The following is a 119,938-nucleotide window of genomic DNA, read 5'->3' on the forward strand; positions in this document are numbered from 1 at the left end:
ATACATTTGCAATATTTACCATTAGACAGAATTGGATTTGCTGCCTAGCAAATTATATAAGAAAACTGCTACTCTTGGTATTAGAAAAGAAAACAGGATAACCTTTTTAAATTAGATGGAGTCCATGCCTTCTAGGGAGGCAAATACAATGCCTCATTTTGTATGACTGTTTACTTCAGCATATTGAAACATTTTAACAAGGTAGGGCCAGACTTGCTCATCCTCAAGTCCCACACTGCAGTTTGAAGACTTATTAATATTTAGAAGCACACTGATAGCTATTGAGTTAACTGCATTGCATAGCATGAGAAGGTCACTGCTGATGACTATACTGTATAATTAAATAAGAGTACTGGTATTCAATTCAATAATACAGAAGTAAGGAATAAATACGGCAAAATTACACTTAAGTATAGTAATGAAGTACAATTACTCAAGTATTGTCCACCCCTGGGCTTGTGTAGGTTATATTTAATTTCACCTTTGTGCACACGTAACTTTAACATCCAACACGGTAATCGGTATCGGCCGATAAAGGCAATTTTTCATGCTATCGACTATAGGCTATTGGCCGATGTTTAAAAACATCCGATGATCGGGGCCGATTATATCCTATAACTCAAAAGAGGGAGGGAAAACAAATTGATTTCGTGCTGTGTGTAAAGAAGATGTCTCTTGTGTGGAATGATGACAAAACTGCAGTTTGTAAGCTCTGTAAGCTCTGCACTGCTAAAACTTTACACCGGAAGTGAGCAGCAGTGAAGCGGGAGTTTCGGCGTCAAATAATTTTTGTGTGTGTGTGTGGTGCTGATCAAGCTGTTTGCGCTGAACTAAAGGGCCAGTACACTGTTGAAAGATTTAAATGAAGATGAGTTGACAAAAAGTAGATATTGCACAGAAAAATATAATATGTAGAGTAGTGTATTTCATATCCAGTTAATGTTAATATATAAAAAAAAGTTTATATTATATATTACCAGTTTGATGTTAATAATGAAGTAGAAATGCTTTTGTTTGTGGTGAGTGAATATGAGACTATCAGGAGGTTTTATAAAATTCAGTCAATGTTAATATGAATTAATAACATTCAATAAGTTGAGAAATCTAACTTTAATCTTCAGAATTTAGTTCATGTGTTAATGTTAATTAGAGTAATATGTTTTCTGTTTGAGATAAGTTACTGTGAAACAACTTGTTGAAATGGAGAGAATAAAGTTTTTATTTGCATTTCCTTCAGAATTCTGGGATTAATTATTATAAATTTAAAAGAAGGCATAAAAGGCAGAACTATCAGTGTCGGTTATCGATATCAGCTGATCTCACTCTGAATAATCAGTTATCGTTATCAGCTGAGAAATTTGTATCGGTGCATCGCTAATAATAATAATAATAATAATAATACAGTAGAAGGAGAAGTAACAATCATAAACAATGTTAAACAAAAACGCTTAACAGCAAAGTGGTAACAATCCTTTCAATCTCAATAAGCAAGCTTTGCCAGGTTTGTGTGTTGTTGCAAAGTTTTCCATCACAGCTCATCTTTCAGATCATCCACTTGCAGGCTTTTAACCAATTCCAATTTTCTCCTAAAGAAAATTCTGAAGAGAAAAAGAACCTTGAAGTCATTAAATGTGTCTGTCATCATGTTTAACAAACATACTAAAACGTTAAATCGTTCCAAAGCATTAATAATTCGAAATAACAATGTAGAAGAAGAAAAAAAAAAAGAAAAAAAAAACAACTCACATTTTCTTCAGCGAATTCATTAACCATTGCCACAGAGTGTCTCCTCACCTTCCTGTTAACCACGGCCTCAGTCCCAGTGTAAGCAATGAAGTGGATTAAAGTCTGGACTCTAAAGGGAAAAAAACCATACATATACAAATCAAATAGTAATTATTCAGAGCACTTCTAAATGTGATACAACAAAAGATTCACATTTTTGGTACCTGTGCCACAGCATAGCTAAAAACTGGACAATAAGGAGGCCTACAAAACTGATGAGGAACATAAGTCCAATCGGATCGACATAAATCTTCCCGTTAGGGTCAACAGTTCCATTGGCATAAACTTTTGGGATGCTGATGCTCAATACACTGCCAGTGGCTTGCAAAAAGAAAGTAGCCACAAGCCACAGGGTATTACAGATGAAAAACACAAAAGTTGCCTGAAAATGTAAAGAGGACAATTAGACCAAATCGCTATGCTAGGTCGTTACTCAAATATTCCTAACTATAGTGATCTCTGCTAGGCATTTGCCAACAATTAGTTATACAATATACCATGCTATTGAACACACACAATATTGAAATCATGGGGGCTTCAAAATATAGCCAGTGTAGATGACTATATATTTATATGATTATATATGACTATATATTTTCTTCAAGTACACTGTAGTTGACCTATTTATTGAGAACTTATTTTGAGTGACATTGACAATTCAACAGCAACTACTTCTTATTTATTTTATTTTTAAAATTTGAATTCTTTTCATTTTAATTTCATTCAATTTCAATGGCTAATGGAAATAATGTGAAAACCAAAATAAACTTCATTACTCATGCCACAAAGATGAGATTAAGGAATGATCATGACTCAGTTTAACATCATGACACAAATTATAATTACATCGAGTTTTCTAAATATGACCCCCCCCCCCCCCCCTTAGACTAACCAACCTTGTTGCGTAGGTCTTTCAGATCTTCTTTGATTCTTTCCTCTTTTTTTTTATCAGTCTCTAATGGTTTTAGGTATTGCTCAATAAGGTCCTTCCAGAACTGTTCTTCTTCCTAATGCAACAGAAACCTTAATTAAGCTGGAAACTGCATACGTGATTATGATTGTTCTACTTTACAGTTTTTACACAATAAATGGCCAAAATAAGAAACAACAGGCTTCAGTAAAACAGGGATTCACATGATATGAATATGTGGCCGCACAATTGCAAATTAGTTAAAATTCCACATAATCCAAGTTGTATGAAATGTTACAAATGATGAAATGCAGGCTTAGAGGTTGTAGACTGGGTGGAAAGGTCCTTCTGCAGACTACTACACCTACTACAGACTAGTTGTGCAGATGGTCATGTTTTTGAGCCCATATATGGACGTAGCCATCTAGCTAGCCCTAGCCATTAAGAATATAAACATTTAAATAAAAACACAAAGAGATTGTCTTAGAAATAACTAGCTAGCTAATGTTATCAGTAAACATTATTAACATTTACTATGAGATCCGCTCAGAAATCCTGATAGGTGAGTTTGTATTAGCTAGTTGGAGCAATAGAGATTACAAACAAACCATGTTCGTTTAGATCATGTTAATTAGTTGGCTACCTTTAGCAGTGGATAGAACAGAAATTTGTTAAAATTAGTTCTTAGACATTCTGTCAGTTTGTATCATGTTAGCTAGCTGGCTAACTAAACTTGTGAAAGAATGTGTGTATACAATATATAAATTCAAACAAAATTTCCTTCATTGAAATGAATTGCTTCTACATATGAACTCAAAAGACACACCTTCCATATTGTGCAAATTGTATACAGACACTATTGGACTGGACTGAAACAACAAATTACTCAGTGGTTCTATGTGCATCGATAGCCTGGCCTGGAATTGCCATCATAGGCAACTTTATGTGTTAAAGTTCTGTCCTGGAACTAAAATGGACTTAAGTTAAGAATCACAAAATTATTTACCAATGAAAACAAAAGCTGCGATTGCATAAATATTCACCCCATGTGAGACCCCTAAGTTAGTTTTGTTTTATCTTCCAAACAGGACAATGACCCTACGTATACTGCAAAAGCACTGCAAAAATATTCAAGAAATATCTTGAATATAGTCAAATTTATCTAGTATTACCTATTATAAGATAGCAATACACCAAATACAAGATTATTAAATCTATTTCTACACATTTATACTGATTCATTGTAAACTTATAAAAAGAAATACTAGATAAATGTGACTATATTCAAGATACTGTATTTTCACTTGATAAGAGATATAATTTTTGTATTTTTTTTTGCAGCGATTTGGCATTATACTTTTACCTCTTTATACTCTAATATTTATACTTTATACTAAATACTTTTTTGTAGTTAAGTGGTTCAAAGCCAAGACCCTGAATGTGTATAATATTACAGTGCAGTCCTCAATCCAACTGAGAATTTGTGGCAAGACATAGTGTAAAATTACAGTTGATAACATATTCATTGAGTTATCTTGAGGGGCGAATGGAAATACCCACCAAATTAAGCCTGTGCTCAATAAGGGCCAGTTCACCAGAACTTTCCTTCAACTGTTGAATAAAAACTATCAAAGAAATCTTTATTAATCATCTGTGGTATCAGGCATATATATGTATATATGTTTATAGAAAGTGTAGTCAAAAATGTATGTTTACTCACAGTTCTCAATTAAAGGTAATTGTCTAAAAAAACCAACAACATTGTTTTAATTCAGTGTACATCACTTACTTCAGGTGGGTTATATAATATAGGACACTCAAGATAGTTTAATAGCTAAAATAGTTGAAATGGCCATCAAAATGTTAATATATTATTTTAGATCTCTTACCCTTCTTTAGGTTGGGTGGGCCTTTTGGTTTCAACATTCAAAAGTGTGGCTTGGGGTGCATTCTCCGGCACTGCACACATCACCTTCTCTTCTTTGTTCACCTGAAACTCAAAGCTGTAGCCACATATTTTGAACAGCTTTTGGCACTTGACATTTTTCTGGATGTTCTCCTCAGGTTCGGTGGTCTGGCTGGCAGATTCGCGTGTGCCCCATGACACGTTGTTCATGTTGACCATGGAGTAAATAGCCAGCAGCAGGTAGCCACTGGGGATGCAGATGAAGTAAAGGAAGCCAAAGATGATAAGATGGAATTCTTGAGGATGAAGAAGAGCCGTGGATATGTACATGGTGATTATGCCAATGAAGAACAAGCCACTTGGGGTCATGAAAGTCTGCTCCACTACCATGCTCCCTGAATACACATACAGATAAGTAGTTAAATTGTTTAGCACAATGTTTAGTATACTGTATTATTTCAGAACAACATCTATTTAATGTGGAGAAATGCTAAAATATTTTATCAAACAAACTTAGTCATCCTATCTTACACAATTAGCTAAGCATAGCTATTTCAAAGGAAAGATGTGACAAGAAATAAGCTGTATAAGGGCACAATAAAATTAAACCCCAGAGATGAAGATAAACTAAAGGACAGACAATACATGCTCAAATTCATAGCAATATGTATTTGAAAATGTACGAGTTAAAGGTGCTAAGTGATTCTTTAAAAGAGTGTTAGGTAAAAGTACTAATTATCCCTTAGCTGTTAATGGAAATGAAAGTATTGAAAAACAAAATTCACTTACCTACAATAGATAAGATGGTTGCTGTCATCAGAAAAGCATAGAGTATGCTCATGATGGCAGCAATGCTAATCTGTAAGTCTGATTTTGCTTGCCCGAGATAATAGCAGAGAAACATGTAGATTGCAGGAGGAACAATCGCCATCACAAGTGCAACATTTGCGTCTACCTTCAGGATGAATGTAAGGCTTCCTGTTGAAAAGACAGGTGACTTTTACACAAGAAATAGATGCCAACTATGTGTGAATTATTCTAAAACACACACACGCACACACACACACAGACACTGGATGAACATCTGCATTGCTATATTTTTCAGACTAATATCCACATAAATTAATCACAGTTTGTACCAATTGATTAAAAGTTTAGCTTTTGAAATGCATCTGAAATTTGGGTTCAGTATGTTGTTCTATTGACAGTAAACTACATCAGGCCACTATTTCACCCACGTTTCACAGTTTCATCTAATATATGTACTATACCTTTTATTGATTAACAACAGAGCCAATATACTGTACATATATCAAACAGTGAGGTTTAAAAATCAATTAGTGTTTAGTAGTAATGTAAAGACTATTTTTGAGGTTTAACACCAACATGGGTGATTAATGTATTTCCGCATTAAGAGTCAGGTATGTCAAATAATACATTTACATGTGCAAATTGGATTACTTTTATCCATAGTGATTTACAGCTGAGGATATTACTGAACAGATGAGGTCTAAGGGACTTGCTCAATGACCAAATTGTGGCAGCTTGGTAGCATTTACACTCACAACCTTCCAAAGCCCAAAAATTCAGTACTGCTAATTTGCACAATACGTAACATGCTAATGCAAAATAATTGCCAGTAAACAATTGAAATGCATCTGAATAGAAATGGTAAAGTAGTTCTGAGCATCTAAAGAGCATCTAAATTTTCACCTGCAACCATGAGGCAGACCGTAGCTGGCCCCAAGATTGAGGCAGCCATGGTGATAGTCTGGTAGAGAATGTAAGGTCGTGATATGGACTTATTCATTCGTGCAGTAACACTGCCATTGGAAAGAAGGTCCAGAGTGTTGGCCATGGTGGACGGGCCCCAGCGCCGCCGTTGGTTGTAAAACTCCTTGAATTCCTGTGGCGCATTGGTGTATGAGTCAGAGGCAGCATTGTACTCCACTCGCCATCCCTGCTGCAGGAGCAGCGTGCACAGCCAGCGGTCCTCACCTGCATACACAGAGCCAGAACACACATGCATCAGAGCACATGTGAATATACATTAAATATATAGGTATAAAAGTATATCTCCTTTGTCTTTGTTTCACTTACCCTGGTCATACTGTAGATAGTGGGAAGCTTCAGTTGCTTTTGTTGTATATCTCTTCATGACATTGTCACTCATGAGTGCTTCTGCACGCATCAGGCTGAAACAGCCGGGGCTGCACAATACAGATCCGAACACATGTTCAGTTGTCTTCTGGAGCCAGTGACCCACAGCATACTCAAATTTCTGATACCATACCATTGGGCCTGCAACACACAGTGTAAAGGTGCTATTTTCCTGATTATAGAGAGCACCCGCACAAGGTGTAAAATCATTGCATTATATTTATTTGGTCTCATTATGAACATCGTAGTCCAAGACAACAAAACTGGCTGTGCTTTCTGGGTTGGAAGGTTGGTGTTTACACTCTCTCCTGTCAATCAGAGTGAACAGTACCTACAGCAATTGCCAGCGTCAATGAGCTCATGTATGTGAAAGCGAGAAGTTAGTGTTTCCCTTCTAGATGCATAGTTTCATTTGTTTCAGAGAAAACATGTGCTAGTCTTCACTCTCACCATTTGGTAGCTATTGCATGACAGGTGAGAGCTAGGTAGTGGGTGGGAATTGGCAAAACAACCAAATTAGGGGAAAATGGGTCAAAAAAATAAATAGTCATACAATATAGCTGAACTTTGGAAACATTGTATAAAAAATGCTGTGTGCAGTCCTGGTAATGACACAGCAAAAGATTTCTACAGTGGGCCTTAAGTGAAAACAACAAACAAAAAAAACCCAACAAAAAGCAAATAATAATTAACAAACAAAACACCGAACAGCAAATTCAGAAACAGATCAATATTAACTAAAAACAGAAAGGGTAGTTCACATGCTCATTGCTGAGTCTCCATAGCAGTCCAAGAGATCGAGGAAGATGTATAACTTCAACTACCTGATCCACCATAGTTTTACTAAGCTTTTTTTTGCATTTATTTTTGTACTTCAATTAAATGTATTATTAATCACCTGTGCCAGTGGGATTGATCCTGCCACACGCAGCTCCCACTTCTGGGTACAATCTGAGCCGATCCACTAAAAGCATGACAGCTGAAGGCTGGAAATCTGTGTCTCCATCTAGTGCCAGAAGGTATGTGGTCTCTTTGGCTTTCTGGAGGAGAAATGAAATTCTATGTTATGAAATCCTAAGTAATGAAACTGTTATGCAGTTTTTTAAGGGTGAGGTAATCACACTTACCTTTAGTTGGTCTTCTATAATTGTCAAATGCACATCCCTGTGCTTGTACATCTGATAGTAGTTCTTGTGCAGCCTCCAGCCGAGCAGGTAGTACATGTACATGATCTTTGGTGGAAAGAAACAGAATCAGTGCTTAAAATGAGACCTTGTAAGTGGGATAAACTTTAAGCATACATAAAGTATGGTTTTAGTTGTTGAGGGTATGTGTATGTGCATAAGCCTAGCCCATATAATGCCCTTGATTTCAAGCCAAATTTAATACAGCTGATGACGATGTATACTAGCATCTAAAGCTTGTTTGGGCAGGGTTGTAATTAGAGGTGAAACTGGATCAGATATCAGATCATAGTATCTGCTTACTACTTTCAAAGTTTCATAATTTTCAATGTAATGGATATTAAATGCATTTATATTACATTATTGAAACAGGTTGAATATTTCATATTTTTTATATAAAAAGATATATAAAAATATTTCATATTTTTTACAAAAAGATTTTTTTGATTGTGAGTAGCCAATAAACAAAAGTCTAACGCAGACAAAATGTGTCTTCCTATTTTATATTAAAATAGGAAGACACATTTTGTCTGCGTTAGACTTTTGTTTATTGGCTACTCACAATCAAAAAAATCTTTTTGTCTTCATCGTTTATACTAGTTAGTGAATAATTTTTCAGTTATAATGGTATATAGTCATACCAGTATAGTGTTTAACCCAACATTGGAACTTAGCAGCATTCTTTAGAATAATAATTCTGGAGAAAAAGTGTAGACTTCACAATGGAGTCTGCAGCAGCTCACCTGAGACCATCTCTTTTTGTGGCGGATCTGGTGTTTGTCCTTAAAATGAACAAATAGGATGTTGCCATATGGAAGTGTGTACTGCAGACGGCAGCCATACGGAGTCTGGAAGATTTTCTGGTTAGGAAGAGGCTTTCTGTCCCTAAATTCACTTTTGCTATCCTCTGAGAATATACTGTATATATCAGGACACACACACACACACACACACACACACACACACACACACACACATATTTTCCATTCATCTTTACATACAATATATTAGTACTTTAGTGCAGTTCTTTTGCAGCCATTATGGTATTTATGGCATATGGTTCTATTTTTGCACAATCACTTACACATAAACCTCTCTGATGACTTCCACCAGGGTCTCAGCATACTCATTGACACACCGCTTGTTGTCTTTGGTCAGGAAAGCATCATCGAAATAAATGTGAGACTCAAAAACAACATCATTAAATTGGTTTTTCTTTGGTCGGAACTTGTCCAGCCTGGAGGAAATAGTAGAAAACATTTAAGGATGATCAATGAAGTTCTCAAGTCGAAGACTCTTTTCACCATCAGAATACCTGAACATCGAGATGATCATCTTCATCATTTCATCTGCAGTCTCATGCCACATGGTTGCACAGAGGTAGATGGTCACCTTCTCCTTTTCCCTATTGCTGAAAATGTAAGAATATTAATTCCAGATGTTAATATACATCAAAAGGCATTGTCCTTCATTACGCACACACAGACTTAACTACCTGTTAAGTCTTGGCTGAATCTCGAACTTGGAGTTCAGGAGCATGGACTGGTCAATGAACGCCGCTTCATAAAGATTGCGCACAAACAGGTCCTTTGTCCTGGCAATACGTTCTGTGTTCAAGAACCAGATGTAGAGTGTGCAGAGCACCAGGCCAAGCCACCAGCTCACCAAAGACGATCCAAGCAGACCAAAACCCACCGATGACTCATTGTCTGCCATGTGGTGACAGAGGTTATGAGTTAAATCACTCAGCAACAGTTTCATGATGCCAAGTGCTGGGCCTTCCACGATAATAAAGGTGCTACAGTAGTCAGCAAATGAGTCAGCTAATGAGGTTCCGTTCTAAAGAAAAGAAGTGCAAACTACATTTTAACAAAGTTTTTCAAAGAAGCAAAAGATAGACTAAGTATTTCACATACACTATATACTTAACAGGTTTACCCTCCAAGTGCACATGAATAAAGCATTTATTTAGAAATCTGTTAAGATCTGACAGAAATTAATACCATCTATCTATCTATCTATCTATCTATCTATCTATTTATCTATAGATAGATATTTATCTATAGATAGATAGATAGATAGATAGATAGATAGATACTGTAGATAGATAGATAGAATTCCTTATGATAATTGTTTTGATTATAACCTGTGGTTTGAGGTTCGGAATGGGAATTCCAACAGCCAGCACGAAGGCACCCAATGTTGCTGGAGATGTGAAGATCATGGGAATGAGGTAGCTGCGGCGCACAGCATGCATTTTGCAGGCAGCCACGACCATATAGCGACACAAAGCTGAAGATAGAACCTGAATAGCGAAGAGGCTCAGAACAAGGGTTTTGGTAAAACTGGTGACTGAAAGCACTGATGGCCACTCCTGATTTGAGAGCTTCACATACGCTCCAAGGACAGTGAAAGTCACAACAATTCGCACCAAGCTAGCCACAACGTTCACAAAGTTGTGGGACCTTTTGATGTCTCGGATTGTGTTCTGGAAGAAGACGATGCGGAAAAGCATAGCATAGTTTTCCCACCAGTTCAAAGAGACCAGGAAAGTGCCTCCTATGGCTAAACCCACAAACAGTCCCATGTTCGGCTTTCTGAGGTAGTTAACAGCAAAGAGGCAAAAACCTGCAATTAGGAGAATGACAGCAGCTAATGAAGCTGCAATAAATCTTCTCCTTCCATGCGCGACTGCATTTGCCACCACCTGCAGCAGGGCTGACAATGTGGCAATGCCATTCAGAAGCATCACATTGGTCAGGATGTCAAATTGGGGCATAGTGATCAGGGTAAGGATGGAAGATCCAACAGCCACCAAAGTTTCCACTAGCAGAATCTGCACACAGATAAAGGAATTTGAGTCAAATTAAATGCTGGGTAATACATAATACATAGCAATGTTTTACAACTCAGCCAATAAATGTTAAAACAGTCTTTTTAATATTAAAGATTTGGAAATTAATAATGAACAGTAGATTCAGGAAATACTGTAGATATCCGGTACTACTTTTAATTAGAGTTAAATTCTACAAAAATGCAACTTTTCAGACTAAGCAGAACTGTGTGATTATGCCTGATGGTTTGCAGCAGAATCTCCCTGGCAACATAAACGACTTAATACCAGCTGTTTCTTTGTTATTACATAAGACACTAGTCAAAAGCATCTAGGCATGTAGTTTGTATAAACAGTATATCTGGAAGCAAGACACTCAAGGCAAGCAGCAAAAAATGTCCTTCCAGCTACACTGATTAAATAAACATTTTTTAAATTTGTCTATTACACTGACAGAACAACACTAGCATTTACACTACTAAGCATAGATATCTGCTGAAGGTGAATGCTGAAGTTTATTCTCATTTTAGTCATGGTCCAGCCACTTTGCTATTTTCAAATACTTTCACAGTTTTACAAATGTAAAAGCAAGGAAAAACAACATGCCCTGAGCTCACATAAACTGCTGTAGAGAAATTGTGAAATTGCATATAGAAAATAGTCATAATTAGTAGTGAGAAACAGTTTCAATCATGGTTGTACAGATTCAAAAAGGCTCAGTTAGTGGAAAAGAAGTTACTTCTCTAATTGTAGTTAAGTAAAGCTCAAACATCAAGGCAGATGCTAATTAATAATTTATAATTTACTGAAAAGAAGTGAATTGAAAAGTGTTCCATCTACAGAATACTTCATGTCTGACCAGATTATTTTACCATTAAATAAATCACACCTTAACTGCAACCAATTAGTTTACTGAAATTAATCTTTGAAATTTTATTACTGATTAAAGTGGTCCTCTGGAAACCCTCTGGTGGAAGATTCTACATAACAACCTTCATGTTTAGGAAACGCTTCATATCACGTTTCCCTTAAAGGGAAAAAAATGAAAACACCTTAGGGTGCTAAATTTAAAGTTTTTCCTAGAAGCATTCAAGCATACAAGTGGACATATTTGGATTATGGTTGTCAGTTACCCATAGCAAAGTTTGTGTTGATGGGGTTTTTGAATCCTTAAAAGTAATTTTCCAAATGCTTTTGATCAGCAGTAAAACACTTGGTGCAATTAGAAGGCACCCAATGAAGAGGCTAGCGTAAGGTTTGGTTTCTATGATGGTTGATGTTCCACTGCAGAGGTTTATCAATAGCAACAGAGATGCCTGTAATGTAGATAAAAACAGAAAGAACAAATATATATATTTATCATCTTCAAATGCCTCACAAATATATGGCCCCCAACAAGTAAATAGTTATTCTTGTTTATTTTAAGGTTTACTTTGCTGAAGAAGGCTAGCCCAAACACCAGGATTCCCACAAAAGTACACGTGGTGATTTGTATGAAGCTCAGAAACTTTCGAGGTTTTTGCTCATCTTCAATAATAGGTGATTCCCGAGCAGCGTCCCAGGCCTGCCTGGCCCTACAACATATCAGAATTTAAAATGTTGTTTTATAAGATGTATTATACTTGCTTCATTGTGAAGAGATTCAGATAAAGTATTGGCAGATTCCAGATAAGAATAAATGGATACAAAACATTTTAAATGAATAGAAATAATGATGTTAATGTTGAAAACCAAGAAAGAGACAAACATTGAGGCTATCTCTTACCAGTGTTGCTTTTCACGCTGATCTTCATGCATCCTTGTTCAATTACAAAATGACACAACAGCGCCTGTCTGATATGTATTAGATACTGTATAAGTGGGTAGTTACATATGAACTGGTTCTGGAACTCACCTCTTTGACTGATGATGCCAAGGGAAAATTGAGTGATTATTTTCTTGTTCAGGTATGAGGAACCATGTTCTTTTGATTTCATGAGAATTCCACCTAAAAATTTGAGTTGTGTTTAATATTGACTGAAGTCATTTTTATTTGTCAGATACACAATTATATACAGTATATAACTTGCAGTGACTTGAAAACAGTAGTAGTGCCACACATGGTATTAATCAAATAATTCATATATGTGATTAGAGGAATCTGTGACATGTGACAGCATGAAATATATATATATATATATATATATATATATATATATATATATATATATATATATATATATATATGTATGTATATATATATACACACACACACACACACAGTGGATTCTGAAAGTATTAAGGCACCTTTATCTTGTTGTGTGTGGTTTTTATTTTGAATGGATATAATTTCCATTTTTAACTATTAATCTACACTTAATGATGAAGTGAACATAAGTTTTTAAAGATTTTTGAAAATGTATTAAAAAATCGAAAACTGAAATCTCTTATTCAAAAAAGTAAGGAATCCCTAAGTGGCCATGGATTATATATATATATATAAAAAAAAATTCAGCTGTTTTCTCGTGATCTTGACTTAATCTTCCTGTGTATTGGACATCCATCGTCCTGAAGTCAGTGGGGTTTTTGAATGGGTTTTTTTGGATAAATTCCTAAAATAAGGTCTGTGGTTAACACAAGCTCAAGATATGTTCACGTTTTATACTATGACATAAAATACATCAGTAATACCCCACTCAGGATTTAAAAAAAATCTTTTACATGTCTTGAAAAAGACGGTTGCTAACAAGTGGCTAAATGGGACTACAGAGGTTACTGGGGACATTAAAAGTCATCAAGACAAACAGGAAAACTCCTCTACTACAGCCTTGTTGTGTTTATACTCGCACTCTTGCAACTCAAACTTTCCAATCAATTTATATTATTTTCCAATTGTATTGTGTTTTTTTTAATAAAGATTGAAAGAGTTGTCAGAAGCGTAGTGGTGTGACGTTGAAGTCATGCGACTGTGGTGTAGTTCCTTTATAGCCTTAACATTAGCTTTTTACTTCTGGTGAGGGTATCTAGGCTTCAAAATCTTATCTTAATGAACGAAACATGTAAGAATCATAAACTTTTGTTGGTCACAGTGCTTATTTTCTGCAATTATCCAAAAGCCAATGGAAAAATCCTATTGACTTTTTGTCGAGGGAACCAGGGTGATGCTAACTTCTGGTGTAGCCTACAAAAATGCATCATCCCTACAGGATTGACGACTTCCACATTAGTGTCCCACACTTGAGAAGGGGACACCCCTCTCTCTTAATGGGGAGATAAAATCCATCTCTACGGCGTGGAATTATTACATTTATGATGGCAAAGATGCCAACATGCATGTAACATCAATCCCATTCACAAAGCAGCAGATTTTCTCACAATTAAATTACATTGTGAGAAAACAACTTTTGTAATGTCGAGATGACGAGAAAATTAAGTCGTGATCACAAGAAAACAATAAAGAAAAAAATAATAATATGTAGCTGCTTAGGGCTTCAATACAAAAGTATTCAGACCCTTTATTAAATACTTTGTAGAAGCCCCTTTGGCAGCAATTACAATTTTTCATGGATACATCTCTACTAGCTTTGCACACCTGGATTTGGACAATTTATTCCATTCTTCATGGCAGATCCTATCAAGCTCTTTCAGCTTGGATGGATTGGTGAACATCTGTGAACTGCCGTCTTCAGATCTCTCCAAAGATGTTCAATGGGGTATAAATCTGGGCTTTGGCTCCCAGCCAAAGGACATTCCAAAGGACAGAGACTTGCCCCACATCCACTACAGTGTTGTTTTGGCTGTATGCTTAGGCCCTGGGGTGTGCCTTTCCAAACTATGTCCAGTCAATTCAAATTGCAACAGGTGGATCCAGTGGATAAACTTGTATAGCATACATACAGAAAATGGATTGCTGGATGGAAGTTCCCATCTACAATAAAAGTGTATTGGCAGCCATCACAGTGCACTCTAGAATCTTTCTTTATTCTGATGTTTGATGTGAACATTAACCTTGACCTGTATCTGCATGATTTTTTTTGTGTGCATTATGCTGCTGCCACATGATAGGCTAATTAGATAACTGCATGAATGTGTAGGTGTACAGGTGTTCCTAATAAAGTGGATGGTGAGTGTATCATTTAAATTTATACTGGCTTACAATCAGGTGTGGTCCTTTTTAAAATATGGCAGCCATGGCACCTCACAGGTGCAACTTTTGGCAGAAGGGATGCATGGAATGTGTGAATGCATGGTGCCCTGCAATGGACTGGAGTCCCTTCCAGGGTGTATTCCTGCCTTCTGCCCAGTGATCCCAATGTCCCTGATCCACTGTGATGCTGACCTTGATAAATGATTGAATGTATATTGTCCAAGCTTGCAAAAAAAAGAAAGAAAAAGTTTTATTGAGTGAATTATTCTAACCTTTAGGAAGTTTGTTTATACCTGGTGTTACCAGTTCAGTCAAGTTCCCAGGAAAAAAAGAGCTATGATCTTTCACTAATTAAGCTTCTGATTTGTCAGAAGCCACTTTTTTATTTCACAGTAGTTGTCTATTTACATTAATATACAGTATGTTACAAACTAAAGCAAGCATGTCACATATTGGTGTCACGATTGGAGGCAAAGACGGATGCAAATGCAGATTATAAGTTTTAATAAAGACCTAAACAAAACATAAAAAGACACTATGGCCTTGTGGCAAAACACTAAGGCTAAGAACAAATATAAACCAAAGACCATAAACACAGCAACAGAGACAACGCAAAGAAAGACAAACACAGACAACTAGTATAGTGCAAACAGTGGCTATAAATACCTGTAAGTGCTTGTTAACAAGAATGAAATTCAGGTGAAGGTGGTTATGTGACATGATGGTGTGGTGTAGTGGCTGCTGGGAACTGTAGTCCATAGTTCCTTCTCTGGCTTACATAAAGTATAAACAAGGTGACTAAACAGATGCTCTAATTATTTCCCCAACCAATTTCCCCAATTATAAGCATAGATTAAAAAAAAATGTTTAATGAATCATTGCTCTCTTATAAAAAAAAATCATGAATTAATTTTTCACAGTAAACATTATTATCAGATAGTTATCATTATATGATATACTACTGGATATTATTCTAAAGCAAATTAGCAAATATCATTTTGTATTCAATGTCTTAGAATCCTTCAGATTTGATACACATGCTTGGTACTATAGTTTATACTAACATTAAAATAATCCTAGAAGTCAGAGGCAATAATGCTATGATGGTATGGAAAAAGAAAAAAAAAAAAAGCCTGTGAAATGTTCCAACGAACTGAAGATTGGGCGGGTGGTTAGGTCATCCACTACCAGAGAAATTCTCCAGCAGGTTTTTTGGAAACAGCAGAAACCTGTTGGAGCAGGTACACAGCATGAAAAAGAAGCTATGCTCCAGTCGTGGCTGTTTGTTCTCCTGCACAAAGCAACGTTCTGAGCAAGAGGTAAGCCATTTCCTTGTACTGATTCTTCATTTTCCATTTCCAAAATAAATTCAATGTCACAATATTGTTAAAAGTATTGAACAGAAGTGATTGTATGTTCATAATCACAGTTATGGGTCTTATCAGTATCATCAAATTACAACACTGTAGCTGGTGTAAACACTCTTGGTATAAACCTTCTTAAAACATTGTGTGTAACCTGAAACTAGACAGAAGGAAAGGCTGGAAAAAATAAGCATGTGCACTGCTGACTTGTCAAACTACACAGGATAAAGAAGGAGGGCAAAATTGCAGGAGTCTCTTGAGAAGGACCAAAAACTCAAAGATGCACCAGGGTCGCCTGCGTTTACGGCCATGGCTGGAAGAACAGATTAAGTCAGGGAGATATCCTGGAGTTGTATGGCTAGATGAAGTAAGGCTTAATTTCATGTTTTCACAAATGTTAAATACTTTCTAAATGTTTTAAATGCTTCTAAACAACATATATGTATCTTGTATAGAAATAGAAAACCGAGGTGCCATGACACCTGATAATAAGAGGGGATTCAGCACACACATATATGCTATGTTAACCTGAGAACTGTACTACTGACTGATTATACAGCATCTCAAAAAAACAAAAACTATGCATAGATCATTTTGTAGTGTTTTTAATACCTGAGAAATGCATGTAATCTTTACATAACTTTTCTCTAATCTAGTTTCTAATCTACAAAAGTATAAAATAGTCATCACTGGTACAGTGTATCACCTATAAATGATAAAGGCTTTTTTCAAGGCTTTTTCAAGATTTTCTAGTTTACACAAAATATCATATACCAAATACCATATTCTCAGATTTTTGCAGTTTTCATCATATGGCATAAGAGTAATGGAATATAAATATATTAAGTTAGGATTACTGGGATTAGAGAAGACAGAGAAAAAAGCATCTCCATAAGCTTCATGCATATTCTATGTCTATGAGCTTCATATTTTTTTTACTAGCCATATTATCTCAAAAACCTGCTACTGAAATGTCATTTTTAACAAATAGCTTTTTTCCCCTCTTTTTTTTTCAACCGCTTCAAACTTTAGACCTCTCAGGTCTTCCAGATTCCTTGGAAACATGCCGCTCGACATGGCTGGAATATAGACAAGGACGCCACTTTGTTCCGAAACTGGGCCATCCATACAGGTGAGAGACAAGTCCAGGCACTAATGGACAGTCTCCAATTACATCTCAGCATGGCTTCCCCAGCACATGCAGATACTGTTGCAAACTGTGGGCCCATATGACTGAGCTACAGTATATCACTCACTTTGCTTGAAACTAAATGATATTTGATACACCACTGAGCTTGATGGCCAGTCATCTTTCATGTTTGTCTAAAACCTGATGTTAAGAAATGAAAAAGTAAAATTATTATTACAATATATTAAAAATGTAAAGGAATGTAACCAAATACATATACATTATTCAGAATGAACAGATAATGTATTCTAAACAGATACAAACAGAAGAAAGAAAGCTTCATTAAGGTTCAGAGGGAATCCTATGCTTTAGGTGTGCTTCAGGACTATGATCCTCGCATGAGCATGAGTAGTATGTTTTTATGTTCACGCGTGTGGAGCAAGCTGTCAGATACGAAGCTTGTAGGACAAACATATACCACATTGATTTACAGCATTCATTCATTCAGTCTTTAGTAAGTGCCTGGTAAGGTACCTTTACTAAGTTTGTAGTGGTTTTTGTTTGAGAAAATGACCCCAAAATATTAGAAATGAAGAAAAACCAAAAAAACCTAATTGCTCAAGCTCACTATAATGAACTCTTTTCACAAGGACCCAATTTAAGTGCTTGTTTAGGTTATAGAAGAGTTCTTAAGAGTTCTTTATGGTACTAGTGCCTCGTAAATGTTATTATAATAACTGCTGCTTAGGGGTAAATCATTATGTTTTGTGTGTGTAATTGTGGCTACAAGGGAGATACAAACCTGGCATAGACAAACCAGATCCCAAGACTTGGAAAGCCAACTTCCGCTGCGCTCTCAACTCCTTGCCAGACGTCCAAGAGCTTCGAGACAAAAGCATCAAGAAAGGCCACAATGCTTTTAGAGTCTATATTCTACTCCCCAATAGCAAATTGACAAAGAAGAGAAAAGGCAAGTGTTAAAAGCTAATATCACTTCTATATTACATTTAGATTTACTCATTTGGCATTTTTATCCAAAGTGACATATGATCGAATACAGTCTAAACATTGAGTTGGCTAAGGAGACTACAGTAATGCATGTGCCAAAAGACTATTTTCCTGTCAGTTGATTACAAATAAAGACCAAATTGGTGAATGGGAGAACTAAAAATGCTCAAATACACTTACATATACAAATTCACAAAATCACTACAGCTAAACACAAGGGTTGGGACTAAGTACTACAACCCGAGAGTGCTACAAACTTATGCATTTTAACTAATATGTAATTTTTATGATCTAGATATAGTGTTATAAAGACAAGTGAAGAGAGGGAGATATGAAATCCAAGAGCTGAAATCAAAGTCCTAGATCCCAGTAGACAAATAAACTGCATTTGCAAGACTACATTCCAGTCATTGGTCACTGTTGTTTATCCACCATGTGTCTTGGAAATACTGAATAAATGTATACTTTAGTGTACTTGGCCAATAAAACATGATTCTTATTTGGATGTCTCCAAACTGTGGCAAAAGGAATCGCATAACTAAATATGAATTGTATACAGAAACACATTTTATGCCCTGTAATGGCTCTATTATACAAATTCTATTAACAAAATTTCTAAATGAACCTAAAAAGTTTGAACAGTCCAACTGAACGATGGTGCAAATATAACAAACATGCATTGGAGTTCAAACTTACCCTTCAGTGTCTGATCTCCACTTTCTCCAGTGTCCAGCTTTGACATGGAGGATGCCAGAGTTGGTTTCCCTGCATTACTACCACACACCAATGCACCTCTTGAAAGGTTTACGGGTGAGCAAAGTGTCATTAGATAGAAACACTTCCAATACCACCAAAATGTCAGTTAAACCCAAAGACTGTTCAAACTTTTTTTTTTATTTAGCCTTGAAAGTGAAAATTTGAATCAAACTATCTGTGAGTGTCTCCTATATGAAAATAATATATTCTATTCTTATTCTTCTCCAGAAGCTTTCTGGAAGTATAAGGAGGACATCAGAGGTGTTGCTCCTGAGATGTTAGCTAAAAACTGCTACTCCACATTACCATCAGTGAAAGAAGAACGCTCAGCTACCTACTGCTGTTCCACAGCCAATATCAGCACAACAGCACATGGTTAGAGAAATTATATATTAGGCTGATTTATAGTGATATTAATAATACTATAATAATAATAATAATCATCATCATCATCATTTATAGTAATATTACTTTGTAAAGTACTTTTGTTAACTCTTCAACAGAAGTCCAAGCAAATGCAATGGAAGACCATGAGCAGACTGAAGCAGTGTTAAAGGCAAGAAATTGGTCCAAGACTTTATTATTGTGATGAAATGAAAGAGGCACATGTGTCTGTTTTTGAAGTTATGTAGTATCTATATAGGTTTCCTCCCCCAGACCAATGAAATGTGCTGTAGGCTGATTGGCATCTCTAAATTGCCCATAGTGTATGAATGTGTGTGTGATTTTGCCCTGCAGTGGGTTGGCACCCTGTTCAGGGTGTCCCCTGCCTTGTGCCCCGAGCTCCCTGGGATAGGCTCCAGGCTCCCCTCAACCCTGTGTAGGATATGTGGCTTGGAAAATGGATGGTTGGATGGGACATCTGTGTGTGTGTTCTGTCTATCTGTTGGTCTGGCATCCTGTTTCTCCTCATAAGTAAGAGCAGGTCGACAAAATTAGCTATATGTATAAAACAAAAAAAATTCTCGAACATAACTTTATACTTACAATTTATAAACAATATTTACCAATTAGAATGCTAAAAAAAAACAAGCTATACTACTTGTGTAAAACTGTTATGGATTATGCAGCTGACCATTACTGCAGCTCATTACAGTTTCAATGATTAAGTGGGACAAGTGAAGAGCTCACTGTCAAATAATCATTGAGATATTTAATTTTATGCAAAACCCAAATTCACCCCATGAGAAGCATGGCGTCCGGGCGGGACTCAAAATGATCTATTAAAAGCCTGTTGTTCAATGAACATTAATCTTTCCTCCCATTATTGCACATTGTACTTGAATCTGCCATGGGAGCCCATAGAAGCCAGGCTTCATTGGGTTTCTATCGGATATTTGGTCATTTGATTTGCTTAAATATTGAATTTCACCAAGAGTGGTGAATAATATCACACTTCTATATTTAATTTAGCTTCCCAGGAAGTCTTAAAGCAATGGCCTGTGCTATGAAACAATGATGCCTTAAATGGGAGGTTAAAATCTAATAATCTATCAGTAGGTTAACAGTGAAATTATTAAAATGGCTTAAGTGCATTATATATATATATATATATATATATATATATATATATATATATATATATATATATACACATATACATACATACAATACAATATACATACATACATACAAGCCATTTTAATAATTTCACCATTTGATGGCATAATAAGAATGATGGGTCAAACTATCAAACTACAAACAAACAAACAAACAGAGCAGGCAGCTGCACTCATGATTTCACTTTTTTTTTCTAAGTGTCTAAATGTCCTACTGGATCCATATCATGTTGCATCTGAATACCAAACATGATAAATAAAAAAAAAGTATAACCCTTTTGTTCAAACAATCAAACAAAGCCCACTAAACTTACAGTTCTGTTACCTGTAATGCTGAGTACGTTCTACTTTGGAAAACATGTGGTTAGTCTATCTGCTTTCAGTTTCTCCTGAAAAGGCTTTCTGACGAAATCTGAAGACAGAGTAAATAATCCACCTCCTTCATGTACATTACATTTGCCACTGTATTTCAGCCCAAGTGGAGATCAAATCTAGGGGGCCTTTCACTCTGTGTCATCACCTGACATGACTGTCACTGATAGGGTGTGTGTTAGAAGGAAAACAGCCCCAATCTCACTTCTTTGTAGCATTGTCTTTTTCTTACAACCATTAGTGGTGGTGTGGTGCTTGGCTCCACCAAAGTAAAAAAAAATGCTTTACGGCATTTATCATCAGCAAATAATCTGATGTGGATGCTAAAGATGACCTTAAACTGATGTCTTTTTATCTTTCAAACTCCAGAAGGTTTAAGCCAACTAGCCCATTGATACCAGCCACAACTGCGACTTTTTCCATGCATTCATTTTAAAATGTCTAGTACTAATTAGCCAAGGTGACTGGATTTGGATTTTTGGATGTTTTAGACCTTATAGGACTTCATTCAAGTTGCTAGAACATGTTAGTATTAGAGGGACAACGTTCCCTTTAACAGGGAGCATACTAACAGTGCAGAAACATGTTGGCATGGGATGCATATGTTTGAGAGAGATTTTAGGATTTGATGAAACAGTTTTTGAGAGTACATACTAGCCAGTCTAAGAAGTATGCTATTGCTTGAGAGAATATACAAGCAGCAGAGAATGCAACTTACTACTACCAGGAAATAACTGGAATATCTCATCACTGATACTCCCATTGCAACTTGGAGACCAGATTCAATGGTTCAGCTTATAAATTATGTTTATAGTTCAGTGACACTTTAGCTTAATTTAGCTTTTGTAAGTCTTTAACTATTTGAGGATGATGTTAGCATATTGTTTCTGTAGCTTTATATTGTGTTGTTTCACAGCAAAAGTAATGTTCTTTTATGTTATAGATAGTAGACCACCTACAGAACACAGACCACTGGAGCCCTTTGCACGAGCATGAAAGAGGCTGGAGACCAGCAAATTCCTGGATGGAAGGTCTTTGTAAGTTATCAATATATAAATATTTTTTACATTGCATTATAATTGTTCACAGTATTGTAGTTCTTTAAAATATCTGGCAATATTCAAGAGAACTTGTTATATAAACTTGAAAACATTTTGTAACTCAAACCTGAATTACTTTTTTCTTTTTTTTGAACAGATGAAACAATGGATTGTTCTAGCTACCCTTTCCAGGCAGACTGGCACAATCACAACATGACAAGTCAATATGTCTGAAATCACCAGCAGGACAGCTAATCAAAGTTTGCAGTAACACTTACAGTGGATCGTAAGCATCACAAAAGTGCAATCAAACACAGAACACACAACAAATGGACCTTTTACCTGATTGTTTCACAAACTATAAGCATTACTGCCTGTATATGAATATTAAGAGCACTGAGAATGGCAGTGATCACTATTAAGCTATAACCTTGTTTTGTGTGAAAAGCTGTATGTATCAAACTGTTTAATTTAGTCCTCAGCCTATGAAGCTGAAGTCGATTTTTTTTCTTTTTCCTGCATTGTCATCACTTTGTAAAAATTACTAGGCTTTTTGACTACATGTAACTTCTGCTTCAAACTTTCATAAAAACATACAGGATGTCTTTTCAGACACTTCCTCTCCAAATGAAGACTGATGGTGCTTTAAGGTCCCTCCCCACATTTTTGTTCAAACTAATCAATAATGATAACTGCGCTAACTTAACACATAGTTCCAGACTTTATCAGGCCATTATACTGCTTTTATAATAAATATTTTTTGATACGTTAAAATTATACATTTCTTTATGACAAACCATGTGTCTACTGAATGAAATTACGAGCAAGAACTAAGAATCAACTTTGTAAAAAGAAAATTCTTAAATGAATTCTTGCTTGAAGAGGTGCTAACCAAATACAATGTGGAAAATAAAGACAGAAACAATGTGTGTGTATTAAGACAACTTTAATGAAATTCACATTCATGTGAATGGGCTTAAATAGAGCTGTTTAAACACACAATTGCAAGGCAATTAGCTTGTTTTGTTTAAGCAAGATTTTGGGAAAGCAGTTTTCTGGTGAAGGGCAATGGCTGATTCCCCAAATACAAGTGGAAAAAAATTGACAGACCCAGTCGTCAAGGCTGGAAAAGAAAGTCACTAGAGAAAATGTGTGATGTTTAATAATCAAAAGCCTGGCTGAAGTTCCTCTTTTGAGCACCACCTCTTCCTCTACCTCTTCCTCCACCTCTTCCCCCTCCTCCTCTTCCTCCACTTCGGTTGTTGCCACCACGGAAGCCACTGCGGAATCCACCATGACCTCTTGCACCAGACCCTCGTTCTCCACGGTTCCGCATGCTTTCCTCCAATTCGGGAAGTTCAGTGGCGATGGTCAGCTGCCACCTGCGGCCATCTTGCCATTTGTCCTGTAAAAGGTACATTGAAGGTGTTTAGTTTGGAAGTTAAGAGTTTTTTCATTTTTTTGTTCAGGTTGGCAAGTTTTGGCAGCAAATGAATGGCAAGTTGTGAAATTTGAACCTAGAGTCCAACAGGTTAGCTTAAGGAAGTAGATTTTCAAAACTCAAGTGTGTGCTTACATAAGTTTGCGAAATGAACTTGACATTGCGATCACAGATTTACTGAGTAGGTAAGCTTTTGCACCACGCCTCACTTGTATCAAATTCTGCACTGATAGCAATCCCTCTCGCACGCGCATGCACACACAGACACTCTCTCTCTCTCTCCAAATATTCCCATACCTGGATTTCTTTCACCTTATCGGCTGGGACGTCAAAGCAAACCCCCTAACAAGGAAACAGAGATAAATTAATAATCTTCGTACCGCCGTACCCTGTGATTAATGCAATTCAAGGGAAATCAACAAATGTTTGCTGCTAATATGTTTGCAAACATACTTTTTTACTCTTGAGGAAGGTCATTCGTTTGATCTTGTCATCGATCTCCTCCCCGAGCTGCTCTTTCAGCCCTCGCCAGGCAAAGCCAATGTTATGCATCTCCTGAGAGCAGTTGAGCACTAATGTGGTATAACCCTGTGAAAAAAAAAGAAAACAAAGAAAAATGTATAATTGTTGCTATTGTGACATTTTCTGTTTATTCAGCATTAATGGAAAGCGTTTCAGACTTTGTAGATACAACAGGAGAGAGGAGTTTCCCCTTTCAGGTTTCTCAGTCTTAGAACAAGCCGTGCTTTTCCCCCCTTCTCATTAACTTATTAAAAAGAGGCTGGTGAAAAACCAAGCTGTCTCATGGACATTCTGAAATATTAAATGCAACTATAAACCGCTAAAAGAGTGATGCTCGTTAATAAATTAAAATGGCAAACACTGGCATACTGCGGTGGAATAAGCAAAATAACAATTGGATAGTAACAATGGATAGCTCACTGATATTACATCTGCTAAAAAGCCTCGTGTGTGTCCCGTCCCAACAGTGAGCTTTAACACCAAAATACAGTTGGTGATGGCACAAATGATCAGTAGATTTGACACTAAATGTTTTGCTCAACATTAACATGAGCCTATAATGCATGGTGCAACAATGTTCGACTGTCTTCCAGAATAACCACTCATTTGAGAGACGGCGTATTTCAGTCCACTTACAGCATCTGAGCTGAGGAGCGATCTCTGCTCCAGACTCGTGGCTCCTGATATATGTGCAAGAGCAGCAGCTAGCGACTCCACTGCACCTCGCTCTTCGATTAGCCTCTCGGCTGCTGCACGGAAATGTTCTACAGCTGCAGGAGGTACGGAATCCAGGAACCTGCAACAAACAATGACAGGTTTAAAAGATTAAAACACTAAAAGATTAAGCCAAGGATAAAGTATTTTCTAATCAAAGCCATGGGATTCCTCTGGAAATGTACTAGGCATTGGATATATACACAACACACCAATATTGTGTACGGAACACGTGTAGGAAGATCTTCATTACCTGTATAAATATCTTCTCATAAGGCCATAACATGCCCATAATTGCCTAAACAGAACCAACTCAATAATGTTCATAGACAACGGACATATCCGTCAGGGAGGTATTTAAAAATAAATAAATAAATCAGTACGACATCCTACATGGCAATGGACTTAAACTGTCATGGTTACACACATGTTACTGTTTATCTGGAGTCACATGCATTCTACCATAATATTTTTATGCATTTGTGCATATGAACTGTTTATGAGAGAGGCCCCTGGACTGTGGAACAAACTCTTGTTCAATTAGTCAAGTTGCAAATCACCTGACTGCATCTTTACTGGAGGATTTGATGATGTCATTAGCAGTTGGGACACCAACACGCTTGAAAGTAATGCCCTAGTGGATAGAACAAAAATCAAAACAGCATGAGACATCATTAAAATTCATATCCCAGATATATACTGGACGATATGACAAAAATATCATATCACAATACATGATGCGCATCACGATATATAATTTAGCCAACAAATGTTAAACTGAGTTTGATGACAGTTTTCTTTAATATCTACAAAGACAAAGACCAAGTTTAAAAAGAAATTACATCAAATCAATGGCATCCATTCAATACCATTTAATTTGTGATTATTAAAAATGTAAACAATAAATCACCATATCAATGATATCTCAGAAACTTGTATTACGTAATCATTTATCACGATATCGATATTTATATCGATACTTCACCCAGCCCTAGGTAATTTGATGGTTATTATATGCTGTTGGAGACTCACAGCCTTCTGCTCCACATATCGCAGTTGGTCTTCTTCTTTGCGCTGATAGAAACAGATGCAGATGCCAGTTCTTCCAGCTCTGCCAGTTCGCCCAGAGCGGTGAATATATGACTCAACATCCTGAAAGCAAAAGAAACTTTAGTATGAAATCTGGAGTTTTAAGTCGAAACATACTAAGCATTTTATTTGACTTTTTCCCCCTAATTGAGCAAAAGTGTAGGTCAAAATCTGAGATTTTCTCACCTTTGGAGGAGAACACTGTACAACCAAATCAACCTCTGGGATATCAAGGCCTCGTGCAGCCACGTTGGTGGCCACCAGAACCTCAAAGTTGCCGTTCCTGAAGCCCTTCAGTGTGAGCTCACGTTGCTTCTGAGGAATGTCTCCATGCAAAGACTGCGCACTCTGGACAGGGAAAAAATTTTAAAGTATATATTGTTTTCTTAATACTACATAACAGACATGTTGAGAGCCATATGCAGGATACATTCAAGTTCAGCAATATCATTTTGCATTACACTGGTGTTGCATTTCTCATCACTAATTGTTTCTCTACTATTTTAATCAATCATATTTGTGTGCGTTTAATTGTAGCTTCATTGGTAAAATTTAGCTAATTGCAGCCAGCAAACCTGTTTGATGGAGGTGTTCATGGACAGTTCATGTGCTTCCTTCTTGGTCTCGCAGAAGACAATGGTGCGTCCGTGGCTGCCGCTGTACACCTGCACTACATCACCAATCACTGCTGCCCTCTGAGACCAATGGCATGCTATGGCCAGATGCTGGAAAACAATTAAACACTTGAAAACTTTGCCAAAAGCAATTTGTCCAAGTTTGCCTTCCTTGAATTAAAGTAGACAGGACCAGTAGACTGAAAATTCCAATGTCAGAAGCCCCAGAGAGCCATGATTGTGGCCTTGAGGAAAGCCCCTAACCCAAATGCTCCAGATTGTGAAGTTTACAAAAACCAATTGTCCACCAGGAATAAACCATGTCAATAGCATGGAAATGAAGAGTGTTAATTTACATTTTCCAACCATATGTATTCAAAAACAAGGAGCATTTGAAAGCAGGTACAACCCCATCCAAAAGTATTGGAATGGCAAAAAAAAAAAAAAAAAAAAAAAAAAAAAACCACCACCACAACAAAAAAAAAAAACCAAACCAAACATATTTGGGTTTGAGATCAAAATGTGAATGAGATGATAGATCAGAATTTCCATCGTCTTGGTAGAGGTTAATCTTGGTTCCAGAACTTTCGTCGCTCATCTCTGTATTTCTGTGCTTCTTTGAATCATTTCTTTGATTCTAACTGCTATGAGTAGTTTTCATCTTGTATTATAGCCCCTATTTTTCTGCTCTCAAAGTCTCCTTCAAACAGTGGATTGTGATGCCTCCCCTGCCCTGTGGACGTTGTTGGTGATATCATGGACTGCTGTTTTTGGGTTTTTGTTCACAGCTTTCAAAAATTTACTGTCATCAACTGTCCTTTTCCTTGGCTAACATGTTTGATCTCTGGTTATTAGTACACCAGTGGTTTCTTTCTGTTTCAGGACAGTCCAAATTGTTGTATTGGCTATGCTCAATTCTTCTACAGTGGCTCTGATCATTTCCCAGTCTTTTCTCATCTTCAAAATGGTTTGCTTTCCCTCATAGACAGCTCTCAGATCTTCATGTTGGTTTATCCTTTTTAACAACAAATGTGGTCTTCAGGCAAAACCCAGGGCTCAAACCAAGAGTAGACATTCAGAGCTATTAATATTTTAAATCAGTCAATCTTACAGCGCACACCTGAGTAACAAAACCACCTGTGAGTAACATATTCCAATATATAAATCACTTGAAAAATGGGTGGGTTCAAACAAAGGGTGCCAGGTTCTTAGTTGTTTAAAACATCTAGATATAAATATCAGGAAATAAAAGCTGAAATTCTGATCCATCATCTCTCATTCAACCCAAAAGTTTTTTGTTTTTTTTTAATAGCAAAAACAATAGGACTGGCCTTGCCATGCCAAGGAGGCAACTGTATACTGGAGAAACTCAAATAAGACGAGCTCCATTTACAGAGTTTCACTTGAAATCTCTGCATTTCAACTGATGATGATTAAAACCTAGATAATTAGTCAGAGAGCTTCAAAAGAAGTCTGAATGAAAAACAACACCACCAACATAAACAGCCTCATGTGCAGGTTAGCATAATGCCAAAGATTTGATCTAACGATTCCTTGGAGAAAAAAAATCTGCCCAGACACATCCTCATTCTTTCGTGACAGCCAGTTAGACCAGATATAGTTTCAGGAAATAAGGGTATTTTCTGCCTATTCATTTGCATTGGCATGCTTACTTGAAAAGGTACATTTTTACTGTTGTCAAGAAACAGATATACAGTGCACTGCATAAGTACTTATCCCACATGACCTTGAAACTTTTCTACATTTTGTAGCATTAATTGGGATTTTTTTTCTCTCCATACGATACACACACTATATTCAAAATAGACACAAAGATTAATTTAAAAAAAAAGCAGAGACTTGGTTGCATGTTATTCACCCCAATATATCAGTGCTTGGTAGAACCACCTTTGGCCACAATTACAGAAAAAAAAGTCAAATGTTGATCTGATTAGACCAGAGAAGCTTTTCCCACATGAGTCTCCAAACGGCCATTTAGCAAACTCCAAACAGCAAATGGATTTCTTCTTGGCACTTGTCCATAAAAACCTTACACCTTTTCCAAAGTCAACTTCAAGCACTTTTCAAGCATTTGCAAGGTGCATTTTCAAGCTTTTCCAGCACCTTACAACTGTGGTAAATTACATGTTTACATACTTCATCATATTAAATCAGATGTTACTATACTATTAAAAACACAGTAGCATTTGTTGTAGCATTTTTGGTTCAAAATGTATCAACTAGGGCTGCACAAATAATCGGATATCGATTGCGATTTTGACTGCCCACGATTAAATGAACATTATGGACTGCGATATTGACATAAGTTCGTCCTCCACTAATAGAAAACTCCGCTGCAGATCAAATCAAGTGCTTCCTAAACTTACAGCCCATCACATAGAGCGGCGCAGGAATGACATCATTTTGTAATGCCAAAACCCCGAAACGGTGTTAGCATTTTAGTGCTCGAGCTGCCAGTTTCACTGCAAGCTCCAGCACGAGGGAAAATCATGACATTAACATGAGGTTTAATGTCCCCGACAACCTCTGTAGTGCCATTTAGCATCATCACGCCGAACAGGAAAAAACTTTGCAGATAAACTCAGGGCTCTACAGTGCGACCATTTCACTCGCATTCGTGAATGAAGTACTTTGTGCAACCGTGAATAAATATTTATTCGCACCGGTGCGAGTGACCTGTTCAGAGTTGTATAATACAATCGGAATAAAATACAGGAAGTCCAAAATGCATCTACACCGAGCAACAGTTACTTTCACACTGCTTTTCATCACCTCAGTCAAACGAACAAGCATGTAAATACTGCAGAGAAGCAATTATGATGACAAGATTAACACTGTACATCATCTGCTTCTCTCAACTCTCCGATATCACAAACCGCCATCTTTTATTGATCCCGCAAAATTACCTGAACTTTCACCTTCTCGTGTAGATACAGTGGCATCAGGCGGAGTAAACTAATAATAATGCTAACGCTACAAGATGGGTTTAATTCAAACTTCTTTATTAAAAAATTCCTCACCAATCATAATCAAGAGCAGCAACTGTTCAGAAGGAGTACGCTGCTGCTTTCCTTCACGCTCTTCACTAACTCAAATACATAGCGTATTCACTTCATTTAAACTTAAGGTTGCCAGATATTACTAGAAAAGTTAGCTCCAGTTTCCATGTTTTGATTTAAATCACCCAAAAAACAATATTATCAGCAGACATGGCAACACTGTACTGGGGAACCGATCTAAAAGGAACAACTGATAAACAAACAAACAAAACTAATAAAATGTAAAGACAGAAAATGTGCTTAGTTATAAATAAATCATTTAATATAAAAAAAAAAGATTATAACTTCATAAATATATAAATAAAATGAGAAATGAAATAATGTTTAATTACTATGGGTTGCATTTAATATAAATTTGACATTAAGCTTAGTTCGCTATCTCCTTAGAAAGCTATAAGCCTTTTTCCTAATATGGATCATGCTTGTGTTAAACTACTTTTAATTAGGACTACTGTTTAAAATATTTAAAAATAAATATTTTATGCTTGTTTATTTATCAATTAACCAACAATATTTCTCACTGCTATTATTTTAACTCAATTAACAGTGACCATGAGCAGAGAGCTTACATTTAACTGTTTATGACAGACCTCCTGATTAAAGCTTAAACAAAAAAAAGACTGGTATCTGGATCAGTACTGGCTGTAAAAACCTGATCGGTGCATCCCTAATGAACACCATTAAACAAAAGTGCTTTACATCTGACGGGTAAATGAACTCACCCAATCACATCCTTATGAGATTATTCAGATATCTAACCAATATACACAGAGCGGTTCGAGAACTGACTCTAGCCCAGAACTGTATAATAGGGTAGCTTTAAGTATATTTAAGAGGAGCAGACTTCAAACACTGAACATTGATGTTTATTGTATTTGTTTACAAGGTGGAACAGGTTACCGGTTGTTTTTTTGCATACAGTCTGTAAAATTAACTGAAAATATTATATTTAGTTTATCAGAAGGTAGATTAATGTGTCATGGCTCACACTATGTTCCTAAATTCGGTCATAATTGGCCAGCTCAAATTTTCTCATGCCTACTTGTGTTATATTGTCCCACATTAAATGTTACCATCTGTAAAAAAAATAATTAAAAAAAACCCCTCAACTTCAACTGTGCTCCTAAATTTTTGTAATTAGGAGCACAAGTGCTCCTAAAAGAAACTGTCTTGCGTCTCTCCTCCTGTAAACATTATACCCTTTCCTGCATACGCCTGAATTGTTTTCATTTGGTTGCATATTGTTATATTTGATGCATATTTTCATTTGGTTGATGGCATTTTTACTTTTACTTATCCTATATTTTGGGTACTATTTTATTTATGTTTTGCTTCTATGAGATGATGCACTTTAAGGATCAGTCTAATTTGATGCAAAGATTTGTACATTAGCAGGAATGTGGCACAACATGGAGGTGAAAGCAGCGGTCTTTAAATGTGAAAGTGCAATAAAAATATGTTGTCCATAAAATCAATGAATAATCGTGATAAAGAATTGAGATCTCAATATTGAGCAAAATAATCGGGATTATCATTTTGGCCATAATTGTGCAGCCCTAGTATCAACTGTCTGCAAGTCAATATCAACTGTAAGTAGACATGATATTGTTATAATTATTAATGTCGATTAACAGAACACATAAAAGAAAGTTTTTGTGTGTGGGGATATGGCATATCATATCCCTGACATTATTCACACTAGTTATTTTAGTAGCATGAAAAACAAGACGGTTATTCAAACTGGCATTAAATCATATACAGAAAGTGAGCAAAACTGCAAAATGAATCTCTCGTTTACATCATATCTGCACTTTGTTGTTTATGATGAGAGTGCAGAATTCAGTCACTGAACAAACTCCGGCGTTTTCAGCGGATTTCATCACTGGTGACTAATCTAAACGTCTCCGATTGGCCATTGCACATTAGCTCTACAGAAACGTGTGGGATTAGTTATAAAGTTCAACGCGGGAAAAAACGCGTGAAAAGCAATCTTTGATGCAATGTGAGAAGATCTAAATGTAATGCCGCAATCAACACTTTTCATTCATTTTCACATTCCACTTTAATTGCGACAATTTTAAAAGATTTAGTTTAATTGTGCAGGGGCATTTTTCACCCTTATCTTGAATTTGGGGGACATTTTGGCCACAAGCCCCAGTTAATTTTCCACCCTGGATAATCAACTAATATATCAATTCAATTAATGACATTTACTTTCTTCATCAACTGTCTTGCAAAAAATTGGGCTATAGTTACATTTAGCATCCCTCCCGAAAATCGACTATCGTTAGCATCCGATTTCGCCAGCTAGCTTAAACAATCTTAATTGGCCTAATCGAAAATTCTCACATGGCCTGAAAGTGCAGACTCTCCCATGGTGAAAAGTTGCACCTCCTTTTTGCACACTTTATGGTTAAAATCGAGGACCAAATCCTTGAGTAGCCTCCTGTAATTTGTATTTTTCGTTCTCAAGCCAATTACAACATGCCTGGAGGTATGCCTCTAGGCATGTTGTAATCTCCCACTCTATTCCATCAGAGAGAGCACATAAAAAAAAAGACTGGCCGATCACACTACTGTATAGCCACACTCGCAGACTTGAGCACAGTTGTTTTTATTTTATGTAGGGCTGCAACTAATGATTATTAATCTATATAATAGATTAGTTGGCTAATTATTTTTTTGATTTATCGAATGGGGCGGGGCGAACTTTCAGTACCATTTTTTGTTTATTTAAAATAAAATCCACAAACTGAGTGGATATAAAACGTTTATATAATATAAACGTGTGTTTATATATATATATATATATATATATATATATATATATATATATATATATATACACATACATATATGAAAACACACACACACACACACACACACACACACACACACACACTAGGAATGTCACGAGAACCGATACTTCGGTACCAAGTCGGTTCCAACATTCTTAATACGTGACGGTACTTGTTTTTCTGGAGCAGCATTGGTACCGGTTCTAATGGAGGTACCGAGATTGCAATTCTTCCGGACCTGAAGGGGGCAGCAAATACACGCAAGTGTTTTAGTCGGTCCACAAGTGGTAAACAACAACAACAACAACAACAACTACACGCACACAGGAACAACTACAGAAGTTTACCTCCGTCGCGACTCGTTGAGAGGAAAGATGGTAGGAGTTAATTATAAATACATCGCAATCGAAGCGGATGACAACAAACATATAATCGATGCTATCGTTCATTTCAAACAAAGCGAGGAAACACCTGGAATTTGGCGAAGCACCTGAAAGACGGTCCTATATCATGTTTGTTTGAGGCAGCCGGCATTGTTGCTGTGAAACCAGCTAACATTATGCTCCATGTAATGTTTGGGATAGCCAGTTACTTGTTAACGACGCCAACACATTGCATTGTTATAAACTACCTCCGAATGGACACCATGCATCACCATTCAGCCCATGTCCTGTCAGCTAAATGTAGCCTAAAGTCACTAATTATTATTCACATGTTCATGCTTTTAATAAATCTTTTTGGCCTGCCACCATATCAGTGAATTTAAACTAATGCTTGCATTAAGAGTATAAGGTGTGTGCATGCGTTTAGAAGTGCACCTCCACTCAATGTCAGACAGTGTTTGTTAACTAAAATAACCCCCCCCTTTTTTGCCAGTATCAGCCAGAGTAGGATGTCCTCCAGGAGAGTTTTTAATTACATTTTTTTTTTAAACCACACTGTGGTATCGACTTTGGTATCGAGTATCGTGTACTTTTGGTGGTATCGGTACCAACTACTACATTTTTGGTACCGTGTCATCCCTAATAAATAAATAAATAAATAAATAAATAAATAAACAAACAAACAAACACACACACACACAGTATCTCACAAAAGTGAGTACACCCCTCACATTTTTGTAAATATTTGATCATCATCTTTTCATGTGACAACACTGACGAAATGACACTTTGCTACAATGTAAAGTGGTGAGTGTACAGCTTGTGTAACAGTGTAAATTTGCTGTCCCCTCAAAATAACTCAACACACAGCCATTAATGTCTAAACCACTGGCAACAAAAGTGAGTACACCCCTAAGTGAAAATGTCCAAATTGGGCCCAAAGTGTCAATATTTTGTGTGGCCACCATTATTTTCCGTTCCGTTCGTTATCATGCTGGAATACTGCCCTGCGGCCCAGTCTCCCAAGGGAGGGGATCATGCTCTGCTTCAGTATGTCACAGTACATGTGGCATTCATGGGTCCCTCAATGAACTGTAGCTCCCCAGTGCCGGCAGCACTCATGCAGCCTCAGACCATGACACTCCCACCACCATGCTTGACTGTAGGCAAGACACACTTGTCTTTGTACTCCTCACCTGGTTGCTACCAAACACGCTTGACACAATCTGAACCAAATAAGTTTATCTTGGTCTCATAATCCATGTCCTTAGTCTGCTTGTCTTCAGCAAACTGTTTGCGGACTTTCTTGTGCATCAGCTTTAGAAGAGGCTTCCTTCTGGGACGACAGCCATGCAGACCAATTTGATGCAGTGTGCGGTGTATGGTCTGAGCACTGACAGGCTGACCCCCCCCCCACCACTTCAACCTCTGCAGCAATGCTGGCAGCACTCATACGTCTATTCATTGAGGGAACCATGAATGCCAACATGTACTGTGACATACTGAAGCAGAGCATGATCAGTATGCAGTATTTCAGCAGAATAACGACCCCAAACACACCTCCAAGACAACCTTGCTAAAGAAGCTGAGGGTGAAAGTGATGGACTGGCCAAGCATGTCTCCAGACCTAAACCCTATTGAGCATCTGTGGGGCATCCTCAAACGGAAGGTGGAGGAGCACAAGGTCTCTAACATCCACCAGCTCCGTGATGTCGTCATGAAGGAGTGGAAGAGGACTCCAGTGGCAACCTGTGAAGCTCTGGTGAACTCCATGCCCAAGAGGGTTAAGGGAGTGCTGGAAAATAATGGTGGCCACACAAAATATTGACACTTTGGGCCCAATTTGGACATTTTCACTTACTTTTTCACTATTAGACATTAATGGCTGTGTGTTGAGTTATTTTGAGGGAACAGCAAATTTACACTGTTACACAAGCTGTACACTCACTACTTTACATTGTAGCAAAGTGTCATTTCTTCAGTGTTGTCACATTAAATATTTACAAAAATGTGAGGGGTGTACTCACTTTTGTGAGATACTGTATATACACACACACAAGTTTATATTATATAAGTATTTATGCATTATTTTTTTTAATGGATGCACACAAAACACTGAATTAAACTACAGTCCTAAATTAAAAATATAAAAACTCCCTTTCACTGCACATTATGGTTTCTGTTACTTGCTTTTAAGCATATTGTTTTACTTTTGATCATAGTGTCTTAGACATCTTACTTGCGCTCCCACTGCGAGTGAGGAGCAACGCGGCATCATTGCTAATAGATCACTCCCGTTATAAAAAACACCAGAAGTTAGAATGCAAGCGTGCTAATATACCATATAATGACAATAAACTTAAATTAAACTAAAACTTTCAAGCAACTTGCACCAGTTTCCCCCGTCCCTTGCACACAGTGGAGCATTGTGGATACAAACATAAGTTTGTGCTCATGCAGCACTGTCATGCTTCCCTGCTACACAAACTCCACTTTGTAAAGTTTTATCTTCTCTGTGGTGTTTAATATAAAATGCCCCCCTGCCTTAGAGAACTTGGAGGTTGCACACTTTCTTCCTCAGTTACTTGATTATGCCTCCATCTGATGGTGACTGGGGTCATGTTGGGAATAAAAGGTAACGTTGACAAACAGTAAACTGAAGAAAGTCATTGTCGGTGACTCTGGTGTGACTCTATGTGCTAAAGCTAGCGGCATCACATTACTTGCGTATGACGTCATGCACCGTTGTCCAGGCAGCAGTTTATACTTGCGGTTACTAAATAAAATGCCAATGTTACATTTGAGACAATATTACCTTTCTAAAATTCATACACTGGACGGTAGAGTGCATAGTGTAAGTGTATAGTACATCATTTGGGACACAACTTTAGTATTTATTGACGTCATGTGCCACTGACTACAAAGTGGCTTATACTTCCGGGTTAGTAAAAAACTAACGTGTTCCATTTGAGACCATATTACCTTTCTAAAATTCATACACTACATCAGTGGTTCTCAACCTTTTCTGAGCTCTGGAACCCTAGCATATTTCAAACAATACACAAGGTTCCCCACACTCCACAACAATTATAGGATATATATTTTAACAGTCATTTCTACATATGTTGCTTTATTTTATTAATATTTAACATTAATATTATTAACATTGGACAATTAAAATATGATCAAAATCTTAAAAAATAAGATTTTATTTTTTACATTTTATTGTTAGTGCGACATTTAATTTCACTCTCTATATTATCGTTTATTTTATCCATCAATGCGACACTTGAACTTGTCTACCACTCATAGGTTTTTGCAATCAATCATTTCATTTGTAAATAAATTTAAATTAAACACATCAATGAAAGATTGTGATATTTGTGAATGCACACGAACAACAAAATTGATTAATTTTAAAACATCTCATTTGAATAAGTTTTGATCCATTTAACAAAAAAAATAAATATATTATTTAAACATTTTTAAAACTTTCCCACGAACCACCTGCAATTACACCACTGACTACTAGGGGTCCGCAGACCCACAGTTTAGAAACACTGCAGTAGACGGTAGAGTATACAGTGTATAGTGTAAGTGTATAGTACGTCATTTGGGGCATAACTTTAGTATTTACTCTCTGAAGCATGTTTCCGGAACAAAAGTAACATTGAGTAAACCTACCGCGCGCAGACCAACTAATCGATAAAGAGATTCGTTGACAATGATTTTCATAATCGATTATTATCGATTAGTTGTTGTAGCTCTAGTTTTATGCAAAAGGCAAAAGCTTATTTTATCAAAAAAGTGAGCTATTCAGTTACAAAGCGAATTATTGTGAAAGCAACACATTTACAATTTCAAGCGGTTTCAAGCACTTTATCCGAAATCCAAGCACTTTTCAAATCTTGAGAACACTACATTAAAATTCAAGCCTTTTCAAGGATTTCCAGCACCCGTACAAACCCTGGACACAGCTTTGTGGAGTGTCTGGGTAACGTTTATCCGTAACGTTATATTTTCTGATTTTTTAGATCACCTTGCTCTTTCATGTTTAACAAACTCTGGTACAGTCCCAGTAACCGGTGTATTTATTTTGAGATCACAACACACTTTAATTGCACACAGATGAATGCCAACTAGTTTTGTAATTTCTTATGTAAGTAGTCTAGGGTTTTCACAGAAATAGAAATTGAATACGTACGCAAACCTTTTTATTTGTAAATACTTTTCATTACCGATTTTACATTATATAAAGGGCCACCATTTTAAACTGATGAACAAAAGCCAGTTGAATTCATTTCAGCTCCAAGTTGTAATAAAATGTGAAAAAGGGGTGGCAGGGAGATAATAATGAAAGGCACTGTACAAGTGACAATTTGTACTGGCTTTATAGTTTGATTTATACCCACTGTGGTCATTACAGTTAGTGACTATACAGTCCATAAAGGATTTCCTAGAGCTTTTTTTTGGTGATCGTTGTGGCCAAAATGCCTAATTTTGTCTCGGATTAAAAAAAAAAATGCAATGCAATCTACCGAGTTTTCTGTGCTTTTTTGCAGAAAACTACTTGTTAGTGAAATTGCACTTGCACAAAATTGTTTTGCACGGTCTTGAACAGTGATGCTTGTTGGTAAATGAGACCTTTTAGCAGTACTCATGTTCAACACGTGAATGAAAAGAGACTTTGGCAGAATGTGTGTTGTGATGTGGTCACGTGAAGCATCTTGGCCCAAATCTGCAGAAAATCTGTAGTAATTTTGGTAATTGCAATCCCCTGCGAATACTGCCGAGTTTCCTCGATTCTGCGTTAATTTCTGCAACCGCAAAATTCTGGACGGACTGACTACAGCAGAGGCTTTGATCAGATTTGATGAAATCAGTAGAAAGATTTCACCTTGAAACTTACCTCAACTGTGGTGGCTGCTTTCTGAGATTTTTTGCCGATGAGATCCACATGGACATAATGGGAGCGCATGTATTTCTTTGCCACGTCATAAACCCAAGGAGGGCAAGTGGCAGAAAAGAGCAGAGTCTGAGGGTTGTTTTCACCACCTGAAATGGATTGATACAAGTCATGTGCTATTAGCACAGTTGCATATCAGGATGCATTTATGCATTTATTTATATGCATTATAAAAGAACTTAAAAAGTTGAGCAATATGTTTTTAGACTAGATTAAAGTGTCAGGGTGTTTTGCTTTGACTTTTGCAAACAAGACAAATGGTGCAGAAAGTGAAAACAGAATAAAGTAGACAATTCTGTGCAAAATCGACTATATATATACACACACACACACACACACACACACAAACAGGACCCTGCATCCACATAAGCTCCTAAAATTATTTAGAAATTTTTACCGACAATGTTTTCATTTGTCAACTACACAATAATTCATGCATTAGTGGAGCAAACTCTTTCTCTATTTTTTACCCAAGAGAATCTCACGTTTATGCGTTAGGAAGACTAAGAAGTTTATATATATTTTTTTTCCCTTCTACATAGTTTCAGTTAAATATTTTTAATTTATCAAATCTTGAAGTTGTGTCAAAGTAAAGTTAAAGTATGCTCTAGGCAGGCAACCACAATTTTGGTCAGACCCTGATTTTTTTTTTTTTTTTAACTGTTTTCCATAATTCAAGCCACTGTTGACACCTGCATCACAACTTTTGGGCTGCTCTTAAAATAATAAACAATTTTAAGTGTTTATTTTTTCCTTTGGTGGAAAATGGCTCACCTTTTTTGTAGGAAGCAGAGAGGATCTCCTCCACTTGTTCAGCAAAGCCCATATCAAGCATTTGGTCCACTTCGTCCAGCACCACATGTTTTAGCTGGGACAGATCCAGTTTGTTGTTCTGAAGGTGGTCTTTTATTCGGCCTGGGGTGCCAACCAGAACATCGATGCCACTGCGAATGGCATCCACTGGAGAAGAAATATATTGCATGGATCAATAAATATAAGAATGAGTAGGTATAAGAAATATTTTCAATATGAAAAAGGAGTGCTTTTATGTCAACTCTCACTCTTGCCTCAAACCATGTCAAGTTGTTTAGTAAAAAAAGTTATGCAATTCTGTCATGTAATAGATTTCAGAAATTCATTCCATTTTAATAGTGTTTAGTGCAACATGTGCACATCATCACACTCTCAAATCACAGCCATGCACCCAATAAAAGATGTGTGATTTAAGCTTTAATTATGTTAGTCACCTTGTTGAACTATACTCTGTTCTGTAATTCACCGAAAACAAAGCTAGGTGATGCATGTTTTACCTTGGAACTGAGATGAGTGACAAATCTTTGTTTATCTTTTTCCCTAACAGGTAAGGTGTGGCTACTGACGTTACTGTTGGCTGCTACACGAACAGTCTCTAAAGATTTATAGCTTATAATGTTGGGTAAATTTTGCAAAAAGTGTTAATAAAATATGCTGTTTCATTTCTAATTCTTAAAACAGTCTTTTATAGTGAATTAGTTTTTTTGGCTGTCTGAAATCCAATCCCATACTAATCCAGCATTTCAAGCTAGTATCCAGTACTACCTTGAGGGTTGTAGGAGCTTCCTCCATAGAAGCAGTGAACAGAGAGCTTCTTGGTGATATCCTTGAAGTCTTTAGCCACCTGAATTGCCAGCTCTCGAGTAGGCGTGAGAACCAGCACCTACGTTATTAAAACAAATATGAAGGTTAACTTACAGGGAAAAAATCTTTCATTCAGTTTGCTGTTCAATAATGTCACTTGGCCACATGAAATAAGTCAGAGTTCAATGTTTAGATGACTCAATTCTCACCAAACCTCCCAACTAAGGGTGCAACACATTACTGATATAACTGTAATCAACCTGAAATAATTCTATCTTAACATCATGCTTTATTGCATAACGTGTAACAAAATTATTTTCTAGTAATACTGACATTAAAGGCAATCACTTTAATTATTTTAAAGCATGGCTGAGCATGTTTCAAATCATTTAAAATAACAGCCATGTGAAAATATAAGTACAACTCATGGAAATTGTTGGTTTTGACATATTTGGACAAGCAAACATTTGATCATCTTTGAAACAGTGCCTATTAATAAAGCTGACACCATCAAATGACACATAAATTAACATTTTGTAGTACGTTTCACAATTTAAATTAACAAAAAAAAACACATCAGTCACATGGAAAAAGCAAGTACACCCCTACATTAATCACACCTTAATAATCCATAAAATTAGAATCAGGTGTTCAAGATTGGGTGCCAGGGATTAGAACCTGCTTAGGGAGTCTTATTTATACACCTCTCATATCTAGTGTTCAATTTGCTATTGAGGTGTGTGGTGTCATCATGCCAAGGTCTAAAGAGTTCTTTAAGCTCTTCAGAGAAAAAGGTTGTGGATGCCTATAAGTCTGGCAAGGGATTTAAAAGAAGAATATGGCAAGGGATTTTCCACAGAAGTATGTCACCTCTATTGATATTTCTGTTGAATAAATTATTGAAAAAGCTCATTTTTCCTTGTGCTTTTGTTCAAGTAGATCAACTTTATTAATTGGCACTGTTTCAAAGATCAAATGTTTGCTTGTTCAAATGTCAAAAAAGCCAACAATTTCCATGGGGTGTACTTATTTTTTACATGACTGTACATGGAACAGAGTGGAGCGGAGTGCTGATAACTCCACCAGGGTAGAGAGTGCCTTTCTTAACCCCTTAAGCCCCGACACTTGGAATGGAAAACGACTTATCAGACATTTTCAGTTAGTATAAACAAACTAATTATTTTATTGCTGCCGTTCTGGTACAAGATTAGTCAGGACACTGGTGGCTTTGTGTGTGTGCAGTTTCATGACTGTGTGCGTAACTGCTGGTGAGCAGGGGGATGGGAAAGGGGTGGAGTTTGAGTCCCCTGCTGGGCAAACAATTCACACCTCTCCATGAAAACATTGAGACCGATAAATCGGAGCGCACGACTAAAGCTTTTTTGATAGTAAAACAGCGTATATAACTGCCACAATAAAATTAAAACATTTAAACCAAAGATCGGACTTATATAAACGTTTACTACCTTACATTACCTACATAGACGAAAATCCAGTTCGCTTGCGGTTTTATAAATCATGCACATTTCCATCGGTATAAAGTCCATCAGCTTTATTGAAGAAAACAAATGCAAAGTTCCATATTTAGTCAGAAATGTCCTCTTCAAAATGCATTAAGTGTTTTGATATCCCACCCCTCTGAAATTTAGTAATTAGCCATAAACTGATCTGAGACACATTCTAAAAAAAGCTAATCTGCTTTGGCTATGCTGAACAATCTGCCTCCTAAATTTTAATCGGGCAGTCTAACTTGATTGACACCCACATGGACCAATTGTAAATACTCAACTGTAGCTTTCAAACAAGCCCAAGCTCAACATGATTGACCACTCAGAGGCTGAGAAAATCAAAAGCGTAATCAGCACAACTAAACCTTTTACACGTGCATCCATTGGTCTTGAGTTGTGTGTCAGCAGGTACAGGCCAATCAGCAAAGCGCTACAGGGCCATGCAGAGAAACTATCAGCAAATGGCTTCTCCGCTCTAGCGGTCTTCCTGCAAAACTTTATACAGCAGGTTTTTGCATGTTTGGCAGTTTTTTCTGATCGCTAGTTTTCTACTGGTTTTCGCTCAGCGTGCGATTTACCGGCATCTTATAGCGGCGGCGTGCTCCCGAAAAAGCCTGAATGTGTCTCAGCTTCTGGAGCAGTTATTTCTGAATGGCTCTTTTTTTTTTGGAGGAAGACTGTGTGGATTGTGTTGAGGGGCTCTATCTACCCCCCCAGAGAAGTCAGAGAAGAGGGGTCACTCGTGTGTCTATCATTTGAGCCATAAGGAGAGCAAGTGCTCCTTCACCTGGGGCTCTGGCACTATTTTTAATAAACATTATATTTCTATAACGTTATATGTATGTTTCAGACTTTTTTTGTGTGTGTGAAATTACACATAGTATAACAGAGTTCATGCTACTGCCATTTGTTTTCATTTTGTGCCATTTGGAGAGGTTTGGTGCCATTTGGAGAGGTTTTTACCCGTGCTTGGATAACCTTACACACAATTTTAGTGGTTAGAGATAACTTCCTCATATTTTGGGTGTTCATGGACAAGTACTTGGGGCATCTTTGAGACCAGGAATGGGGTTGATATGAACATTTGCTGTGAAGATATAACATTTGTGTTAAAAGTAAATCATTTTTTTTTAAAATTCTGAATATATTGCCCCAGGTAGGCTAGGTAAAAGAAGAAATACTTGAAATAACTGCTAATTCTTAAAGTCTTACGTGTCTACTTTCATATGAGCCATTAACCACTACTGTGGTGTGTGAGCTCACAAAACAAATCAATGCTGAACACAGGTACCCCCAAAACAGACAAAAATGCCATTTTTTGGCTACCGGGAAAAGAGGATTCTGCTCCTCAATGCACCTTGTGATATGCTGGGTCGTTTTACAGAAACTCTGAAATAAGCAACAGGTCTAAGGTTATGGAATTAAAACATTGCTTAGTTTAGAATGAGGAAGGAGAAGAAATTGAAAGGGTGTGTGGAGAGACGGCACACTTAAAAGGCGCATTTCCAGAAAGCATGCGGATGTGCTACGCAAATATGGTAATGCTGCAAAAGGTGAGCTCTAAATAAACTAACACCATTAATAGCAATTATAATGTTTGACATTTTGTTATCTTTTCTACTTTTTGTAACCAAGTCATTTAATCAAGGAATGTATTACAAACAGAAACAAGTATACTACAGTGAAATTTCAAGTCGGAGCAGGATTTGAGCAAACTTTGCTTTACCGGTGAGCATGAGTGGTACATGAGTGGAGCGTTCGCTTGGGCCCTGAATGGAGCGCACATGAATAGAGCGGAATAGAGAGCAGTGCGTCACACCACTCCTCTTTGCTCATATGCTCTGACATGGATTCATGGAAGACGCATTCAGAAACACCCCCGGTCCTCCTGCCATCCCAAATCACTTTTCAGGTGGTTAAATGTTAATCAAAAGCTTATATTTTTCAAATGTGGACGTCAATGGGATTCCAGTGTATAAAGAATCTTGATTCGCATAGTCATATTCTCAGCAATTTATATACTCGTAGCCTCAAAGATTATGCCCACAGGCCACAGAGCATCTGATACCCACTGTATACTTAGCTGGTCACAACAATCTGATTAACGATAATTTTATCCATAAAATTATGGACTGATGTTTCTTGCCCCTAACTGAAACTCACCTTTGGCACTCTCCCTCTTTTTTTGTCCTCAGTTCCTGACTGTAGCTTCTCCACCAGTGGGATTGCAAAAGAGAAAGTCTTTCCTGTGCCTGTTCGAGCTTGGCCAACCACATCCTCCCCATCGTACACAGAGTTGAAGGTCTTCACTTGAATGTCAAACAGATGCGTCACACCCCGTGCTGCAAAATACGTGAATTATTAATTAGCGCAAAATCCCAAAACACAAACATCATATCTGGAAAAAGTCAACCAATGAGTGGTCAAACCTTGGAGTAGCTTAATGGTGTCCTGTGAGATTTTGAAATTAGAGAAGGCTCCCTCTCTTTGCTCTGGCGTCTCCTGTAGAAGACCAAAAACAAAATCATCATCATCATCATCATCATCATCATCTCACAACTATAAACATATCTATTCCTCAGGTATTTCCAACAAACTGTTTCAGAAGACCTTCAAACCCAGACATAGACATGGGCTGATGTAATAAATGGGCTGATATTAAAAAAATAAAATAAAATAATTAAAAAAAAAACACACACAAAAAAAGGAATATCTGCTCATTTGAGACTTCCAGTCTCAATCAAATCTCACATCAATCATGTGATGTGAGATCAAGTGTTTGTGTAAATTTCTCAGCTTAAAGTCCCTTTGAAATTAAAACTGAAATTTTGTTTATTGAGGTTATTTATAAGCTAGTGTGTGCCAAAATTCGCATTTAGAAGATATATGCATTCAAAATGTTCAGTCTCTCTCTACCACCAATACGGATCAAGAATTTTGAGGACATCATTCTACATAGGGCTGGGCGATAAAACGGTATCAGTATTTTTCAACGGTACACCTTTATTAGTAACGATAGAAAAAGTGTTCGATATAACGCTCAATAAAATGTAAACAGACAAAGTTTGGTCGCATGACCAACTATCAAGCGTGCGCCGTCCCTGGATCATAAACAGCCTTTCGTATGCCTTGATAAAAGGAGTGTGCTAAGAGTGACAAGCAAACAGCCACTAACAAGTTGCGCATCTGTGGGGTTCGGTCGCGTCATTGCCATGTGACATCAGAACACACAAACACATGCGAAAATGAGTTCAGAGCCTGCCGAGGAGATTGTGAATAAAAAGAACGTCATCAGTACGGCAGTTCTTTTTTGGGTTTGTTTTCGTCCGACCAACAGCAGAACACCGATGCGTGCAAAGCGGTGGAAAAAATTAAATAAATAAATAAAATAAAATGTCCCGACCAAGTACGGAGAAACAAGCTGCGAGAGACTTGTAATGCACATGCGCAGCGCTCCGCACATGTTCAGTGAGTGTGACTCTGAACAGCAGGCAAGGAAGAAGTGTGACATTTTTGCCTCTTTTTGTGTTTTTTGGTAAAATGTCGGCTCTGAGGAGAACAGCGAGTGTCCTCAGAGCAAGAACTCTGACCTCAGCACAGTGTTACCCAGAAGTAAGTGATAAAGTGGAAATTTTATATGAGGATAGGCTATGCCAACAGGCGGAGCACAAACCAGAGCGTGGTGCTATAATGCAATGTTGATCTACACTTACATTGCACATTTTGTAATATTTTATTTAAGTTCAAGAGTTTGTATAACCCCTATTTATTTAATCTTGATTTAACATAAGAGAAGATATGTCTAAATTCTGTTTTGTTTTTGACTGTTAAAACTAAAATGACTGGTTGTTCGTCTTAATAAAGTGCATAAATTAAAAATACAGTGGTTAAATTCAAACATTTTTTTCTACTGGTCTTTGTTTAAAAAAAAGATTAAAAATGATCAATAATTATTGATACTGAATGATATGAAACACTATATTGTGATAATTTTTTGAGCTGTACCACCCAGACCTAATTCTACACTTAAATGCTCTTAAGAATCTGAAGTGTCCCACCCCCAACGTTATAAAAACCACCTTGCTGAAATTGCCTGGGGTGGGCTTTTTACTTCCTGCTACAAATGAGGTAAACATTATCAAAGCAGTTAAACATGCATTTAGGTCACAAATAAAGCTTGATAAACTCCAGGGGCATGGCTCTTCCTGAAGTTTACACTGTAGTTTCTCCACTAGTGGTACTGCAAAAGAAAAAGTCTTCATGAAATGTCATAATTGTGACACGTGTGTTACTTGTAGTGTGGTGCAAATGCTAAGCAGAAAGAGCACAAACAGTAACCTACCACATCCTTTTCACTCTCACTGTTGGAGTCTTCATTGGACTGTGTCGAGGTAGAGTCGGTGAAATGCCCGTTGACTTTTGCTTGAGTCTTTGTTGATTTTGTGCCAATGCCAGTGACAGACGGTGCTTGGTCAACTGTTGTCTCATCTGGTGTCACTGCTTTCTTTTTCTTCTTCTTCTTCTTCTTCTGTTAGGGTGTCCAAGGAAACCAAGGAAGAGCACATCAAGATTAATCAAGAAAGACAAGTGAAATAGTGTAACACAATGCTAGTTAAACCTGTTCATCGTTTTTTTGTTGTTGTAAGCTGTTTCCACACTTCAAACATATCAAGTGTTTGTAAATGTAGTTACATTTAGTTTGCATAATTTAAATAACATACAAAGCCAGAGAAGCTGAGACACAGATCAGAGCCCTGTCACAATCATGATATTTTTAGCCTCCAATTATATAATTACAATTTACTTATTCCTGCCCTCATTATGTTACAAGCCTAATTACAGTATAATAATGCTAATAACAATAATAGAAGCACTCCTTAGAGCCATTTATTGAACACCTCAGGACTATAATCAAACACTTTCCTTTGTCATCACTTAACATGAAAACATGATCTATACACTACCGGTCAAAAGTTTATGGACACTTGACTGAAATGTTTCTCATGATCTAAAAAAACCTTTTGATCTGAAGGTGTATGATTAAATGTTTTAAATTGGTGTTGTAGACAAATATATAACTGTGTCAACATGTTCAATTCTCTCATTAGAAAACTAAGATTTTATTTACAAAAAAAAATTTTTTTCCCCAACGGACGACTTGGAGCGAAATATTCTGAAAAGCAGCCGATAAGAGTCCAGCATAGGTGTGAATTCCTTTAATACTGTTTAAAAAGCATTTCAGGATAATTCCTCAAGAAATTTGTTGAGAAAATTCCAAGAATACATTTCTGGAAATTCTAGGCAAAAAGGCTGTCTACTTTAAAGATGCTAAAATATTCAATTATTTTGATTTATTTTGGATTTTTTTTATCACAACATAATTGCCATAGCTCCGCTTGTTACTCCAGAGTTTTTACGAGTTTACATTGTATACTTTTTCCCAACATTTTAGAATAATAATAAACAATGAGTGTGTCTAAACTTTTGACTGATACACACACATACATATATCTATACACATGCACATACACACAATTTCAGCAGCTGACAATCAAAATAATGGAATTACTAGCAAAGTATTATCCTACTTAAAACAGAATAATTTAATTAAGTACTACAGAATTCTCGAACCCGAATGGTCAGGCGTTGACTGATTTTCTATAACAGTAGCTCTGACAGTAATGGTGGCTGCAAGGCAAATCTCAGACTTATTTTCTTTCCTTCTGATTTTAATGTTACCGTTTCTAGAGTAACAACAAGGGAACTTGCACAGAGTGTCCGAAAAGTCAGGAATCAATGGCAATATGTTTAGCAAATATGTCGATCCAAATATATTGAGCAAAATCCACAAAAACAAAAAACAGAAGCTGAGAAATTACATAAGGGTGAACATGTTTTAAATAATAAAAACAAAATTAAGTATTTGCAGTTTTATTCTTATTGGTTCCTGACTTTTCAGACACCCTGTATTCATACCCAACAATAACCAGAACTCTTAAATAAAAATAAATAGCTGTGCAGAAAAGACAAAAATGACAATTTGACAAAACTTCTGTGACCACAGAAGGAAATCTTTACATGAGAAATAAAAATGGTGAAACAAACAGATCAGAGGTTTGTCAAGGACATTTTGTTCAAGTAGATCATTAGCCTGAACCCAACCTGTAAAAATGTGCCTGATTCACATTGTTTGTGGCTACAGAAACACATATCATTGTGACAGTGCCTATTAAGAGATGATTACCTCTGGCTGCTCGCCTTCCGGGTTCACGAGCTCGTCACTGGAATGAAGGTTGTTCACTTCAACTGGTTTCCTCCCAAAGTTTCCATTAACGTCAGGAGACTTCTGCACTGTCCCGTTGGCTGTGTCCATCTTTTCTCGTTTGACCTTTTTGGGAGCCGGTGGATCGCAGTCAGCAGATTCTTCAGTCACTGTGGTTTTCTTCTTCTTGGCCTTGTCTTTCTTTTTCTGATGATTAAACAAGAGAAAATTTTCTATGAGCATCTTAAACACTGCTATAACTTAGAAAAAGGACAACGCTAAGCTAATGCAAGTTAGTGCTAAAATGGTAATCATTTACAACGTGATAGTCTGCTTGCTTTTTACTGTTAAAGTATAAACAATAAAACATTTCACTTTTAATAAAAGAATGGTTAGCAGTGGTTAATTACTGGAGAAATAAGAGGAATGAAACACTGAGGGAAACACTGTTATTAAGAAATAATCCATTTCGCACCAGTAACAGAAAATTCATCACACCATCATGTTCTTGATAATTATCCTACCGGAAATTTATCCAACCAATTATAATCAAGAAATCAACAGTGCTGTGGTATAATGAGTCTTTATTGATCACATATACATTACAGCACAGTGAAATTCTTTTCTTCGCATACCCCAGCATGTTAGGAAGTTGGGATCAGAGAGCAGGGTCAGCCATGATACAGCACCCCTGGAGGTTTATGGGCCTTGCTCAAGGGCCCAGCAGTGGCAGCTTGGCAGTGCTGGGGCTTGAACCCCCGACCTTCCGATCAGTAACCAAAGCCTTAACTGCCAAGCCACCACTCACCACTTGAAAACATTTAATATGTTCAATATTGATATTCTTCCTCATAAACGTTTCCTCAAAAAGCTAGCACACTCTCATGAGTGCTACAGTATGAAATAAAAGATGAATAACATAAAATAAAAGTTGTCATGGACATATTGAATATAATTCTACATGGACACTGTATAAACTTTGAGCAACATTGGAACAAAATAACTATATAGTAAACGAACTACTGCTCAGACACAAAGAACAGCAATAACCAAAACTTACCATAGTAACAGTAAGTAAAAGTTATCCGTGGTCATATTTACACAATATCATAGTTCTATAATGGAAAGTACGTACTACAGTAGAGCAATGGTTCTCAATCTTTTTCAGCATGAGGGCCCCCCCTTGTGTAGGGTGCATCCATTTGTGGCCCCCATAGAGTCTTCACATTTTTGCAACCAAGTTTTTTTTCGCACTAGGCTCTTCTGTATGAACTTTCATGGATAAGACACTACGTCCTCCATCTAAAAACTTAGCCATTAAATAATCATAGGTTTTATCAGCATGTGGCAAACAGCATTGTACACTAGTATATCAACAGATGTCTCTGTTTGATGTGTTTCTTAGTATGCTGTGTATAATTGATTTCATTTAGTAACATTTCTAATTTTTATGTACATCATAGTGTAAATAATTTATAAACAATTTTTTTTTATTTTGTTTATAAAGCTTTGCATGGAATTTCTCCACAGTATATTTGTGATCTTCTCACCCCTTACACAGCTTCAAGACACCTTCGATCATCCAGTCAATTACTACTCTCAGTTCCTCGTTCACATTTTAAGGCTAAAGGTGGCTTTAAAGCCCGGTGGCTTTCTCCGTGGCTGCTCCTAGGCTTTGGAATAGTCTTCCTCTCCACATCAGATCTTCCCCTTCCGTTTCTGTGTTTAAATCTCCTTTGAAGACTTATTTGTATTCTTTATGTTTTAATTGAGAGTGTAAATTTTTCATTGGTCTCTCTTTGGTTTTTGTTTACTCTTAGTTTGTTTTAATTCTGTTTTATATTTCTTGTACAGCACTTTGGTTTCAATATCTGTTGTTTTAAATGTGCTTTATAAATCAATAAACTAAACGTTCACAATCCTGACTTACATACAAGTTAAATGAATTTTAAACAAAATAAGGTTGTAGAACTTCAATGGCCCTCTGGCGCCATCTGGCGGCCCCCAGTTTGAGAACCATTGTAGTATCGTATACTGCATTTCAGACACAGCCACGGTTTCTGCACCCTGTGCAGTTCACATGATGCCCAACAGGGGGCGCTTGAGACATTTCGCCCCCCCCCCCCAAATCAACACACGTGTTACCAGCATGCGAAAAAGCTAACAAGCTGACTACTTACTTAGCTTTCCTCATCGGCTATATTCGTATTCTAATCTAGAGCAATGACGACTCATATGATGTAAATGACATGTTGTAACAAAGAGTTTGTAAGAATTTATCAGCGAGTTTAGCTCTGAGCCGTGGTCCATATCCACTAACAGCGCTGCTAGCTAATCAGCTGGCTAACTTATTAGTAATAAATACTCAAATCAAGCAAATATTTGTACTTACTTTGGTTTCCAAATTGCTGTCTAATCCCTCGTCCACGTCGTTCATGGTGATACCGTTCTCACTGCTGCTTAGAACTAATGATGGCATTTTGTACCGTTTCTCCGCCGATGAACACAGCCTCTGCCACGGGAACAGGCAGGAAAAGGACCGTCAACCTCAAACAGGAAGCGGATGAGACGCGTGATGTTTCTTCACACCCGATTCTTCTCGGCCATTGTAGAAGTTCAGTATGAACTAGACCCAGGGGCAGGGCTTGTCAGAATGTGGGTAGGAAATAAAAGAACACCACATGGCGCATTATGGCCAACTCGAATGAAAACGTTGTTTGGTTATTTAAACATAAATTAGGCACCCCTTATTGACGCCAGACCCTGGGGGCGGAGCTTCGTGATCATGAGAGGGAATGAGGAAGTGGGCTCGAGGAGTTAAAAATAATAATAATTCCAACAGTTAGAGATCTAATCTTAAAAAAGGCTTACCTAATCTTACCTAAAATCTTACCTAATGCTTCTTTACTAGCACAGAAAATTACATATAAGGGTAGTTTGATCAAAGATGTTGCAGAAAGCTAATTATCATTTTAATTATAAAATGATAACCAAATAATATTTTCACGCAGTATTTAGCTATTTCAAATAGAAACAGATTGCTCAAAAACCTCAAATCACGCTGTTATTTCTTGTTCAAACACATTATGAGCACCGCCATGTTGACGTGACGTCATCACAGAATCGCTCGGAAAAGCTTTCAGAGTAGGAATTACGAGTTAGAGGGCCATTTAAACTTATCTTCCTACTGGGGTCATCATAAGTTTCCAACTGACCGGTTCCTATTTGGTTATGACATCCGATCTCAAATATGAACAAAATACATTTAAACAATTTAGGATTTTTTTTCTCACAAACGCTTTTCCTTGTACATACATGAGCTCACAGACTCCCATGGTGACTTGTGTCACTTCACTTGACAGGGGAGAGATGAAGGTAATCCATCCAGACAGCAGGGTCAGTTATGCTTTCTTGCACTCCTGGCCACAGATAGCTATTTCATTGTCACGATCTCACAGCAATAAGGAATTCACACTGCACTTTACACTCGGGAATCATAGGCGAGGTTTTGTAAGAGATTATAGATTTATATTTTGTCATAAATGGATTATCTGTTATAGGTTAGGCCTGATGCCTGTTTTCTAAATCTGGCCCGCATGAATGTGGCCGCACGTATTCACGTTGGACAGTACATTGGCCCTTGCTCTAGATAGTTTTTTGTTTTTTTTTAACCCCAAAGCTCTTTGTGTGATATATTCCTGGCACTTACACTGCTTTCATGTAATCAACTACTAAGATATAAGATATAGCAGTTCTCGATGTTTGCAAAATATGCAGTATGACATTGTAAGATATTGAGACATTTACTGTCAAACTACTTATATTTTTAATCGCTCAGTGATTACATGGTACAATGTCCATAGTGGACCTCAGTGTGGATTCTGTGGGTCTACTGATAGCTAATAATAGCATAAGGCTGCCCCCAGGTGACTGTCACAAGTGCCTGAGGCTAATTTGGAGAAGGTGGGAGCCACGTGCAGAACAGTTGGTTGAATCCTGACATAGGGACTCCCTGTCAGCTGTCTGGTACATGGGATTTGGATTTGAGCTCTTGAAGTGGAACTGCATGTACCAGGGCACTAGCCACTAGGAACACTGTTTTTAGGGCACTGCATGTGACTATGTAGTTTATGTACTATTTTTTAATGCACTATTTTATGTACGATGTGTTTTTATTCTATTCATTGCTTTTGAAAATCAAGAATAACACTATATAAAGTTCTATGTAATGATTTAAAGCTGACATTACAGTCCCATATCACTATCACAGTTAAATGGATTTAATCTTCTATAGATCCTATAAATACTGCATATATCTATCTATCTATCTATCTATATATATATGTATATATATATATATATATATATATATATATATATATATATATATATATATGTGTGTGTGTGTGTGTGTGTGTGTGTGTGTGTGTGTGTAAATAATATAACTCTACTCACAATTTTAATAAAACTAGGATAATATACAAACCACAGCTTAGGTTCTCTGGGTTTATGTTTTTTTATGTAAAAGCCCTAATGGATTGAATAAACAAATTATGGACATATTTACCACATGTGCCTAATACTTCAATAGTTGGATTATGTTCATAAAAAATACATCTGTTCTGCAATCAGGAGCTCCTTATGGAATTTTAGTACACTTGATCCTGGAAAAAGTCTGGGAACTCCTGGCTCCATATATCCCTAGAAGTCCAGGAACACAGTTTAATAAGAATTATATGGTCAATTTCAGAAAATTGTCCTATTTCTTACAATCCTACACTCTCAGAAAAAAGAAGACTAAACTTTAAATTTCCTCCAGGGTACACAATGTGTACCTTTAGTCTGTTTATTTTAGCTAGAAATGTTCATGTAGTGTGGGGTACATTTAAAGCTTCATTCCAGGTGAATATATATATATATATGTATGTATGTATGTATGTATGTATGTATGTATGTGTCCCACTTCATGGTAGTAATGGTAATCTTCACTATTTATGTTTGTGTACAGAATCCAAAGGCAGTAACATTATTGAGCCTGGCCATGGCACAAGTGTAAAGTGAGGGAAATAAGTATCCAAACTGGTACAAATAAGTAACCGCTTTCAGGGGAAATAAACGGATATTAATTCATTAATACACCGTATTTTTAATCCAGTGCCAGTTCCATCGTGACGGTTTTGTTGACATGAGACCCGCCTGATCTCTCTAACGCAATACAGTGGAGTAATCACGTGCTCGCGGAGCCGCGCGGAAGCAGCTGTCAATAAAGGCTTTAACCGTGTTGCGTTAAGACAACGTATAAGCCTATTGGCTTATACATTGTGAACGCGAGCGACACAAAAATACGAAGCTGATGCACACTGACGTCTGCGCGCGCTTTGTCTTTTTGTATCGCGAGCGTTCACAATGGATGTAAGTAATTACTTCACCCGTGTTTAATGCATTCTGTTGTGTTTTGTGGAAGACATACTTTTAACTAATTTGGATAATACAGTGAGTAATTAGATAATAGATAATGCAGTAAGCAAAATGCATGTTAGTGTTGGAATTAGATGTATTTGTGTAATTTATAGTTTACAGTTTTGACAAAAATATAAATATGCACGTTAGTTTTAATATTAGAGTGAGTACTACTAACACTTTGGGTCTTATTAAAAATTTATTTGATCAAGTGATCATATAGTCAGATTATTACAACATTGGAACATGTTAGTTACTGAGTTTATATCTTAATTGGTATGATAAAATATATATAAATATGAAATACTAGGTATGTCTTAAATTCATCACAAATATTAGCAATGAACATCAGTTATTAGACACATGAAAAGTTTCACGTATGTATTAATCAATTAAAATCGTCAAGTGGGTTTTTATTGTCATTCCTCTATACAGCTTGTATACATTGGAATGAAATGCTGAAAAGCAGGTACAGGATCTCACTGTTGAAAAATATCAATCAGGAGAGGGTTACAAGGCATACAAGGCAGTGGCTATACCATGGAACACTGTAAAGACAATAATTAACAACTGAAGAAAATATTGCACAGCAGTGACCATACTAAGAACAGGATCTCCCTCTAAAATTGATAAGATCAGGAGAAAACTGATCTTGGAGGCTGTCAAGAAGCCTACAGCAACATTAAAGGAATTGCAGCAATTTCTGGCAAGTACTGTTTGCTCCTTACATGTGACAACAATCTCCCAATTTCTTCATATCTCTGGGCTATGGGGTAGGGTGACAAGACAGAAGCCTTGTGTAACCAAAAAATAAATAACAAATACACCCAATCTCCCAAAGTCATGTGTGTTATGGTCTGATGAGACTAAAGTTGAACATTTTGGCCATAATACCAAAGGATATGTTTGGCACACAAAAAAACCCAAAACACAGCACATCACCAAAAGAATATCATCCCCATGGAGGAACATGGTGTTGGCAGCATTATACTTTGGGGCTGTTTTTCTTCAGCTGGAACTGGAACTTTAATCAGGGTGCAGGGAATAATGAATAGCTCCAAATACCAGTCAATTTTGGTGCAAAAACTTAAGGCTTCTGCTAAAACACTGAACAGGAATTTCAACTTTCAACATGACAACGACCCAAAGCAAACTTCCAGATTAACAAAGGAATGGCTTCACCAAAACAAGATCAAGGTTTTGGAATGGCCCAGCCACAGTCCATACCTAAATTTAATAAAAAAATCTGTAGGGTGATTTGAAGAGGGCTGTGCACAGGAGACACCCAACTAATTTGACAGAGTTAGAATGCTTTTGCAAGAAATAATGGCAAAATATTTCTAAGTCAAGATGTGCGAAACTGATTGACTCTTACCCAAAAAGACTGAATGCTGTGATAAACTCTAAAGGTGCTTTAATTAAATATTAGTTTAGGCATGTGCACACTTATGCAACCATGCATCCATGCATGTACATTAAAAAAATATTATTTTCCCCCTAAAATGGTTCTTATTGATTTTCACTTGATTTTCACTTGATTTTCATTTTCAATTGATTTTCACATTTTAATTAATAGGTTAAAATGTCACAATAAAGGGCAGGTGTGCAGTGGTATAGAGTCACATATCTAATATCTATTGTGTATATATATAATGACTGTCATTGTGATTTTAATCTGCTTTGGAAAAATTGAGCCAAGCACAAATGTTCATGTTGGAAAGTCAATTAAGAACTAAGCTCAAATGGTTGATTTTGACACAAATATAACATCTAAATGATTACTTTTTTTCTTGTTAGATAAAAACTGACCCCATAACCAAACCTTCCCATGGCTTTTCTTTACTGAAAGAGCTGGACTTACAGCGGAGAACAGGTACTTTCAGTGACTGTGTGATACGTCTCCATGTGCACCCTGACCAGCTCTTCTTGGCCCATAAAAATGTTATCGCTGCTTTTAGTCCAGTGTTCACCACTCTCCTTTCTCAGCATTGTTCCTTCATGGACTTAAATTCCCCCATGCTCACCCCAGAAACCCTGGCTTTCCTTCTGGAATACATGTACTCAGGTACATTGCCCCCGAAGAACCTAGAAGAACCAGTGTTGTATGCAGCTATCCACCTGCAGATGGAACAACTGCAGAATGCACTGACCCGTAGGAGAAAAGAGAAAGAGATAACATACACTGGTGAGTTATTTATTCTATAAAACCTATCTGATAGTAATATACAGCAGAGAAAGAAATACAGAATACATTAAGTAGTGTGTATATATACACATAATCACATAAAAATGATATAAACTTATCCTAAGAGATAATAGGATAACATGTTATAAGCAGTAATTAATTTAGTTTATTTTAGTTGCTGGTGGTGAGCCCACATATGCTGGGATATATTAGGCAACAAGTGACAGGTGAAGTGAATAACATTGATTATCTTGTTACAGTGGAACCTGTCAAGGGGTGGGATATATTAGGCAGCATGTGAACAGTCAGTTCTCAAAGTTGATGTGTTGGAAGCAGGAGAAATGGGCAAGTTTAAGCATCTCAGTGACTTCTGAGCGAAATTGTGATGGCCGGACAATTGGGTCAGAGCATCTCCAAAATGGCAGGTCTTGTGGAGTGTTCCCGGTATGCCGTGGTCAGTACCTACCAAAAGTGGTCCAAGGAAGGACAACCACTGAACTGGTGGGCGTCATGGGCGTCCAAGGCTCAATGATGCGCATGGGGAGTGTAGGATAGCCCTTCTGGTCCGAGCCCATATAAGAGCTACTGTAGCACAAATTACTGAAAAAGTTAATGCTGGATATAATAGAAAGGTGTCAGAACTGGACCATGGAGCAATGGAAGAAGGACGCATAGTCTGATAAATCACATTTTCTTTTACATCATTTGGACAGCCAGGTGTGCATGCGTTGCTTTTCTGGGGAACAGATGGCACCAGGATACACTATGCGAAGAAGGCATGCAATGTTCTGCTGGGAAACCTTGGGTCACGTACAACCTACCTAAACATTGTTGCAGACCAAGTACACCCCTTCATGGCAACGGTATTCCCTAATGGCATTGGCCTCTTTAAGCAGGCTTGTTCAGGAATGGTTTGAGGAACATGACAAAGAGTTCAAGGTGTTGATTTGGCCTCCAAATTCCTCAGATGTCAATCCAATCGAGCATCTGTGGGATGTGCTGGACAAAGAAGTCCGATCCATGGAGGCCCTACCCCACAACTTACAGAACTTAAAGGATCTATTGCTAAACTCTTGGTGGCAGATACTCCACTACCTTCAGAGGTCTTGAGGAGTCCATGACTTGACCGGTCAGAGCTGTTTTGACGACAGAAGAGGGACCTATACAACATTAGGCAGGTTATTCTTAATGTTATGGCTGATGAATGTAAATATGTATAACAAGTCCTACATATAGCAAAATATGTTAGAGGTGGCCATAGACACAGGTGAGGAATTTATCAATATTAATTAAGGGCTACATTTTGGATTGTAATTGCAACAAACCTCAGACTCTTCAACGCTACACAAGAGATATCTGATTGACATGCTCTATTTAATTTATTTAAATGTGCTTCATTAAGGCTTCTAATGGCTTAAAACAGTCAGCATGTTTACTTTGTTAAATCATATTTTAATTCATGAAATGTTCAACCAGACATTCAGTAAAGTTAAGAGCAGAAAAACAGCACAAGAACCTAAAATAGAAAACACTGATCTTTCACAGAGCTGTAAAAAGATAAGGGTAAAAAGAAATTAACATGTTTACTGATAACATTACCAACAGTGGTGATGTAAACATAACAACACAAATATCCAAAGCCTAATTTTCATTAAATGTCTTGTTGGTTTCATCATGTAAGTGTATTTAAAATGTGCACTCAACTGTACCTTTTTATATACTTGATAGAAAACTTTACCTTCTTTCAACAGTTCAGGACCAAGTCAACAGAAAGAGGGGATTTACAGAGCATGAGTCTCAAAATAAGACTCTTATATCTTCATCGGATTCTTCATATGGCTCAGACCAGCCACCACCATCCACGCCAAGCTATGAGGTTGTGCCAGTCATACGCCACCTCAAGACAATGGGAAACAAGCTTCCAATACAAAGCCACTGTCTTGATAAAACCATTAATGTTGAACTTCTCTCAAAGACCAGCAAACACTCTCAGAGTTCTCAAGATAATAATTTATTGCTTGATTCATTTTTAAGTTGTCACAGTCAAAACATAACAAGACAGAAATTTCAGTGAATGGAATCCCAAGTGTGGTTGCTGAGAAAGTTGAAAAGTTCAATAGCTCCTGCAAGATTGTCCAATTTCAATCCAGTGTCTCTCAGACCATCACAGCTCTCCACCCAAACACTGATGATAAAGATCAGTGTGTGCATAGTGCTTACACCAGCAGCAAACATTTGTCTCCAGAACCTGACTGTAGAGAAAGTGACAATATAGTTGTTTCAGATGTGGACAGTGTCCGGTCATTTAATCCTTTTGAAGTAGAAAAACATGGCCATGTACCAGGAATTCTCTCAGACACCTTTAGTGATAAGAAGTCACATAACACCACTGCCAACAACTCTGAGAGCAGATCTCATGCTTTTAGTCAATTTATGGCAGAAAGTTGTAAAAGGCAAGCCGATATATATTTAGAAAATTCTAGCAGTACTGACACAAACGATACAATCTGTGAAAAAGGAACCTCAGATCTTAATATGTGGCATAAACTGGGCCAATATTATGCTCCAACATTGGAAATGTTGACTGTAGAAAAAGTTGCCTTGGGTGAAGAATCTCAAAATACTAGTCACACTGATTGCTGTGAATTCTCCAAACTGAGGGAAGACTGTGTAAATGCCTATCAGGGACACTTAAGATACCACTGCTTCCCAGAACCTAATGATTCAGACAGTGAGGAGACATGCCCAGCGCCTAATGCAGATGTAAAAGACCACTCCAAAGATCTGGAGACGATCGATGTGGCAGAGATATTGCTCTCAACCAGGGAACGACTAAAGTCTGGATCTCACAATCACTCAAAGACACGTCGGTTCCAGTGCTCAGTTCCAGAGTGTGAGAAGGCCTTCAGCCAGCGCGGTTCCTTGAATAGACACATGCGTTCACACCTGGGCATTCGTCCTTACTCCTGTCCCCTCTGCACCATGACTTTTTCCAGACAGTACAGGGTCAATGAGCACATGCGTATCCACCAGAGGAGCTGTGATGACCCACCTTAATCCTTATGCCCTTAAGTCAAGGGTGTCAGACGTATGGCGCGCGGGCCAAAATCGGCCCGCTAGGGGGTTCAATCCGACCCGCAGGATGAATTTTGAAAGTGAAAAAATGCATAAAAGACACGAACTAGAAATTTTTAATAAAAGGCTATTCCTAAATTATCCGCTAGGGGCGCACTGTTTTTGTCAGAGTAGAAGACGCGGCACAACTCTGGGACTCAGACCGAACAGCAGATGGCAGCAATGCGCCTTCTGCTGTTCGTTATTACGGTGTAGTCTACCCTATGTTCTACTCGTCCCCACACCCTCATTAGCCAAAATGTGTTTGTCAAAAAGGAGAAAAGTGGATACAGAGTGTAGAGTTTTCCGAGAAAACGGACCGCTTCCTATTTATTCACAGAGATTAATGGGTAATAGTTAAAAAATGTGCAATTTAATGTCAGTCAACAACTTCACTACAAAAGAGTTTGGTTTGGTGGAATCCTATTGTTCATGCAATGCCACAAATTTTAAAGTGCAAATTTTCAGTTCCAAATACCTGTGAAGTTTTTTGCATTTGTACAAACACCAGTTGTGACCAGTTGTAATGCACACATGTAAATGATAATCAGAAGCAAATTGCACATGTTTGTCTTAAGAAATATGAAGTTGTTCATGATATGTTTTGTAAAAGGATATTTCATTAAATGTGAAGATTTTTCTAATGTTTTTGTACTTCTTTGCATGAAAACAAAGGGAAAACATGGACTTATTGTTATTTAAAGGTAATTATGCTATGATTTTACTGGCCCAGCCCACTTGACATCTAATTAGGCTGTATGTGGCCCCTGAACTAAAATGAGTTTGACACCCCTGCCTTAAGTGATACTATATACAGTGGGTGAAATAAGTGTTGGACATGTCAATATTTTTTTCAGTAAATAAATTTCCAATGAGGCTATTCACATGAAATTTTCACCAGACATCAGTATTAACTCAAGAAATCTGGAAATATAAAGAATTCACAACATTAAAGTCCATAAATAAAGTTATGTGCAATAAAGTGGAATGATGCAGGAAAAAAGTATTGAACACGCTAACTGAAATTTATTTAATACTTTGCGGAGAAGCCTTTGTTTGTAATGACTGCTTCAAGACGCTTCCTGTGTGAAGAAATTAATCGGCCGCAGTATTCAGGTGTGTTAATGATTTTGGCTCATTCTTCTAAACATACTGTCTTTAAATCTTGTTCAAATGGATTCAAGTCAGATGACTGACTGGGCCATTCTAACACCTTGATTTTTTTTCAATGAAACCAATTGAAAGTTTCCTTTGCTGTATGCTTTGGATCGTTGTCCTGCTGGAAGGTCTACCCACGTCTCATTATCCTGGTGGATGGCAGAAGATTCTTCTCAAGAATCTCCCGGTAAAGGGCTCCATTCATCGTAACTTCAATTATATGAAGTCTGCCAGTACCATGTGATGAAAAACAGCCCCACACCATGATGCTTCTAACTCCAAACTTCACTGTTGGTATAGTGTTTTTAGGGAGATGTGCAGTGCCATTTCTTCCCCAAACGTGGTGTGTAGTATGACAGCCAAAAAGTTCAATTTTGTTCTCTTCTGACCAGACTACACTCTCCCAGTATTTCATAGGCTTGTCCAAATGAGTTGTAGCAAACTTTAAATGATCTTCGACATGCCTTTTATTTAGTAATGGAGTCTTGCAGAGTGTGAGCAGTGGAGTGCATTGCCTATTGTTTTCTATGGTCACTATGGCACCTGCTGCCTCCAAGTGTTTTTGGAGCTCTTTCCAAGTGGTACTTGGCTCTTGGGCTTCTCTTCTGACCATTCTTCTGACTCCCTGGTCAGAAATCTTGAGGAGCTCCTGTGCGTGGCTGGTTGATGACGGAGTGATGTTGCTTCCACTTGTGGATAATGGCCCCAATGGTGCTTACTGGAGGATTCAGATGTTTTGAAATATGTCTGTGTCTGATTACATCAATATGTTTTGCAACAATAAGGTTGCGAAGATCTTGGAGAGCTCTTTAGTTTTACCCATCATGAGATGTTTCTTGTGTGACACCTTGGTAACGAAAAGCCTTTTTGTAGAACATCAATTTACTAACCCAGCTGATATTAATTTGCACAGATAGGGGGTATAATTACTTACGGATTTCAGCTGGTTCCTTGTCTTACCTTGCCTTCGAGAACTGCTTTTTCTTAGCGTGTTCAGTACTTTTTTCCTGTGTCATTCCACTTTATTACACATAACTTTATTTATAGACTTTAATTGTGAATTCTTTATATTTCCAGATTTCTGGAGTTAATACTGATGTCTGGTGATTTTCATGTGAATAGCTTCATTGGAAATATATTTATTGAAAAAAATGTTGCCGCGTCCAATACTTATTACCTCCACTGTATAAAATGATTTAATTACTCAAATTGAGTATATTCAGAGATTGTGAAATTGCCAGAATGTCTAACTCCGGACCAGTATTCTGCAATGTACTGCAGGGCTTAGTATTATTTCTGGTTGTAACATACCCAAATATGTGCTCAGTTAAGCTTGGTAATTGGCTAAATCTTGTTATTTTGAGGGGAAAGCAAATTTACACTGTTATACAAGCTGTACACTCACTACTTTACATTGTAGCAAAGTGTCATTTCTTCAGTGTTGTCACAAAAATGTGAGGGGTGTACTCACTTTTGTGAGATATTGTATATTATATACACACACAGTAGCACTTTAAACAGCAGACACTGTCACAGAACAGCTTTATAGAAATCCAGACATAAGGGAAAAGGGAACCCATCCTCTTTCTTGTGAGGATAAATGGGTTATGAGTATTACTCTTCCACAACTGTATGCTATAAAGTCAAACAGTACCTAGCAAGTGTTGAAAGGATCTTCATTACAAGCATCATGTGTTTTTTCTATCATTAGAGTTTTGTCTTTAAATCTATAGTATCCAAGTGAAGTTATCCACTGAATAATGAATGAGACTTGGGTATAAACTATTTTCAGTGCAATCTTTAGGCTATTCAATTGAGACCATTCACCACCCTTAGGTTATCTGTGTGGTATCATCCACAACAATCTTTAGGCTATCCATGTGGCTCTGTCTTTCAGCAGCAGAAAGTTATTCTCAGGTGAAGGAAGTTCCAGGATGAAGTACAGCATCAGATTTGCTCAAGCAGGTCCAGATGGCAGAAGAAGTTGGGGTCACCAGCATCTCATCAGGCATCAGGGATAACCAGTCCATACAGGATTTCAGAGTTTTTTTGTGATTGTTCAGCCAAAAATGTTTGATTTTTCTGCAGCTTTTTTCAACATTTGCGATGCAATTTCAGAGATTTTTGTGCTTTTTTGCAGAAAACTACTTGAATTGGTGAAATGCAAATTGCATGAAATTGTTTTGTACAGTGATGCTTGTTAATAAATGAGACCTTTAGCTGTACTCATTTTCGACGCACGTGAATCAAAGAGGGCTTTGGCTGAAATGTGCATTGTCATGATGCGTCTTGGCCAAAATCTGCAGAGAATCTGCGGTAATTAAAAAAATAGCAAGCTCAGTTGTATATTGCGGAGTTTCCTTGATTTTGTGTTCATTTTTCCGATCGCAAAATTGCAAAATTATGTCATCTCCCTGGAAAACTCTTGAGTCACACCATCTGATAATACATGAAACCTTGGTGTGATTCATGACAACAAGCTATTATTCTCTGCTAGTGTACTCTGACTCCAATATTCAGGCTTCTACTTTACACCTTCTCCACAGAAGCCACTCTGGTGCTTATTCAGACCCTTGACATCTAGAGATTGGACTACTGCAACTCCTGACAGGTTTACCTTTGTGTACCACCAGGTACTGTACTATCAGACCACTGCAGCTATTCTCCTAGACCACTTGCTGTGTTCCCTCCACGAGCTCCCTGTAAAGTAGCTGTAGGTTTAAAACATTGATGCTTTCCTGAAAAGCCAAAAATGGACAAGCTCCCACATACATTAAGACAGTTAGCAAACATCATTCTACACCATGTTCCCTTTGAACCACAAGCACGACTTCACTTGAAACACCATCCCTCAAAACACAAAGAAGACAATCATCAAGATTCTTTTCTGTCCTGGCAACCAGGTAGTGGAATGAACTTCCCCTGGTTGAACATCTATGTGATTTCAGCTAAATCTCACCAATTCAACTTGTTTTAAAATGAATAAAATACTATCTATAAATAGAGTTTTCACTGAAATGTACTTCCTTCTGGATTTCTTGGTTCTACTTCAACTTTGATGAGTAACTGCCAATATGAGTATTAAAAGTGATGTTTTATTTGTGTCCAGTATAAAACCAAGTAGTCATTGATATAAGAATTATATTGCCTTAAGGTGGGGATATTTTCATGATTTTTATTTCACCTTTTCTTTGAAATTGCTGTATGTAAGATTTTGAATTGTGCCCTTTCTGTTAGAAAAATGCTATTGCAAGCTACTTGCAGAAGAACATTTTATAACTTGTGCTACTCTCTTCACTATGCAGATTAATCACACAGCTACAAGTGCCAAGGCATTAGATTTGCAGAGAGAATTCAGGTCGGCAACACAAACCACATAATGCAGAATAAGGCTAATAATGTGTAAATTGTAGTAACCCCAGTGGTCTACCTATAAATTATTTTGAAAGGTAGTTTGCAGCTTGGAACACAGCCAAAGTATTTGTAGATCTGAGGATATAATTATATGCTGCCATTTAATCAGTACTACAGAAGAATCCAGTTTGTGTATTTTTATTACACAATCTGTATTCTAAGATCTACTATTTATGGTCTAATCTGTGTATCTTTAGCCTGACAAAAACATCAATCACAACACAAATAGTGTTAGCATGCTAATGAAAACACAAAGAAAATGATTTTTTAAAAAGACACAGTGAAAAGATACATGCCAGGGGCGAGCAGATGCATCAAATTACGTACTCTCACCCGATATAACCATGTTCGGAATGTAAAGAGACACACACCCATTACCCATTTCTCGTTAGTCACTAGATGAAAATCATGAGTGTTCTAGATAAACAATTTCACGACTAGGTAACAATATAAATTTCATAACAAATTGACTGCCTATCATTGACTAGCTTTCTAATAAATTAGAGAACACACAAAAACATTTTAGTGAGTGAAAATATGCTGAAAATTCCATCACTCCCCTTAATATTACATGATATGGCCAAAGGTTTGTAGATACCTGGCACACTTATATGTGTTTTTTGAACATCCCCCACCCCCCACACTGTTTTAATAACCACCACTGTTCTGGGAAGGCTTCCACTAGATTTTGAAGTGTGGCTGTGGGAATTTTTCCATTCACCCCAAGTGCATTAGAGTGATGTCAGGCGAGGAGGCCTCGGGCACAGTCAGTGTTCCACATCAACCCAGAGGTGTTCAGGTTGAGGTCAGGGCTCTGCACGCCACTCGATTTCTTCCAGTCCAACCTTGGCAAACCATGTCTTCATGGACCTCACTTTGTGCACTGGGGCACTGTCATGCTAGGACATGTTTGGGCTAGGCTCCTTAGTTCCAGGGAAGGACAATTGTAATGCTACAATCTTTCTGGCAACAGTTTGGGGCAGACACCTGTGATGGTCAGGTGTCCACCAACTTTTTGCCATATAGTGTATGTTTGACTATTATTTTCTCACTCCCCTGTTTGCTTTATTATGGACACTCTGACACACCTGGTTGGTTACCAACTATTGCCTGTCACCATGTAGTCAGACTACTTTCATTCCTAAAGTTAGAGCATGATGATTTGCTCTGATCTGACAGTTTTGAACATCATGTTACTGAATATTTTTGTCCCCTGGCTGGAAAAATAGCTTTTTCTTTTCAACAAAAATTCCAATATACAGGTAGACGTTGATGTTTTATAACATAGCTACTTTATATTGTGCTAGAATGATATAGTAATGGATAATAATGCAATTTGATTAACCAGTGTTGAACCTGTCAAAAGGGGAGTGATAATGTATACAATATAACAGTGTATTGTGATGAGGTATAAAATAGTTACTATAGTTACAGTTATAATATTTAACGTTATGCTATACTGGACTATATATATATATATATATATATATATATATATATATATATATAATTATTTTCAAATCTGGAAGGCCCAATTAAATATTCAACAATATATTTTTTAAAAACTTTGCAACTCTGTTTATGGACATGTCATATAATGCAGAGGTACTGGATTAATATACTTCTTGAAATGCAAAAGATCCTGAGCAAACATTATTATTAGGTCTGCACGGCAAAAAATCTATTTACCAATGTATGGATGTTCTTTTTCTTGTTGTTGTTGTTGTTGTTGTTATTATTATTGGTTAATTGGTGAAACTCTAATAAATATACTATACTAATATACTATAAAGTTTGTAACAACTGGGCACTTGTCTTGAAGACATACGGAAGGCTAAGTGCTGTAAAATGGTTATTTAGTTGTAATGTACCAGACTCTGCAAGAGAGTTAGGATCCATGTGCAGAGAGACTTGATTATGCAATCCAGGCAAACAAAGTTGAAACACTGTCTATTCAGTGCAATGAGGCAGGCAAAGGTCGAAGCATGATCAGGCATGAAATAACAAAATCAAATGATAATCCAAAGAGTTGTCTGATTAACACGGCAAAGATCAAAAGATGAACAGGGATTAAATCACAAAACCAAGAATACATTAAAGGTATGTGTTATTCACCCAAGATAGGGGCTACATGTGGGAACTGAACCCCCAAGCCCAGCGATGTGAGGCAAACGTGCTAACCACTAAACCACCATTCCTCCTAGTCCTTGTTCAGAGGTTTTTATTTTATTGTTTAGAAAACTGTTTAGTAAACTTCATCCAAGATAATAAAGTATTAATTCTGTTCATTATTGCATATAAAATAATGTGATTATTATCGTTGGGGGGTCCTGAGAAATGTTCAGAAACGGCCCCGAATGAATGAATGGATGAATAATGAACTCGTTTGTGTGCTTCGACTCCCATCTAGCGGTCATACAATGTAACAGCATGTCGTTGTCACGTCATTACACAAATGATTAATCATACATTTCTCATCACTCCAATTAAACAATGTTCTCTCCACTGTGTGGAAGTTTGGAATTATGGAACAGCGAATATTCTGAGCATCGCATGGCGTCTTAAATGAATCGAATGGAATCCGTGACGTGGTCACTATGACAAAATTTGTGTCACCTTTTACAATACAGTTGTTCAGCAGAATATTAATCATTCTTTACAACTGCATCGTTAGTGCAGAGCAACAGTCAGTGATGCTCCGTTTCAACTATTCAGAAGAAAACTTTTCTCTGTTATAAGGTGAGTGTTAAACAGAAGTATGTTTTCGAGCTTTATGTAGAGTGTTGCAAAAGATTTTGATTCCTAAACACGCGATATTTTCAGTGCTGTATTTACCTGGGTCAATACTAATCTGACATTGCGCGTGCTACTTTGACTTTAAATTTTTATCAGTCACAAGTCACTACAGTTACTACTTACTCCCTATAACTTAAAACTGCTGGAAGCCTGTTAATGGCCACGTCCCAATCTGCAATACTACGCACTAAAATGAACAGTATGCCAGAAACGGTATGTAGTGTACTTATTCTAGTGCGGTAGTACACAGTTTGGAACGCAGCCCTCCTCTTTCCTTACTTATCCTTTTCCCACCTGTAGTCCAGACGTATATAAATCCTACTATATGATTGGCTAATACCGTCCTGTCCCTGCGTTGGATTGGCTAATAGTAAATTCGTATTGCAAGTCCTACCCAATTGTAATTCGGGAGGCGGGGCTTGTCTGAATACGGGTGGGCCGGGAGAACGGATTATTTGTTTTTGTTTGTTTGTTGTATGACTCACTCTGGCAGTTGTTAGGGACGGCGGTGCTTTCTGTTGTTACACTGAGATTTACAGATGGGATTAGAGTAACGTTACACCCAGAGACTGGACTGGCTATGATGCACAACAGGTAAATAATCTGAAGTTAACGTGCCACACTACGGGCAGTGTAGCTACTGTTAGCGGGTTTATGAATAAATCGCAGAATTTGATCTAACATCACTAACACAGCACTGATGTTAATCTCTCAGATATTATACAGACCGGAACTGGGTTACATGTAGCGTCATATATTTTGCCACAATACTGTTATTTCTTATTTTAGGTGGCTTTAGCCTGAGCTAAAACACTGCTGGACGCTATCATTACTTCGTACATATAAAGGAAACCTTTATAACAAATATTACACCATCAGTATATTTAATGTGGTTAGTGATACTACTGTGATAATGTGGTTAGTGATACTGCTGGTGATATTGTGGTTAGTGATACTGCTGTGATATTGTGGTTAGTGATACTGCTCTGATAATGTGGTTAGTGATACTGCTCTGATAATGTGGTTAGTGATACTGCTCTGATAATGTGGTTAGTGATACTGCTGTGATAATGTGGTTAGTGATGTTGCCGGTGATAACGTGGTTAGTGATGCTGGTTTTTCATTATTCCCATCAGAAGGTAGCGGTTGTGTGCTGCTCTGATGTCACAGTGGGACATTGCTAGGTTACATTAGCCCTATTTGGATTGGATTAGTTTATCAGGGTCACGTGGTTATATGATCATGCACCAATCACAAGTAGTGATGGGAAGTTCGGATCATTTACCTGACTCGGATCTTTGAATTTCGTTCAGCAAAATGAACGGATCTTTTTTCCGAGTCATTTCGTTCATTTCCGCAGAATATAATTAAAATGTTACATGTTAAATTCCCCAACACATCTAGTACTTACACAAACGTTGATCACATTTGGAATAAAAAATAAACTATAGGCTAATGCAGCCAATGACGAATTTTTTGTTACGTCTGTTCCCTGGAAAAAGAAATGATTAGTTCACCTCTCGAGTCTTTGGGTTCGAGTCATTCGTTCATCCTGTAACCGACCCATAGGCTGAATGCAGTGGGGCTGTGACGTGATGAACGAACGACTCGAACCCGAAGACTCGAGAGGTGAGCTAATCATTTCTGTTTCCTGTACAGAACCTATGGGAATGTTGCAGTGCATGCGTGTTCAAAAATGAATGAATCACTCTCAGAGACAACCCGTTGTTATTGAGTCGTATTAAAGATTCATTCAAAATGAATGTACATTCATGAACGACACATCACTACTTATTTCAGTTTCAGCCAACGTTCCAGAAACAGTTTGAAAATACAATAAAACAATAATCACAAAGTGTAAAAAAAAAAAAAAAAAAAAAAAGCATACATTTTTTGTATCGTAACTCAGAAAGGCTTTAACGGTAATATTTGAAAAACCATAATAGGTGCACTGTTATGTTTTTTCTAATATTACCTTTCATGTAGTGTGTTATATAGCTGTTTGTGAATGTAAAAAGTCTGCAAAGTTTCAAAAATCCGATACATGCACTATGAGACTAAATACAGCAAGTACCAGCAGTTGGACATCATTTTATTTTTTTCAACGTGAGGCAACAGCTGCATCACGGACGCGTGTATTCAGACGGGACTAAAATTATCAGATGACCGCCGAGTTTGGCGAGCAATAGTAAGTAATTCAGACTGTAATTTTCTCAGAGGACGAGAAAAACACCAATATGGCCGAACTGGTTGGAAATCAGATCACATTGGAGCATCTGTAAAATAGGAAATTACCCCAGAACCCCATGTAAATGTAATCCTGTCCAGATAGGGCTGATGGCGCTTAACAGCAGAAAACATTTCAACAGACATCTCAGACATGAGGGATAAGAGCTTCTTTTCTCACTCGCAGCTCAGTATGGTATTAATGAGGAATTCAATGTAGCAGCAGGGGCAATAATAAAAGTTGACAAGTATGACAAGGTTGTGCAGAGTTACAGCAGAGTACAGGCGAGTGAGAGATCTACGAGATGACGAGCGTGATGCTGTTGATGGTGGTGTTAGCTTGAAAGTTGAAGCTTTGGAACCTGCTCTGTTTAAGCAGAGTGTGCAAATGAGGAGATGAGAAAGCAGGACAGACTAACGTAATAAAGCACTGCTGCATCACTCTCTTTAAGTAGAGATGATGTACGGGTTAAATCCCACTGGCATTAGTATTATCAGGCAGTCAAGTGGCATTGTGGATTTATCACATAATCACATAAAGATTAATAGAAAAGTTTAGGCAGGATTGCTCCTTTAATGTTAGCAATGTAAAAAGAACATGTTATCTGACTGCGTAAGATGATCCCAGTAAAAGAGAGGGTGGTCAGTAAAAACGTCTGCATGTACACAAAGATATTCGGGGTGTGTAGATAAACTGTTGTGTATCAGAGCAATATAGTTGTGCGAGCACTGAGACCTAAAGCAAAGGTAAAGCAAAATAAAAGAAAATCCTGGCCTTCACCATATTAAAGTCTGCATCCATTTTCATTAATCGCAGGTGTGTCATCATCTAATCTTTTTAATTATATAATCACAATATTTTTGGGATCATCTTAATTTCAGTCTAAAACTGGTTTCAACTTCATTAAAAAGTTACTGTGTGCGTATCCACTCCTCAGACCATCCTCAAATTGTCTGCTGACCCTGTCAGTATGTTACTTTGCAGGTGGTGGTGTGCACACGAACATCATGACTTCAAGGCGTGTCACTCAAACCACAGACCCTGGCTGCATTTGAGCGGCCATCGAACAGGTGCCAGGTACAACTGCATGTCATGCTGAGAAAGAAAACAGCACTATGAACCGATACGCTGCCCTCCAGCAGCTTGGCGACGGCACCTTTGGCTCAGTCACACTGAGCCGCTGCCTGGAGTCTGGTGAGCTTGTCGCCATCAAGAAGTGAGTCGAGCTGTTCTAATGTTTTCTGTCTTTATTTGCTGAGTTGGTATGAGGATCAGGGCCACATTCACAAATAATCTTGTATAACATGTAGCTCACTGAAGAAACTCTCGGCTGTGGCTGTGAGATTAGCTGAGCACAGAGCCGCAGACCGAGACTAGGCGAGCACAGAGCCGCACCAGACCGAGACTAGGCGAGCACAGAGCCGCACCAGACCGAGACTAGGCGAGCACAGAGCCGCACCAGACCGAGACTAGGCAAGCACAGAGCCACACCAGACCGAGACTAGGCGAGCACAGAGCCGCACCAGACCAAGACTAGGCGAGCACAGAGCTGCACCAGACCGAGACTAGGCGAGCACAGTGCCACAGACCGAGAAAGGCTGAGTACAGTGACCTGGACCATGTCTAGCTCTAGACCAAGGCAAGTTGAGTGCAGCAACATGGACCCAAATTAGCAGAGCGTAGAGACTCGCACCAAGACTGACAAAGCACAGAGCCCCTTACCTAGCCTGTCTAAGCACCAGAATGAGGCCATTGTGGTATCTTGAGAGGTTTTGAGAACTCTTGGCATTTGAAGCTTTCTGTGTTTTGAAGCAGGCAGCTAGTGATTGCCAGTGCCTTTTCAGTAAGCTTGAGTATAAAAATGTACCAGTGTATCTTCTGACCAGTCAAGTAGCGAATGCAGTTAACATGATAGCTGGCGCTTCAGATGTGGAGGAATCCAGGGTTTAAAGCCTCCCATTTTTGTGATTATGTAGCCATCTGTCAGTCTTCTGAAAGCCACAGTTTAGGGTTTGCTCTATTTTTAACTTGAACAGGATGTTATTATAGGAGAAGGGACATGAACAGTAGCACTGGAGTGTTCCACTGATTTAACTCAATGGAGTATTTATGATTTAAGGCATTTGGGTTGGCAGCACAGGACTACACAGTCGACTAATCTGAAATGAATTAATGTGATGAAAAAATACTGCTCTGCCAAATGCCTCCATGATCAGGTCGTCAGAATAAAGTTGGACTTTTTTACTATTTAGCACATTTTGATCAACTGTTGATGTTCTTCTGGTAGCCTGATACTTTTCATGTCAAAAGAATGCTAAATCATGGACTGCCAAACAGCTGTGGAGTTCATGATTCACCACAGGGGGATGCACAAGGAAAACAAGATTGTGGCCATTTGTATTCTTTTAGTCCTTTTATCCAGCAGGGTTTGTTTTTGCAGGCTGTATGCTCATGGTTAGTGTGTTACTGTTGTATTATTTTTTTATCATCAGTGTTCATGAATTAGAATGTGTATATATACAGTATCTCACAAAAGTGAGTACACCTCTCACATTTTTGTAAATATTTGATTATACCTTTTCATGTGACAACACTGAAGAAATTACACTTTGCTACAATGTAAAGTAGTGAGTGTACAGCTTGTGTAACAGTGTAAATTTGCTGTCCCCTCAAAATAACTCAACACACAGCCATTAATGACTAAACTGCTGGCAACAAAAGTGAGTACACCCTTAAATGAAAATGTCCAAATTGGGCCCAATTAGCCATTTTCCCTCCCCGGTGTCATGTGACTTGTTAGTGTTACAAGGTCTCAGGTGTGAATGGGGAGCAGGTGTGTTAAATTTGGTGTTATCGCTCTCACACTCCCTCATACTGGTCACTGGAAGTTCAACATGGCACCTCATGGCAAAGAACTTTCTGAGGATCTGAAAAAAAATTGTTGCTCTACATAAAGATGGCCTAAGCTATAAGAAGATTACCAAGACCCTGACACTGAGCTGCAGCACAGTGGCCAAGACCATACAGCGGTTTAACAGGACAGGTTCCACTCAGAACAGGCCTTGCCATGGTCTACCAAAGAAGTTGAGTGCACGTGCTCAGCGTCATATCCTGAGGTTGTCTTTGGGAAATAGACGTATGAGTTCTGCCAGCATTGCTGCAGAGGTTGAAGGGGTGGGGGGGTCAGCCTGTCAGTGCTCAGACCATACGCCGCACACTGCATCAAATTGGTCTGCATGGCTGTCGTCCCAGAAGGAAGCCTCTTCTAAAGATGATGCACAAGAAAGCCTGCAAACAGTTTGCTGAAGACAATCAGACTAAGGATGTGGATTACTGGAACCATGTCCTGTGGTCTGATGAGACCAAGATAAACTTATTTGGTTCAGATGGTGTCAAGCATGTGTGGCGGCAACTAGGTGAGGAGGACAAAGACAAGTGTGTCTTGCCTACAGTCAAGCATGGTGGTGGGAGTGTCATGGTCTGGGGCTGCATGAGTGCTGCCGGCACTGGGGAGCTACAGTTCATTGAGGGAACCATGAATGCCAACATGTACTGTGACATACTGAAGCAGAGACTGGGCCGCAGGGCAGTATTCCAGCATGATAACGACCCCAAACACACCTCCAAGACGACCACTGCCTTGCTAAAGAAGCTGAGGGTGAAGGTGATGGACTGGCCAAGCATGTCTCCAGACCTAAACCCTATTGAGCATCTGTGGGGCATCCTCAGACAGAAGGTGGAGGAGCACAAGGTCTCTAACATCCACCACCTCCGTGATGTCTTCATGGAGGAGTGGAAGAGGACTCCAGTGGCAACCTGTGAAGCTCTGGTGAACTTCATGCCCAAGAGGGTTAAGGCAGGAAAATAATGGTGGCCACACAAAATATTGACACTTTGGGAACAATTTGGACATTTTCACTTAGGGGTGTACTCACTTTTGTTGCCAGCGGTTTAGACATTAATGGCTGTGTGTTGAGTTATTTTGAGGGGACAGCAAATTTACACTGTTACATAAGTTGTACACTCACTACTTTACATTGTAGCAAAGTGTCATTTCTTCAGTGTTGTCACATGAAAAGATATAATCAAATATTTACAAAAATGTGAGGGGTATACTCACTTTTGTGAGATACTGCATGTATTTTATTTCCTTATGCAGAATGAAAAGGAAATTCTATTCCTGGGAGGAGTGCATCAATCTCAGAGAGGTCAAGGTAAGTACAATTGTTGTCAAGATGCAAAAAAAAGTTCTATCATGTCATGCATTCATCTCTCTGAATGCACTCCCACATAGGGTGGTGCTTGAAAGTTTGCAAACTCTTTGGAATTGTCTATATATCTGCATAAATATGACCTAAAACATCATCAGATTTTCACATTTGAGATAAAGAGAACCCAATTAAACAAATGAGACAAAAATATTATACTTGGTCATTTATTTATTAAGGAAAATGATCCAATATTACATATCTGTGAGTGGCAAAAGTTTGTGAACCTTTGCTTTGAGTATCTGGTGTGACCCCCTTGTGCAGCAATAACTGCAACTAAAAGTTTCTGGTAATTGTTGATCAGTCCTGCACATTGGCTTAGGGGAATTTTTAGCACGTTCCTCAGTACAGAACAGCTTCAACTCTGGGATGTTGGTGGATTTCCTCACATGAACTACTTGCTTCAGGTCCCTCCACAATGTTTCTGTTGGATTAAGGTCAGGACTTTGACTTGGCCATTCCAAAACATTAACTTTATTCTTCTTTAACCATTCTTTGATAGAACAACACATGTGCTTAGGGTCATTGTCTTGCTGCAGGACCCATTTTCTCTTGAGATTCAGTTCACAGACAGATGTCCTGACATTTTCCTTTATAATTTGCTGGTATAATTCAGAATTCATTGTTCCATCATTGATGGCAAGCCGTCCTGGCCCAGATGCAGCAAAACAGGTCCAAACCATGATGCTACTACTACCACCATGTTTCACAGATGGGAGAAGGTTCTTATGCTCGAATGCAGTGTTTTCCTTTCTCCAAATATAACCCTTCTCATTTAAATCAAAAAGTTCTATTTTAACATTCTGGCTTGTCCACATGATCTTTAGCAAACTGCAGTAGGGCAGCAATGTTGTTTTTGGAGAGCAGTTGTTTTCTCCTTGCAGCCCTGCCATGCACATCATTGTTGTTCAGTGTTCTCCTGATGGTGGACTCATGAACATTAACATTAGCCAGTGTGAGAGAGGCCTTTAGTTGCTTAAAAGTTACTCTAGGTTGCTTTGTGACCTCGTGGACTATTAGACCACTCCTAGGGAGGGTAATGATGGTCTTTAATTTTCTTCCATTTGTACACAATTTGTCTGACTGTGGATTGGTGAAGTCCAAACTCTTTAGAGATGGTTTTGTAACCCTTTCCAGCCTGTTGAGCATCAACTCTTTTTCTGAGGTTCTCAGAAATCTCCTTTGTTCATGCCATGATATACTTCCATGCACATGTATTGTGAAGATCAGATTATGATAGATCCCTGATCTTTAAAACAGGGCGCTCACTCACACCTGATTTTCATCCCACTGATTGAAAACACCTGACTCTAATTTCACCTTCAAATGAACTGCTAATTCTAAAGGGTCACATACTTTTGCCACTCACAGATATGTAATATTGGATCATTTTCCTCAATAAATAAATGACCAAGTATAATATTTTTCTCTCATTTGATTAATTGGGTTCTCTTTGTTTACTTTTAGGTCTTGTGTGAAAATTTAATGATGTTTTAGGTCATATATATATGCAGAAATATTGAAAATTCTAAAGAGACTTTCAAGCACCACTCTACAAATAATTTCTCATGTTGTAATGTTTGGATTCAGCTGCTCTGAAGGTGTGGGGAATAAATGTTCTTACATTTCTTATGATTATGTTTTGTCACTTGTTTGTTTTTGTTTTTTTGTCCATAACTGCTGGCATACCAAAAAAACATGTATTTTAAACAAATTTCTGCAGCTGCACAGTGAAGATACTAGGTGACTTGGTGTGCTTGTTTGTGTGTCTTGAAATTGCAGTGCTTCTAACTCCACTTGTCCCTGTATTAATCCTATAAAAGGGCATGTGATCAAGCAGGCAGCCTATCAAGTACAATTACTAGATGATGAATCCTTTCCAATGCATGGAATTACACAGCTTATAAATAGGCATGTGCTGATGTACAGTTCTTTATTATTGGTTTGCAATGTCATTTAATTATACAGGTCATTAAAATAGCACAGGTCTCACTGATTAAAGCTGAACTATGTAAATATAAGAACAGATTCCAAGATATTTTGTCTGTACTGTGTTTATGTTGTCTCCGTATATTGCATAGTCCCATATCAGCACAGGTCTACTTACAGATTATTCTTTTACCCTAAGAATACACTGGCCACTTTATTAGGAATGCCTGCCCATTCATGCAATTAATCTGTCAGCCAATCACGTAGCAGCAGCACAGTGCATATAGTATTAGTATGGTGTTCCTAATAAAGTGGCTGATGCGTGTATGCTGCTTATATTAAATTCAGATCTCACTCTTTTGGGTTTAGGCTGCAATGGACAATTATATTTGATAAAACCCTATAAACAGTTCAGTTGGCATCATCAGCACCCTGTTTTATTTCCATGGCCTGTCTATAATAACCTCCTTTTTTATTTGAAATGTTCAGATTCAGGGGTTTGTTGAGTGTGTGATATCGATGGTTAAACTAGTGATTTCTTTCATTCCCAGTCCCTGAAGAAACTCAACCATGCCAACGTGATCAAGCTGAAGGAGGTCATCCGGGAAAATGATCAGCTCTACTTTGTGTTTGAGTATATGAAGGAGAACCTCTATCAGCTGATGAAGGAAAGGTATCCAATAAAATGAGGAGGTGTAGACTACAGACTACAGGTTTCATAACATTCTCAAAATAGACGTAAAGTATACTACTCTGCTGTGTTTTTTTTCCACTTATTTTTCCAGAACACGCATGTTTCCTGAGTCTGCAGTGAGGAATATCATGTTTCAGATTCTACAGGGACTTGCCTTCATTCATAAACACGGTGTGTTTCACAAACAAAGCTTTCTCTTCTAACAACCTGCCAAACAGAATTCAGAGAACAAATAATCCATTAATTGCTGTGCCATCATATTTAAAATTAAATTAAATATTAAGTGCAACTTTCCTGAAACGACTATTTCATCAAAAATAAGAAGTGTTCATCAGAACTGAAATATTTCAGAAGCCTTTGTGGTAAGAAACACTGTTAATACTAAAGAACTGATGCTGAACATTTTTTCCTAAGAATTTGCCATTCCTAGCTTTGTCTGTAATAATCAAACATTGCCCATTAATCTGTTTTGCCTTGCCTTTAGGCTTTTTTCATAGAGACATGAAGCCAGAGAATGTTTTGTGCATGGGTCCTGAGCTCGTGAAAATTGCTGACTTTGGACTAGCTCGAGAGATACGATCTCGTCCTCCTTACACTGATTATGTGTCGACAAGATGGTAACTTTTCCTCTTTTGTTGCTCTTAGAAATCTCTTGTGATCATTTAGGTGACCGTGATATCATGAATATGTAACAGCACTGGCTGTACAATGTAGAATTGCTGACTCAAAGCAGTATTATTCTACATTTATTTCAGGTTGCATTTTCTTAGACACAATACACACATTTCTCTTTACTGATGTACTGATTTTTCATTAATTTAGGTACCGAGCTCCAGAAGTGCTTCTCAAGTCCACAAGCTACAACTCTCCTATAGACCAGTGGGCCGTAGGCTGTATCATGGCTGAACTCTACACGCTCAGACCTCTGTTTCCTGGCTCCAGTGAGGTGGACACTATTTTCAAGATCTGCCAGGTTTTGGGAACTCCGAAAAAGGTAGTAATCAAATGATACTTGATAAAATACTTAGATAAGATACTTGATACTTGATGAAATATTATACTCCAGGACTAGTCAAATATAAAATTTTTGAAAATGATTTCAATTTCAAGCTAAATTTATTAAATGATATATTCTTTAGTTGTGCAATTTGGTGAGCATTTGATGTGTACCTTTGACCATGTAGAATGACTGGCCTGAAGGATGCCAGCTGGCTGCCTCCATGAGTTTCCGCTGGCCGCAGTGCGTGCCCACCAGTCTAGCCACCCTGATCCCCAGCGCCGGCTCCGAAGCCATTCGGCTGATGAGAGACCTGTTACAGTGGGACCCTAAAAAACGGCCAGCAGCCTGCCAGGTAACACAGAGTTTAAAATACTTGTAAAAAAAAGTATTCAAACCGGTCAACGTTACAACCTTTTCTATAGGAGCTCTGCATTTCGGAGTATGCTGGTACTAGTTAATGTGGCAAAAAAGCAGTCTTTTCTCCCTACTACAACGAGCAGATGAGCCAATCGACATATGAATCTGGAATGATTGACAGTTGCCTGGGTGTTTTGAACTCTCCGATATTAATTGATCCCCCCTAGAAGCTGCTCCCCTTCCCTTGTCTCACATTAGTAATGTGTAGGCCGGTGCACTCGCCTCGACTCAGTTTTCCCACTCGATCGATGCAATGATGCTTTCTGTCACAGTAAACAGAATGTTTTGAATTCATTAATATGGAACAAAATCTATCATTATATGTTTAACATGGCTAACATTATTATTATTATTATTATTATTATTATTATTATTATTAGAAATGATTATGAGAAGCTAACATGATTGTTATAAATATATAACTATATTTATTACGGATACACTAGAATTCAAAATGCATTTTCAATCGCATTCATCCATGAAAAATTTGACCAAAACAGTTAAATAGGGTACAGTGAAGTGTCAAATCTAATGTTTTTTGCAAATAATTTAAAGTACTCGGATGAGTCCAAACAGCACTCTACAACGCTTGTACAAGGTAGATTAGACAAGAGATTTGTAAAAGGACTGTATGGAAAATGTGCTGTTTTATTCTGTGTAATGTGTTTTTACATTTACTCAATTCCCTCATTGAGAAGAACTCAATTTGACATTCTTCTTCTTCTTCATGGTTGGCAGGTCTGAGTTATTATACTGCACAACACCACTGCAGTGTTCTATAATATCATCCTCTAGGAAAATGTGACATTGAAATTGGTAAATGGTCTGCACTTATATAGCGCTTTTTTATCCTTAGCGGTTCCAAAGCGCTTTACACTGTGCCTCATTCACCCATTCACACACATACACCAACGGTAGCTTGCCATTGGGAGCAACTTGGGGTTCAGTGTCTTGCCCAAGGACACTTCGGCATGTGGAGTCACATGGGCCGGGAATTGAACCGTCAACCCTACGAAAAGTGATATCATGATGCACCAAAATGTTGTTACACAGTCTTATCAGATGTAAACACTAAAATCACCGTTCCTCATCTTCTAACCCCGGCTCATGATGCTGCTCGAATTCCAGGCCCTGCGCTATCCCTACTTTCAGGTGGGTCAAGTTCTAGCCACACCACAGCAGATCCAGGACCAAGGACAAACACAGCCTCTGCAACTCAGGCCTGAACCTCTTCCTCAGATCCCACCGCTCACCTTACCTCATACAGCCCATCAACCACAGCACCTTCCAGAGCCTCCTAAAAGGCCAGAAAGGGCAGAGGTCAAGATGGACAGGGCAGTGCAGAGACGCTTTCCTCTAATACATGACAAAGGCTTGCAGAGCAAGGTGAGCAATGCCACTGTGTTTGTGTGTTAGTTCCATATCATAAGGCACCTTTTTTTCTTTCTTTCTTTTTTTCATGTAACTCAAAATATTTTGGAAAAGTGAAAAAAATTATTTTCAAAATTGACACCACCTAAACACCACCTATACTTACAGACCAATTCAATAGGAACACATGTCCCATGCTAGTCATGCAATAGCATCCAGTCAGGCAATCATGTGGCAGCAGTGCAGGGCCTAAAAGCACTGTAAAACTGTTGATCTCCTGGGATTTTCACACACAACAATCTCTAGGGTTTACACACAGTGGTGTGAAAAACAAAAAAAACCCATCAGCAGTTCTTTTGGCCAGATACCAATCTGACAGGCTGACAAGAAAGGCTTTGGTAGCTCATATAACCACTCTTTAGAACCATGGCGAGCAGAAAAGCATCTCACTATGCACAAAACATCAAACATTGTCTGACCTTATGGCAGACTGGCTACAACAGCAAAAGATTACATCTGGTTCCAGTCCTGTCAGCCAAGAACAGGAATCTGAGGGTACGGTGGGCACTCAGCTTAGTGGGCTCAGCCAAACTGGTCAGTTGAAGATTGGAAATGCATCGCTTGGTCTTTTTACAATCTTCACCTGCCCACTGTAGCCTGAAGCTGGTGCATGATTTTATGCAGTTGTGTTGCTGCTACATGATTGGCTGATTGGATAATTGCTTGAATGAGTAGGTGTATGGGTGTTCCTAATAAAGTGGTCAGTGAGTATATGATCAAAATATATAATCTCTTAGAAATTGTTTCAATCATAAGAGTAATTAATGGATAATTGAAAAATGAAGAAGGAAACCAGACTTGATTAGTAGCTTTTATGTGCAATGCCAGGACAGAGAACCACGTTGACTTTTGTTAAGGGCCCAAACACAATACGCTGCACAATCATATACAGTGCCCTCCACTAATATTGGCACCCTTGGTAAATATGAGCAAAGAAGGCTGTGAAAAATTGTCTTTATTTTTAACCCTATAGGTGTGCAACAATTATTGGCACCCTTTTAGTCAATACTTTGTGCTACCTCCCTTTGCCAAGATAACAGCTCTGAGGCTTCTCCAATAATTCTTGATGAGGTTGGAGAATACATGGCAAGGGATCTGAGACCATTCCTCCATACAGAATCTCTCTAGATGCTTCAGATTTCGAGGTCCATGCTGGTGGACTCTCCTCTTCAGTTCACCCCACAGGTTTTCTATGGGTTTCAGGTCAGGGGACTGGGATGGCCATGGCAGGATCTTGATTTTGTGCTCAGTAAACCATTTTTGTATTGATTTTGATGTATGTTTTGGATCATTATCCTGCTTGAAGATCCAACCATGGCCCATTGTAAGCTTTCTGGCAGAGGCAGTCAGGTTTTCATTTAATATCTGTTGATATTTGATAGAGTCCATGATGCCATGTATCCTAACAAAATGTCCAGGTCCTCTGGCAGAAAAACAGCCCCTAAACATTAAAGAGCCACCACCATATTTAACCGTGGGCATGAGGTACTTTTCCACATGGCTACCTCTCTGTGTGCGCCAAAACCTCCTCTGGTGTTTATTGCCAAAAAGCTCTATTTTGGTTTCATCTGACCACAGAACTCGATCCCAGTTGAAGTTCTAGTAGTGTCTGGCACACTGATGATGCTTGAGTTTGTTTTTGGATGAGAGTAGAGGACTTTTTCTCGAAACCATTCCAGACATCTTGTAGTGATGTAGGTGACTTCGGATTGTAGTTTTGGAGACTTTCTGACTCCAAGACACAACTAACTTCTGCAGTTCTCAAGCTGTGATCCTTGGAGATTTTTTGGCCACTCAAACAATCCTCTTCACAGTGTGTTGAGACGATATAGACACGCGTCCAATTCCAGGTTGATTCATAACATTTCCAGTTGACTGGAACTTCTTAATTATTGCCCTGATGGTGGAAATGGGCATTTTCAATGCTTGTGCTATTTTCTTATAGCCACTTCCCATTTTGTGAAGCTCAACAACGTTTTGCCGCACATCACAGCTATATTCCTTGCTCTTACCCATTGTTATGAATGACTAATGGAATTTGTCCTATGTGTTACCTCATATTTATACCTCTGTGATACAGGAAGTCATGGTTGAACAATTACCTGTTCGTAGTCACCCAGGTGTACTAAAAGAATTTTAAACATCAATGGGAATATTTTAAATATATTTTTTCTCATATGAATGCATAGAGGTGGCAACAATTGTTGCACAAAGATGTTTTTGTTAGTTTTTTAGTTAGATCATTGTTTTTTTTTTGTTTGTTTGTTTTTTTGGCAATTGTTTGATATGCATGAAAGCAGAGTATTTTGTGAATTTTTTAAGCAAAAGATCAAAAGGTTAAACAATAAAGACAATTTTTCACAGCCTTCTTTGCTCATATTTACCAAGGGTGCCAATATTAGTGGAGGGCACTGTACTTGCTTGTTTCCTTTATTCTGTATTAATGTCCTTTAATTAGCTAAAAGAAACTTGACATGTTATTACATTATGTTAGCTGACATTATCTAGCCTGGTCAATTAGGTTTCTGGGCAGCCAAAACACGGGACTGGGTAGCACACTGAGACTTTTATTCGAATGCTGGGCAACTAATGAATTTATCTTTTGTCTGCCCCTGGAGCAGATAAATTGGCTTTGGTGACAAGTAACATGCTAATCTATATGGAACATAGAAGCTTCATTTTTGGAGACTTTTTCCAAATTGTCAGTTTTCACACCTATGTGTCTTGAATATTGGTTTTAGCCAAGACCTATTATTTTGATGTGTATTGTGTGTTTTAAATTTAAGATACTGATGAAGCCCTTCAGATGAATCACAAAATGTCATCAATGTTAAATTGGACAAACATAATAGTGGTAATGTACTGTACATCTCACACCACAGATTGTTGTGTGATTGCTTTCGTGTGTGTGTGTGTGTGTGTGTGTGTGTGTCAGCTAACTCCAGAACCCGAGAATGCTAACTTGTCTAGCAGTTTATCGATGCCTAAAGGAGGCCGGAGGAGATGGGGTAATGTGACTCGGGTCTTAAAGGTATATGACTGGGATGATTTTGAGGACACGGACACTACAACCACCACTCTAAACAAACCCATTTTCATCAGTAATGAACAGCGGCTACAGGGAGACAGCAATGTGATGAACAGGTAATTTGGTTGCTGTCTCCAGCAATACTCTGAGAGAAGAAAACAAAAAAAATTTGTTTCTATAACATATATATGTGTGTGTGTGTGTGTGTGTGTGTGTGTGTGTGTATATATATATATATAAAATATGTGTATGTATATATATTTTTTATTATTTTTTTTATTTATAGAGAATATATTTATATTTATAGAGTACATACATTTGACTTACAGTCAAGCAAGTATCCAAAATTTACAATAAAACTGTTGTATAGGACTGCATAAAATGATATTATAAACACTTTAAAATCTAAAGTAGAAGTGATGGATCAGCTTGCAGACATTGTAAGTGTTTAATCTCAATTAATGTTTCACTTGGCATTCTAGTTACACTTTATTACTTTATGCAGGCTCGGAAACATTTTGGATTTCAGTCTGTCCAACGTCAGGAGTGAAGGAGTCGCAAATATAAATAACGTGCTGCCCTTCCAGGAGCCATCCAGGACAGCATCAGCCAAACAGCATTACTTGAAGCAGTCAAGATATTTACCAGGTATTTACACTTGCTATTGCAGCTAAATCACTCAAGCTAGGGATGCACCGAAATGAAAATTGTCGGCTGGAGCCGAAACCGAATATAACGAAAAGCTTGGCCAAAGGCCAAGTACGTTTTTTCGCGTTTTTTTTCCATTTATTTTACCTTTTTTTTTTTTTTTTACCATTGTGTAAATTTTTACTATTTTGTCTTGCTTTTCAAAGAAAAAAAATCAATTACAAAAACTACAATTTCAAAATATTTATTTAACACTGAACATTTTTTTTTTCCATTCCAGCAGGCATAGGCTACCACCAAGGCACAATATAACTTTAAATAAATAAATGAGTAAAATAAAAATATTTTTATGTGGTCATCTTTGAGCCCCCCTTGAATAGCCCATATTAGGCCTATAACTAACTGCTGAAAGAATGTAACGCTCTGTAGCCTACAACAAAAAAGTGCATTGACAAGAGTGCAAAAAATGGTTATATTCGCTGATTATATTCGGGATGTATACCGCTCGCGTCCCTGTACACCTCGCGGAGTATTATAGTAAATATAGTATAGTTAGATATGTTGTTAATGTTATGTTCCCTTAAATAACTACGTCTTTACCTGCTTCCGTACTCTACTCCCTTATGTCTCGCGACGTGACAGAATACTCCGGAACAGAAACAAAATAAACGCACGTGTCCACAGTAAACAATGTCAACATCCGAAGAGCATGCGCTCGTGCACGTAGCTCGTTCCCCCTCATCGCTCCGAGCGTGCTGCCTGAAGTGGAGGTCGTGAAATTCGCGCATCTCACTCTGGTTGCTAGGCTATTTGGCGCGTCATCAAACACGTCATTGTTTGGTCAAATTTATTCGGCCTTTTCACTTATTTTTCACCGGACACCAAAAGTGCTTTTTTAGCTATTTTCGGCCGAATAATTTCAGTTGCCGAACATTCGGTGCATCTCTAACTCAAGCTATTTTCCAAAATCAAACACCTGCAGTTACCATGTGTTTTACCATGTAACTCAGCTTTAAAGTTTCTATATACTTGCAGTATGCTAAAGCTGACAAAAGTTTGAGTAGCTACATGTTCAGAATGAATTGAAAACAATCAGAGCATGTACCTGCTGCATATAGATTTTAAGACATTAAATGGTTGTTAGGGAATTATTGTACACCCCATGGAAATTGTTGGCTTTTTTGACATATTTGGACAAGCAAACATTTGGTCATCTTTGAAACAGTGCCTATTAATAAAGTTATACTTGAACAAAACCACAAGGAAAATGAGCTTTTTCAATCATTTATTCAACAGAAATATCAATAGATGTGACATTCTTCTGTGAAAAAAGTAAGTACACCCTTGACCTCAGAAGCTAGTATTGCCCCCTTTAGCAGAAATAATGTCTTGTAGCCATTTTACATAATTGTCAACCAGTCTCTGACATCAGCTTGCAGGAATTTTTGACCACTCTTCCATGCAATATTCTTTCAGTTGCAAGATGCTTGAGGGTTTTCTTGCATATACTGCCATTTCAAATCCCCCCACAACATTTCAGTGGGATTTGCTTGATGGATTTGCTAGTGTGCTTAGGATCATTATCCTGTTAAAAGCTCCAGTTTCCGTTCAACTTCAACTCTCGGACAGATGGCCTCACATTATCTCCAAGCACTCTTTGAAATGATGCAGAATTCATAGTTCAATCAGTGAATGCAAGCTGTCCAGTCCCTGATGCAGCAATGCAACCCCACACCATAACATTTCCACCACCGTGCTTCACTGTTGGTATGAGGTGCTTCTCCTGAAAAGCTGTCTTTGGTCTGCGCCAAACATGTCTGCTGTTACTGTGACCATAGAACTCAATCTTTGATTCGTCTGTCCAGAACACATTATTCCAAAAGGCCTGGCCTTTGCCTATATGCTCATTGGCAAACTGTAGTCTTGCAGAGGATTTTTCCTGGCACGTCTCCATGCACGTCAAATTTGTGCAATCTCTTTCTGAATGTAGAAGCATGCACTTTGCCACCAATAGTTGCAAGACTTATTAGCAGATCCTGTGATGAAATTTTGGGGTCTTGGAGACTTCTTTTTGCATCAGATGGTCTGCTCTTGGGCTGTTTTTGATGGGACGGCCAGTCCTGGACAAATTGGCAGTCATTTGAAATCTGCGCCAGTTGTAGATTATTTCCTTACAGGGGAATGATGTATTTAAAATAATTTGGAGATCTTTTTAAATCTCTTGCCAGACCAGACACTAGATATGAGAGGGGTATACGTAAGACCAGTTCCACCTGCACTCCCTAAGCAGGTTTTCATCTCTGGCACCCAATCTTGAACACCTGATTATAATCTTACAGATTTGAAATCGATGGACTTGCATATGCATAATGTGATGCAGCTGCAGCAGCCATTGTGTCCAAGGTCTAATCATAGTCTAATCAAGACAGGACAGAAAGTGGCATAGCATGGAAAAAAGTAAAGTATGAATTACAGCTTGTATTTATGTAGCTCTGTTCAAATTTGTCATGTGAAGCTGTTTCATGCTTCCCTGTTCACCTGTTCTGAACACCTGCACTGATTAATGACATAAGCAGAATGTCATTTTTTGGAATCGCAGATCTACCATTAGAGGAGCTTTGTCGATTAACGGACATGGAGTACACATTATTGCAAAGTCTGTTATAGATTTTACTGGGATCTCATTAGGGATGGGTACCCGGTGGGGAAGCCCGGTATTAAACTGGCCCCGGTGCTAAATTATGAAACACCGTAGTATCGATCAACTCTGACACTATCGGTTCTGCTTTCGGTACTGGAGAAATTAAGAAAATATATTTCCTATTTATTATTGCTAAATAAACGTTATCTTGCACATTTTATCTCAACAACCATTTCTAATTTGCGATAATATTAAAATATTCGTCTACATTTTCGTTATTTGCAATCCAGAAGTGAGATCTCTCGCGCGCAGAGGCTGTCTGTCACATGCAAAACAGCGAGCGTGCACACACAACATGAATGCTCCCGCTTAATACACAAAGTGATGATGGCAGAGAGAACCAAACATTCAAAAGTGTTGTTACACTTCACTAGAGTTGATGCAGACAACGCTTGTTGCCACAAGTGCAACAAGATTTTTGCTTGTAAGGGCAGAAACACAAGCAGTCCGTCAAAGCATCAATCAAAAGTGCATTATGTACAGACAGAGAAATGCAAAGTTTTAGACTGCCTAGCTAGCTTGTCTCTGGTTCCCCATCTATGTGAAGTATTTATGCTAGCAACCTTCCCAAATAACAATGATGTAAAATCATCGCATAATCAAGGTCTGTCGCGGCATCGAAACAATGTTCATCTCCGACATCGATCCAACATCTTTTTGCTCATTAAATTCATGTTGAATCGATGTTGTTCACACCGTTTAAAATAAATGTAAAATTGCACTAATTGGTTTGCTTACCTTATGTTGACATTGTTGTTTCATTCGTGTGAAACGACATTATGCATTCAACATATTTTCTACGTGTTTTTAAAATCCCAAATAAAGAAATAAATCAGTATGTAAACATTTAGGCTATTAAATGCACATCACTTTCAGTTACTTTACAAATAATCTACATATAAATCTTTAGAGTATTATTTTCTGCAGTATATAAATCTTAAACACTAAAAAATGCCTTCATACTGGTGCATTTACATACAGATGTATAATAATAAACTTATTTAATAAAAAAAATCACAATTATAAAAAACACAACACAAAAGTACCGATAAGAATACCGTTAAAGTACCGGATCGATAAGAGGTATCGGTAAGAGTAGTAATACCGTTAAAACCTTAACGATACCCAACCCTATATCTCATACAGTTTGTCATACAAGTAATAATCTTAAAAGACCATTGTAATCACATAGTCTAAACTGGATTAAAATACAGCATTGTAACGTGTAAGCTTTGATGGCTTTGCTTGGATTTGAGCAGTTAATATTCTTCAGAATTCTTCTTGTACACTTCAGAAATCATTTAGTTGTCACCACTTGAAGAGAGTGCTTCAGCTGCACTGGCAGCCATACATGCCTATACAGCCATAATTCACAATTGAGGTGGTATTGCTGGTTTGGATCATGACCATGTACTTTTTATTTCTCTTATAAAACAGGATTAGTATGTATTTTAAAAAATAAAAATAATGCTGTAATACAGCACATCAGTGTTTAATTTGTGTGCTGGAGTGCAGAGCTGAAGCAGAATAGTTTGTCGCCATTCAGTTAGTTACTTATAGACTGCACTGTAGATCAACTGCAGTTCATACACACTGTCCAGGAGGGGGTGTCAGCTCTCCATCTGGTATTATACACTGCTCTTCTTTAAAGCACAATTGGCATTTAACATTTGTAGCTAAAGTGCTGTAATCAGAACAAATGTAAATTCTGACATTTTAGTTTGTCCTCAGATCATGCTTCATTTAATAAGTTTGTATATTATGTGTTCACATTTGAAAGGGTTAAGCATGAAGAAGAACGTAGCCGTTCATGCAGCAAAGGACTACAGTGGAAACATGTGGGAGGGCAGCAGTGTCGGAGGAACGCATCCTATCACGGGCAACCATGGTAAGAGACAAACACTGTACGTTTTGTGTGGCACTTTATGGCAGTGTAGCTATCAGTTAGCATACCATGATGTTAATCGATATCATTAGGTAACATCAACATTGCTTGTAACTGCTCAGTTTTTGGACTGTCACCTTTGGAAGTCTAGAAACATTTGTAACCTTTTCAGGTGTATACGTGCCCTCAGTTTATAAGAAAGAGATTGGTTCAGCTGGCCAAAGAGTGCATCTCACACCAGTTGATTCAACACTGTCAAGTGAGTTACATAACTGATATTACTTATTTGCTTATATGAAAGTTGTCACATACTTCATACACATACTTAAGTAAGAAATAAAACATGATGGGGCATGCTGTTACAGGGGAAAGGTCACTGATGGGATGGTTGTTACTGTAGAAATGAAAAGGTATCAGAATAAGAATAATAGATGTTTTAAAATGTGAATGAAATATGGAATGAAAAACAAGTGGGGACCACAAGCTCAATTGAATAGTTACAACTCAATTTTAGTTCCTGGGTAGTAAGTGTTTTATTATTATTATTATTATTATTGTTATTGCTTATGCCTCAAAAGTATAGAAAATGACTATTAATCCCCTCAAACTTTGCTTTAGTGACCAGGACATTCGTTCACATTATGTCAGAAAAATACACCATATGAATCAAAATGAACTTGTATTCATACTAAAGTTTGAATCAGCCCCCAAATGTAGTCTCCCAAATCTTCTCATAATATTGTCTGTGGTTTCGGCATTCAGAGTCCAGTATATCCTGGTGGAAGCGTTTGCTCCCATGTTCTCCTAAAATGTTTTAAGATGAGTGTTAAGGATATGGACTTTGAGAGATTTTCTGCAGCCCACTGTGCCATAACAGAGTCTCAAACAGCTCCACATAGTTTTCAGCTTTGTGATTGCCCAGGAAGCCTCGAAGCACAAAGCTGTTCCCAGCCACTTTCTCTTTCCTAGTGAGCTTCTTGGGGATTTCCTTGCACTCCAGGATCTTCTTTATCTGTGGTCTGACGAAGACACCGGTTTTGGATTTTTGCCTCAGACTGCTTATGAAAGAAGTCTTGAAGGTACTTGAAGGCTGACGATTCCTTATCTAGAGCTGTGACAAAATTGTTTCATAAGGCCTAGTTTAATATGCAGTGGTGGCATCAGCACCTGCCGTGGTGTACCAATGGCTCCCACATGATGGTGTTCCTCCCCGTCCCGCCTTTGGTAATGCACCTTGGTGTCCCTGCTCTCCCTAAAAACAAAGATAGCAGGGAGGCTTGGTAAAACCTCCTTGGAGACCCATCAGGACTGCCACCATTTTAAAGTCTCTGATGACCCCCCAGCCATACTCCTCATACTTCAAGGCATCCAGCAATGTCTTGATGCTGTTGATTACAATAGGATTACCTCTCAACAAAAAAGATGCAGATTTGCCCGTTTTCTCAATGAAAATAGGTCAATTTAAAAAATACTAATGTCTTGGCCACAAAAGCAAAGTTTGAGGGGACTAATAGCCATATTCTATACTTTTGCAGTATAAACAATTAGGAAATAACACTTATTACCCAGGAACAAAAAAGATTATATAGTGTAATTGCTGATGGAATCATTTAATAGTTATTTAATATACCAAATGTTCAAATATCATGGCCTCTACCTGTTTTATTTTCATAATCTATGTAGAGTTTATTGTGCCACCCCCATATAATATTCACCCCTCTAGAGATTATTTCTCTTTTTGCTCTATTGCAAAATCAAATTTAAGTGGAAAAAATATGGTACAGCCCAGCCATTACCAAGATCATGCCTTCCTTCCAAATTGAGAGCACGGGCAGGAAGAGCAGTTGTCAGAAAAGGGTCCAAGAGGCGAGCTACAACACGAAAGGGTTTACAGAGCTCACTGGCTTAAGAAGAGCCAGAAGAAAGCCACTTCTGAGAAAGGCTAACATAAAGGCATGCCTGGAGTTAACAACAAGGCAAATCTGAGAGCTTTTGGACAAAGATTTTTGAGCCATTTGGTCTAAAAGTGAAGCGTTACATTTGGCACAGACCAAATACAGCCCAACACCCAGGTAACACCATTCCTACTATCAAGGATGGTGGTGGTAACATCATGCTCTGGTGTTGCTTTACAGCAGGAGGAACTAGAAATGTTGTTGCCATCAAGGGAAACATGGATAAAGCCAGATACAAGCAAATTGTTGAGGAGAACCTGTTCCAGTAAGCCAGACATCTGTGTCTGATAAAAATGTACTTCCCAACAGGACAGTGAGCTGCTTCTGCTTATTATTCAAATCACAGGGCAAAAGCTACAAAGGAATGGCTTGAAAAAATGAAGGTTTGTATTTTGGACTGGAAGAGTCAAAGCCCAGACTTGAATCCAATTGAAAATCTGTTTCATGACCTGAAAATTGCTGTCTACAAGCAATCTCCATTTAATTTGGGAGAGTTCAAGAAAACTTGAGTAGAACATGCCAAATTTGAAATGTGCAAAGCTCGTAGAGATACATCTGAGACAACTCCTCTGTAATTGCTGCAAAAAGACACTGCACTAAATATTGACTCTGTGGGTGAATACTTATAAATTAAGCAGTGTTTAGAGTTTTTATTTTTAAATCATTTTGAAGACATCTAAATAATGTCCAGCCGTGCTGTTTATCTAAATTTAATATCTTCAGATTGGAGAATTTACCCATGCTGTGTAGCCAATCGATTGACCCACAAGGACAATATGCCAAGTGCAAGATTAAGCTAATTAACAAAAAAGCCCCAAATAAGGTTTTTTTTTTATAACACATGGTTGTGTACAAAAAAAGGAAGTCTTAGATTTCAGTGTAGTAGGGAGAATGTCATGATGTCTTTCTGCACAGATGTCTTTGCATTGTGTGTATATTTAAATATCTATAGTATGTGTAATTAGTGCATTTATACCCAAGTATTTAATATCTTCGGGGGGATCTAGCTGTATTTAATTCTGTTTCATATTAACTTGTCATTTCTTAGATTATGCACCGTGGAAATCAAGCAGGTCGAATAGTCACATGGGCACGTCCTCCTATGTGTCGTCTCCCACCAAGAGCACACCTGGAATGCGATCTCGGCCTCCTCTGCAGCCCGTTCACGGCCGCACAGATTGGTCTGCCAAATACGGCCATCGCTAGGCCATTCTCAATATGAGTGCTGATTTGTCTACCCTGTGATTTGAAATCTATACCTTCTTATACAGCAATAATCTTTTACATTCCGCTGTGTAAATCATTTGTGTGAAGTTTTTATATTGATTTTGCAAAACATGCACACAAATCTCACTGGTGGTGTCAATGTATCTGTTGCAAATTTCTCTTTTATCCTGCATAATCTCTGCAAAACATGTATGCATTTATGTCAGTACATTTGGTGATATTAAAGCTCTTTATTTTACTTTTCTGGATGTGTGTTTGTAGATGTGTCTTTTGTCAGCTTTTCCTCTTCAAATTGTTTCTTTTCTATAAAACATTTTAGCAAAAAAAACTTGTCTTTGCTCCCTAAAATGTTATGTATATTAGGCAATGTTAGATAATTAACACTGTGTTCTTTGATTGATTACTGACATGCTTGTTACCACCTTTAAAATTATTCAATTTTGAATACGTTAAAAAAAAAGAAGTAGTATTATTTGAATGAGAAAAAGTAAGCGTCTGTCATTTTGTTTAAATATAGAAAATTTGGTATGTGAATTTTATAAAAATGCTTCCTGTTATGGCTGACCAAAAACAACATGATTATACTCAGAGGTTGTGTCTCTTTATATTTATGAAATAAGTGGGCAGAAAGAAATACCAGCATAAGGTCTTTCCTCAAAAGGTCCAGTAGTCGCACTCTGGCAATTCTGCAATTTAAGCTTGCCATCTTTCAATTATTGATGCAAAGCCATAACCAGTATAACAAGCATGAAGTGGGCGTCATGTGCCGACATTTGTATAGGTGGCTGCCAACATACTTTCAGTAAGGAGTAAAACACTTGGGGGTATATTGTTATAGGGAAATAATGTATGACTGGGTGGTGTGATGCAGCCTGATGCTAAGCAGAGTTACTGTTACCACCCCGAAGTGGATTGTTTTCCAATAACAGAACGGCCCATAGTATTTTATTCTTCTTATACCAGAGATTTGCCAATAATAATAATAATAATAATAAAAAAATTCCTTAATGTCATTTCATATGTTGTCTGGAACGCTCTGAAAAATCTCTTAATATCAATGAGACACAGCTTGTCATGGTACTGTAAAACCAGAAAAGTCTCTTCTCGCCTGAAGACTTTACACTGGTGGGAAAATGACTGACTGTTACAAAGTGCTGAAACTGGAGACTCCTGCCATAAATGTTAAATGTCTCCTTGCAGAAAGATTTCCCAAGATGAATTTTCTAAACAATTTATCCAGAAAGAATGCAGGTGATTTGGAGGTACTGAAAAACTCAATACTAGATTTGGCACTCACATTGGCTTCATTTTTTAACCACCTTGTACACTACACAAATACCTCTGCCTCCAGAGCTGCTATCAGCTCATGGTATGGCACAAATGTGGAGGAGATGATGTTCTTCATAAATTAATATACTCAGCAATACATGTTCCTTTCCTAGAGAATTACTAGCACACAGGTGAAGTAGTAAGAGTTCCATGTGTAGCCAGAATAGTGTCCTGCAACTACAGTGCCCTCCACTAATATTTGAACCCTTGGTAAATATGAGTAAAGAAGGCTGTGAAAATTTGTCTTTATTGTTTAACCTTCTGAGCTTTTGTTTAAAAAAAATCACAAAAATGCTCTGCTCTCATGGATATCAAACAATTGCAAACAAAACACAAGTTTATCTAAAAAAATCTTTGTTAAACAATTAATTATTGGCACCCTTTTAGTTAATACTTTGTGCTAATACTTCAGCTCTGAGTCTTCTCCTATAATGCCTGATGAGGTTGGAGAATACATCGCAAAGGATCTGAGACCATTCCTCTGTACAGATTCTCTCTAGATCCTTCACATTTCGAGGTCCACGCTGGTGGACTCTCTTCTTCATTTCACCCCACAGGTTTTCTATGGGGTTCAAGTCAGGGGACTGGGATGGCCATGGCAGATTTTGTGGTCAGTAAACCATTTTTGTGTTGATTGTGAAGTATGTTTTAGATCATTGTCCTGCTGGAAGATCCAACCACGGCCCATTTTAAGCTTTCTGGCAGATGCAGTCAGGTTTTCATTTAATATCTGTTGATTCCATGATGCCATGTATCTTTATAAAAACAGACCCAAAACATTAAAGAGCCACCACCATATTTAACCGTGGGCTTGAGGTACTTTTCCATATGGCTACCTCTCTGTGTGTGCCAAAACCACCTCTGGTGTTTATTACCAAAAAGCTCTATTTTGGTTTGAGACAATATAGACACGCCCTCCTCCAGCTTCATTCATAACATTTCCAGTTGACTAGAACTTCTTAATTATTACCCTGATGGTGGAAATGGGCATTTTATTTGCTTGTGCTCTTTTCTTATAGTCACTTCCCACTTTCTGAAGCTCAACAACCTTTTGCCACACATCACAGTTATATTCCTTGGTCTAACCCATTGTTATGAATAACTATGGAATTTGGTCTATGTATTACCTCATATTTATACCACTGTAAAACAGTAAGTCATGGTTGAACAATTTCCTCTTCTTAGTCACCCAGGTGTACTAAAAAATGTAAAATATCAATGGCAATATACTTCAAATATATTCTTCTCATATGAATTCATAGGGGTGCCAATAATTGTTGCACACCTCTATTCAAAAATGATGTTTTTTTTTATAAACCTGTGTTTTGTAATTGTTTGATATCCATGAGAGCAGAGAATTTTTTGTGAATTTCTTGAACAAAAAACAATTTTTTTGACAATTTTTCACAGTCTTCTTTGCTCATATTTACCAAGGGTGCCAATATTAGTGGAGGATACTGTAATTTAAAAAGCTGTGCAAGTAGTTAGAGTCATCCATAGTCCATGCCAGGACAACATTCAAAAACTTTGCCCATTTCAGGAGGCGCTACTAGAGGTTATCCAGAATGGTGCAAAAACAAAACAAGAAAAATCATGTCTATTTATAGGCCTGCCATGATCAGGTGACGTGGCAATTAAGCGTGTCGCGTGATATATATATGGCACCTGTGAACCGCGCCGTCAGCCTCTATTATTTGAAGCGATAATTCACAGGCCTGCCCTGGTATGACAAAGCTACGCAACATCTCGTTCCCTTCTCAGGGAACAGGGTTACATGCGTAACCCAGATGTTCCATTTCAAAGGGAACTCCACATTGCGTTTAGCATAACACTATGGGAACGAGAATACCCACTCCATCAGACCGAGGGTACGCCTGTTCAAAAAGACCCATGCACGACGGTCACTGCAAGACACTTGAGCCCAGGGCGGAATGAATATCCAGGCTGTAATATCGAATGAATGTGTGTGGCGTAGACCACCCTGCAGCAGCACACATCCTGTAAGGATACCCCTTTGGACAACACCTTCGAGGAGGCGACCCCCCTAGTGGAATGAGCCCTCATGCCCAGAGGCGTAACAAGACCGTGCGCCTCATAAGCGATAGAGATTGCTTCCACTATCCAATTAGAGATGCACTGCTTTGACACAGCATCACCTCTACTGTCGCAGCCAAAGCAGACCAGCGGCTGCTCCGACTTACGCCACTGGCCGGAGCGGTGGACGTAAGTACAGAGAGCCCTTACTGGACACAGCAGGTGCATTCTCTGTTGTTCCGGTGTGAGGAACGGAGGAGGGCAGAAATCCTGCAACACCACAGGCTGGGAAGCAGATGTAGGCACTTTAGGAATATAATCCGGCCTAAGATACAGGAAGGCCTTGGCTAATCCAGGGGTAAAGTCAGGGCAGGAAGAGGCAACAGAGAGAGCTAGTAGATCTCCTACTCACTTGAGAGATGTCAGGGCCAGCAGAAGAGCTACCTTTAGAGTCAAAAGCTTCTCAGAGGCTGACTCTAAGGGCTCAAATGGGGCACTTGACAGACCTTCCAGGACCACAGAAAGGTCCCAGGAGATATGCGCGGCCTGCAGATGGACCTCAGCTGCCTGACACCATGCATAAACCTTGAAGTTAGAGGATGTTGCCCCACAGAGGCTCCATCAATAGGGGCATGGCTGGCCGAAATGGCGGCCACATAAACCCTGATTGTAGAAGGAGCCAACCCTGCTGAGAAACGTCCTTGTAAGAACTCCAGGACTGTAGCTATTATGCAGTTCACTGGGTCTAGCTGAAGTTCCTCGCACCATAAGACAAAAAGCCACCACTTGAGCGCATACAATTTCCTTGTGGATGGTGCTCTAGCATTCAACATGGTCTCTACAACCTCAGTTGTGAGACCAGAATCTATGAGCTGGTGCCCCTCAGGGGCCAGACCCACAGTTTCCATAGTTCCGGCCAAGGGTGATAAATCAGCCCTCCGGCTTGAGACAGTAGATCCCTGCGGATTCGAATCTCCCAAGGAGTGCTGTCTAGCAGGGATATTATCTCCGAGAACCATATTTGAGCTGGTCAATAAGGTGCTACTAGCAGCAGACGTACACAGTCTTGGCGAACTCTCGCTAGAACTTGTGGGAGCAGAGCAATCGGGGGAAAACCATATAGATGCGACCCTGGCCACATGTGCACCATGGCATCCAGCCCCAATGGTGCGGGAGGAGTGAGGCCGAACCACAGCAGGCAGTGTGTTGTCTCCTAGGAGGCGAACACATCTACTTCCGCTTGTCCAAACCTCCGCCATATGGACTCCACCACTTGGGGATGGAGCCTCCAACCCCCAGGCCTCAGCCCCTGCCTTGACAGGATGTCTGCCCCCACATTCTGGCTGCCCAGAATGTACATTGCACTCACTGACAAGAACGTGTTAGATCGATCCCTAGAAAAGTTGTCCTCTGCACTGGAGAAAGCATACTTTCCTTGAGGTTCTACCTGAGCCCCAAGCTCCTCATGTGGGCGAGAACAACATCTCGATGTTGAAGCACCAGTTCCTTGGACCATGCTAGAATTAACCAGTCGTCCATGTAGTTTAGTACACGAATGCCCTGGAGTCACAAGGGAGCCAAAGCAGCATCCATGCACTTTGTGAAGGTGTGAGGGGATAAAGTTAGCCTGAAGGGAAGAACCCGATATTGGTATGCGTTTTCTCCAAATGCAAACCTCAGGAACTTCCTGTGACTGGGCGATATTCCTATGTTGAAATATGCATCTTTCAGATTTATCATCACAAACCAGTCCTTGAATTGAATCTGTGGTACAATAAGTTTAAGCATCAGCATCTTGAACCTGTATGTCTGACAAGTATGGTTCAGATGACGCAGATCTAAAATTGGCCGCATACCCCCATCTTTTTTGCGGACCAGGAAATAACGGCTGTAAAAACTTCCCTCCCTTAGGGAACAGGGTACATGTTCTATGGCCCCTTTGTCCAAAAAGGATCTTACTTCCTGCACTAACATTGGGCTCTGCTCTGTGATGACTACTGTGGTGAGCACACCTCTGAACCGGGGGGGTCGAGCTCTGAACTGGACCCGGTAACCCTTTTCTATGGTAGACAGAACCCATGGAGACACATTTGGCAATAGTTTCCACGCTGCCAGATGGTCTTTCAGTGACGTTAGCTTTTCCTCATTCTGTTGGAGGGAAAGCATCAGATTTTCATTGCCCTGTGACAGCTCGCTGACCAGAGAAGGCTGAAAACTTGGGATGGCCTTGGCTAGGGGAGGCCCTACAGTAGCACTGGGGGCTATCTGCCCTTACAACCTCATATCTTCTGATATGTCCCTCCGTGGCCCATCAGGACCTTCCTTGCCTGCTTTGCTTTTATTATCATTCTTAGATCAGGCCTGTTAGCAGGCTGTGGCTTTGGCCGCCTGGTCCCCCTGGCTCTCCGCAGGGGGAAGCAGGCTGCCACACTCGCCTTCTGTGCCTCCCTCGCACTAGTGCTGGCCCAGGCTCCACTCATGGATGCCAGGGCGAAATCGACACGATGGGGAAGGAACTGGCTGAACGCCGCCGTTTGTTGTTTTGCCTCACATAACCTGTCGGCGATGGCATTAACTGTGCCGCCAAACAGGCCAGAAGGTTTAACAGGGGTGTCCAGCAAGGAGACCTTATCTTTGTCCAAAAGTGTTTGGGGTGGCTGTGGCTCAGGTGGTAGAGTGGGTTGTCCACTAATCGTAGGGTTGGCGGTTCGATTCCCGATCCACATGACTCCACATGCTGAAATGTCCTTGAGCAAGACACTGAACCCCAAGTTGCTCCAGATGGCAAGTTAGCGCCTTGCATGGCAGCTCTGCTACCATTGGTGTGTGTGAGTGGGTGAATGAGACACAGTGTAAAGCGCTTTGGATAAAAGCTCTATATAAGTGCACCATTTAATTTTGTCCTCCCTGATAGGTTGTGCCATAGGTGTCTCTCCGCCACAACCAAGCTACCCATTGAACGGCCGATATGATGGGCCATTTGCTTGGTTGCCCGGAGAGACAAATCTGTGGTGCAGCGCAGCTCTGCCACTGCCTCGGGCCCGATTTCCTTCCCAGTATCGAGCTCACTCAGCAGATCTGCTTGGTAGGCCTGCAACACTGCCACTGTATGCAGTGACCCACAAGCAAGACCCGCTGCCGCATAGGCTTTGCCCACCAACACCAAGGTGGCCTTACATGGCTTGGAAGGCAAAGTTGGCCCCCTAAATTACCTGCCATTGATGGAGAGAGGTGGATTGCAAGTGCCTCCTCCACCTTCAGCATAGCTGAATTGCCGTGCTGCTCACTCCCCATGACGGCTGAGTAATCAGACGTTGCGGGGTTATAAACACGGCTAGTGTATGGTTTTCTCCAGAAGCATGATATCTCATCATGCACTTCTGGAAAAAAAGGGAGTTTTCTGTGTGATGTGATAAAAAAATGTGATACATTTTCATGTGATACATTTTCATGTGATTCATTTACATGTGATTCATTTACTGATTGGCTTCTCTTTAAATCCAGTTTTATACTGTGATATTACAAAGGTCTTTCCAGATTATTACTTGCCACACTGTATGAGATAACCCCAATAAAATTGCCTGAATTCTATAATATAATTTGTTCACCATGTTAGGTTTAAATCCTCTAAAAACAGATTCGCAATTGACTAACATTACTCTGTTCCAATTCACATCCTTCAAAGCACTGGCATGTTTTGTTTACTCTCACAATCCCTCAAACACACACACACCCAAAGTCTCCATAAAACAAATGAGACAGCAGTGTTTCCCACAATAACCAAAAGTTGTCCACAATGTGAAAACAACTCGGAGAGTAAGCTGTATTAACCAAAAAAATTACCAAGACAAAAAGTTCCAGTAAGAGAAAAAACCCCTACTGACTTCAAGTCTGATAAACAGTCTGCGCACAATAACAAATATAATGTCCTTAACTTTTAAAGACTTGTAACAAAAAATATAACAACGTAGGACGTAAAGCCGAGGAAAAAACACTAATAAAATTAAATAAACAGAAACTCTAACCCAGTCAGACCCTCAAAACAGAGAACCACATTAATACCGAAGTAGATTTAAGAGGAGTGAGTCCACAAAATCTAGGCGAAGTAATGCAACGACGATATCTTCAATAAAAATCCAAATACTGAAGAGCTGGAAGGCTGAGTACAAAAAATAAAAATAAAAGAAGAGCGAAAAAGACGAAGCTGTATAGGTGATGCAGTTCACCACGATATCAAGAGTTTAACATAGTCTCCTGCTTCCTCCGCTGAAATAAAGTCCTTCTGAACACCGTTATATGTAATGCGAAGCCGAGCTGGGTGAAGTATTCCATAGCGAGCGCCCTCAATACCACGAAGTTGATGCCGAACCTCGTTAAATGCAGCTCGGGCCCAGGCTATCTTGGCTGTGTAGTCATGGAAAACGGAGATGGTCAAATCCATCACTTTCATCCGCTGGAGCTCTCTCACACGGCGTAAAATGTCCACACAGTCACTGTGATAGTGGAATCTGCACACAATAGCTCATGGTCGTTTACCAGGCTTGGGCTTCGGCTGAAGGGTCTGGTGGGACCGGTCCAAAACCGGCCCCTTCTCCAGACCAAACGCCTCCTTTAACAAGGCCGCTACAGCAGCAGTTGTACATGTGTCAGCGCCCTCTGGAACTCTGACTATCCTAACATTATTGCACCGTGACCTCGACTCCAAATCCTCACATTTATTCCCTAATTGAGTCACGGTCGCAGTGAGAGACTCGATAGTAGTCTTCATTTGAGCTATGTCATTGGTGCAACCGGAGAGGGCGTGCTCCATTTCCACAATGGTACCTTTCAGTGTTGACATGGTAGCCTCGGTAGCAACCTTATCACTAGCCAGCTGTGTTTTCACGGCCTGCAGGTCAAGCTGGATAATAGACAGCGCATCCCTGAGAATCTCCTGGAGCTCCTTTTCAAAAATATTGGCAATGTCCTTCCTCAATGAAGCCGGCAATTCAAGCCTGAGTGCGGCGAAGTCAAAGTCATTGCTCGGCGACGCAGATTCAGGGGAAGAAGGGGACTCGCTCGCGCGCACACTTGGCCTCAGTCGTGTCTGAATGCCACCACAGGTTTTCGTGTTCTTTCCAGACATTTTAACGTACCACAAAGTTAAAAGTGCAAACAAGGAAACGGAGTAGAATAAGTCAAAATCTACTGTATGACCGAAAAGCGCTAATTAATTACAATTTTAATCGAAATCAGCAGGAGCCTCCAACTTCGCATCCTACTCCATCGAACTCCGAATATATATTCAGCTTTTCAACCGCCCTAGTAATCACCTCAAGCAGCTTGAGAGCTGCTCTCGGTTTTTGGTGCAGTGGCACCCCCTACTGACTCCTCGGAGTCAGCGAGGGTGTTTTGGCTTTCCACAGGGGAAGCAGTCTCGACTTGAGGTCCAAAGTCAGGTGGAGATCCAGAGCCGCGCTCGTCTCCAGCTCCTGTTCCAGATCCATACAAGATCCCCAGAACCTGAGCTGGATGGCTGCCTCGGCAGAGGCAGGCCCAGATCCACGAGGCCGAGAAGAGAGCGAGTCGTGAGCGGAGCTGCCTAATCGTAAAATGTTCACAATGCTCACAGTCAGACCCCTCGAGGGCTGCTGTGGCATGCTCCATCCCTAAACACTTCACACAGTAAGCGTGTCCGCCTCCCTCGTGATGAAACGGGAGCAAAGCGTAACACACTTTCTGAATTCTCTCTCGCTCATTCTTTCTTTCTCTTTTCTTTTTTTAAAAAAAAGGGATAGAAAAGTTCAGAGATTTTGAGAAAATATAGAGGAGAAATGAAGCATCTTTTTGTTTTGTTACACAAACGACTGACATGCAGTATCGCTGAAGTAGATAAGTCTGACAGTGCGGTTCACAGGTGCCATATATATATATAACGCGACACGCTTATTTGCCACATCACCTGATCACAGCAGGCCTATAAATAGGCATGATTTTACACAAGCTTCAGATGACGGTCACGTGCGAGGGCACTCCCATAGTGTTATGCTAAACGCAACGTGGAGTTCCCTTTGAAAGGGAATATCAAGTGATCAGCAGTCCTGTAGGTGGAAACACTTTGTTGACTGGTTTAAGATGACAGGAAGGCTAAGGAAACTTAAATAACCACTCTTTCAACTGTAGTGTACAGAAAAGCATTTAAGCTGACTGAAGCTACAGTAGACACAGACACACTGAAACTGGGGGATGACAATTGGAAAAAGACCAGATTATGTTTTTCTGATCATCAACTGTCCAGTTTTGGTGACAGAATTTGTTAGAGAAAATAAACAAATAGTATCATGAAGATTAAGGTGCAATCAAAACAAGTCTGTAACAATGTTCTGGAAAAGTTTTGGTAATAAAAAAATAAATTACTAATTGTTTTTCACTGATTTTAACACTAAACTGTAGATAAAAACTTATTTGTTTAAAGCAGTGGTCATTAATCTTCATTAACCCTTTAATAATGAAAATTTTCACAAATTTAGGAAGGAGTGCTAGAATTTTACAGGGTTCGAAAGGGTTAAACAAAGTTGCCATATTTGCTGTAAAATACTGTCTTTACATTTACATTTAAAAGTATTACAGCAAGTTTGATGTTTGGCACCTTCACATTAGGTTAAGACTATTTCAATAAGCTCCACCCTTAGCCTGCAGACACATTCCTCAAAGCTTTACTATACAGTACATCCTCTCTACCATCATTCATCATGTCTCCGAGTGCTTAAAAGCTCTGAACCTACTGATTATATTGCACAAAATATATTTCATTGGGGGCATACACAATGATGGGAAGGTCAACAGAGCAGCCTACAGGTATTAGAAACCTCTCCACCATCTCTGCTGTCTTCACCACTGATGCTGAGTTAATGTAAAGAGTGTAACTGCAGTAAGGTAAACTTTTGAGAGTGAGAAAGCCCTGTGCTCTCCAATATATCAATATATGAGTAGAAATACAGGAAGATGTAACCTTTAAACTGACTGTCCCTCAGTGGTGGAATGAACTTCCAACCTCAATCCGGACAGCAGAATCTGTCACTATCTTCAAAAACAGCTGAAGACCCACCTCGTTTGTGAATGCTGAACTAAACCCCTAACTTGTCTACCCCCCATCCCCACCCCGTCCCCACCCCATCCCCTTGGTGTGCTGGTAGACTTTAAATTGTCCCTAGGTGGTGAATGAGTGTGTAACTGTTTATGCAAGGTGCCCTACAATGGATTGTCATGCCATCCAGGGTGTATTCCTGCCTTGCACCCACAGTGTTCCAAGATAGACTCCAGATCAGGATGAAGCATTTACTAAAGATGAATGAATGACAGATGAAATTTTAAAAAGCTGTTCTTAGCGCATCTAGACTTTTGAACCCTACTACCTTATTTACACTAAACTACCCATGAATACTATTGCACTAATGTGTACAATGCACCACACAAACGTAAGATGGACAATTATCATCTTTCCATTCAGACCCCAATGCAGAATTCTTCTCTATATAATCTTATATGTCTTGCTTGTTCTTATTTCTGTGGTCAGTGGTTCTTGATTTAAGAACTAATATATAGTCAGTATGGCCTTCTCCACCCTCAGCATACTTGAAATAGACCTTAGCCTGAGGTTAGCTTACAATGTACTTAGTGGTTTTACTGTTTATTTTCTTTTTCATTATTTTGCTAGTGGGCTGCTTTCACAGTATAAAAGTAAATTTCAGGTTCCCTCATTTTGTTAGAAGAGGGGCACAAATGGACCTTCGAGTCAGTTTGCTTTCAATAAAAAGCCCATTCTGAGTGGTGCCACAATAAATAGGGGTGAATGAAGGCAGGAAACAAAACTGTCTCTGTATTCATAATTGTCTTGCTTAAAAAAATGAATAGTGATCACTATATTTCACACATTTGCCCATTTGGGAATAGTAAACAGGACGTAATAAATAATGTCATGAATTTACCAGAATAAACCTACAGCTCCACTGCTAATTACCTCGCCATTATTTGTTTACAATCTACAGTATTTTCTAAAGCAATTTTCCAAGCTAAAATTTTAGGCAAGAAAAACGCTGTCTAAATGTTATTGTACTTTTGGTTCTTAAAAATCTCAATCACAGGTTTTCTAGGTATTCTGAAAACTTTATTTAATAACCTTTCAAAATGGTCCTTTAAAGTTGATGCAACAGTTGTAGCTGTATTAAAGTTAGTTCCATAATGTCAGTTTCTGGCTAACAGAGAAGGTTGTGTAAGCCATTAAACTAACATTATTACAACAAATGTTACAACATAGTAGGGGTGTTATTTCTGTTATGTTACAGTCTAAGCTTTTTAGAGCTAGTCAATACATGTTCTGCTAACATTCTCTCTTAGCTTGGCTCATACCTAACCTTTCATATCAGCAGATTTACTATATTCATATCAGCAGATTTACTACATTTAAACAGACATATTCAAAAACTAACAAATGTATACACTGCCATTGTTATTTCAGTTTACCATTGTAACCAGATATGTATAATTTCCAAGATCATAATAATATATAAGACACAAGAATGTCTGAATTGAGACAACAGCATTCCTGTTATGATACCATGACATAACATGATACCAACCAGGCATTGATGAGTGATTGCAGGGCTGTTTTGTTTTTTGGCTTTACAGACAAAATCAGTGATTTAAACCTGATGCCGGCAGCTACAGTCTGTTGAGGGAACACAGCAATGGGGTGACAAGGAGGTTGAAGCCGTGCAGCTGTATTCTGGATCAGTTGCAGGGGTCTGATGCAGGGGTGTTAGCTGGACTGTTAATCATCACAGGGCTGAGCCCAGATTGTTCTCCATTGAAAAACATTTAAAAACGTACTTCTAAATAGACTCTTTCCATGAGGGTTTTTTTTTCCTTGCATGTGAGGTCTAATTGCTTTAAAAAAATGGATTTGATTCACCATATAATCTCAAAATCCTCAAAACCCATGATACAATGACAATTTCATGAATTAGAGTTGAAAACGGCTAAGTACTCAAAGTGACTGGTAAACTTTAATAATCTGGCTGTAAAATAATTGCTAATGGACCTACTTGATATGAACCACAATTGACATGATACAATCAGATAAAAATTTGGATTTATCATAAAACTTGCCTCAGGTGTTATCACTGTTAGCAGGACTACCAGACCGATAAAATATAAAACATTTTGGCTATCTAACACGAGACTAGGCTAGTTTGGTGTCGCTAGCCAAGGGGAGGCACAACTAAGCTGTTATTGTATGGGTTTAGCTGCTACAGTGCCATGCAAAGTATATTATCTTTCCTTATGCTCTGCTCATATCATGGTCACGTAACTTGGAACTCATAGACATTTACACACCTTGTTTTCCTGCTCAGCATCAGGAGATGTTAGTGTTTCAGTTTCAACTCCTTAAAAATAATAATAATAATAAATCCATTTTCCCCTCACACTGACTATATGAGCTAGCATTTGGCAGAATTGACACCTGTCAGCCAATAATACATGAATGTTTCCACATATTAAAAACGCTTTAAATGAACCGTCTTTGTGGTCTTGCCTCCGTTCACTGAAATTTACCTTCAATACAACACTTCATTCACTGAAGATACAAAATTACAACTCCGCCGTCTTCTTTAATTGACGTTCAGTTACGTAGTGACAAACCTGCCACTAGATTAAAGCTGCCAGTGGATAGTAGATTAACCAAAACATTGGCAGTAGCTTTGGCTCAGGTGGTAGAGCGAGTTGTCCACTAACTGCAGGGTTGGTGGTTCGATCCTCAGCCCATGTGCCGAAGCATCCTTGGGCAAGACACTGAACACTGTGTGTGTGTGTGTGTGCATGAATGGGTAAATGAGAAACAGTGTAAAGTGCTTTGTATGACCGCTAAGGTTAAAAGGCATTATATTAGGTATTTACCATTTTCTATTTATTGATTAATTATGTGAGTGCCCATGTGAATTATTTGCTATATAGATATAATAATGTATTAGAATAAGTCACGTAAGTTACACTACTGTTACATCTGAAAACTGGTATGATTCTTTTATAGTAATCTATTATACTCAAAATGATATGCATAAGATGAATGTATATGTGTGTAGGCAGATTTCCCCTATAAGCCCCTCTGTAGACTTTAGATTTGTTGAATAAAGTTTCTGATTCTGCCACTGGCATCTTCTGTGGTCTCAAGTGTATTTGGCTGGAATTGAGAGCTATAATGTTTGCCCTAAAGTGGAACTTTTTTGCTTGGTGGACATGCAGGAGATTGCCGGTAATGAGCACAGTGTTTTTAGGGCATGTCAGGACGCGGGACACAGCAGCTCCTTGGCACATTCCTCATTCTTCAGTTTGGCTCCTGACAAGACTTCCTCTCTCTCTCTCTCTCTTCCTTTTTTGCTTAAACTGTCAGGTTTTCCTCATAATGATGAATACATCATGAAGATACAATCTTCAAAAACAATGCAGTACTCTCTGTTTTTTCTTCAGCGTCTATCATCCAAAGATCCCTTTCTCAAAAAGGAGGATTTCAACATTTTTGGAAATTCAGAAGTTTCTGTATGGATTTGTTAGATTTAAAGGAATTCCCTTCGGGATTCTTTTTCTGTGTTAATTGGCACTGCTGTATGTTGTAGTGATGGGAATAAGGACAGGGTTTTGCTAGCTAATGTCACGTTAGGAAGTTGAGATGGATGCAAGTGCAGAATATCAAAGTTTTAATAAAGAAATAAACATACAAAAGACACTATAACTAGAGGCAAAACACTGAGGCAAAGATTAAACATAAACTAAAGAACAAAAACACGGCTACAGATACAAAGGCAAAGAAAGATTAACATGAGAGAAAAGGTGCAGTGCAAACTGTGGCTATATACATGAGTGCTCAATTAACAGGAAACGTGACTCAGGTGCAGGTGGTCACGTGACTGTAATGCAGTGGCTGCTGGGAACTGTAGTTCCGAGTTTCTTTTCTGATCTCATGACAGCTAAAGGCTCTGAATGGGGGGGGGGTCTGAAGTCCTGCTTTCTTATGATGTTATACTGACTAAATTCTGGAAAGAATATGAACCAGGTGTATTCATTGTTGAGTCCGGAGCTCATCTTTCCTGAGCCACTGTTGGTTGATAAACACAGGTAATTGATATTCATTTACGATGAAAATTTCTTGAAAATGTGAAAAATTTTGGAACTTTATAATGTTGGTAAAGGTCAGGTTATTTGTTTTGTTTTTTGTTTGAAGTGATGAAGAGAAATTTCATAGATGATTTAAAGATGTGAAAATATATTTACATTGGACAGTAAATGAATGACAGCTTTTCTATTAAATGGTGTGCTATACACTCTAGGGACCTATGCAACACTAGGGTCTGCGTACTGTATACTCCCTTATTTTGATGATTGGCTACTGTGTGGACAGTCACAACAGCAGGTGACAAGCTAGACAGAGCTCCTGAGCTCAAATTTGGAAGCTCTGGGACTGTGGAGCATGCAGTTCATTACTGGGCCATGTGAGCCTTCCTGACAGAAGACACAGATCTCACAATTACAAATGCATTCAAGAAATGGACACACACATTCAACATACAGTATATGGCCAAAAGCACATGGACACCTGACCATGACACCCATATGTGGACAGTCCCCAAACTATTCCCACAAAGTTGGAAGCACACAATTGTATATAATGTTTTTGTATGCTGTAGCATTACAGTTTCCCTTCATTGTAACTAAAGTGTACAAACATGTTTCAGCATGACAATGCCCCTGTGCAAAAAGCAAGGTACATAAAGGCATAGTTTACCAAGGTTGATGTATAATAACTTAAGTGGCCTGCACAGAGCCCTGATCTCAACCCCACTGATCACCTTTAGGATGAATTGATACTGACTGCACAGAGTAGAGTGGAGTTTATAATAACAGCAAAGGGGGACCAACACTGTGTTAATGCCCATGGTTATAGAATGGGCACCTATGAGTGTGATCATGTCAAGTGTCCATAAAATTCTGGCCATGTAGCATATATGCAGACTTTTTATGTGTGGTCGGAATGCTGCACCTCAGACCATTTCCTTGTTGACTCAGTACCTGTCATCCATATTGCAAGGCCTGTGTCTGTAGTAATGACAGGAGTATGTATACATGCCCCAAAGTATTCACCCAGAGCACATTAATTTCTCCCCCAAAAAATTAAATGCTAGGCTAAAACAGATGCTCAGCTGGCAGACATGTGTAACTCAACTTAAGCATATCCACTAGGAGGGTTACAGATACTACTGCAAACTTACAACACCACATGGTGTTTAATATGATGTGATGAGAGAACAAGCTCTCGAAGTGCACAGATGCACACTATGAGCACTGCCTACCTGCCAGGCTGTTACAGTGGATGTACTGTACTGTCCCACAGCAAGTATGTGCATGCAGATTGGCAAATTCACAAGGAAATGGTTTAATTTTGGAGGCAAACCTCCTACAGGAAAAAGGAAGTTGATCTGTTGGCGAACAGACAGATAATTCTTTGTCCACTGTGGTCCACAGGCAAGGCAGAGACAGAGGCTTTGGGACAGGATGTCTTGATGTGTTATTGGCCAAATCTACGGCTGCTGTTGCTGATAATAATACTGCATTGATTCTGACAATCATTGTTGTTGATTGTTATTGGCCATTCTGGCAAAACAGGCCATAGTTCCATCTAATGTTTGTATTACTGATGGGCCATGCCTGCTACCCATGAGACTGGACCTACTGTCCTAGATGCAAGGTTTGTTGAGGCACAGCATACACTTTGATATTTTGGGTCTGGCCCCAGCATACTAGCTTGTTTTCAAAGGGTCAAACACACTCTTAAGAGTGTGCATGCTCCATTTATGTGTTGGTTGTATGCAGGAAAGAGGAAAACACACAAAACAATGATCTGGCAGTAGGATCTGGATTTGGTGCTAAACAATTTGTACAAATTGCCATATTAAACAATGAAAGATGTGAAAATAAAGTTACTTGTGCTGTGGCCATGCTGTGTGATATAAAGCCTGTAGGAAATTGCTCTGTGGTCCAGAATGTAAGGAAGTATAATGGAAGGTTATGAATGTAAGCATAGTGCTATGACTAAGTGGAGGACCATCAGGCAGCCTGGGTTGATGAGGATGGCCAGAGGATGATTGTGATGTATCAGGCTAGTCATGTCGGGTCATGTTCACTAGGTTATGACTTCGGCAAGGAAACGGGCAAACGGGACTGCTCGAGTTCTGAAGGAAAATGCCTCAGCAGTCCTACACTAGTTTTAAAACCACAGTTACACGCAGTATGTGACCCTCTGTTAGCTAGTGGGCATTTTTTTTAGCTTGGAATAAAAGTATTATTGCGTAGTTAAGCTTTTGAATAATTATGTTCTTATTTGATAATGTTCTGTATTACATTCGCTTCATCATTTAAGCAAGACCTGGGAATAATGGAAGCTGGCAGTTATTCTCATTGTGTCTAAAGTGTGAGGATTTATATTCCAGTTCCAGACTGATGGTAGAAGATTTCCCAACCCCAAAATAATGATTCTCCATGTTATTCCTAAATTGTTGAGGTTTTAGATTAATCAGTCAACCCTGTGTTAGAGGAAGAGTGGGGGAAAGGCTGTTGTTCACAGAATAAGCCTGACGGTTGTCATGGTTGCGCCGAGTAAGGCACAAAAGTACAATACCGATCAGCCCCCGCACATCACCTGAACACGACCCTCACCACATCACATTACACTATTTGCACCTGGTTGACGTTTATGTTTAATGAGCACTAGTCCTGGTTTGTATGTAGCTTTTGTCATTGTCATTTGTTGCTTTCTTCTACTCATGTTATGTTTAAGCTGTTACATTGCCTCACTATTCTTCGCTTTTTTTTTTAGTGTTTAGTGTGTTTCACTGTAAATAAACTAAATCCATACTTGCATCCGCTACCAATTCCTGACTGAAAGCTAGACGTAAAAACTGATGCAGCAAGTTTTGTCAGGGCCTCACGGATAGGAACCACCTGATGTAGGAACAGCAGGGGAGGAGGGAATGGATCAATGCTGGAATGGCACTAGGCCATGTGCTATATGAGAGGATTTTTTTAAGGAGGGGGCTCTCGACCAGGATATAATAAGGATATTGATGCATTTTCCGAACACTATTCAATCAAGTTAGTTTTTGTATTTTTATTTTTTATTTTATTATATAATTGTTTTTGGTGTCATTAGCAAATTCTTTAGTTGATATCTGAGGTAATTGGACCACCTCCACAGAATGTATTAAGAGAGTAGGTAGCTGATGTTGCCTTGTACATGGCTAATGTTACATAACTGTTCTAATTCTGTTTGTTGGGAGGTTTTTTTTTTCAACCAGCCAATTTGAGTATCTCATGGAAGAAAAATATTTCAAGAAAATGTAATAAAAATTAAATAATGTGAAATCAGTTCAAATGAATCACACTTACAGACAATCCCCTAGACTTCCACAGACGTTTACAGACAACCCATTAGACTACTTCTACCGTTCCATGTTTATTTGATTCTCTGACTTCTTTTGGCATTGTTTATGGCAATTTTCATAGTCATGTAAGTAAGGTTTCAATTCTTCTTGCTGTTTTACAGCATTTAACTTACTAAATAAATTAGTTAATATGCTTCACCCTTTAAGCAGCTTAGTCACATTTTTCCACTGTGGCATTATCTAAAGTAGCTCAAAACATTTTTGTCTAGATTACTATCTAGCCTACTTTGTATAGCTATATAAAATTGTCAAAACTGAGCTTGATAGCAAAATTACTCCATACAGAAGATCTGCTTCTTAATTTTTAGCTAAAAGGTTGTTGCTAAATGCACTTAAAGGGCACATTTGCAGTGTTCCCAGTTATCTAGCTAGCTGAATGTCAGTGTAGATTAAAGTAGCTAATCAGATCTTCAAATTAATAGAATTAAGAGTTGAGGAAGATATGAATGGCCTGAAGATGTTCTAAATCCCAGTTTAACCTCTGGGATAAAATTGGTTCCCTGAATTATCTTCTTTCACGCATCTTGAATTCAGTTTGTGGTGAATCTGATTTAACTATATCCCTTTGCAAGCAAATAAACTGTTTAAAAGTGTAAAACTGTTTAAAAGTGTTTCCAGCACTGGTGCTTTTTTTGGGCCACAATGCCTTGTTCTTTTTGGAGTGATGCTGTGGCTGAGACTTGTTTTTTTTCTGTCAAGGCTGTCAGAAGCACTAAAGCAGAGCAGGAACACACAACACATGAACACAGCACTCCCTTTTCTTGAGTGTGTGTGTGTGTGCGCGCGTGTGTGTGGGGAAGCTAAGCTGCCTCTCATAAAACCAAGCATTATAAGGGCTTTTTACACCAGTACCAGTGAAACTTAAAAACAGATTTTAAAGGGAGCTTAAAGAACATACAGTACCCACCAGTGTGCATATTGTATGACATGATTACATGATTATTGATGTGTCTACACTAAATCTGCTTTTATTTCTTTCCCTCATACCTGTCGTGAGTGTAACAATATGGGAAAATTGTTTATTGATTGTCTTAGTACATTATAATAACAATTTGTCTAGTTACTCAGTGATAGTTAATCTAAAGGGGTGCTCTATAGCAACATACAATTATGTTCACTATCCGCAATTATGCTTAAATGCTTTTAGGGGAAGTAAATACACCCATACATCTATTTAACTTAATTTGCATGCTAAAGTGGTTTGAAACTGCAAATGCCTCACAGGAGAAATGGCACACTACCACTTTCAGCACATTATCTTACCTGAGATAGCCAGCAGGTGTTTTTGCTCAGGATTTATTATTATTATTATTATTATTATTATTATTATTATTATTATTATTATGTATAGAGTGGACCTATTTCTTTAAGTGGAATCACTCCCCTTAGCATTGACTTCTGATTGGTAATTAGCCATGCGCATTGATATGTTGTTTTGCTCTTGCTGGTTAATACACAAGTTAGCTTTGCCTCCGTGTGTCTCCTTTATTTTTCTAAGTTGTAGTCTAACACAAAGACACAACAAATTGGTGGAGTGAATTACGAACCTTAATATCGCTGGATTCATGGTTATGAGATGCCAGATGGTGTCCGGAGGAAAAGAGGAGAGGAACAGTGAATCACGGCAGGCAGTCACTGCTAGCGAAAGGGTTGCGTGAGTAACATTAACTGTGCATGGCACGCAGTAAAAGACACTAATAAGCTAACGTGGAATTAACACAATGGCCTTCGTCGGGAAAATAGATGAGTTCGACAGCGCTAATGAAGACTGGGAGGCGTATATTGAAAGGCTTGAACTGTATTGTGAAGCGAACGATGTGGGTGCAGAGAAGAAAGTTTCTGTACTCCTTAGTCTCATGGGGTCTAAAACATACAATCTTTTACGCAACCTAGTAACCCCTGCAATGCCAGCAAGCAAGACATTCAAACAAATTGTTGACATCTTACAAGGTCACTTGAACCCCAAACCACTAGTGATAGAGGAAAGATTCAGATTTCACAAAAGAAACCAGTCAAGAGAGGAGAGCATTTCTGAATACATGGCAGAACTACGCAAACTTTCACAACATTGTGACTTCAAAGAGGGACTTTCTGATACATTAAGGGACAGGCTGGTATGTGGCATGCATTGTTCAAGCACACAGAAGAGGCTATTGTCAGAAAAAGACCTGGACTTGGAAAAAGCACTGGCCATTGCCATTTCAATGGAAACAGCAGCCAAGGATGCATCGGGGCCACAAAAGAAGAGTGTAGAAAATGAAATACACAAAATATCCCTAAGTGGTGCAAAAAGGCAGAAATGTTATATATGTGGTAAATCCTCTCATGATGCAAATGATTGTTGGTTCAAGGAAAAAGTCTGTAGAAAGTGTCACAGACAAGGCCTATTGAAAGAGTGTGCAAAACAGACAAAAAGCACAGCCAACAAGGAAAACCAGGTAAAGACAAAGGTTTCAAATACAAAACTAAACAAGTGCACAAAGTGTCTCAATGTGAAAACATATCAGAGAGCACTGGCTCTGACGAAGATAATTTCTCATGCCTAGAACTGCATAGCATTGCTGAAACGGACAGGAAAATAATATGGATAACAACAAATGTGTCTGGTGTAAAACTGAAAATGGAGCTGGATACAGGCTCAGCTTTGTCTGTAATTTCTGAAGCTGTCTACAAAAACTGTATTTCAAGCTACGGTTAGAAAAGACCTCAGTCATGTTAAAGACGTACACAGGTGAAAAGGTGTCTCCTAAAGGCAAACTGAAGGTAGATGTCACATATGGTGGCAAAACACAGCAGCTGGAGCTTTATGTGTTGAAAAATGGAGGGCCAGCTCTTTTTGGACAGGAGTGGTTGAGAAAAATCCAGCTTGACTGGCATACCATTAAAGCCCTCAACATATCATCAACAGGTCTTCACAGCACAAACTATAGCTCTAACCAAAGATTGTCACAGCTCCTGAATGCTAATACAAAAGTGTTTGAAAAGGGCATTGGTAAACTTAAAGGCATGAAGGCGAAAATTGAATTAAATGAAACAGCGATGGCGAGATTTCAAAATGCATGTCCAGTGCCCTATACACTACGTCCTAAAGTGGATGCTGAACTTCAAAGGTTGGAGGCATCTGCCATTCTCTCCAAGGTTGACTGGAGTGAGTGGGCTACACCCATCGTACTGATAATCAAGAAAGGGAAAGGTGGAGGTGTTCGCATATGCGGGGACTTCAAAGTGAGCATTAACCCTGTACTGCACACTGTGCAGTACCCCCTGCCATGAATTGAAGATATTTTCTCATCTCTGAGAGGAGGGGAGAAGTTTTCAAAGGTTGACTTGTCACAGGCATATCTCCAAATGGAAGTTGAGGAGTCAAGAAGGAAGTACCTAACCATCAACACTCATAAGGGACCGTACCAGTACAATTGTCTTGTGTTCGGTGTGGCATCGGCTCCAGCCATTTGGCAAAGAGCAATGGATCAGGTTCTTCAAGATATACCAGGGACACAGTGTTATCTTGACGACATAATTGTGACAGGCAAGAATGATGAAGAACATCTCCAAAACCTCAGCAAAGTGCTTACCAGGCTAAACGAGTATGGTCTACGGGCAAAGAAAGAGAAGTGTGAGTTTTTCAAGAGTGAAATCTCATATTGTGGACATGTCATTGACAAACATGGCTTACACAAATCACAGGAGAAAGTTGAAGCTGTGCTACAGGCACCTAGACCGGAAAACGTGTCACAACTTAGATCATATTTGGGCCTTGTAAACTATTATCACAAATTTCTCCCAAATCTTGCTACAGTGCTGCACTCACTTAATGCACTGTTACAGACAGCAAAAAAATGGGAGTGGTCAGAAAAATGTGAGAAAGCATTCAAAGAGACAAAAAGACTGATAACCTCAGATGAACTCCTTACCTACCATGACCCATCACAACCCATCAGACTGGCATGTGATGCGTCTCCATATGGCATTGGTGCCGTTTTATCACAGACTATGGGCGATGGACCGGAGCGTCCAATTGCGTTTGCTTCAAGATCACTGACAAGTGCAGAACGCAATTATGCACAGATGGATCGAGAGGCCCTTAGTCTAGTATGGGGCATAAAGAAGTTCCATCACTACCTTTATGGCCAAAAGTTCATCTTCGTTACAGACCACCAGCCTCTTGTGTCCATCTTCAATCCCAGGAAGGGAATTCCGGTGATGTCAGCCACACGGTTACAATGTTGGGCACTTTTCTTGGGAGCCCATTCTTACGACATAGAGTTTAAAGGTACCAAGATGCACAGTAATGCTGATGCTTTGTCACGCCTTCCATTGTCTACAACTGAGGAAGTAAGGCCTTCCACTCAGGATCCAGAGGAAGTGTTCCATACAGCACTGGTGGTCCAGCTGCCGGTAACAAATGCAGAGATACAAAAAGAAACGTGGAATGACCCGACAATGTCAAAAGTGTATGACATCACCATACAGGGTTGGCCAGCTCATGGAAATGTTATGTTCCCAGAGTTTTCAGTGAGACATGAGCAACTGTTTGTGTGCCAAGGAACTCTGATGTGTGGCTCTCGTGTTATAGTTCCCGCTAAGCTCCATACTAGAGTGTTGGAGAACCTACATAAGGGTCACCTGGGTACAGTTAAGGTGAAAAGCCTTGCTCGTAGCTACGTGTGGTGGCCGGGAATAGATAGACAGATCGAGGATCCCACAAAAGATCTCACTTTGATCTTCTAAAGCCTAACTTGTGGCGGGAAGTGCAGAATAAACAGTTCAGCAAGTTGACAAGTAAAGCAGCAAGGAGTTTTGATGTTGGACAGCAAGTTTTAGCACGTGATTATCGAAAGAACAAGTGGACACCTGGGCGGATAGCCACGAGAGCTGGACCACTGATGTACGAAGTGGACGTTGGAGAGCATACGTGGAGATGTCATGTTGATCAAATACTGGATGCTCAGCCAAAGAACACCCCTGAACAGTCTGCATTCAATAAACCCGACACAGTGTGTCCACCAGACTTATCACTTGATTCTGATCGTGCCACTAACAAATGTATGACACCAGCAACAGAAACAGTCTCCCTTGAAAAGAACCCTCATGTTACTCCACAGATACAGAGACGCTGCCCTGAAAGGAACAGGGCGCCACCCAAAAGACTGGATCTGTAAAGAACTGACTTGATTTATATAGTTATAACCATAGTAGTTATAGTTTGTATCATAGACTGTTATAGTTATAGTCATAGACTGTTTAAAAACAAGATTTGCAGAGAGCAAATTATAATGTTTTATTTTCTATTCATATGCGTTGCATACATCTAAAAGGGGAGGAGTGTAGTGTATAGAGTGGACCTATTTCTTTAAGTGGAATCACTCCCCTTAGCATTGACTTCTGATTGGTAATTAGCCATGCGCATTGATATGTTGTTTTGCTCTTGTTGGTTAATACACAAGTTAGCTTTGCCTCTGTGTGTCTCCTTTATTCTTCTAAGTTGTAGTCTAACACAAAGACACAATTATTATTATTATTTTGTAAGAAAATCTTTTCATCATCCACTTGTTCTGTAACATAGATGTAGACTATTCCTTACCCTTCTAGCATGGACACTGTTCTGCAAAAGCAATAAAAAGGCATTTACTTGTAATAAGAAATTACCTTTTTAGGATCTCATTACCACATCAACATACAGTATCTCACAAAAGTGAGTACACCCCTCACATTTTTGTAAATATTTGATTATAACTTTTCATGTGACAACACTGAAGAAACACTTTGCCACAATGTAAAGTAGTGAGTGTACAGCTTGTGTAACAGTGTAAATGTGCTGTCCCCTCAAAATAACAACACATAGCCATTAATGTCTAACTGCTGGCAACGAAAGTGAGTACACCCCTAAGTGAAAATGTCCAAATTGGGCCCAATTAGCCATTTTTCCCTCCCCGGTGTCATGTGACTTGTTAGTGTTACAAGGTCTCAGGTGTGAATGGGGAGCGGGTGTGTTAAATTTGGTGTCATCGCTCTCACACTCCCTCATACTGGTCACTGGAAGTTCAACATGGCACCTCATGGCAAAGAACTCTGAGGATCTGAAAAAAAGAATTGTTGCTCTATATAAAGATGGCGTAGGCTATAAGAAGATTGCCAAGGCCCTGACACTGAGCTGCAGCACGGTGGCCAAGACCATACAGCGGTTTAACAGGACAGGTTCCACTCAGAACAGGCCTCGCCATGGTCTACCAAAGAAGTTGAGTGCACGTGCTCAATGTCATATCCAGAGGTTGTCTTTGGGAAATAGACGTATGAGTTCTGCCAGCATTGCTGCAGAGGTTGAAGGGGTGGGGGGTCAGCCTGTCAGTGCTCAGACCATACGCCGCACACTGCATCAAATTGGTCTGCATGGCTGTCGTCCCAGAAGGAAGCCTCTTCTAAAGATGATGCACAAGAAAGCCCGCAAACAGTTTGCTGAAGACAAGCAGACTAAGGACATGGATTACTGGAACCATGTCCTGTGGTCTGATGAGAGCAAGATAAACTTATTTGGTTCAGATGGTGTCAAGCGTGTGTGGCGGCAACCAGGTGAGGAGTACAAAGACAAGTGTGTCTTGCCTACAGTCAAGCATGGTGGTGGGAGTGTCATGGTCTGGGGCTGCATGAGTGCTGCCGGCACTGGGGAGCTACAGTTCATTGAGGGAACCATGAATGCCAACATGTACTGTGACCTACTGAAGCAGAGCATGATCCCAGCATGTATTCCAGCATGATAACGACCCCAAACACACCTCCAAGACGACCACTGCCTTGCTAAAGAAGCTGAGGGTGAAGGTAATGAACTGGTCAAGCATGTCTCCAGACCTAAACCCTATTGAGCATCTGTGGGGCATCCTCAAACGGAAGGTGGAGGAGCACAAGGTCTCTTACATCCACCAGCTCCGCGATGTAGTCATGGAGGAGTGGAAGAGGACTCCAGTGGCAACCTGTGAAGCTCTGGTGAACCCCATGCCCAAGAGGGTTAAGGCAGTGCTGGAAAATAATGGTGGCCACACAAAATATTGACACTTTGGGCCCAATTTGGACATTTTCACTTAGGGGTGTACTCACTTTTGTTGCCAGCGGTTTAGACATTAATGGCTGTGTGTTCAGTTATTTTGAGGGGACAGGAAATTTACACTGTTACACAAGCTGTACACTCACTACTTTACATTGTAGCAAAGTGTAATTTCTTCAGTGTTGTCACATGAAAAGATATAGTCAAATATTTACAAAAATGTGAGGGGTGTACTCACTTTTGTGAGATACTGTATGTATTTGAAGCCTACAATTCTTCAATTTGTTGTGTCCCATATTAAACACAAATGAAACAATAAGAACACTAATGTAGCTGGAATAATTTAAATCATTAAATTGTCAAATCTATCTAAAATCATTTCTCAAGAAAGCTGTTACATCTAACCATACAGAAGAAGCTTTGCTCTGATGTGTTCATGGAATCCGTTTTGCATCTGACTGCGCAGAAGCAGAATAACTTCCCCAGTTCTATCCTGAGCTCAGGTTACTGTGTGCAGTTTCACATATTTACTAGAGTATGTGTTTCCTCCAGTTTCTCTGGTTTCCTCCCACCTCCCAAAAACATTTCAGTATGTTGCATTTAGTTCATTTTAACTTTGTTGTAAATATTGGCACACAAGGTCAGGAATTTCTACTTGTTGCTGATAAGTGTAACACAAGAAATATTACATGTGGTCTGCAGCTACAATCTGACACATGTTTTCGCTTAATAACTGACAAAAAAAAAACAAAAAAAAAAACCAGAATAGACATGACATTGGAACATGTTGAACACAACTTTTATCAAAACAGAAATTGCAGGATATAATTCATAATCCTATTAAAACTGTCTTCCAATACAAGCTGGTCTTGGCTTGTTCTCTAGAATATATTGTGTAAAATAATCTCATCATTCTGCCTTGGTTTCATGGTTCTAGCGTAACTGTGGATTCATTCTCATATCACTAGATGTATTCTCATTAATACATATGTGTCTGCTTAATTACTACATTTCACTGTCCTAGACAGGCACAGAAATATGCAAGTCAATCTCCTTTTATCTTCAATATCTATAGGTGTCATGGAGATGCTCATATCCTTGTCAGGGAATTTATAGGGTGTCACAAAAATCTCAATACATAAAGGAAATTAACACTTTTTAGCAAAATGTCTTCCAAAGTTTTTCATACTTAGTTCACAGCCTGATGATCCATCTGTCTCTGCGGGAATCTCTGCTTGCCTGTCTGACATCTCGGACTGGATGAGTGAATACCACCTTAAGCTCAACTTGGCAAAATCTGAGCTTTTTGTCATCCCAGCCTGCCCCTCAATCAACCACAACCTCACTGTACAGCTCGGCTCAACCACACTCAAGCCAAACAGGACAGCCAGGAACCCTGGGGTGACTTTTGACGACAGCTTTCAACAACCTTTACAGACCAAATTTCAACAACTGCACGGTCCTGTAGGTTCATTCTGTACAACATCAAGAAAATTAGACCCTCTCTCACCGAACAGGCTACACAACTACTACTCCAGGCTCTTGTCATTTGGTACTCTCGGGCTTCCAAGCCAACTCCATCAAACCCCTTCAGATGACTCAGAATGCAGCAGCACGTCTCGTCTTCAACCAGCGCAAAAGGACCCATGTCACACCCCTCTTCATCTCCCTCCACTGGCTTCCTGTAGCCGCCCATATCAAATTCAAGGCCTTGATGCTCATGTACAAGAGCTTTTCTTGAACAGCATCCCCCTACCTCAACACTCTCCTGAAGGCTTACTTTCCCTCATGCAATCTACGATTGTTTAACGACTGACGCTTAGTAGTGCCTACTCAGTGTGGCTCAAGGTCCCTTTCCAGAACCTTCACACTAGCTGACCCTCAGTGGTGGAATGAACTTCCAACCTCAATCCGGACCACAGAATCTGTCACTATCTTCAAAAAAACAGCTAAAGACCCACCTCTTCCATGAACACCTAACAAACCCCTAAAAGGCCAACCCCACATTATCCCACTTAAAAAATAGCTTACTCTGACACTTACACCTCTACTCTGCTCACTTTGCTTTTCTAAAACTCAATTAAAAGATCTTGTATGGTAGCACTACTTGTATTGTTCTCCACATGATACATCGCTTTACTTCTCATTTGTTAGTCACTTTGGATAAAAGCATCTGCTAAATGAATAAATGTAAATGTATATATTTTTTCAGATAGCCTTTAAGCCTTTTTAAAAAAAAAAAAAAAAAAAAGTACAGTATCTATATACTGCATACTGAATACTTATACAAATTCAAACAAGAAAGGGCAAGGTGGTTAGATTTTATTCAATTTCATACAGGTTTTATTTTAAAGGCAGAACTATAACACTGTCCCTAAACTTAACTTTAACCTTTGTAAATTTTTATATGAATTGATTAATTCTGAATTTGCAAAGAAAAAGCCATGTCAGTTTAGTGCTAAAAAAAAGTTAGCTTCGGTAAGAGTTTGATATGATACTGAATTTACCTCTATAGAGAGGGCTGTGTGACTATTGACACTGAGGATAAACTTCTTTAAAAAGGATAGCCATTTAACAATCCTTTGTATCTTTGTGCATATGCTGTACCTCCACAATTAATTTGAATAAAATTATGTTATGTTATTTACCTGTATATTAACTCCAACTTATACACAAATGGTTCATTCTGCACTGCTTCACACAAACATCTCATGTATCCCAATACCAAACTTGGGTTAGAATTACACTTCATTTGTGTAAATTCACCAACATGGTCTATGTCTCCTATGAATGGAGACATTGTAAAGCATTAGCCCTCAAAATCCTTCACATGAAAACTCATATTAAGAGCCTCTGAGATGGAAAGTTGTGTTTGGACATAATAATAGTAATAATAATCTGTTCTATATGTTTTAGCCATGACAGGCACTCCATGGATCATCAGGGTATGGCAAATAACCGCACTGTGATTACAACCGTGCTTTGTTCCTTTTCCATGGTAAATCAGGCTGTGTCATGGCAACTCACGTTACTTACACTAAACTCTGGGGCAGACGTATTCAAACTTTTTCCCCGTAAGGCCCACTTCCCAGTTTTTGGGACACTGGGAACCAGTTGTGCCCCCCTACCAACACAGGACCGCAAGGTAAACAAACTACTTTTTTAAATCTCTGAGCAATTAGCATTAGCATTAACAATTTTTGTAAAGTGTTAGATTTAACACGTCGTTGTAGTCCTATTGAATCTTTTATCAATTTAAATGTTCTGGATTTGTCGAGTGCTGTTTTGGGGGTCGGGGTTTCCAGAGGGTGTGTGTACCATGTGTGCCTCTGTTTTTGGCAAGTATGCTGGTTTTAAAAGAAAAGTTCCTGCCACTGTTACAGACTCCGCACTATCTACTGGCCTGGCTTTGTGGCATGGATAATAAACACTGACAACTTTGTACACCTATCAGGCAGAGATCATTAAGAGAGAAACAGAGAGAAAGTTACAAAACAAGATGCTGAGCAAACAAACAAGGAAATATGTATGTCAATGCTCATACATGTAATTCAGCCATCCTTAAAGAGCAAATGAGTGTTTGGAAATAACCAGTATAATAATAACCATAGTAACACTAGGGACCCACGACCATATCAGCTGCTACATTTTCTAAACCTTTTCGTATAGTATTTCTAAGTTATATTGCTGCACAATGGGTGACCATCCTATAAGTCTCTGGTTTTGATTGTACATGGTGGTGTACAAAAAATGTACAAAAAACCAACCAAACAAAAAAACTAATGGGTTATGTTCAGTGAACACAATGACAAGTAAGGAGATATATGTTTCTACCTGTGTGCAAAACACCCTACCTAACTGGGCAAGGCCAATGAATAACCTTCCAGGCCATTCAATTAATTGCTATAATTAGGAACATAGGCAAGGCTTATCAACTTTTGAAAAGTAGCAGGGATATTCTTCAGTCCAAAAGACATCACTGTATGTGTTATAATTTTCTAAATGTTCAAAGCTTCCCAAGCTAAGTCACAAGTTTATGTTACCATTCATCGAAGAAAAAAAATACTTACATAACCAACAACCTTCCATTTCACAGAGCTGGCCTCCCAGTCAAGCTGAGTTAATGGGGAAGAAGGGCTTTAGTCAAGGAGGTGAGCAACAACCCAAAGATCACTCTGACAGAACTTGCCAGTGGGACAACAGAGTAACAATCATGCCCTTATTTGGGCGAGACAGAAGCCACTCCTCAAGAAAATGGACGTAACAGCTTGCCTGGAGCTTGCAAAAAGAAAAATAAACCTAAAGGCTATCTTCTACAGGTCAGAAACACCCCCCCGGCCCCGCCCCCACCCCTCCATATTTGGACAAACGAACATTTGATCGTCTGTGACACCGTTGCCTATTAGTGAAGTTGATATACTTGAAGAAAAACAAAAGGAAATTTAGCTTTTTCAATCATTTATTCAACAGAAATATCAATAGATGTTATATTCTTCTGTGGGAAAAGTAAGTACACCCTTGGCCTCAGAAGCTAGTATTGCCACATTTAACAGAAATAATGTCTTGTAGGTGTTTTGCATAATTGTCCACCAGGCTTGCTGGAATTTTTGACTGCTCTTCTATGCAATATTCTTTCAGTTGCAAGATGTTTGAGGGTTTTCTTGCATGTACTGCCATTTTAAATCCCCCCACAACAATTCAATTGGATTCAAATCCAGGCTTTGACTAGGCCATTCTATAACCCTCCATTTCTTCTTTTTGAGCCATTCCTTGGTGGATGTGCTAGTGTGTTTAGCAACATTATCTCGTTGAATGGTCCACTTACGGTTCTACTCCTACTCTCGGATAGATGGCCTCACATTATCTTCAAGCACTCTTTGATACAATGCAGAACTCATTGTTTAATCAATGAATTCAAGCTGCCCAGTCCCTGAGGCAGTGATGCAACCCCAAACCATAACATTTCCACCACCATGCTTCACTGTTGATATGAGGTGCTTCTCCTGAAAAGCTGTCTTTGGTCTGCACCAAACATGTCTGCTGTTACTGTGGCCAAACAACTCTGTTTGATTTGTCTGTCCAGAGCACATTATACCAAAAGGCCTGGTCTTTGCTGGTCTGCTGGTCTATGCTCATTGGCAAACTGTAGTCTTGCAAAGGATTTTTCCTGGCACGTGTCCCATGCAGGTCAAATTTGTGCAGTGTCTTTCTGATTGTAGAAGCATGCACTTTGACACCAACAGTTGCAAGACTTACTAGCAGATCTTGTGATGACATTTTGGGTTCTTGGAGACTTCTTTTTGGATCAGATGGTCTGCTCTTGGGCTTAATTAACTAGGACAGCAAATCCTGGACAAATTGGCAGTCGTGAAATCTGTGCAATTTGTAGATTATTTTCCTTACAGTGGAATGATGTATTTAAAATAATTTGGAGATCTTTTTAAATCCCTTGCCAGACTCGTAGGCATCCACAACGCTTTTTCCTGAAGGCCTTACAGAACTCTTTAGATCTTGCCATGAGGACACCACACAATAGCAAAGGGAACACCAGACATTAGATATGAGAGGGGTATAAATCAGACCTGTTCCACCTGCACTCCCTAAGCAGGTTCTAATCCCTGGCACCCAATCTTGAACACCTGATTCTAATTTTATGGATTTGAAGGTGGGATAAATTTAGGGGTGTACTTACTTTTTCCATATGACTGATCTGTTTTTTTGTTCATTTAAACTGTGAAAATGTCTACAAAATTTCATGTCATTTGATAGAGTATCATCTTTATTAATAGGCACTGTTTCAAAGAGGATCAAATGATTGGTTGTCCAAATATGTCAAAAATTCAACAATTTTCAGTTGTAATGCAGGCATAGGGACTGTGTACTGGTGTCCAAGAAGATACTGACAGAAACTGGCAAATCTCAGTTGTAAACTGGACATTGGAGCAGCAGATACGTCAATGTTGGTGGCCTGGGGTACAGGATCAGCAGCAGCACAAGCCAACTGAGTCAACGGCTCCCTATTCAGGGAATCTGAAATATGGGAAAATTTGATTTAATACTTTTTTTCAGTGCCACGCAGAAGACAAATCAAGACCACTTTCACAATAACAAAAATGACAAAATGCATGCAATGACACCAATATTATGTTTACACACTTATACACTCTAAGAATATGATTTCTGTATTTGCTGGTAAACAAATACATCAAACAAACATAAATTAGCATTTGTACAAGCATTTGTATTAGTTTTGCACAAATACAAATCAATGTCTATAAACTGAAAATGGGGTCTCTCCCATTTTCTCACAGATATGCCATGGAGTTCAGTTGCCTTTGCCTT

The 119,938-nt window shown here is 38.7% G+C and overlaps 5 protein-coding genes across 14 annotated transcripts; 3 read left to right on the plus strand and 2 right to left on the minus strand.

Moving 5' to 3' along the window:
- Window positions 1-1,015: 1,015 nt before the first annotated feature.
- LOC128604459 (chitin synthase-like) lies at window positions 1,016-12,574 on the minus strand. Its single transcript, XM_053619594.1, has 19 exons — window positions 12,544-12,574; window positions 12,211-12,352; window positions 11,912-12,094; window positions 10,092-10,781; window positions 9,441-9,784; window positions 9,261-9,356; window positions 9,030-9,182; window positions 8,689-8,863; window positions 7,889-7,993; window positions 7,660-7,801; window positions 6,702-6,902; window positions 6,315-6,599; window positions 5,391-5,579; window positions 4,585-4,996; window positions 4,416-4,438; window positions 4,256-4,320; window positions 2,682-2,792; window positions 1,950-2,167; window positions 1,016-1,855 (listed from the first exon to the last, which is right to left on the minus strand). The coding sequence occupies exons 4-19, from the start codon at window positions 10,722-10,724 to the stop codon at window positions 1,660-1,662; spliced, it is 3,348 nt and encodes a 1,115-aa protein (XP_053475569.1). The 5' UTR covers window positions 10,725-10,781; window positions 11,912-12,094; window positions 12,211-12,352; window positions 12,544-12,574; the 3' UTR covers window positions 1,016-1,659.
- A 3,567-nt stretch (window positions 12,575-16,141) lies between these two features.
- irf1a (interferon regulatory factor 1a) lies at window positions 16,142-22,590 on the plus strand. Of its 2 annotated transcripts, XM_053619113.1 has the most exons (9): window positions 16,142-16,223; window positions 16,492-16,635; window positions 17,301-17,400; window positions 18,188-18,367; window positions 19,132-19,215; window positions 19,390-19,536; window positions 19,665-19,717; window positions 22,036-22,129; window positions 22,290-22,590. In XM_053619113.1, exons 1-9 carry the CDS (start codon window positions 16,155-16,157, stop codon window positions 22,364-22,366), a joined length of 948 nt encoding a protein of 315 aa, XP_053475088.1. In that variant the 5' UTR covers window positions 16,142-16,154; the 3' UTR covers window positions 22,367-22,590. The 2 variants fall into 2 exon arrangements, with proteins under 2 accessions (XP_053475088.1, XP_053475089.1); XM_053619114.1 differs by lacking the exon at window positions 19,132-19,215.
- Window positions 22,591-23,061: 471 nt separating this feature from the next.
- ddx21 (DEAD (Asp-Glu-Ala-Asp) box helicase 21) lies at window positions 23,062-49,684 on the minus strand. 2 transcript variants are annotated; one of them, XM_053619112.1, is made up of 16 exons: window positions 49,519-49,684; window positions 47,109-47,333; window positions 45,207-45,389; window positions 43,294-43,366; window positions 43,028-43,206; window positions 39,318-39,435; window positions 38,514-38,699; window positions 37,683-37,828; window positions 26,474-26,623; window positions 26,085-26,246; window positions 25,842-25,961; window positions 25,370-25,443; window positions 24,732-24,891; window positions 24,027-24,161; window positions 23,871-23,915; window positions 23,062-23,537 (listed from the first exon to the last, which is right to left on the minus strand). In XM_053619112.1, exons 1-16 carry the CDS (start codon window positions 49,603-49,605, stop codon window positions 23,292-23,294), a joined length of 2,289 nt encoding a protein of 762 aa, XP_053475087.1. In that variant the 5' UTR covers window positions 49,606-49,684; the 3' UTR covers window positions 23,062-23,291. The 2 variants fall into 2 exon arrangements, with proteins under 2 accessions (XP_053475087.1, XP_053475086.1); XM_053619111.1 differs by having other exon boundaries at window positions 45,207-45,392; window positions 49,519-49,676.
- Window positions 49,685-52,532: 2,848 nt separating this feature from the next.
- On the plus strand, window positions 52,533-57,828 carry LOC128604019 (zinc finger and BTB domain-containing protein 6-like). Its single transcript, XM_053618791.1, has 5 exons — window positions 52,533-52,538; window positions 54,384-54,459; window positions 54,616-54,771; window positions 56,523-56,647; window positions 56,806-57,828. Exons 1-5 carry the CDS (start codon window positions 52,533-52,535, stop codon window positions 57,826-57,828), a joined length of 1,386 nt encoding a protein of 461 aa, XP_053474766.1.
- A 7,228-nt stretch (window positions 57,829-65,056) lies between these two features.
- On the plus strand, window positions 65,057-88,911 carry LOC128604310 (serine/threonine-protein kinase ICK-like). 8 transcript variants are annotated; one of them, XR_008385164.1, is made up of 16 exons: window positions 65,675-65,847; window positions 68,465-68,696; window positions 71,640-71,694; window positions 74,229-74,350; window positions 74,463-74,542; window positions 74,856-74,988; window positions 75,194-75,365; window positions 75,556-75,723; window positions 76,917-77,174; window positions 80,155-80,363; window positions 80,753-80,895; window positions 82,192-82,227; window positions 85,377-85,484; window positions 85,654-85,740; window positions 87,617-87,819; window positions 88,485-88,607. XR_008385164.1 is itself a non-coding variant. In XM_053619348.1 (15 exons), exons 2-15 carry the CDS (start codon window positions 68,596-68,598, stop codon window positions 88,640-88,642), a joined length of 1,830 nt encoding a protein of 609 aa, XP_053475323.1. In that variant the 5' UTR covers window positions 65,057-65,196; window positions 68,465-68,595; the 3' UTR covers window positions 88,643-88,911. The 8 variants fall into 8 exon arrangements, 7 of the variants coding, with proteins under 7 accessions (XP_053475323.1, XP_053475326.1, XP_053475322.1 ...); XM_053619348.1 differs by lacking the exons at window positions 65,675-65,847; window positions 87,617-87,819 and adding an exon at window positions 65,057-65,196 and having other exon boundaries at window positions 88,485-88,911; XM_053619347.1 differs by lacking the exon at window positions 87,617-87,819 and having other exon boundaries at window positions 65,676-65,847; window positions 68,450-68,696; window positions 88,485-88,911.
- The last annotated feature ends 31,027 nt before the right edge of the window (window positions 88,912-119,938 follow it).

This window comes from Ictalurus furcatus, chromosome 29 (assembly GCF_023375685.1).
Source record: "Ictalurus furcatus strain D&B chromosome 29, Billie_1.0, whole genome shotgun sequence".
NCBI lineage: Eukaryota > Metazoa > Chordata > Actinopteri > Siluriformes > Ictaluridae > Ictalurus > Ictalurus furcatus.

Bases quoted from the DNA above. Each gene is read 5' to 3' on its own strand.
- irf1a (XM_053619113.1), top strand. From the start codon at position 16,155: ATGAAAAAGAAGCTATGCTCCAGTCGTGGCTGTTTGTTCTCCTGCACA. The intron at 16,636-17,300 runs GTAAGGCTTAAT...TTCAAACTTTAG, and splicing joins GAGTTGTATGGCTAGATGAA to ACCTCTCAGGTCTTCCAGAT. The intron at 18,368-19,131 runs GCAAGTGTTAAA...CACTTTCTCCAG, and splicing joins ATTGACAAAGAAGAGAAAAG to TGTCCAGCTTTGACATGGAG.
- LOC128604019 (XM_053618791.1), top strand. The intron at 54,772-56,522 runs GTGAGTTATTTA...TTCTTTCAACAG, and splicing joins GAAAGAGATAACATACACTG to TTCAGGACCAAGTCAACAGA. The intron at 56,648-56,805 runs GTTGTGCCAGTC...TTCATTTTTAAG, and splicing joins CATCCACGCCAAGCTATGAG to TTGTCACAGTCAAAACATAA.
- ddx21 (XM_053619111.1), bottom strand. From the start codon at position 49,605: ATGCCATCATTAGTTCTAAGCAGCAGTGAGAACGGTATCACCATGAAC. The intron at 43,367-45,206 runs GTAGGTTACTGT...GGTCTTCTACAG, and splicing joins GTGAGAGTGAAAAGGATGTG to GAGACGCCAGAGCAAAGAGA. The intron at 25,962-26,084 runs GTGAGAAAATCT...TTTTGCTTTCAG, and splicing joins TACAGTGTTCTCCTCCAAAG to GATGTTGAGTCATATATTCA.
- LOC128604310 (XM_053619348.1), top strand. From the start codon at position 68,596: ATGAACCGATACGCTGCCCTCCAGCAGCTTGGCGACGGCACCTTTGGC. The intron at 68,697-71,639 runs GTGAGTCGAGCT...TTCCTTATGCAG, and splicing joins GAGCTTGTCGCCATCAAGAA to AATGAAAAGGAAATTCTATT. The intron at 82,228-85,376 runs GTAAGTACACCC...CACATTTGAAAG, and splicing joins GACATTCTTCTGTGAAAAAA to GGTTAAGCATGAAGAAGAAC.
- LOC128604459 (XM_053619594.1), bottom strand. From the start codon at position 10,724: ATGCCCCAATTTGACATCCTGACCAATGTGATGCTTCTGAATGGCATT. The intron at 8,864-9,029 runs GTAAGTGATTGT...TGATATATACAG, and splicing joins GTCATCAGAGAGGTTTATGT to TATATTCTCAGAGGATAGCA. The intron at 2,168-2,681 runs GTTGGTTAGTCT...TTACATTTTCAG, and splicing joins TGAAAGACCTACGCAACAAG to GCAACTTTTGTGTTTTTCAT.